This window comes from Mercenaria mercenaria, chromosome 2 (genome assembly GCF_021730395.1).
Source record: "Mercenaria mercenaria strain notata chromosome 2, MADL_Memer_1, whole genome shotgun sequence".
In the NCBI taxonomy this organism is placed as follows: domain Eukaryota; kingdom Metazoa; phylum Mollusca; class Bivalvia; order Venerida; family Veneridae; genus Mercenaria; species Mercenaria mercenaria.
Genome location: NC_069362.1, coordinates 38,363,606 through 38,495,490, shown reverse-complemented (window position 1 = coordinate 38,495,490; position 131,885 = coordinate 38,363,606). Strand labels below are relative to the sequence as shown.

General features: G+C 35.6%; 2 protein-coding genes and 1 long non-coding RNA gene across 4 annotated transcripts; 1 reads left to right on the top strand and 2 right to left on the bottom strand.

Annotated features, from left to right (window-relative positions):
- Positions 1-1,811: 1,811 nt before the first annotated feature.
- LOC123563760 (uncharacterized) lies at positions 1,812-11,616 on the bottom strand. 2 transcript variants are annotated; one of them, XM_045356768.2, is made up of 7 exons: positions 11,564-11,616; positions 8,327-8,432; positions 7,727-7,852; positions 6,962-7,081; positions 6,302-6,424; positions 5,961-6,096; positions 1,812-3,096 (listed from the first exon to the last, which is right to left on the bottom strand). In XM_045356768.2, the coding sequence occupies exons 2-7, from the start codon at positions 8,384-8,386 to the stop codon at positions 3,014-3,016; spliced, it is 648 nt and encodes a 215-aa protein (XP_045212703.1). In that variant the 5' UTR covers positions 8,387-8,432; positions 11,564-11,616; the 3' UTR covers positions 1,812-3,013. The 2 variants fall into 2 exon arrangements, with proteins under 2 accessions (XP_045212703.1, XP_045212704.1); XM_045356769.2 differs by having other exon boundaries at positions 11,470-11,591.
- A 9,033-nt stretch (positions 11,617-20,649) lies between these two features.
- On the bottom strand, positions 20,650-50,972 carry LOC128554325 (uncharacterized). The gene is made up of 4 exons (XR_008369575.1): positions 50,694-50,972; positions 33,191-33,362; positions 25,270-25,368; positions 20,650-20,680 (listed from the first exon to the last, which is right to left on the bottom strand). It is a non-coding gene; the product is annotated as an uncharacterized LOC128554325 (long non-coding RNA).
- A 20,065-nt stretch (positions 50,973-71,037) lies between these two features.
- Positions 71,038-130,278, top strand: LOC123563759 (cytochrome P450 4V2-like). Its single transcript, XM_045356767.2, has 12 exons — positions 71,038-71,216; positions 90,909-91,018; positions 94,011-94,096; positions 99,527-99,720; positions 102,017-102,086; positions 105,153-105,279; positions 106,154-106,360; positions 109,594-109,696; positions 110,309-110,376; positions 114,859-114,925; positions 121,252-121,431; positions 124,742-130,278. Exons 1-12 carry the CDS (start codon positions 71,057-71,059, stop codon positions 124,915-124,917), a joined length of 1,548 nt encoding a protein of 515 aa, XP_045212702.1. The 5' UTR covers positions 71,038-71,056; the 3' UTR covers positions 124,918-130,278.
- Positions 130,279-131,885: the final 1,607 nt, after the last annotated feature.

Sequence of the window (131,885 nt, the reverse complement as noted above, 5' to 3'; positions counted from 1 at the left end):
GGTTTTCTCATGGCGCGGCTCATATATATATGGAGTAACAGTAATCTAGTATTATGAAGATCATAATCTCAGCACTGTACTTGAAAAGTAGTGTGTGGCAAATTCAGTTTCACACGACACGACATTCTAGATAAATGTAATAAAGTACAGATAACACAAAATATATCCGAGTTTCAAGTTATCAAAATGTCACAACAATTTCCAGCTTAGTAATTTCCTAGTAAGTGTTTTTGTCTCGGTATTTCCACAGCTATTTAGACTAAGTAAAAATCTCAAAGCACTGTTCAACTAATTATATTTCATAAATTTAATCTTTCTGGTGGTGACACATTTCTTCCAGATCTAGTTTGATAAAGGGCAGGTGAATCTGGGCTAGATTTATAACTTGTAACATTTTCCTGCTTAATTGGATCTGAAGAAATTTTAGGTCATGAAAGTTGTGGAGTTTGTAACTTCAGGGGTGGAGTTGGTGGAGTAGCTGTGTTGCCAAGTTTTACCTTGTCTTATCCTAATACCTACACAGTGCTATGTAGGGATCCGTTTAGCCTGTTTGAACTTAGTAAGCAGATTTTCGCAAATACAAACACGTTTTTCTGCAATGCCGTTACTTTGGCTGTATGTTCGACGTGACGTTCTGTGGTTAAAATCCCATTCTCTGGCAAAATCAGCAAAGCTTTGACAGGTGTAATAGCTAGCAGTGTCATTTATCAGGGTTTCAAGGATTCCATGTCTTCTGAAGTAAGGCCCGCCCGCTTAGCTCAGTAGGTAAGAGCGTTGGTCTACGGATCGCAGGGTCGCGAGTTCGATCCTCGGGCAGGGCTTATGTTCTCCGTGACTATTTGATAAACGACATTGTGTCTGAAATCATTAGTCCTCCACCTCTGATCATTCATGTGGGGAAGTTGGCAGTTACTTGCGGAGAACAGGTTTGTACTGGTACAGAATCCAGGAACACTGGATAGGTTAACTGCCCGCCGTTACATGACTGAAATACTGTTGAAAAACGGCGTTAAACCCAAAACAAACAAACAAAAAATCTTCTGAAGTAGCTTTTCAATTTCTGAATAATATTTTGAGCTCTTGTGCTTGTTAACTGACTAAGCTCAAAGTACCTGCTGTAGTAATCAACTAGAACAGTGAAATCGTTACCTTGCCATATAAATATGTCGGTTGCAAGGGTCTACCATGGCCTATCAGGTAATGGAATTGAATCATAGGTTCTTTTACATTTTCTGACCGATGTTCAAGACATACTGGACATTCCATAACTCTCTCTTTTATGTCATTGAACATTTTTGGTCAAAAGAGTATCTCCTTGGCTTTTTGTGTACATTTCTCAATGCCTAAATGCGCATTGTGAACTTTGGCAAGCACTGCACTTCTCAACCATTTTGGTATGTAGATTTGTGAGCCTGTATCAAGCTTAAATTTGACATCCTTGTACTTTGGCCCTACTTCAATTGTAATGAAGGCTTGATTTTGGGTCTGGTCAAAGGAAATGGTATCTATGATAAAGTTGTTTTCTAGATCTGGAAGTAGACCACTTACTTGCAGTTCACTGATATTCTTTTTTGATCTGCACACTTGCTGCTTCTTTTTTCCTCTGAAAGGATTTGGGTTATTACGCTTTTGTTTTCAACTTGACAGCATCAATGTTCTGTTTTGTCATTGACTGACACTGAACTTGACTCATCTCTACAGTTCTGCCCATATTTTATGTAATAGTTATAGTATGTGTGAGAGTGTGTTACCAGGATATATCAGAGCTAGGGGTACATCGAGGGTATTTTTCTCTGCACATATCGTCGAGGCCGGTAGGCCGAGACAGATATGTGAAGAGAAAAATAACGAGATGTACCCCTAGCTCTGGTATATCCTGGTAACACACGAGCATTACATATTATAACTGTTTTATCGCATAGTTTATCATTAAAATTTATATATTATTTTCATTTAAATTTGTTTATTATTATTTTTACTATTTTGATTCCCTTTCTGCGCCTCGCTGACTGAAACACTAAAACTTCTGTTTTAGAAAATGTGTTCCCCAGATAAAAGTACCCAACAAATTTCTGCATTGGTTTTAAATCTTTGCATTTCATTGGCCAGACATATTGTAAAACTTGTTGTTTTGTTTGTAAAAAAAAATCAAAGAAAAAGAAACATTTGAGAAATCTCAGAATTTCATATATTTCATGTATTTCTGAATTTGGCAATAACTATCAAGTTTTTGAAATATTCTAGTTTATTTATTCTTTTACTTTATAAATGTAGGTGTTTGTGACAATTCTTTCTCTGTGAACTGTAAATTGGAGCTAAAATCATCTTTTCTTTGAAAGGAAAAAATTATACTCCCTTGATAAGACCTCAATAGAGAAAAAGTGTTCCGATATATATCGGAACAGTTTTACTATGCTGATATATATCGGAACACTTTTTTTCTTATGAAACTCCATAGAGATTTCCGTGTTGATATATATCGCAACAGTTTTGTAAGATATCAGCACAGTTTTGTAGTAATAATGTGTGTTACTATGTATAACATGCTTCAAAGATCAAAGGAAATTTTCCTCACTATGCGATAATAACTGATAACATATAGGGACATATTTATTATTTCTTAATTAAAAAATGCCAGTCTACAAATGAAGTTTCGGCTATTCAAGTATCATACCGGAAGTTGCACGATTTACACGTGCTTTTTTGTGACAAAGAGGTAAATACTTTGATTCAATTTTGTTGCCATTTTATGACAACGACCCTGTTGCATGTTATATACTAAGTGCTTCCAGAGATTCTGCTGATATTTTTAATTTTGACAGATTTGTTTAGTACAGTCCACTTATTCATTTATTCAATCGATAAATGTTTACTATGTATACTTAGCAAATATTGATGAAAAATGGAATCGATAAAAGGCAATGAGTCGTTAAAACTACAAAAGGTCAGGAACCGCATTATCTCATTTTAATTTGTTTGTATTATCTTTCTTAAAAAGTTAAACATTGTCAAATTATTTAAATCTAAACATTGAATTTCCCGCAAACAAGTAGGGCATACTCCAACTTCCTCTCTTTTCCCTCGTAGCAGGATCATCTGAAAAATGAAAAAAAACTATAATTCACTTCAGATTTTAAAGGACAAGTATCAACTATTACTCAGGTTTTGGAATATATAATATGAAAATAATTGAGCCGCACCCTGAGAAAGCCAACATAGTGCGTTTGCGACCAGCATGGATCCAGACCAGCCCAGTCGCAAATGCACTACGTTGGTTTTCTCATGGTGCGGCTCATATTATGAAGACACGTATGATATTGCTATTACAATATGTACTGGACTAAACATAATCTAAAATGATCATAACTCCTAGAAAGTGGTGTCTGAACTAAATTCGGATTACTTTATGGTTAAATGTGAAATAGCGTGGGCCGAGTAAAAGTTATCGCAAGACAACTAAGCTATGAAATTAGATATGCTGACATTTTATGTATGCATAAATTGCTTAATTTGCTCTGTTCAGTCCTTCCTTTCTTAGGTTGGAACTTTCTTGTTGATAATTTCTCGGCGAAATTCATTGTCATTTATCCCGATTGCAGGACGAACGTTTTACCAGTGCGTTTGTGTGCCAATGGTTGGGGTAAGGGCAGGGGACATCTCAAAACATTCTATAGACATAACATTTTTCTATCAGATGGTGTCACGGTTTTATCTATGTGTTTACTGTAAACATATCTGATTGGTAATCTGATTTTGGACATGTCATGGATTTACTTTAAAAGATTTTTGGCAAAATTTTACACTTATGAGAATTTATTGAAAACTTGAGTAGTGTTATAGACTAACAGAAAACAGTTTTTAAATCTCATATTCTAAGAACAATGTGAAGTTGGCAATTAGCTATCACAGCAATTACAGCAGTGCACTGCTACAAATGCCAACAGTTACAACAGTAGCATGTGTCAACTGTCAACAGTTACAGTAGTTAAAAATGTCACAAGGAATAACAAAGTTGAACAAGGAGCTGCGTTCAATAAATGCTTGATGCCCCCGGCGGCATCCTTGTCGATACCAAACAACCCAAGTCCAAAACGAGGTCAAGGTCAAACTGAGGTCAGGTGATGTTTGAAGATGAGGAATGGTCACAGGTTACATCTGTATTAGTATCAATTCATTCTTGTAAGCGGTATTGATGCTAGATGAAACGGTCCCATTTGGTTAACCAAGAGATGGCCCAGCAACCTAAGTCCAAAATGAGGTCAAGGTCAAGGTCAAACTGAGGTCAGGTGATGTTTGAAGATGAGGAATGGTCACAGGTTACATCTGTATTAGTATCAATTCATTCTTGCAAGCGGTATTGATGCTAGACGAAACGGTCCCATTTAATTAACCAAGAGATGGCCCATATAAAGCAACCTAAGTCCAAAATGAGGTCAAGGTCAAACTGTGGTCAGGTGATGTCTGGTGATGAGGAATGGTCACAGGTTACATCTGCATTAGTATCAAGTCATTCTAGTAAGGGGTATTGATGCAAGACGAAACGGTCCCATTTGGTTAATCTCGTACGGACGAACGAACGAACGAACGGACGAACGAACGGACAGGACAATCACTATATGCCTCCCGCATCAGTAGATGCCGGGGCATAAAAATATCATAGCCATTGATTTAAAATCCAACAGAAACTGAAACTGTTTTATTTGATTAAACGCCTATTTTTACGCAAAACATATTCAATGGCGTTTTACAAATACATAAAAAATACGACAAAAATTGATATTTTAAATTATTTGATTTTAAGGTAAAAACAAATGCAAACCGATTGATGCAAAAGAACAACAATAAAAGCCTAGTTACTATTCTTCATTTAACCTCTGTTTTTCTTATGGAGCGGAATGCATATAAGTTTTAAGTAGTTTGTTTCCCAATCCTTTCGATTAATATTTTCTTGTTTGTTTGTAGTATTTTGATCGATGTTTATTTTCTTTTTATCAAACTCTGTTAATTTAAATGTACTACTCGTGTTTGTTGATATAATTGTTGAAATATATACAGTTTAAACCAACCGTCTTTTTCCCTGAAAATAAAAATGATTTTACACCAGCTATAATGAACTGTTTGCTTTAAGCTTATGAACTCAATTTGTTAAGTGCATACGTTTGCAGATTTCATTGTTTCTAATCTGCTCCGACGTAATACACGTCTAAAATGAGGCAGCGGAACTGCGTTTACCACACGTTTTACGTCGTGGGAGTGCAGTAAAGCCATAGCATTGGTATTACACTAGTGTAATAAAGCCTTGGCGTTGACGAGGTTTTAAGTATAGGAGACGTTGGTCGAATTGCTTTGTTCTGTAATAGGTAAACAACGAAGAAAGTTTGATGCTTCAGTACTAAAAGCTAACATATGATGAAAAGAACATTATATTTGTGCATTTCCACATTGAATTTATTAAACTCGTTGAATGGTATTTATAAAATGCTCGGCTTAACATCGCATTTTATTATTCTATATAACTGTCGCTTAATGAATTCATTATGAAAAGACACTCGTGTATTATTCTCTATTCTAACACGACCAGCAAATAATCTACATACATGTAGAGCAAAATCTATTTTGGGTTATTCTGCAATAAACCACTGCGTGCAATGACGTCATCGGATCCAGGTGCGAGGCACGGTCGTAAAGAGTAGTTACTGTTTTTTCTTACACTGTTGATACTAGTATGTCGTGTTAGAATCGAAATAATAAGTTCCAAAGTGTGATCTATCGTAGAATAACCCGAGTTTTTCGTTCTTATGCGAAACAATACATCACTCAGGCCTATGACCTTCGCGATATATTCCTACGCATAAGAACTCAAAACACGGGTTATTCTACGATAAACCACGTGTGGGAACTTATTATTTCTTAATCAATATGTTTTATGACTATGAAATGCTTATATAATACAGGATTACCTTTTTTCTCACGCAGAAAAATCGCAGATTTGCCTTTGCAGAGTTCAGCAGATCTTGTTCCAAGAGCTTTGTTGTTTAGCCTGATATCAGTGGCTTCATATACTCTCCTAACCATGTTTTTCGTCTCAAAAGTGATCTGTATTTGATATTATTTTTCTATTTTCAACACAATAATTATTGACAATTGATAAGTATAAACAAGCAATAACTAATTATAAGTAATGTATTTCATAAGAACCAATCTTTACACTATTTTTCAGGATCATAACATGTAATGAGTCTCAATAACGACACGAATTAGCAACTAATCGTACTTCTTAAAACATGTAAATATATATAACCTGACTGGCTGTATGTGTTCTCTTGAATTTCATAGGTGATTGGAAATCGCTGAAATTCATGTTTGTCACATAGCATTCGTCAACAGGAAATTCTGACTCTTTTATTTTGACTGTTATCAGGCCCTGAGAAAATACATATACATGTAATCAGATTTTTTTCTGAGATAAATCACCGTTTACAAGTACAAAAAAGCAAGGCATGACCAAAATAGATATGTAAGTGTCCTACTTCCTATAAATTGCATGTCGAGTTTAAATAATTCAGAATTTAAGAGTTTATATCTAGATCTCAGAGTTATATTAGATGAGCTTTTGGTCCATGGAGCCAATTCGATGTATCAAATAATTCCGCCAATGACTTTGTTAGTAGGCATAAGAGTGTTGCGCCTGTTATTGCCTCTTATTAGCAGAATAAGTCAAACCAAGTTTTGCTTAGTTGACTTTTATGCACGTGAAGGCTTTTCTTACATCTCGTACAATGTCAATGACGAACAAGGATCCAATCTTTTTTACCGGAAAAATATATTGCTGTGTGCTTACTGCAGTTCTCGTTGCCTTTGTGATACAATATCCTACAAAATCTTATAAATTATATAAAACATTACATTTATGTTTATTACGGCAGAAGGCTCAAAATGACAATTTTCAAAAGATACTCACCGTGGAGAAGTCTGCAACACAAGTGCCTACATTACTGCTGAAGACTTCTTCACTGTCAGTCACGACGACTTTCTCATGGACTGCGGTACCAATGTCTTCTACGTAGGTAGCTTGATATTCCTGGTTTAAATTAATTGAAAACATGTTTGTTTTTTTTACATATTCTTTAGATAAAAATTAATTTAGCGGTAATATATCTATGCTTTACTGTATGCCTGTGTCATTTATACCGATACGAGTTCGACGCTGTATAAAATCAGTCTGTGCAAAGTTGCAGTCTTTTTATCACTTTCATCTACAGAATCTTATGTTTGTTTTGTTTAACAACCCGAAATGACAGGAGAGACTTAATACTTCAAACATATAAAATATGTAGCAATAAATTGATAAATAATTTGAAATATTGTATCTTATTACAATTATATATGAGCCGTGCCATGAGAAAATCAACATAGTGGGTATGCGACCAGCATGGATCCAGACCAGCCTGCGCATCCGCGCAGTCTGGTCAGGTTCCATGCTGTTCGCTTTTAAAGCCTACTGGAATTGGAAAAACTGTTAGCGAACAGCATGGATCCTGACCAGACTGCGCGGATGCGCAGGCTGGTCTGGATCCTTGCTGGTCGCAAACCCACTATGTTGGTTTTCTCATGGCACGGCTCATATTTTATTTATTTGTGTGTTTATTACATGTATACTACAAGTACTTCTGATAAGAATCTATTTTTCATATGTAATTATATTAGTAAAATTATTCCAGTTCACCTTGTAGCTGTCTTTGGTTATCTTCATTCCAAAATGCACCGAAAGAATAACTGTGCCGGCCACGAGGACGAATGCAATAACACCTGTGAGTATGTATAGTTTTCGACGCGGTGTTTTCTCTCTGACCTGTAAAAATATTAATAAAGAAGCACTTTGATATGTTTTACTTTTATATTAGCCGTTAATCAGCATTTAACTGTTTACGTCAGTAGATATGGTTATATGGTTGTTTCTAAAGCAACAAGCTTGAAAATATAGACAATGATTCTGTATTTCTACAAGTTTTTTTTAACATTTTGTTATGATATTATGTAAATATTACGTGAAGCCATATGTATGATTTTTATAATCCCGACGGTGTGATATTCTTACTAGAGATAATAAAATTCAAGACTGTCATTTCATGGAAGCAAGGGATTGTGAATATTATGCAATTTTTCTATTAATGGTTTTTATGACTATTATTCCACGACAGCAACGGAATACAACTATCCTTGGCGAAAATAACGGTGATATCTGTATTAATCATGTGACATTATTATAATTACATTATTGTTTGAGTTTATAGCTTTATACTTTATTGTTTTAAAAGAAACTTACTTCGGTTTGCGAATACTCCGCGGGACTTGTTTTCTTCTCAGATATTGTACTGGGCTTCATTTTGCTTGAAATCTTCTTGGTAATTGAATGTCATATACCGATGTCGCTAAAAGTGAAGAAATGTATTTCTTTATTAATTTTATATATCTGATATATGATGCTGGGTGAAAACGAAATGTTAAGGTAAGGATGTAGAAAACATGGACAAAGGCAAACGGGAAATTTTTTTTTCACATTTAAAGAGCGCACCTGCACATTTACACGTTCTCAGTGGCTGAGCACATGTACACATTAACACAGACGAATCCATAACATATAAGTAATAAACAGACACAAACATACATAAAGAAGAGACAAATATGTTATTACACAACATTTTTATTAAAATTTACACATACAAAAATCTACATTTGTTGACTGCTTATGATATCTCTAATATAGAAATGTATTTAATTTCAAATTTGGTAACATTTCATTTTGGAATTTTTTGGGAAAATATGATAACAAAGATGTAAGGAGTAATTCTGAAGAAAACTTACCAACACTTTTTAGATTGGGTCCATATGACACAGGAAAAGATCAAAATTGACTTTTGTACCTCAAGTGCGGCTTTGACCTTTGAGCTAGGTGTCTGGATATTGCACATGACACATTGTCTCATTATGGGAAACCTTTGTCTCAAGTGATATTAAAATCCCTTAATGGATGTTAGAGTTATGGACCAGAAAAGAAAACAATCACTATATACATCTGACCGCCGACTGTGACATTGACTTTGACCTCCGACTGTGACATTGACCTTTGAGTTAGAGATAAGAAAATTATGTACGACAAATTGTCTCATTATAGGAAACATTTGTGCCACGTAATATTTAAATCCCCTAATGGACCTAAGAGTTATTGAGCATACAGGAAAAAGCCCTATTGACATTTTTCCTCTCCAAGTGTGGCTTTGACCTTTGAGCTAGGGGTCTGGGTGTTACACGTCGTCTGATTATGAGGAACATTTACGCCAAGTATATTGTAATTCCTTGCTAGATGACATAGCTCTGGACCGGACTTGGAACAGCCCCTGTGTATACCATATCAACATTCGACTGCCAGTTGTTGCATTAACCTTTAAGCTAGGGGTCTGAAAGTTGTGCATGACATATCATCTTATTATGGGGTACATTAATGCCAAGTAATACTAAAATCCCTTCTTGGATTGTTGAGTTATAAACCGGACAGGAAAAAGCCCTGTCGTCTTCTGACCTCCAAGTGTGACATTGACCTTTGGGCTAAGGGTCCGGTTTTTGCGCATGACACATTGCCTCATCATAGGGAACATTTCTGCCAAGTAATATAAAAAATTCCTTGATGAATGACAGTTATGGACCGGACACGAAACTGCGAACGGTTGGAATGACGGACGGAAGTTCCCAAATATGGGTATTAATGTGGCTGCTCTTTTCTCCTCTCTACTGTTCTTTTTGCCACGTAAAAAGAAAAATAGCCACATAAAAGCCAAACTGAATAAATGACATGAAAGAAAAAGTATTTTACCTATTGTCCCCATAGCAACCTAAGTAGGCAAATGTGGGCTCGGACGGACGGACGGACGGACGGACGGTAGACGGACAAAAGGAAGAACGGAAAAGCGCGATTTAATCCCCAAAACAGGTTTTCGACCAGTAGGGGACTTATAAATTTAGTCCCCGCAAGGTGAATCTCGTGCCAAAAAACCTCAGGAACATAATAAAAAAGAAAAATTAAGCTCATGTATAATGTATGAAGTGAAGTAAGCAACCCTCGAAACTGTAAAAAATATTCGATGAATTTACAGAGACAGGGCACTAGAGGAAACACCATTAACAACACAACGACGACATATCTGCAAATTACTTTTCAAAAGTTGCCAATAAAGCGAAAACAAAAATGACCAAATGAACTGAATGTATCCTAGCATTCATTAAACTACCATATAAAACTTCTGTGTAAGTCATTTTTACTAAGTTCATATTGGCGGGCTGAAAATGGAATTTGCGATAAGAGTGGAAACTATGGGCGTTTGATTTCAACGCAAGCGTGTTTTGGCTATTTTTGTCCGAGCCAAAGCTAGTCTTCAAAGCCCGGATAAAGTATATTCTAATCTATAATTTATATTACAAAAAAAATCCAACTTTAAGGAATGAATTAAAGTCTACATTATACTAAAGCGAATGTTACTGAATCAAGCATGGGGCGGAGGATTTTGTTTTCAGTTTTTGCATCAAAAAAATGCTTTACGAATACAATATAAAAATATGTTAACGTTTTGCCGTCGATAGCTAACACAGGTTTGAAGGCAAGTTCTTTTCTGCACTAGGATTTATCGGACCTGCTTCCACCTTGCCGGATAGTTTTTCTCCAATTCGCCCGATAAATTCATATATAGTGAACAAAACAGTTTACCCGCCACTTGCTATTTTGTCAATTTCTTAAAAGTCAATGAATATTCTTTTTTGAAATTAAGCCGATCAACATAATATTAAATAATATATCAAAATGTCAAAAAGATGTAATTTTATCTATCTTTATTCCACGTTACATTTTATGAATCACAAAAAAAACCTAAAATCTGCGTTTTTAATAAAGCGTTTGGATACCCTTGATAAGTATACAGAGGTGTTTATGTTGATGGTTTATATGATACAACTATCACATAATCTTTTTTTGATATGGTATGACAACGTCGTTTTTATTTTCTTCCTGCAACTCATTTTAGTTTTTGTCACTTTTCAAAAATGAGTCGCCGTTGAAATTTAAGAAAATTTATATGATGTCAGTGTTTGTTGAATTGTGTTATTGACAATATATTGTCTTAAGCGTATACTTAGTTTCAAATAGAAAAAAGTGGAAACTCCACAGGTCACTCAACACGACAAAAACGAAAATGTTGCAGGCTTGATTTGATTGAGCCTATTCATGGACGGTAATGGAAATGCATGCTACCGTCCACACCTTGAAAGTACATTTTCAGCAATTTTAAAGAATTTTTTAGAAATTAGATTAGATTTGATCTTATCTTACTCCGTAAAATATATATCCGTCTATATATTAATGTTTAAACAGATTTCAGCTTAAATATATATATATATGAAGGAAACAGTTGGTTAACTTACATGTAGGCAGATGTAGACATCACATAAAATGTTCCTTATTCAGAAAAAACATGTTACTGCATTTATAAATTATGCATAAATAAAATGATAATACCGTGTTATATATAAGTCCAAACACTCCAAGTCTGAGGTGTTAAATGCCTTCAGCTAGGGTATTCGCATAGATTAATTACGCAAAATCAGACCACGTGCTGCACTTTCCACCAATAGTAGTCCGTAAATAGATAGTAAAATCAGGTGGTTTTTAAACCAATTCATTGGTATAAACCTCATAAATAGATAGAAATTTTCCACACAACCAATTTAATATTATAACGTTTACCGCTTTAATACTACATGATGCTTTGATACTTTATACTTGCTTAGAAAGTTCCTAATGAAAAAGAAATCATGAATACTGCGAAAAAGAAAGGTCTTCACTTAATACGTACAAGTAGGATTTCGTTGTTTATTTTAATCATTAATAAGTCAAAATGTAGAAATTTACAATTTACGTAAAATGAAGGAGTAGGCGTAAACTTAATGTAAAATTTAAGTAAAAAATAAACATTTAGTGTTGTATGAAACGAAGTAATACTAGTAGGCATAATTTATTTTAGCATTTTGAATGAAGCCAGACACATAGAATCTAAACCTCTATATAGCCTATTGTCTTTGATTTTCATTTTCATTTTCGGAAGGTGATTGGGGTCTGTTTGGAGTGTTTTCTTTGTACGAACTTTGTACGCCTTTCGTACGATGAAAAGGCTGTTTCACAAAAGTTCGCAAATTTGCAAACTTCGTACGAAGTTGCGAATTTAAGAAAATATTTGCGAAGTTAAAATGGTTGTCGCACGGAATTTGTATATGTAGTAAAGCATCAATAAAATGCAGGATATGTATTGTTATAACTTTTTCATTATTAAAAACACTTTAAATTGAATAATGAAAATGCTCCATCATATTTATTCGTTATCAGACTATTAATATTAACTTATAAATCCAATACAGCCATGTCCAAACGTCAGCTAACTACATAATATTGTTTATTGGAGTCTCGTCCAATTACAACATCAATAAATACATTTTTCATTAAAATTGTTAAAACATATCGAGCAGCGGTAGCCTAGGGCCGGACAGGTTCGAAACTTGTCAGGGGCAGGTCGTGTTACTGAAGAGAGACCAATTGGTGAGCAAATGAACAATGAAATCAGAACAAACGAAATACTGAAGAAATTTTGAAAAGTGTATTCATAATGAACATTTGTTATAGTTCTGTTGAAAGCAATTGTACAACTTACTGTTTCCTTTCACATATAAGTAAATTTTTGTACACATAATAGTGATAAAAATCCTTTAAATATATCGGTATGTGGATCTGCAATAGAATTTCTGCTACGTAAGAGCACATTCTAACTCCCTATTTAAAGCCCTGTTAAAACTCTGTGTTATAACGCGATACAAGCACTGTAATGCATGTAGGGATAACGCATGTTTTTTCTCGTGTTATAACGTCTGCAGAACCCCGTAGGATTGGTTGGTGTTCCGGTCCGTAGAACGAGTGTACCACCGCATCCCGAGTGATTCTAAAAATGTTATATCACGAAATAAACATACGCTAACGCATTCTAGCATAAAACGCGTCAAAACTAATAGATCAATTTATTTTACCCTCATACAAGATACAGCACAAACTCAGCCTGCCTAATAAACTTTCCTTTATCTAGTCAGTGTCGAGATATCACTTTTGCGGGAAATTTTGAAATCACATATTTTATCAAATTGTTGCATTGAAACCGTCACCATTGTATTGGAAATGTATGAACTTAAAAATTGAGTGGTCAAATCATAGGTTTTTATCCAGAAACAAAAAAGTTATTGCTATTTTTCACTTTTGCAGCGCTTCAGCCGGAAATTTTGAAAATACTTTTTTTCGAATTTTTCAATGAAACCGTTATCATTGTATTGGAAATGTTTTAACTAAGAAAATAAGTGGTAATATCAAAAGATTTTATCCAGAAAGAAAAAAGTTGAGCCTCGCCTAATATATTTTCTTCAACTCGCCTAATAAATTTAAATTTATCAGACATTCTAACACGATCCGCTTCATTTTCCTATTAAACAAAGAAGGTTGGAAACAGCGAATTATCAACGGCATAGCGGCTCGCTGGAAAAGAAACCGATTGAAAACGGGCAAATATTTAATGAATGTCGTCAAGGATGTACTTTAAAGTCCTAGAGTTAGAATCGAAATAATATATCTCATTTAGTGATTTGCTCTTGAATAAATCATTGTTTGTCGTTCAGATGCGTATTATTATATCACGAGGGCTGCGCCCTCGTGATATAATTCCTTCGCATCTGAACTCCAAACAATGATTTATTCAGCGACAAATCACTAGTGAGATGTATTATTTCTTAATTAACCTAATATTCTCTATACATTATCCCTTAACGTCATTAAATTTCCATGAAATGCGCGGGAATGTTTGAGTTGTTTTTACGTTCACGTCGTTTCCATTTGAATGGCCATAGGCCTACTACTTTTACTCTTTGCCACGAAATGCGCATATATAAAAAAAGTGTTATAACAGCATCTGAGCGCGAGAATGTCTCTGTTAATACACGATTTCTCTCTTGTTAAAACACCCCGAAAAGTGAGAAGAACTGCGTACTACGGTCCAAAAACGGATAATTTAAAAGGAAATGGCGTCAACGTAAAAACAACAGAGACATTCCCGCGCACTTCGTGAAAATTTAACGACGCCGAGTGACAATGTATTCATTTATCAGTTTTAGCGTTAGCGTTTTATGCTAGAATAACGTTCATTTCGTGTTATAACATCTTCGGAATCCTTCGGAATAAATTCTTATAGGCCGCAGGTATATTGGAAAGCAACAAGTAGTGTAGCACATGGGTGTTTTCACGCTTTTTTCCAACTGCGATTTGGCTCTTTCGCATTATAGCTGGTATAGATAATTTTCAGGCAACAATTTATTAATTATACTAAAAAAATCAGGTTTCAATACTGTTTTAGATATTATGAATAACAATAAACTGTTTTTGTTTTGAAAAGTAATTTCATTTTCGTCAGTTTCCGTATTTTTTATGGAAAACAATTGCGTATATTTTAATACGCACACATACGTTCATAACAATTTCTGATCGCCGCAGGAAATCTTTTGACTTGTCTAACTAAGTATGAAATAAGCTATTCACCAAACTGGTGCAAAACATAGATGAAATAGTACAAACAGAGTGAGCTTGAAAGCTGGACTATATTATCAACCCATAGCCTGCTAAATTTCTGAAATGGACTGACGCATCCGATGATTCAATTTGGGCAATACCATTTATTATTCAAAGGGGTGTTCACGGAAAATTTACTGACTGAATAGGGAACAGTGCAGACCATACTTAGCCTGCACGACCGTGCACGCAGATCTTGGTCTGCAATGGTCGCCTGCCGCCAGCAGGCTGCTGAACTTGGTCTGCACTGGTCGCTTGCCGCCAGCAGGCTGCTGATCTTGGTCTGCACTGGTCGCATGCCGCCAGCAGGCTGCTGATCTTGGTCTGCACTGGTCGCATGCCGCCGGCAGGCTGATCTTGGTCTGCACTGGTCGCATGCCGCCAGCAGGCTAAAGGTTAAGAAAACCATTGGGTATATAAGGCAGCTGGTCTGATAATTAGTAAAATGGATGCCAAATTTAGTTTATAGCCGGTAATACATGTCCATAAATTGACAACATAAGTTGATTATATCTTTTGACCACATGATATAAGATATGAATCTTCATTACTTTTAAGTAAGCTTTTCGTGCTAATTTTTCTGCAATTAAACTCTCCTTGTAAGTATATTTCAAACTTCTAGATCAAAATCACAGAATGTTCAGCCAAGCCAATAAATCTGATGTCAGTTTAAGGATTATGTATGTTTTTTTTCACAATCTGCATAGTTCATAGCTGTTATGTCTTTGCAGGATAAAGAAAGAAGAGGTTATTGTTTTATAGTTTATTACTCATTGCTTAACAAGTTACACTGCAGAGAGTATACTACATGGTTTAAGCATTATAAGTTAAGAACCTCCCTAAGGTGGGGTTTAAGTAGATGTCCATTATAATTAAACATTATACATGGCAGTATCATACACAACAATTGCAATTTACTGGTCGTCCAGGCCCGAGGAAGCAACGACATATTCTCGATTAATGCTACAAAACAAATATTCTTTAACGCAGTCAAGAAACACAAGAACTATTTGAAAAAAAAGAATGACTATTTTTCTCAACACTAAATCTAAGCTAAACGTATTTATCATAGATATTTTACACTGAATTTGAAGATTTCTAATGCCAGTCCCTCACTAAAATATTATATATTCAAGAAATAGTTTGAAGCAAATGGTTGTTTTTACACTATTTATTACGATTGGCGGTTATACGTCGTGCTTGATAATTTCACGAGGGCGCACGAGGTCGACACTGTCTATGGAAAATTGAAGTAAAGTCAACATTTGTTGAAACATGTGACAGACAATCTTAAATATGAGGAATCTTAAATAAAATAACATTTTTCAATAAGTTTTTTCAGTATTCAAATGTTCATACTGGTTTATGTTGCATTGACATGTATCATGCCCCTGACATGTATCATGCAACTTGCCAGTTGTGGCTGTGTTTTGACAGCGCATTTTAGTACAAAAACAGTATTGTTCATATAATGTTAACACAATTAACTTTTTATTGATAAGACATTATCTCCTTTCAGATCATTAGGATTCCATTACAGAAAGGATTAAGATTTTTTATTATTTTTTTTAACTTCTAGTAGACATAATCAATTTGGTCAGGTTCGCACCATTTTTCGTCCGAACAGTTGTTGTATTCAAGCGGTCTTAACATACAAGTTAGCTTGGTGACCCATACATTTTTGGCCAGTTTCATGTACACAAAACAGTTATCTATACACAAGAACAACAGGAAAAAAATCTATGAAACAGTTTTTTCAAAATTTAAAAACATATTCTTTACTATGAGTATTTTTCATTTGAAAAAGTTCACAAATGTGAATCTAAAACAAGATTTTTTTTTTCATTTGTACCCATTATTGTAATGATATAGTATTACAGATATGACTACATATGATATCAAATAAGTATATGATAAAATCTGTAAAACAAGAAAAAAAACCTTGTTGTTCTTTCTCGGTGCATATTTTGGTTGAAATTTATAAAAAAAAAAGAGCAGAAAATGTTGAAAATGTTGAAAAATCGCTAGCAGTTTCAGCAACAGTGGGCGTGTTCGAAACAATTTTCACTAAAACAAACCTGGTGGCACATTGTTTATATTTGTTCCTTGTTTTAAGCATAAATTTTCCTGTCATATAATTGAATTTGAAAAAAAAATCTATAAAAGGAAAAAAACAATAGAAATTCTCTTTATTCTAAAACAATAGATAAAATATAGTAGTGCTCCTTCTTGGTCGCAACAAAAACATTGACGTCGAGTACGAGTGTTTTAACAGAGAAAAGCATATCAGAATTAGATTTCTAATATGCTTTTGTAGGGATAACGCATGTTGTTTCGTGTTATAACATCTGCAGAATCCCGAGGGACTGGTTGGTACCCGAGCCCGGTAGGGCGAGGGTACCAACGATTCCCGAGGGATTCTGAAGATGTTATAACATGAAAAGAACATGCGCTAACGCTATTCTAGCATAAAACGCGTAAAAACCAAGTAAATGAATATATTGTCCCTCAACGTCATTAAATTTCCATGAAATGCGCGATAAAGTCTACGTTGTTTTTTCACGTTGACGTCATTTCCTTTTGAATTATCCGTTTTGGGGCCGTAATACGTTTACGCTTTGCCACGGAACGCGCATATATAAAAAGGTGTTATAACAGCACGTGAGCGCGAGAATCTCTGTTAACACACGTTTTTTCTCCTGTTAAAACACCCCCGAAAAGTGACAAGAACAGCAGTTTTATGCTAGAATCCACTGGCACCAGATCAGAAAGAAAATGCCTCCGTACGTGTTATACTCTACCCCTAGGTATTCAATAAGAACCATGGTCGTGAACGGGAAAATATACTAACCCATTTCAATCGCGTATTTCATACCTAAAACACGCAGTTCAGTAAATGTGTACTATTGATATTAAACAAGCGGTAATTTATCTTCCGTTGTGTACCGGTCACAATTTTTCAATACTTCTTATCTTAGAAAAACAACGTGTAGTTTACAGTTTTTTCAAAGGTACACAAAAAACTTGTTTGAACTTCCCTGGTGAAGTTCCGTTCTAGATTACAGACACACTCTGATTGGCTGATGTGGAAATGTATGTCAGTCGTCATTTTACTACATGTGTACGCTAAAATGTTTATATGCAGCATAAATGTGCAAAATGAATTAAATAAACAGAATAAATGTATACCAATGTATGATTTCAAATTCAAAATCATATACAATATGAATTTCATTCATTATTTCGAGTCTTATCGTAAAACTGTGAATATATTGCATTCTGTTTTTGTTTGTTTACATTTCGTTTAACATGTGCACACTGCCGTGACCTCTAGACCGGATGTTCATTAGGGGAGTTCACGCAAGTTTTTTCTGTAACGTTGACTAAAGCATAAAATATATGGAGCATCTCCGCAATATGGAATATTGAGACAATGTGACAGGTGCACGATGGAAGATAAATTATCGCTTGTTTAATATCAATAGTACACATTTACTGAACTGCGTGTTTTAGGTATGAAATACGCGATTGAAATGGGTTAGTATATTTTCCCGTTCACGACCATGGTTCTTATAGAATACCTAGGGGTAGGGTATAACACGTACGGAGGCATTTTCTTTCTGATCTGGTGCCAGTGCTAGAATCTCTGTTAAAACACTCTCACGATAGAATGACGTAACGTTAAAGTCATTTTTTTTTGTTGCGACCAAGAAAGAGCGCTACTATAGTCTATCTGCTGTTTTAGATTAAGGACATATTAGAATCGAAATAATATATAGCAAAAGAGTATTTTAACACTATTAATGCACTCGGGCGGTAATGCGTCGTACAGTTGAAATTATTACGCCCGACGTATAACCGCCCCTCCTGCATAAATAGTGTTAAAACATTCTTTTGCTATAAATTATTTGATGAATGGGGGGATCCAGAGGCAATTTGTTGACATAATGACGTAATATTGTCCATGATTTTGAATGGAAAACTGTGGACAAATAACGTAACACTGTCCAGGATTTTGAATGGGGATGTAGGGACAAATATGGTATCACTGTCCTAGATTTAGAATGGAAATGTAGGGACAAATAAACGTAACCCTGTCCAGATTATGAATAGGAAAATAAGCATGTTGCATTGATAAAAGAAAAATGGTCAAAACAAACATTGTAGATTTTATGAATGGAAACCTAAACACTTTGTCCATAATTCCTATATAAAACCAAAGTTGCGGTTTAACAGTATTGAATGATAGCCCTGTAGAAGATTTTTAAGCGCGTGCGTGTTTTTGTTTGTATAGTGGATTAACTGCATTTCCTTCTTACAATTTTACATCCAGTCTTTTGAAATAATAACCAATGTGGTTAAAACTAGTTTAAAGTAACTGAAACAGAGATTCCTCCTCCCTTGAAAATAAGTATAAGTGATTGAATGAGGGGTTCCTCCTCACTGGGAGGAGGTAAAATGAGTGAATGAGGGATTCTTCCTCCCTAGAAAATGAGTAAAAATGAGTGAATGAGGGACTCCTCCTCCTCCCTGGGAGGAGGTAAAATGTGTAATTATGGGGTTCCTCCTCCCTAGAAAATGAGCAGAAATGAATGAATGAGGGGTTCCTCTTCCCTGGGAGGAGGTAAAATGAGTAAAAATAAGGGGTTCCTCCTCCCTACAAAATTAGCAGAATTGAGTGAATGAGGGGTTCCTCCTCATTGGGAGGAGGTAAAATGAGGGAATGAGGGTTTCTTCCTCCCTAGAAAATGAGTAAAAATGAGTGAGTTAGGGGGTTCCTCCTCCTTGAAAATTGAGTTAGAAGTATTTATCCTCCACAGAAATGAGTTAAAACCGGTACAAGAGTGGTTTCCCTTCTTATGAAACGAAATAGAATTGACAATGAACATTCTGTTATGACTACTTCACAATGATTTGGATTCTTTGCAACTCGTTGTGGTTGTAGTAGAAGAGGAGGAGGAGGAGAAAGTGTATAAAATTGGCTAAAGCCTACTTTCTTTGTCATTTTAAAACTTGACACCATGGTTTACACATGCACTTACTGCAACAGAAAGTTTGGGAGAAAAGATAATCTAAAAAGACACTTACAACACACTCATAACGAGAATATGTCTGAAAATCTTTCAAAGAATGGAAACTCTTCAGATGGGGAAACAGACGATAGTAAGTCCGAAACTATTTTCGACAGATACAGGAAAAGCTTAAATGCTGCTGCTGCTGCAGCTGCTGCTGCTGCTGCTGATGATGATGATAATGATGATGAAGATACTGATGATAATGATGATGATGATGATGATGATTCTGGCTATGATACCGATACTGATACAAAACACCAGAAAGACTTCTTCTAGCAATAATAAACACAGGAAACATATTGATATATGGAAATACTTCCTAGATCTTGCATACGATGCAGGGGATGAAATGCTAAATGAAAAAGTCAAGAAGAATCATAAAAAATACCCTGAGAGCACACCGGAAGAAATTCAAGACTTAACATTTGATGAGCTGAAATCATTGTATAACAAACAGTTCAGACAAAACTATATTGACTTCATCCGAAAAATGAATGCACCGTAAAAATCCGGTACATCAAAAAATTATGAGAAGTGCGAAGCGGTTAAGAGAAGAAGACGAATTCTCAAAAGATGAAGCGATACAGTAAGCTGTAAAAAAGAGGAAATATCTAATGGAGAGTGTTATGGATCAATACCCATTGCCTGAGCTTGAGGATATGGATGAAAGTAGTGAAGAAGAAGAGAGTACAAACAGCTCAGAGGAAAACGTGGATAACATTTATACATACAATAATTACTGACTAGACTGATAACTGTCATATTACTGATTAATAGAACATAGACATATTACTTTGCAAACAGTTAATGCTATGGATGTTTAAAGTTAAAATAATATTATTATGTTTAGTGCCCTACCTTGCTTACTAGCACTGTATTTGTAGCACATATGCAAACACTGTCACACCTGTAGTAAATGTATGTTATGCAGAAAATAAATGTTTTCAAACCTATTCCTTTGTTTCTTCAAGTTTCTATATGCACAGCATGTACCTTCAAATGATGCCTTGGATTAAATAATATGAAATATAATCATTTTTAAATCTTTGTGTTCAAACATCTTTACTCTCCAAATCTGTAAGTAACACATTCTATTAACACATTAAACAATATTTAGTAGTCACATTTATGGTAATAACAAACAATTTGACTTTGTTCTTATATTCAATAGGTATCTTTCTAAACACATTTACAATTTTGTAACTGCGGTTTGAAACACGTTCAGTACATTTGTATAACTAACTTGAAATAAATCTGTGAATTCAGTCTTTTGCAAAACAATATATTTTTCCTAGTGTTATAATTATCATACACCACTTATTTTCAATAGCCAATGAGTGCTAGATGCTGGCTTGGTCATAGACAAATCGTGTTTATGTATTACATCGAGGATAAATTTGAAGGCTTTAAATTTATATGAAATCTAAAAGGAATTAAAGTTTTACAAATATTATAAAGAATGAAACCGTCTACTTGAAACAAAGATGAAGCTAAATGGTTAATAAAGAAAAAAAACTTAGATACTAATTGTTAATTTCTTTGGATATAATCTAGGCTGTAATATTGAGTGTGTCCAGACACTGATGCAGCATTGTTATCCAGAAACTTAGCTTAATTGGAAATAAAATCTTTCAACAGCCAAGGTGTGGGGAAGATTTGTTCCCCACAAAAGTCAGGTATCACTCATAGCTAAATCATAAACAATGTTTTGCTATCAATTGAAATAAACAGTATCGCTTAAAACAATATCACTGTACCGTCTTTATCTAGGGAATAAAAATAATGTCTCATTAAATTGGATTTTTATTTATAATTAGATTCTTATAAATCTTTGAGATTGGCCTATTGTGATTTTATTGCATATGTATTTTACCTGTATGTACAAATGGATGAAACTTGAATAAACTATGAACTCTAACTGAAATACATCTGGTATAATTGAACACGTTAGTTTCCTGTAATATGTAATATAGGGCATGATACAGGTTGTCTTAGGACCATGACCATTCATTTGATTTAATTATATTATACTTCGCCATCATTAAGTCCAATGATTTTATACGCTACCTTTAAGTCGTAACAATGGACTATAATATTTGTTTAAAGTCTTAGCCACTATGCTAGTTATAATATTTCAACATACTATTGTTATTCCCATTCTTTACTATTTTATGAATAGAGAGTTCCTCTGAAGGTTATCTGATTTGTAAACCATATGATCAATTTGTTTGTATTTCGCATCAGTCTGTTTGTATTTCACATTGCCAACTTACGTTCATAAAATTGACTTATTTTGGTTTTGTGTAAGGATTTTTATTCAAATTCGATTTAACTCATTTAATTCATTGTCAATTCTATTTCGTTTCATAAGAAGGGAAACCACTCTTGTACCGGTTTTAACTCATTTCTGTGTAGGATAAATACTTCTAACTCAATTTTCAAGGAGGAGGAACCCCCTAATTCACTCATTTTTACTAATTTTCTAGGGAGGAGGAATCCCTCATTCCCTCATTTTACCTCCTCCCAATGAGGAGGAACCCCCTCATTCACTCATTTTCTAGGGAGGAGGAATCCCTCATTCCCTCATTTTACCTCTTTCCAATGAGGAGGAACCCCTCATTCACTCATTTCTGCTCATTTTCTAGGGAGGAGGAACCCCATATTTACTCATTTTACCTCCTCCTAGGGAGGAGGAGGAGTCCCTCATTCACTCATTTTTACTCATTTTCTAGGGAGGAGGAATCCCTCATTCACTCATTTTACCTCCTCCCAGCGAGGAGGAACCCCTCATTCACTCACTTTTACTTATTTTCAAGGGAGGAGGAATCTCTGATTCAGTTACTTTAAACTAGTTTTGACCATTTCAAAAGACTGGATGTAAAATTGTAAGAAGGAAATGCAGTTAATCCACTATACAAACAAAAACACGCACGCGCTTAAAAATCTTCAACAGGGCTATCATTCAATACTGTTAAACCGCAACTTTGGTTTTATATAGGAATTATGGACAAAGTGCTTAGGTTTCCATTCATAAAACTGACAATGTTTGTTTTGACCATTTTTCTTTTGATCAATGCAACATGCTTATTTTCCTATTCATAAACTGGACAGGGTTACGTTTATTTGTCCCTACATTTCCATTCTAAATCTAGGACAGTGATACCATATTTGTCCCTACATCCCCATTCAAAATCCTGGACAGTGTTACGTTATTTGTCCACAGTTTTCCATTCAAAATCATGGACAATATTACGTCATTATGTCAACAAATTGCCTCTGGATCCCCCCCCCACCCCCTCCCCTTCGTCAATTATTTCTTAAATCAACTTCAAATGTAGAAAAATACACATCAAATGCATTTAACTTTACTTAATATATAAACTTATTGCGTACGTTGTGTAGATAAGGCTACAGTTATTATAAATTGATTAAGTCCGTTGCTAATTTTTACCACCGTTTCAAAACAAAAAAAAAACAAACAAAAACGAGCAATTGTGCGAAGCGCAATTGCGAGCGCGTAGCTCGCCTTACGGCAATGTGTAGGTGAATATAACAAAAGTGTGCCGAATGAGGCAAAGTGATGTAGCTGAAAAACCTTCGTCGACGTCAGGGGGTCGCCATTTTTTCTACTTCCGTCAAAGTCGGGAAAAAATGTTGTTGTTGCTTTTTTTTTTTTTTTTTTTTTTGTTTTTTAAATTTCATATAAGAAATAAAAACTCCAGATTCATTTAGGTGTCTTTATTTTTAAAAGTTATTTTAAGGAAATAATTTCAATTTTGCTTTTATTTTACGAAAAGCGCATCCTAGCGGACAGGTGCTCACGGGATATGCTTTGTTTGCAGTGAATAAAGAACTTCATTTGATTGCTGAATATTATCCATCACTAAAAATAAAGCAAGAAAGATTTCCAGTTGGTAGAAAAAAAAAATATTATTTTCTTTTCAAGCATTGGGCAGAAAATGGGAAAAATGTCATTAATAAGCATAAAGCCACATGAACGCGGCAAATAGGTAATGACGTCACCATGACACCGGCTTTCAATAAATTTTGCAACGTATATTCCCTGTTACAGGTATTATGACACTATTTTTTTTTCAAGTGAATAGGTTCTCGCGAATTATTTCAAGCAGTGAATAGTTTCTTTGTCGTTTAAGCTACACTTGCTCAGAGGCTTTCATATTAATCTAAAGACATTTCTACGAGAAGCTATATCAAAACCAGATCTTTTATGGGCAAGTTGTTTACAAACATCGTAAGATTTTCGGTCATGGAAAATGAACTCTATGATAGGAAGTTTTTTTTGTCCCACCGGGAATGAGTTGTTTTGATATTTGCCATCTGATCTGTTGCGTCAGGCCATAAAGTGAGCTGTCTTGATGCTCTGTCTTCTGCAAGGCATATATAGTATATGCGTATTTGGTTCGTTCTCAATGGTTGCTTTTTATAAAGTTTTAAAAGTGTATTTGTATGTTTTACATGGCATGCCTTCTGTTGCCATTTAGTGTGTTTGGGAAGCATCTGGTAATGATTACTTTTATTTACACTGTCCTTTGACTTTGGAACATGGTAAGGGTAAGAGCGAAGTGAGGTACGTACCATAACCCAGAGATGGTTTTGTCACAGACCAATTCAAGGCTGTGTGTCACTTTTTTTCTTTTATTTGTTTCTGTTCTCGTGCGTATGGTTTGTCTGTGTCTCTGTGCATGTGTGTGCGTGTGTATTTATGCTAGTCAACAGTGTAAGAAATGGTAACTACTTTTTAAGACCGTGCTACGCATCTGGATCGGGTGACGTCATTGCACGCGAGTGGTTTATTGCAGAATAACCCGAGAAAGATTTTGCTCTACATGTATGTAGATTATTTGCTGTTCGTGTTAGAAAATACAGTAACACTGGATAACATTCACGACCCCAAAGGATCACAATTAATAACAGCACTTGCATCATAGGGAACGTAAAGACTGTGTAAAAATTACTTAAATCTGTAAAAACCAAGGATGAGCGTTAGTCGAGCAACTGAAATATTATTGGTCGTAATGGGGTAGGGGTCTTCATGGTTTAGTAGTTAAAGCGTCTGACTCTCAAATTTGTCTCGAGGCGTTGAATTCTTCAGATCAGGAAGTCATTTAGTTTGCTTATAAAAGGTCGGTGGGGTAAAAGGTGGCCGTCCACGATGAAATAATGCACGAAGGAGCACCTAGCATCTTCCTCTATCATCAAAAGCTGTAGAGCTGGTGGCCGTGCAATTATATAATTTGTGGAACTGGAAACTTGACATACGCGAACCTGTTGATATTACCTGTCATGAATTATTCGCTACTGATATGTCAGTTACCCATTGCTATGTAAGCTGTTTCATTAGAGTTTCATAGAACATTCTACAAACATTGTTCAACAGTAATCATATATATGTTTAAGAACACTTTAAAGTTGTCTTATTTCTTAATTTAGTCAATCAAACAAGAATAAATATTCAATATTAAGTAAAGCACATACCCCCATTTCTATCCTCACCATGTTTGGGAGTTGCTGTAAGTTATCCTGCAGGGTGGAGTCCCTTAGATATGGCAATATGTTGAACACAAAAATACTCGGCTACAATGTATCAAAGAAAACATAAAGAGCTATAATAATGTAAATGTATTCAGTTCAATGTTCAATTCACTAAAATAGTAATATTTTTCAGGAAACGAGTTCCGTTGCTAGGAACTTTGCGCCTAGAAACCAGCGGGTCTTCTGGAGGTAGTAACTGTATCTTGAGCCCGTCCGTGCAGATCACCTTTAGCGAACATATAAACTCCTCTCTCTCTCATCAAACACAGACACACAGAGAAAGAGAGAGAGAAAGTGTGTTTGTTTGTTTGTGGTTTACACCGTCTTTCAACAAACGAACTGCTGTTATTGTTATGGGATTAAGGCATTTGTCCAGGTTTATCACTATTAACTTATACAAAAACTGAATAGCTGGAAGTACATCCTCCGGCATCATGGTGGATTAAGCCATTTCTAAAGGACCGCACACTTATCGAGTTGTAATAGACGGCTGTACTCTACCTGTCCTATCTTGGGTTTCCAGAGGCTCTTGACTCCATAAAGCAAAGCTAGACTGTTTGCAGATTATACTATAGAACATCTGCCAGTCAAATCTTCATCAGATTCCCAAACCTTGCAAAATAATTTGCATGCTCTTGAGTAGTGGGAACAGAGCTGGTCTAACATGGAAACTCAAATCAAATTTTCTGACAATATATTATAAAACAAGAGATCACAGTGTGATCTTGGCGCCCACCATTGAGCTATTTTTGAATGTTCCAAATTTTAAGACTTGCTCAAGGTCAAAAGCAAGGTCATATTTCATTTCGGTACACAACACTGTGCATGTGGTCCAAATTTGAAAGCTGCAGCTTGAGAAATGTAAATGTAGGTCAATAGATCAATTTTAAGGTCAAAGGTCATTTTGGTACACAGAACTATGCATGTGCTTCAAATTTGGAAGCTGCAGCTTGAGAAATGTGAAAGTAGGTACTAGGTAAAAGTCAATGTCAAATTTCAATTCAAAACACAAAAATATGCGTGTGGTCCAAATTTGAAGCCTGTAGCTTCAGAAATGTGAAAGTAGGTCACTAGGTCAATCTCAAGACCAAAGTTCATTTCGGTACACAAAACTATGCATGTGGTCCAAATTTGAAGGCTGTAGCTTGAGAAATGTGAAAGTAGGTCACTAGTTCAAAATCAAGGTCAAATTTCATTTCGGAACACAAAATTAAGCATGTGGTCCAAATTTGAAGCCTGTACCTTAAAAAATGTGAAAGTAGGCCACTAGGTCAATGTCAAGGTCAAAGTTTGTTTCGGTACACAAACCAATGCATGTGGTCCAAATTTGAAGGCTGTAGCTACAGAAAAATGAAAGTAGGTCACTAGGTCAAGATCAAGGTCAACTCATATCAAGGTTCATCTTGGCACTCAAAACTATACATGTGGTCCAAATTTGATTGTTGTAGGTTATGGACATGAAGATTCTAAAAGTTTATATGAACCATGTGACCCCCGGGGCGGGGCAATATTTGACCCTAGGGGGAGAATTTGAAAAACTTGGTAGAGAACCACTAGATAATGCTACATTACATATATCAAAGCCCTAGTCTTTGTAGTTTGGACAAGAAGATTTTCAAAGTTTTTCCCTTTATAAGTCTAAGTAAACCATGTGACCCCCAGGGCCGGGCCATATTTGACCCTAGCGGAATAATTTGAACAATTTAAGTAGAAGACCACTAGATGATGTCACATACTAAATATCAAAGCCCTAGGTCCTGGAGTTTTGGACAAGAGGTTTTTCAAACATTTTCCCTATATATGTCTATATAAAACATGTGACCTCCGGGGCGGGGCAATATTTGGCCTCGGGGAAATAATTTGAACAATCTAAGTAGAGAACTACTAGATGATGCTACATACCAAATATTTTAAAGCCCTAGGCCCTGTGGTTTTGGACAAGAAGGTTTTCAAAGTTTTTATTATGGCCCTTGATTGTCAAAAAGTATGCAAAAAGGGTATGCAAGATTGTTTTGCATGTATCTCAAATAAAAGGGCCACCTGAGGAGAGTTGTTTGCTCGAACAAATTTCTTAGCTAAAGCTTTAAACCAAGAAAATTAGGAGAGTGGGTCAAGGTAAAGATTATGAAAGATTTCTTTTGAAATCTGTAAATAATATAACAGGTGGTCCAAATCCTTTTGCCGTAGCCAAGAAAACAAGGAGGTAGGTCAGTAGGTCACATTGACGGTCACTGAAAATCTGTTTAAAGATCAGCATGCAAAACTATAAATGTCATTCAAATTTCAAAGCTGTAAAAAAAGAAAGTAGGCAAGTAGGTTCAAGGTCACTGAATATCAGTTTTAAGTGTGCAAAACTGTACAAGTCATCCAAATTTCAAGTCTGCATCTAAAAAGCAAAAAGTAGGTCAGTAGGTCAAGTTTACAGTCAAGTGACCCCTAATTACTTGGGGTCATAAGGTAATTATAATTAAACAGTCTAGGACATATGATCAGATAATTTTTTAAGTATTCTTTCCTATATAACTCATACAAAAACAATTTGTGACCCTCGGGGCGGGGCTTTTTTTCACCCCAGGGGCATAATTTGAACAATCTTGTTAGAGAGTCACTAGGCAATGCTAGATATTGAATATCAAAATCTAGGCCTTGAACTTTCAGTTCAGAAAAGTTTTAAAAGATTTTTCCTATGCAAGTATATATAAAACTTCGGATCCCGAGGGCAGGACCTCTTTTACCCACAGGCATAGTTTGAACAGTTTTGGTAAAAGACCACTAGGCAATGCAACATACCAAAAATCAAAAGCCTAGGCCTTGCAGTTTCAGACAAGAAGATTTTTAAAAAATGATCCTATATAAGTCTATGTAAAACTTGGGATCCCCGGGACGGGGCCTATTTTCACCCCAGAGACATAATTTGTATAATCTTTATTGAGGACCTTTAGATGATGTCACATGCCAAATATTGAGGCTTACGTCTTGTGGTTTTGGAAAAGAAGATTTTCAAAGTATTTCCTATATATGTCAATCTTAACCATGTGACATCCAGGTCGGGGCCATATTTGACCCTAGGAGGATAATTTAAACAATCTTGATAAAGGACCACTAGCTGATGTTACATGCCAAATATAGCCCTCCCGCTTAGCTCAGTAGGTAGAGCGTTGGTCTACGGATCGATCGTGAGTTCGATCCTCGGGCGGGCGTATGTTCTTCGTGACTATTTGATAAACGACATTGTGTCTGAAATCATTAGTCCTTCACCTCTGATTCCTATGGGGAAGTTGGCAGTTACTTGCGGAGAACAGATTTGTACTGGTACAGAATCCAGGAACACTGGTTAGGTTAACTGCCCGCCGTTACATGACTGAAATACTGTTAAAAACGGCGTTAAACCCAAAATAAACAAACATGCCAAATATTAAAGCCCTATGACCTGTGGTTTTATGTAAGAAGATTTTTAAAGTTTTTCCTTTTGGTTGCCATGGCAACCAGAGCTCTGTATGGAATTCAATTCATTGAAGAATCTTTAAAGAAGACTATCCACGGAATATCCCTGTGAAGTTTCATAGAAATTTGCTAGGTGGTTTAGGAGGGGAAGGAAGTTGTTTAAAGGAAAGTGTGGACGGACGAACGGACGCGAGACAGACGGACGCCGGACAGTGAGCGATCAAAATAGCTCATCCTGAGCCTTTGGCTCAGGTAAGCTTAAAAGACATTAGGGGATTGTTATCTAGCAGGAGAAATTATGCACCTGTTGTTCTGTTTGGGAATTTACACAACCAGATCAGAGCGATGGTTTTGACTAAAAAATAACATCAAGTGCACAAAAGTTTGTGTTGTATATATCTTTAAAATATTTCACATACAGTCACGAAACCATGTAGGAATACAAGTATTATCCAACATGTGAATTTGTGCACCTCAGATGATTTATTTCACTCCGTACGATAAGAGTAATTGTCCTTGACTAGTCAAAAAGTAAAACCTTATGTCCCATGTATATCAAAAGAGTCATAAAACATAAGAGGATTAATATGTGGTATGTGAAGTAGTGCACCTGGTGTTCTCTGTGATTTCACTTAGCTTGGTCAGTTATGGCCCGTTACTTTAAGTGAAAGTACTCATAAAGTACTTAAGGGTTTGTGTTGCTAATGGGAACATTTCAAGAAGATGATTTTTTTCAAAACAGATTATTTTTCTTACTTGTAAAACAACATCTCAGTATTTTTGTAGATTTTTGTAAGAAGATGTGTTATACTAAATATACTATATTAGAACTATGGTTTTCATATCGTTTAAATGCTCTTAAGTAATGAAAATGAAGTCTCAAGATTTAATTGTTATATAAAATAAAAAATTGAGATAATGCAAAGAAGTATAAAATACATAGCACTTTAATTGTTTAATGTAACCTTTTCTGTTATTGCAATATATAGATCCAAAGAGATTCTATTTTGTATAACTGCTTGATGGTATACTAGTATTCAGTACTTCAAAGATCTTTCAGTCTCGGATACTAGTGTGCCAAGAATGTAGCGCCCATAACGCACACCTTGCATTTGCGTATTGTAAAAAACTTCCATGTATCTTTGTTCCAAATACTAACCTTCTTAATGTCCAAAGTCCCCTAGAATTATATGCCAAAAAATGCGTCAGAGCCATGGCCGTAGCGAGACGCTAAATTTTACCGAGGCAAATGAGTTTGCGCGTTTGTTCGTGGTTGTTATGTAAATTTGAATGGTTAAGGCAAAGCCCAAACGGGTTAGTTTGGAAGGTTGTTCTCCACCGTCCTGTGTTCTTTGTTTTTGTTTTGTTTTGTTTTGTTTCGGTTTTTTTTTTTTTGTTGTTTTTTTTTTTTTGTTGTTGTTGTTTTTTTTTTGGGGGGGGTCTCTTTTCTTTTTTTTTTTTTAGGTTGTCCACCAAGAGAAAATAGGGTACATGATATGAAAATCACACTTTAGTGTGCTGTTATATAAAATGAAAAATTACCGTTTCACTCCGCGATCTGTCACGGATACTCATACCGATTTATGTGTCTCTATTGCGATGAAGGTTGAATCTTAACTATACTTTGAAATCAGATTAAGTTTGCAAAAAATTGAATTTATTTTATAGGAAATTAAACATAAAATAGCAAGAAAAAGTAGGTATGTAAACTTTTCTGGTGGAGCATGTAACCAAACCCCAATCTCCCGATCACCAGGTTCCGTAAATTATTGCTCCGGTTATAAGTGCCAATGTACGAAATGACGATGAAAGGGATGCGAATTTTAATTCGGGATCCGTCCAAATGTTACACGCATGAAACATGCAATCCTTGTAAATGTTTGGGTATAGCTATTTGGTTGGTTTAACAGGCATATTTTATTATATATATAGTGGTTCAGGGCGTATAGCACAACCAATTGTGAAGCTACTCAGCAGCAGGATGTGAAGAAGGGAAACCTCTTCCGTTTGTGTGGGTCAGTTGAATCTCCCCACGGGTAAAGATTTTGGGAATAGAAAGGGAACTTGCGGCTCCTTGTGAAAGTATTTCGCCAGTATGACCTGCGTAGATTTATAATGCACATTGTGGTATACAGTACATCATGCCTAAGCAGTTACCTACAGGTATTAATTAAGCAGCCGCTTGCCAAGAAACTTTCAAACTGACTGTTTTATTGTGCCGAATAAAAAGTTTTAAGACATTTGTTTGATATAATTATGGACAGCACCTTTGACCCTCATCCTTGGCTAATTCTATAATACTGAGGCTTATTTGAAACCGAAAATGGAAGATCAAAATTAAAACTAGTATTTTCAATGTTTGACATCATTTGTTTGAAACAGGCATTATGGATATATTTAAAGCTGTAAGACTTAAAGTGTACTACACGAATATACTTTTCCTAGTATGATAAATATACAGATTTTTATTCGTTTAAAATAACTCCTACAATTTTGAAGCAACGGTAAGCGTAAACATGCAACAAGAAGTTATCATTAGGTTCAACACATCTGACTGAAAGAGTTTTGCATTTGTTCATTTAGATTCTAAATTTGGCGAGAACAATCTTCTTGGAATAAAAGTAGCTAAATACGTCTCCGACTGGTATAAGACTGTTTTTCCTGCATTTTTTTTAATTGCCTTACATTTACAGTAATATGGTTTCTGTATGTTTAAATCATTCGAACGCAGTTGTTATTAAGAACATATTTTTTTTTTTCATTTTCTTTTGCAAATGCAATGACATTGCAATTTATGCCCATATTACGAAGTAATAAGATCCAAGCAAACTAAATAAGCAAAATAATTTACATTGTACGTGGTATGCATTTCGCTATTTACATTAAAACGTAGTTTCATCGGATCGTTTTTTCCATAGTATTTTAGATACTTTTTTTGCACTTAGCGACGTTTAGATTATGATATCTGAAAACATATACTGTTATTTTGATACAGTAAACAGTTTTTGGCCGGTAAACTTGATTCAGTATCATATATTATAAATCTTTTGAAGATTACTAAAATTTCCTTACTGACGTGACTGAATTATGAATAGATCCTGAAAGGATATCAAATTATGTTAACCTGGCATCCACTTTTTGTAGAAGTGGTAAAACGTTTGTTGATATTAACCAGTATGGTGTCACAGGGTGAGAAAAATGTGCAGCCAGACCGGGACTCGAACCCGGGACCTCGGAATACCGGTCCAATGCTCTACCGACTGAGCTACCCGGCGCCCTACACATTTTCTCCCCATTTAAATATTCAAGTTCTATACCGTGACATATTCCCCTACCATTTTGAAATTCGTCCTCGAATTTCAGCGGGTATTTTATATATAAGCAAATACAAGCGTCGTAGACTAACCAGTGTAATGCCGTCACGGTACCACGTTGGACGCCAAATGTCACAGGGTGAGAAACATTTACAGCCAGACCGGGACTCGAACCCGGGGCCTAAGAATACCGTTCCGACGCTCTACCGACTGAGCTACCCGGCCGCCTACACACTTTCTACCCGTTTTAATATTCAAGTCCTATACCGTGACATATTTCCCCACCATTTTTGAAATTCGTCCACGAATTTCAGTGGGTACTTTCTATATAAGCAATTACAGGCGTTGTAGACTAACCAGTGTAATGCTGTCACGGTCCCCACGATTGGCGCCAAATGTCACAGGGTGAGAAAAAATGTGCAGCCAGACCGGGACTCGAACCCCGTGACTCGGAATACCGTTCCGATGCTCTACCGACTGAGCTACCCGGCCGCCTACACATTTTCTCCCCGTTTAAATATTCAAGTTCTATACCGTGACAATTGTATCATCTACATTTGAGCACAATCAACATTTACAGTGAAATAAAAGTACGCGTCTACAGTAAGATAACGATAAGATAAGATAGGATTTATTTAAACTCGGCAAGATAGCAAACAAGTACAACATAAGCTCTTGTGAGCTTTTGAACCGACTACAGAATAACATATAGCATATATTAAAACAATTGTATAAAAAGCTGCAATTACAATGTTAAGATTAATGTTAAAAAAGGAAATATGCAAGTAAAAAAAATAATTAGCACATTATAAACTAAAATATTAAACATTTAAAACTATGACATTTGCCTATCTAGAGTGTCACTTAAAAGGCGAGAAATGATTCTCAGAAAGCTTTAATAAAAATTGTTATTTACATGTAAAAGTATTACAGTAAGTGTAACTGGTTATGTTTTGAGCATAAAGACCCAAGGGTAATGTTTGCAACAGACTGGCAGATATCATAGCTAGCAAACACGAAAGTACAATAGCAAACAAAATATATAAGCAGGTGTAATAATAGCCACGGGCTTGAAAATCACCAATGCTGTAGGAGCTCTCACTAACCTGGTTTGCAAGCGATAGACTTACAGTCCCTGCCACTCCGTGTAGATATTAGGCTTCTGAACTGGTTGAAGCTGGAACAGGTCCTGAAGTGTTCTGGTAGGGAGTTCCACAGCACTGGCGCAGCATACTTGAAGGAGTTCTTACCATAAGAGATTGTCATTTCAGCTGGTATCTGTAATAAATTTGAATACCTCAACTTGATACCTGTAGATTTTTTAAAAATAAGATCAGACCAGACCGGTGATGCAACGTTATTAACAATTTAAAAAGTTTCTAAGGTCATGGTTGGCATTCTGTGTAATAGTTTTCTTGCCAACAGCTATGGCCTGTAACTTGTCAGGGTTGGCTTGCACACAGTTAAAATAAAACAAGTCAATAAGAGTTTTACTTTCATCTTGGAGAACTTTTACCAAACTTAGGAGAATGGAAAAACAGTGTGTTATCGTCTGCATAGTTGTATAAAGTTCCTCTCTGGATTAAATAGAAAATGTCATTCATGAATACATTAAACAATAGGGGCCCTAAGATAGAGCCTTGAGGAACACCATTTTGTAAATTTGCCAAAGTACTTACAATTTGTCTTATTTCAATTTGTTGCTTTCTGTTTGATAAGTATTATTGTAACAGTTTAAAAGATTGTTCAGATACTCCATAACATGACAACTTTTGTAACAAAATAACATGGGGAAGGCAATCGAACGCCTTAGATAAATCCGTAAGAATGGCTGCTACATATACAATCCGGTCCAAAGCAAATTTCCAGTCTTCATAGAATCTGAGTTATGTAGTTTGACAACCGTGATTCTTTCTAAAATCACATAAAGATTTATCAAAAATATTATCAAAATAAAAAGACATTTGGTCGCTGAGTACTTTTTCAAAAAAATTGGATGGTATGGGGAGTATGCTCACTGCTCTGTAGTTAAACTTGTCCAAGGGGTCCTTTTCTTTAAAAATGGAGGTGACTTGAGCCTTTTTTTTTTAATTGATCAGGAAAAACACCCGTTTCTATAGATTTGTTTACTAATATAGTGATAGTCTGCACAAGAGAATTTTTAATATTTTTTATCAGTTTCACAGATATTTTGTCAACGCTACTGGCATTTTTTGAATCAAATTATTTATAATTCTACTAATAATGTTTTCATCTGTGGGTTGAAAATTGAATTCACGTTTAGAGATTTTGTTCATTTTATCCTCAGTTTTAGACAAACTAGAATGAACATTACAGTCAAAAGTAAAATTTGTTCCAATACCCTTGGCAACATTTGTAAAAAAATCCTTGAAAAACTCAGCAACTTCAATATTTTCAGTTACAATTTTATCTTTCACATTTAAAACGATTTTACTATGGTAATCCTTTGCTTTCCTGGACAAGTATGGCTTAATAGTTCCCCAAAAATCAGATGACTTACAGCCGCCAAAACATCTCTCTTGGGAATATTCATTGAACGATTTTTTCTTTAGGTTTGTGACAAGATTCTGTATTTATCCCAGGTTTAAGAAGTTTTATTTTTCAAGTATTTGTGATATAACATTTGTTTCTGATAAATGACCTTAAGTAATTCTCTATTCATGTATGATAACTGAGCATTTCGTCTATACATTTGTTTTACAGGAACATGCTTGTCAATAACTGATACTACTTCACTTTCAAAAGCATCACACACAATGTTTATATCTGCATGCTTATTCTATAATTTTAATATTTTTCAGATTTGATACATATTCATTTATATTTAGCTTTCTGAAACTTATATAATTAAAAATAGGCTTTTCAGATTTGGGCACTCTATTGTTAATAACAGTATTATTGAAATTATGATGGTCACTAACACCTGTTAAAAAAGTTTAGGTTTTCATGCGCAACTGGTTTTATTCGTTGATATCATATTTACAAGGGATGATTGCATATTTTTCATGAAACATGTAGGATTTTTAATCATATTTTCAAGGCCAATGAGGTCAACAATATCTAGAAGTGGTTTTCCTTTAGTTTCACTGAGCAAATCATAATTCATATCTCCTAGAAACATATAGTTTTTCAAATTTTGCGAAACACTTATCAGCTATGCTTACTAAACTTTCTGAAAATAACCCAGGATTCATGCTTTGGAGTCTGTAGATACATGGTATTGACCATTTACATTTATTATTAAATATAGCCTCGAAAGTCATACTGGGTATCTTACGGGATCAAGTCCCCATAAATACACAAGAGGCATAGTTTATGTTTCTGGGTACTTATTAGTCCCCTACTGGTTGAAAACCAGTTTCGGGGACTATAGGAATGCGCTTTTTCGTCATTCCGTCCGTCCGTCCGCCCGGTCCATAACTCTGTCATCCATGAAGCGATTTTAATATTACTTGGCACAAATGTTCCCCATGATGAGACGACGTGTCATGCGCAAGACCCGGACCCCTATCTTCAAGGTCAATGTCACAATTGGAGGTCAAAGGTCAACATGGCTTTTTTCCTGTCCGGTCCATAACTCTCCCATCCATGAAGGGATTTTAATACTACTTGGCACAAATGTACCTCATAATAAGACAATAGAGAGTTTGAGATTTCAACCTTCGCCTTCCCCTTCAACGTCTCTCATATATATTTGGGGTAAAACGTCACCAATATGTGTGTATTATATTTATATCAGACGTTGCTACTAAAGTTTTCCATGTAATTTCAAGTAAGCCTAAGACTTTGTTTTATTACTATGTGAAATAAAAAGCGTAGTTTCAGGATGTCTGCTTATTGAGTTATTCGATTATCCATATGTATAACTGGACTAAATTTGATGCGAAACACTATCAATAAGTATAAGAATATTGAAGTTTTGTTTGGCTAATGATTTTAACTAAATACATTGAATTGAACCTGGAAGTATGAAGTTATCAACTGATTTTGAGAAACTTTGAGATTGTGTTCAAACTTTAACTTCTACGGCATATTTGTGTCCTCAGGCGGTATTGATTATACCAGATGGGCCTTGTTTTGACCCAGTAGGCATTTGACGTCGGTTACACGTCGTATAGACGTCGGACCCCGACGTCGGATTAACGTTGGATTTTGGTTGGATTTGCAAACCGTTTAGACGTCGGATCCTGACGTTGGCTAGACGTCGCAATCTGACCTTTTTCCAACCTAAGTCTAACCGCTTTTCAACCAAAATCTGACCAAATTTTCAACATAATTTGCAGTCAAACAAGTAATCAACACATGTATTTTATCATCTTTATTTCATATTATGGCGACGTAAGTCTAATACAGTAGGTCCAAAAAGTAATGCAGTAATTGAAACTTTCAAGTTTCGTCATTTTTGTATGATTCTTCAACTCCGCCAACATTTCCACCTGAAATGTATAAAATTTGACAGTTTCATTATCTAACATATACAAATATACTAGTACTATTACTAAGAACATAATTAATACGTGCCAAACAAATATGTAATATTTTAAATTCTATGAATAAAATATTCTATAACTTCGTAAAATGTAATTAAATGCAATTGCTTTTTAAAGTAACAAACAAAAATAAGTCTTTTTTTTTAAAAAAATACGGAATAAAAAACAGTATAACTTTCAAAATAAGTATAATTTTTAAAAATCTGTCACTCACGTTGCGGATCCTTCTCTTTGTGTAAAGTATTTATAAACTTGCTCTATCTTATCCCAATAAATATCAAATTACAGGAAGACTGTGTAAACCGATGCAGGCTTATCTCGCGAATGTGTGACTGGTAGACAGCATGTGAAGAAGAGAAGATCTTTGTGAATTTAGAATAATCTATACATGTGTATAGAATGCATATTTATCTTGAACAGTTTAAAGTTCGTGAAATGAATCTGACTCCGAAAGCAGACAATCTCATGCGATATTGTAACATTTATATTAATTAAATTAATATAATGTTTGTTGTGAGAATGAACTATTATTAATAAGTGCATGTCCAGGCCTTTATGAAAACAAGTAAATATCTTTAAACTATACTAGCAAAATTATACCAGTTAGTTTTATAACTAAAAACATTTATCAGACTTTCTATCCAACCTAATTCCAACGTCTTCTAGACGTCTAAGTCTGACGTCTATTAGACGTCGTGGATATGACGTTGATTAGACGTTGGATCCAAGTCGCCGACGTCGCGACCAAAATCCAACGTCTAACCAACGTCGGTACGACGTCAGGTGTTTACTGGGGAACGTCCGAAGACGTGATATCACGAAAGTCAAAACTTCTGTCTTTTTACATCTACTCTGTCCACATACACGGCATCAAAGACTGAAAACTGGATGGAGGCACATGGCATGACAATCGTTTTACTTGAAAAATGAATGATAACGCGCGATTATCATTTTTGTTATTTTAACTTCCAAATAGAATCAATCCGTTTCTGCCGGACACTTAATAAGACAATTGCGTTTTAATTATAAACATAAAATGGTACTATTTAGACGGATTTTTTTTAAGTATCAGACAATTTTTGATCTATGATATCATGATGCGAGAGGTTTCCTGTTAGCCGTATGGGATAGCTCCATTCTTTACATGCACGGACCCAGAACATGGCAGAGGGGTATTTGGATCAATAATCCCCCTTTGAAAATCGGTCTTGAAACTCGATGTGACTACCCCCCCCCCCTCCCCCCGCCCCTGAATGGGTGACACCCCCACCCTCACCCCCCTCCTCTCTTAATGTTGGTGTCCCTCTAACCAAAATTCCTTGATCTGCACATGCTTTACTTATGAAATAGTATATTCAAACAAATACGTGTATATGCCAAAAATGTTATTTTGTGCGACAATTTTCGTCTCCACCTAACAGTTCTTGACTGTTTCGCTGGACACATGGTGACTAGGCACGATTATATTGTGCTGTCTGAGAGTTTGGTATTATACAGAGTCAAACTGAGTTACATGATTCCAAAACGTATGATATCACGAGAGTATCTTACATTTGTTTCAAATCTCTTGTTAAATGTATTCATAAATTGTGTATATTGGCTCATGTTATCAACATATCTTTTAAAAGGTTAGATTTTCAACAGGAACAGTCTACAAGTAAAACGCGTCTTTTAAGGAATTCAATGTACAAAGTACCAATTCAAAGTAAAAAAAAAACTTTAAGAAAAACTATGAAATACTAGTCAACAGCCTTTTGTGTTTGCTTTATCTCATATATTTAACTTCAACGTATATCGAGAAATGCATTTGTTGAAGTTGACTCTCTAATGTGTCATGCACAACTTTCAGACGCCTAGCTTAAAGGTCAAGGTCACACTTAGCAGTCAAATGTTAGCATGGTATGAACAGGGTGTGCTTCGTGTCCGGTCCACAACTCTGTCATTCATTTAAGGATTTTAATATCACTTGGCACAAATGTTCCCCATGAGGAGACGACATGTCAAGCGCAAGACCCGGATCCCTAGCTCAAAGGTAAAGGTCAATATTGTTTATACATCATTGACATATATTAATTCATTATGTTATACTGCAGTAGAAACAATTAGGTGCCTTCCAGTAGGGGACTTTGTATTTGATGGAAATACTTAATTCACTTGTATTTACTGGGATTGATGTTACGGTTTTTGAGTGACGGACATGGTAGAATAACATGGTATACTTGTCAACAAACTGGCTGCATGATCCCAAGATTGCAACACTATTTAAACAAAGCCACTCATATGTCGACTCTGGTATAAGGCACATGATTGGTTTACCGACCGAATCCATGCTGAATTGATGTCTGGTGTTGAAACAAACCATAAGCACACCAACGTTGCAAGAACTGACAGAAAGTTTGGTAAAACCATTTTACAATGGTAATGTTTACATCATCAAAAGTCGAGCGTCTGGTAATCAAGACCGCTGTATGAAAAGTCGTTAAATTCCACTTTCTCCGCAGATTTGCCAGTAGGTATGAATGGCTAAATCTTTAAAAGTTTAAAAAGTACTTCTAAAACCAAATATATTTTTCTAAAAACGTCTTTTTAAAACCAAAAACAATTTTTCTTTGTGGTGAAGTTTTATTTTTATAATTTTGCGCTCCGCGCACGCGCAACAATTCAGTAGAAATTATTAAATTGTGAAATATTTACAAAGCTTACGACTAGGAGTAACAAAATCTGCATTAGGCAATCTATATTCAAGTACATTTAAATTGACCGTATCCCAGAGTTTCAGAAGAAAAGTTTTATCAATCGCTGAACTAGCTAAAAATTACATTCTTAATGGAACGATCTGATTGTCCTCGTAAGTAGGAGTCAGAAATAGATGCAATCTAAATAATTTGCGCAATGATTTGTGACAGTTTTTATTGAGGGGAGGAGGTGGCGGTATGTGGTGTTTAAGACCAAAAAAATCAGTCTAGCTACAGTCCTCTATTTTCTTCGGAAATTTACAAATATACAAAAATAAAGTTTATTAATATATGCGCAATCATTGGCACTAGCCTCATGCCCTCGCCTGATCTGTTTCATTTCTTCTTTCGATAGTTTACTCCTTTCATTTTTAGTCTATTTCATAGTTTCAAAGCCGTATGTCAAACAGTTTACACATAATATGAACTGGTACGAAAAGCTTATCCAAGATTTGTAAGTTAAAAGAGGCCATAATTCAGTCAAAACCCTTGACAGAGTTGTGTACTCTTATCTAAAACTGGACATGGTGATGGTATACAAGTGTTGAAAGTTTTATAGCTATATGACAAAAGGTTTTGTCAAAATGTGGGCTGGAACGAAACCAAGGTGTGACGCTGACGCTGACGCCAACGCCATTGTATATATGATAGCTCTCCTTATTCTTCGAATAGTCGACCTCAAAATGAATACTCAGGGAGACATTCTACAAACATTTGAAAACAATATAACCAATTCTAATATGACTAACAATGCTTTAATCATCACAACGATGTAATGTTGACGTCAAATCAACGTGATATTTAGCGCCATATACGCATCAAGAAATAGCGCTTTCAAATTTCATGAAATATTTAACTTAATAACATGTTTTAAACGAAACGTCACATTGCACAAATGTTTTGATTAATTTATACACATACTCATGATACTGAATTAGTTATTCGCTTTGCTGAATAATTCGCAATAATTTTCGCTCGAACTGAATTTTGTCGCAAGACGTATTACCGTTTCCGGTCCTGGCGTGTTTTAACAAATACCTACTATTGGCGCCATGCTTGCGCGAAGAAACAGTTCCATCATATTTGATATTAATTTTACAATAAAGACCATATTAGAATCGAAATAATTTTGCGTCCTCGTGAAATTATTACGCCCGACGTATAACCGCCCATCGTGTACAAATAGTGATAAAGCACTGTTTTGCTATAAATTATTTCTTCATTAAACTGTGATAGAGGTATGGAGTAATACTACCTTAGCGGCCATCTGTATTAAGTAGCTAATCAACAAACTAGCTAATTCCAACATGACTTAAGCAGCCATCTGTCTTAAGCAGTCACAATGACTCGCTCTCTTTGATGGCTGCTTATACCTCATTCGACTTTGTTTGCTAAAGAGTAAGAATCCAGAAACTCTATTGTTTTGAATTGGAAGTACTTCAATATTGTTTTGATATATGGGCAAGACCTTTGCAACACCTTTGACACTCGTCCTTAAAGGCCTAGATCTTGGCAGTTGGCCAGGGATTTCTGTCCTCACCAGCACAGTTGGGGCTAATGACTATCACAGTATGGTTCCAGTAAACAAGGGTCATTGTTTATTGGAGAGTCAGTCTACCTTACAAGTGTACCAATTAGTGAGGAGGGGAAACAGTGTAATTTATTTAATAAATACTGATAACTTTTAAAATTATACCTATTTTTTGGCATTTCTATGTAAAGAAAAATATTTGTTGACCAAACACAATAATGAAATAATAAGAAACATATTTTCACAATAATAAAATAAAAAGAAACTTACTTTAGGAAATAATACTTTAGGAAATAAGCAAGTTTTTATTTTTCAAATTCTGTCTGGAGAATTGTGTTATTTCAGAAAAATGTGACTGTTACTCATCTAAAGTTTGCAGAACACTGTTAATAACATTTGTCTAAAATCGAAAACCAAATGTGATTCAGTGTTACAAAGTAAAGCATGAAAAAATACACTTTTGGCAATTTACTGAAATTGAAAATTCTGAATAGATGGAACATCTATGATTTTACCCAGTAGTATTATATTCCAATAATGGTGATAGCATGAATACGAGGAAATCATTTCCCCATTCTTTTTGTAAGTATTCTGTATAAATATAATGGAAGGATCACCTTTATCAATATGACCTTTTTCATAATAATTATGATATCGGAAAATATTGTTTGCCATCACAAAGAACTAACTGAGTTTTCACTATACCTGTTTCATCATCATCATTATTTTCAATGTTATTATTGTATCTTTTATTATTTTATATGTAATATTATATAATGATAATGATAATTATTATTATTATCATTATTATTAAAATAAGAATTATTGTTATCTATATAATACCAGAATAATAATAATCATTATTCCACATTCACTGAAGGAAAACTAATTTCTTTAAACTCCACTGGTCACATCTTCATGGTCTAGTTGGGACCCTTGCTGTGCTAAATGCCCTCTAATCAGTTACCGTTACATAATCGCTGATAAGCAGCAGATAAGATGGGAGATGTATATTGGATTGGGGGGACACTTATATAGTAGTGGATCTAGGTCTTTAATTAGGGAGCTTATTTGAAAATGAATGGGTAAGTTCAAAGTTTGAATTGAATACCTACAATGAATCACTTAATTTGTTTGACAAAAATATTAGAGATATATTTAAAGCTATGAAAACTAAAAGTGCAATACACATATATCCTTTTCAAGTATGATAAATTCAAATTTGTATTCGTATAAAATAATCGTACAATCTTGAAAAATACATTGTATGTAATATAGCAATGGTAAATGTAAGCATGTAATTAGACTCAACATTTTTGAAAAGTTAAACTTCCATTTCATTTACAGTATGCGGCTGCTGTCTGTTTCGAACGGAGTTATCAAGTGCTTTTTTATTCCAATTTGGTTTTACAAATGCAATGACACTGCAACTTATACCCAGTAATGAGATCCAAGCAACTTAAAAGGCATAAAAAAAACTTACTTTGCACAGTAGATCTTTTTTGCTGGACAGTATTTATATATTGTTTAATTTGGCGTGTTTAGATTACAATGCAAATGTAACTTAAGGAGTGGCATTTTTTGTGCAAAACTTTTAGTATTATATTTGGTAAATCTTTTGAATTTATAACAATAAGTGGAAGTAACGTTTACATATTTTGATATCATTTCATGATTCAGACACGCACTTTAAGAAATTTTAGTAATCTTCAAAGCATTTACCGTACAACAAGAAAACATTAAAATAATTTCAAAACAAAACATATATGAAAAAAATATCGTCTGTAGAATACTTCAATAGGATAATAAATACTCTAGAAAGATGAATAAAGTGACTCAAAAGAACTTTAGAAAAAGATCATTATATGTATCAAATCGCAAACAGAAGCAATAATTCTTCTTTTTAAATACATATTTTTTCATCTCTGTTAAGAGGAAATAATGATGAACACTTCGATAGGATAATAAATACTGTGCGTTCATTCTAATGAAAACAATATTTGTTCAAAAAAAAAGCTTCCTTCTTTGCTTCTATTGGAAAATATCAACCACGCTCAGCCAGGCAAGGGGGATAATTTTACCAATAAGGCGGCGAACTCGTGTGAAATGCGCGCATCAAATGAGATACTGAAATCTCGCAAACATCACACAGTTGTAACTTACGCATTTACGCTATTTTATATACAAACCTATTCGAAACTGACATAGCTACTAAACATCGATTAGACACCGCCGGAAAGCCTTGTAATTCATACCTAACTGTGGCAAACTGAAAGACGGGGACTAAACATAATGACCGTGGTAAAAAAAAACTTTACTGCCGAGGCAGCTAAGGCAGAAAAATCAACCGAGGCAATTAAATGCGGCAGAAATAAATGACAAGGCAAATGCGGCCATGAGAATGCACTTTTTTTACAAAATTTCCCGGGGAGCCTTTTAAACAGCGATTCGAATCCTCTCAAGTGTCCCAAAGTCCCCTTGAATTATATGCACCATTTTTATCTAAGTCTCTAAAATTTCCGGGGGACGAACCTCACCAGCAGGAGAGGGCACTTCGTGCCACAGGCAATCGGCGTGTGACTTTGACCCCTTATGAATGATGGACCCCCCACCCTGTTCTCTACAACCCAGATCCCCAACATAATAACAGAAAAACACATTTCCAAAAAAAAAAAAAATGCTATATATAAAAAAAATATATATAGCATTTTTTTTTTTTTTTTTTGGAAATGTGTTTTTCTGTTATTATGTTGGGGATCTGGGTTGTAGAGAACCGGGTGGGGGGGGTCCATCATTCATAAGGGGTCAAAGTCACACGCCGATTGCCTGTGCTTTGTGCCTCTTTGTGCGATCTGTAGAGCATAACAATGTAGTGGTTGTAGGTATATAAGACCACTTCCTACAGCCTTTCTGTTTTGTTAACCCTTTAGCGTGGTTAGAGAGTCCGCCTTCAGATCACGAGGTTCGGGGTATTATCCTCGATAGAGTCTTTGGTATTTTACTACAACAAGCCAATGTTAGTATCATGTAATCAATTAGGAAGTGTCTAGCCGTCCGGTAACGTAAGAAATTATAGGCCTTTCTGTTATTTACTAAATATATCGATACTTATCTGCAAATAAAATTTTGTGTGAATACATACTAAAGATTTACTTTTAATCGTCTCTAATAAGTCACTGCATTATTAAGGCGATAAAACGAAAGTTTGCCGAAATCAACAATGGCGAGATCCCTCCTAGACTGGTCCCCTGCGAACTTCAAAAAAGTACTACAGGTAACCTCCAGCGACTTCTGTAGCCTGATTGGCTGATGGGATTTTGGTAAACAAATATGGCGGCGGCTGCGAGGTAAGCTACCGAGAGATTTTATTTTCTGACGAAATGTAGATTTGTTTCAAATCAATACAGGCAGTTACAAATCCCATTTCATTTAAATGTTTTAGATTTACTGTTCTTCATTGTTTGTTTAATGTTAAGTAGACGAAGGTCTTAAAAATACGCGTAAATGATGGCATACTGCCGATTCGCCCCCAGTCAACTCGCTCTTATTTTGACAGTTCGACCCCAATTAATTGATTTAATCATTTAATTAATAATCTAAGTTCAAGTCTAACGCCTCATACTGTAGATATTTGTTTTTCATACAAATGTATAGATTCTTTAATAACAAATGGAAAGAGGCAATTTTGATGATATCTTACTTCAGCTTTTCCCAATAGCAATTACCAGTAAATTATAACATACCCAGACCGGTAGACATAGGGTCAAGGGATCCGGTTACCGCATCCGTTTGTTTATAAATATGAAACATATTTTTAATTTTGACACTTATAGATTCAACAACAACAAAATTCACTTTCATTTGAGCTGCACCATGAGATTGAGAAGACCAAAATATATTCATAGCTTCTATGCCATCTAAACAGCTGATTGCATGTATTTTATCTGACTGAGGCCCGACAGGGGTAGCCGAATTCAGAGATCTATGTATAGATCTAACCAAAATAGTGATTTTGCAACCAGCATGAATCCATGCTGTTCACTAACGGTTTCTCTAATTGCAAGAGGCGTTGAAAGCGAACAGCATGGATTCTGACCAGACTGCACGGATGCTGGTCGCAAACACACTATGTTGGTTTTCTCATGGCGCGGTTCATTTTGCTATTTTTACATGTACATACTACCAAGTGTTGCTAATTTATTAGCACATATCACAACAGTTCATGATGTATTTAATTTTGTTTCGTTGAAATATTTACAAGTATCACCGTCACATATATAATATAGGTTGCCGTTTTGTATATGTCTTTTCAGTTATCATCTGTTATTGCAGATTTGGTAACTAATTGCACTTTTGTAAATTATATATAAATGAAAGTGTTAGGATGCTCTAAAATGTCTGTGTTGCTATGGGGTTACTTCTTGTAGTGTAAGGAAACACACTTACTTCTGTAAGAATTCTAGGTTCAAATCCTAGCAGGAAGCCCTGGCATACAGAAAAAATTGTATTAACTATTTACTTATTTCTGTAGAATGTAATAATTTATTCATTATTAACCTAAATATTGACAGCTCGAATTTTCTTTGTCTGTATTTTTGTCATGTCTGTGTTGGCAGAAATGGGGGAAAAGCATCTATATCAGATCACTGCAAACAAACAATATTTTTTATAATTTTTATTATTAAAAAAAAAAAAAACATTTTATTTTCCCTTTATAAGTCAATTTGGTTTTAATTTATATGCACTGCAGGCAAAGTAATTTTTGAAGATTCATATTTGAGGAAACTTAGGAATGCATAAGAGTATGTAGTATATGGAAAATAGTGGAATAATTTTTTTTTCTTTTTTTGCGGCTGAGACATAAAAATTATTTTGGATTTTCTATGATTTCTTGGAACTGATGCCAGTTGTATAAGAATATGCCTATTTTTCATTTTAAACATGTTTCTTAAATGAGATTGACCAAATGCAAGTTTTTCATTGGAGAACACCAGAATGTGTTGACCAATCTGTTACTTATGTGAACAGTTTATATACTCCGAGTGAAATTTAAAGGTTACTGTGCCAAAATGTTTTCAAAAAATTATATATTTTCCAGTTTGAAAAAAAAATGCCTGCTACACTCCACAATTGTAAGAATGTAGGAAGAGACCTGGTTTCACAGAAATCCAGTTTTCCCCATTTTTTATTGAATAGGTATAAAAGACTTTTTACAATTACTCAGAAAATTATACTACTTTAAGCCCATACTTTGCTGTTTGTCCTTTCCTGACATGTCCTTCTTTCTTGTATATCATGGTTCAGCACAGCAACATAAAAGTAAATTTTACCCAAAAGTGCTATTTATTCATACAGAAAAATCTCAAACAGACAGTTTTAGTTAATTTTGATAAAAACATTTTTTTCAGAGTAAATAGCATTAAAAATTCCTGATTTGAAATAACACTAAGTCTCCAAATTTCACAAAAAGGAAATCAACTTATATGTGAGGTCTAAGCCTTTGTATATGAGAAATATTTCTTTGGACTTCCAATTTACAAAACATTGTGGGTTTTTTTGTCATTAATTGTGTATTTTTGTACAATTTTGTTTTGGTATACACTTTGAGAAATAATATAGATAACCATAAAACATAACAGGTTTTCTCTAAATTTCCCACACAATAATGTGTTGGTACAAGGACAATATGAAAGACTAATATACAGGACATGATAAATTCAAGGTCATATACTTGCATACTAATCAACAAAATGTACATTATTGTCTCAATACATTTTTATAACAATTAAGGGATCTCACACCATGAAATGTGACTGTCCTCATTGCATTATGTACCTTAATTAAATTATTGTTGCTTTTCTTTATCTTAAAAATGTACAAGTACCAAATATGTGTGATAGATAGTTTAAAAGTACCTATATAGATGTATTATAGTTTAAAAGTACCTATATAGATGTATTATAGGTAACTGAAATGAAAATAACTGTAAATAAACAAAAACATTTTTTTTTACTTTGAAATATTGACTTACATTCTGTCTAGAGAGAGTTTTATTAAATCTTTTCAATATGGCCAAGTCATAATTATTAAATGAATAAAAAAAATATAAAAGAAAAATACTCTTTGAAGTGATAGTCAAGACTGCAAAATTTGTTCAGTAGTTATAGCTGTGCTGTAAGTGTACATCTCACTGTGATGTTTATTAGGGGAAGCATGGGCTGATCTGAAAGGGGCCAAAATACAAAAAGCATTGATTTGTGACAGCCTAAAATTAATACATCAATCATTTTAGACAACAGTTCAGCTGGCTTCATTGAATCACTCACAGAACTTTATTTACATTACTCTTTATTATTGCCGACTGTCAAAGCAAAAAGCCATCACCTTAGTCAAGTTGCTTATATAGAAAATTTACTTGTGACATTTTGTAAAAAAAAACTCATGCTCAAACTGCCTCAAATGTAAGTCAGTTTGCACCATTTCAGGTATGCTTACACAATGTTCCAAGCGGTCATATGCTTGGAATCCTCAAGAAACTTTGCAACTTCATAAACCAAAATACTGAATGTGGCCCTTATAGCAGGTATCACATTATGATAAACTGCATTCCATTGAAAATTGTCAGTCTTCAGCCTTCATGTGACATGCACATTCCTGTAGTGAGGATGCATGACACACAAAATATAAGTTATGGGTGTATTTGATCATGACTAGTGATTCTAGTTGAGAGTGATTTAATAGTACATGAACATTTAATTGGCATTTTATGCAAAATATGCATTTTCAAGTGAATGGTCATTCAGTATTGAAGACAAGTTATAACTGCAAGTCTCTGGTTTTGTTTTGAAGGAGACTGGGGAGGGGATTTATTGCAGGTGTAAATGAAAAGAAATAAGGGTTTTGTCACATTTTGGCAAATATTATTTTATGATGATTATAAATAAATGCTGGGAGACTGTTTTATGCATGAACAACCTGACAAGCTTTGACTTTGCACATAAATTTATCAATGAACTTATTTTGAAAAGACAAGACTTGTAAATATCTAATATAATAAATTTTATTGGGCAAAATTCAAGACTGACAAGAGTCAACATGTGTCACTGGCATGCCTATGTTGTTTTTTTTTGGTGGTGGGTGGGGTGGGGGCTAGAATGCACTTTACTGCTAGGATTTTAAAAGGCAGGACGTGCTCGTTACAATCATTTAAATAAATTGTAACAATAATTTATTCATTAAAGAAAGAAGAAAAATGGGGCTGTGGGGGCAGTAGGAAAAAATGGGGTGTATTTATTAAATGTGCGTACCGGTAAAGCATGAAAGTGCAGGTGTCCCTTTTTGGGCAGCATTTTCCGGTAGTTTCAGCTTTTCTTCATTTGTTGAACAAAGACATTATTACTTGAGGCATAAGTTGTGTTTTTCTCTGATGATCATGCATAAAATACAACGAAATGAAGTACTTTCGTCATAGAAATTCAAATTTTTCCGAATGAATCGAGGGAAAAGTTTTCATGTTGTTGTTGTCGATATGTCATTCTTTATTTACCTTGGAAACAAGGATACGATTTCATTGGTTGGTAAAATCTAGGACACTATCTCATTGGCCGAGCTATTCAGGTGCTTGACTGGTATGTATTTTGATTACGGAATTAGCTTTGTTCAGATATTATTATACGACGCAGTCTGTTAGCCACAATTTTGGCTATTTTGCTTAGTGGTTACCTGATCCAATAATTGGAAGCCATTTTGAATGGGAACCAATATTGGACAGGGAACCAGATTAGATCCCTCCGTGACGTCACTCATTAAAATCCGGGCAAAACAATTTTATATGGCATCTGAATTTTCAAAATTTAACAACTTTTTCACTGGATTTTGAAAATTATAACGGTTTTGAAATACTTACAATTTTCATATTTAGTATTCAAATATTTATTTTAAATGAATATCTGTTTTAAATGACATTTAATTTCAATAGCGACAGTGTGTCATAATGTTCAAAACTTTAAGAAAAATAGAGAGAAAAAAAATAGTAGTTAAGCGTTCATTATTAATCCATTTTATTTCGATTAATTAATCAAAATAACATGGACATTCGGCGATCAATGTTTTATCATTTCTAAAATAAAGTTTCCTTTTAAAAAGGAAAGGCTTGGCTGGTTTTGACATAGTCTACATAACTGGACAAATGGGGGTAGGGGTCATTACATAAGATTCTATGCAAAACATGATTGCGATTTTCTACTGCTGGTCTATTCCTTACAAAAGGGTGCACGTATGAAAAACAACCCAGATTTGCCGTGGCATTCACCAGTAATTACAATACGAACACAGAAATATAAACACTGATATACAAAATACGGTGGTATTGTGAAAAAAAAATGGTTTAATATACCTTGCAAAGCTACTTGCTCAACCTGTTTTAATAACATCCCTACAACAATAATCGAACCAAACATAATAGTCCTGTCAAAAATTAGCCGCAAAATGTCTTTTGAGACACTTTTTGGCAGGTTACATCCTTTCATGGGGGGGGGGGGTGTTCTCTAACAAATTTCACAACTGCCCGTTAAATTTTTTAAACAATTACTACAATGGATAAATGTAAACTCAATCATGAATAATGTAAACGTCAAAATTGAGAAGTTGTCAGTTTGTCGTAAAGACTTATGTTTTATAGTTATATTCATATTGCTGTACACCCCCATTTTAATAATAGACAAACAAAAGAGCAACTGCAATCGGAAAACTTCCAATATTTCCGCATTGCGCAGCTTACGTCACAGGTCACTTGTTGCTACAACCAATCACTGAATTCTTAACATATTGATCTCGGTTTGCAGCAGCTTCCCGGCTTTTCGTATCATACTCACACACACTTGGGTACCAAAAAAACCCCAAAACAATACATAGCTCCAAGCCAAAAAGGATATCAACGGATTTGTATACAAACACGACCTCATTTGTTTTATCGACATCTTTTCGAGACGATGAAGATGCACGATACATTATTTATCCCATAATCAAAGTAAATCCAGGGAAGAAAGGAGAACAAATACATAAATGCATTTTTAGGATTTGTTATCTGCATTGTCATGTATCCACATCGTTAACACATTTCTAGCTTTAACATAACACTGCACATATTTATATACATAATCTATACAAAAAACTGCAAAAACCTTCTTTATATTATATCCTGTTCAACTGTACTTCAATCATATAAAGATATCAATTTTCTTTAATTCTACACGGAAAACTTACATATATGAATATACTCTCCCAGTCAGTGTCATGAGTGTGCTGCGAGGCGGCTACTCAACACCTACTCCGTCGAGGGAGTGGGAAGTAAAAAGATACCAAGTATCAAGACCAGCTACAATCTTCTGGTGGCCTAACAGCCCCCACCCCATAAATTATTGCCGAAAAATTTCATCCTCATGAAAGATAATGTAGTCCATATAAGGTCAATTGCTAGCCAAAAGCATGTACATTCATTAAATGTAAGTCTTTCGAACATATCATTTCATTAAACTTATGAGTACATATAAATTCATTTGAATTCTTACAATGCATTTTTATTTTATGCTTGTTGGTGAAATATTGGAAAATAGCAGTGAGATATAAATCGATATCACTCACAGTGCCGAACTTCTTTTTTTCCAGATAAATTATCTCCCTTGAAATATATTCTTTAATTACCTCCCTTTGCTGCCTTTAAAATTACTGGATTATACTAATACTCAAGCCATACACGAGTCATGAATTGCTAGACAATCCTATATAGAACAGGCTAGCTATATAATTAAATTTGCAAAAGAAATAATGTTACCTTTGTCAGCTTGGTTGCTAGGCCTTGCCATTCATGTAGCTACAGATATATGTGTGTTTCCTCTACTTTTTTCCATTGGTTCACTATCGTGTGGTAGATATTACTGGCGACAGCACATTTAGCTGGTTGTTGTCTTAGTTAATTATCACAAGACATCAACTCAACCTTACGTAATATGCCAGCATTTTCGTCGAAGTACTTTCCCACTCCAACTCCAGCCAGTTGTGTTCAAACTTCCATCCATTTTGTTATGCTATGCAGCTCCTAGATCAACATTTCCTAGTTATTTCTATTTAATCTATGATCACACTGGCCATAGCTTTATCAGATCAAGTGGTTCCAACGTTGTTTGAGCGGTGAATTTTACGCCGATCAAATGGAGAAATATGGCCGATACTACAAATTTCCGGCATTGTAAGTATGATTTAAAGGAATTTCTACCCGTTAAATAACGAATCAAATGAGAACGATGGGTGCACCTGGAGCGCAAATGTATATATGTTTTAGCACATATGTCCGTTTAGCTGTGATTTGCACCGTTTATTCAAACACTTATGTACAGTCCGGCGGGGGAAGGATATTTTTGACAGTTTTTGACAATGTCGCATCAAATTTAGCGTTAATCGGGAACAAGTAACTGTTAAAACACTTTTTTATGTAAAGGGCTACCTCTTAAAACAATGTGTGTGAATTTTCATAGAATTACTCATGGTTATTTGTGAAATATCGGCCAAAAACCTAATGCAACGCCGTTTCGAGTGGGTCGCTATGCAACGCAATCAAGTGGATACCGTTCTCTGTCTTACTTGCGAAGTCTTATCCGTCTTAAAAAAACAGTCATTGAAGCCTAACAATGAATAAAGTTAGAGAGTTTTATATTATTATAATGATTCCGCCATTTCTAATATATTATACTTTTACATTTTTATGCTTAACATTTAACATATTTTTGCGGACATTGTCAAAAAACATCAACGCAGAAACATAAAAAAATCTCTTTAAATCAGTATAGTCACAGTTGGTTACTTTTTTAGTCCTTAAAACCAATACATTGCGATTTCATTTCTGATTTGTTGTGCACTTGAGCTGTTCATACAAAATAAATAAAATTTGGCCCATGATAAAAGTATTGATCAGTTGTTTGTACATATTTTCATTCGTATTCCTGTGGTAGCGTTCATTTATTTTCAAAGAGATATATCACAGAGGATGTTAAAATTGGCCACTGAGGGAAAAGACAATATTTCATTTGTCCTCCATAAAACAGAAACGACGTAATAAACCTCTATGGTCGCCGTTTAAAAATGAAAATACAAATGAAATACAGACACCAATAAAAGAAAATAAACGGACCAGCAATACTAATAGAGATGTGCCACAGTTGTACTATTTAACTGTCTCTTACCAAAGAAGAAAAGCGATGTTTGCCAACGGGTACTTATTCTACTTATTCGAATTGATAAGAGTTAAAATATTGTAAAATAATGTATCTTTTGCTTCAGAAAGTTGTCTCAGGATAGCCTTGTCGCTTGCATTGTCTAAAAATCTGTCTCTTCCTCTGCTAATTCTTCAAACATTTCATCACATAAAACTCTCACTTTTAATACCTTATTGTGAACAGGTTTTTTTCTTGATATTTTGGTGCTTGAAGTTGGAATTAGCAGTATTTTCGGTTGTTTTTTTTTTAATTTTTATTCACTTTGAGGATATGGAGAAAACGCTCTTAATCGTTTGTTTAATGACACATCTCTATTAGTATTGCTGGTCCCGTTTTATTTTCTTTCATTGGTGTCTGTATTTCATTTGTATTTTCATATTTGAACGGCAGCCATAGAGTTTTATTACGTCGTTTCTGTGTTTTATGGAGGACAAATAAAATATTGTCTTTTCCCTGGCCAATTTTAACGTTCTCTGTGATTTATCTCTCTGAAAATAAATGAACGCTACCACAGGAATATGAATGAAAATATGTACAAACAACTGATCAATACTTTTATCATGGGCCAAATTTTATTTATTTTGTATGAACAGCTTAAATGCACAATAAATCAGTAATGAACTCGAAATGTATTGGTTTTAAGGGACTTAAAAGTAACCAACTGTAACTATACTGATTTAAAGAGTCAACCCGATTTTGGTATGCTGTTTAGTAACATTCGTGGAGGAGATAAATATCCGTGAACTGGTTCTAATTTTTACGAACTATTACTATTATTTACTTGGTGATATTGTTCGATGTTCATCCTTGCTTTATGTTTTGTGTTGATGTTTTTTGACAATGTCCGCAAAAATATGTTAAATGTTAAGCGAGCATAAAAGGTAAAAGTACAATATATGAGAAATGGCGGAATCATTATAATGATATAAAACTCTCTAAATTTATTTATTGTTAGGCTTTAATGACGGTTTTTAAGACGGATAAGACTTCGCAAGTAAGACAGAGAACGGTATCCACTTGATTGCGTTGCATTGCGACCCACTCGAAACGGCGTTGCATTAGGTTTTCGGCCGATTTTTCAGAAACAACGCTGAATAATTTTATGGAAATACACACGCTTTGTTTAAAGAAGTAGCCCTTTACATAAAAAGTGTTTTAACAGTTACTTGTTCCCGATAAACACTATATTTGAGGCGATATTGTCAGAAACTGTCAAAAATCCCCTTCCCCCGCCGGAATGTACATAAGTGTTTGAATAAACGGCACAAATCTCAGCTAAATGGACATATGTGCTAAAACATCGACACATTTGCGCTCCAGGTGCACCCATCGTTTTCATTTGATTCGTTATTTAACGGGTAGAAATTCCTTTAAGTCATACTTACAGTACCTGAAATTTGTAGTATCGGCCATATTTCTCCATCTGATCGGCGTAAAATTCACCGCTCAAACAACGTTGGAACCACTTGATCTGATAAAGCTATGGCCAGCGTGATGATGATATTTAATTCTGCAGCTTGATTTTCCAAAGACTTACGCATATTCAACAGTTGTTTAGATTTTTCGTGTTGTTTTTTAATCTGACCCTCTGCGTGTGGCAAGCTTCCGGTTATTCTACGAACTGACGGATTGACCCGAAAAGTTTTAGATATGCTTCTAATTAACTACGCGCATTTGTCAATGTCTCTGCGGATTGTGTATTTTTACACAAAATATTTAAATGCAGTTTTTGTTTTTAAAAACAAAATGGCGTCGTGTTGATTTAAGGAGGTAGGTTACCTTGTTACAAGGGTAAATTCAAATTAGTTGAACCGCATCATCTTTTCGTATTTCGTGTAATATGAAGTCTTAACTGTAATAATCTCAGTTTCGTTTGTCTCTGTTCCTTCAAGTTCAATTTTTATCCAGGTTTGAAGAACATGACCCTCCAAAGGTATTTCATATTGGAAGAAGAAGGAAAATACGGATATTTAACACTTTTCAGTGTATTTTAGTTTCGTTGATATCCGTAGAAGTCAGCATAATCTATAATTTTACTAGTATGCACGTTAGCTTTCTAATATAAGCTGAAAATGTATATGTCGCGGGGCTCGTGTTTCCATGGTAACGCATTTTCTCTCATTTTTAAACAACTATGTATAAAAATAGGGGTTTTCGACGGCTTCAGTGCCATTCTGTTAATGACCAACATGGAATATTTGGGTAATATTATTAGCAACATACCAAGCACTATACAAGGTACCCTATTTTTCTTAAAGTTTAAAGTAACCATGGCAACAGAGATGTTTAAAATGGCTTATATCTTGCTTTTTGTCGCAATTTCTTATAAAATAATATTGAATAAGATTATCTTTCTAGTTGATGTAGCTTTAAAACATATTATTTCTAACGTAGTTATATTTTCGTGTTATCTGCATTTATTCAAACAAATTTCTAAGCTTAGAATACTTACAGCAGTACCCCTCGTCTGGCATTTTTCATGGAAAAATCGTTTAGCATGCTACTATTATTCTCATGGATATTGTTGAAATGAAAATAAAAAGCCGAAGCTGTGTTTCTTAAATAGATTAGTGTCAACGCTTTTGAATTTTACATTTAGATACATAGGTCACGGGCTTCGTTTCCATGGTAACATCAATTCAATTCAAGAAACCACAATTTTCTACTGAAATTTGAACAATTTTAGATCTTAGTTTTAGTATATAAGTAACAAATTATCAACGGAACCTGAAAAATAGGTATTACAAGTCAAACTTCTAGATCTTTTATTTGAAAATGGCCGTAACAAGTAACCTCTCACCCAACTATATTCCAAATAACATTAGTTACCATCATCTATTTTCTTACATTCGGCATAACATTTCAATATAACTACATAAAAGAAGCAAAATATTGATTATTATTCAGAGCAAAAGACTCATAAAAAATATTTCAGCAAATAATGGTTATTTGAAAATAGTTTGAATAAAGAAAATGCACAGAATTACGTACTTTCAAGATAAAAGCTATTAATTTTGCGCGGTAACTGACACGTAACGTCATGACGTCAATGACGTCATTTTAAGGCAACATTGTTTTGAAGCGTTTCTGCGGCAATTTATTCATTATTTCTGCATTATTAAACCATAAAGAGTCAGATCGAAGACAGGTCTATGATTTGTTTTCAGAAGAATGAATATACAAACACATTTAGTTTGTCGTAAACGTCGTCGTAAATCGTCACGTTAGCTTCCGGTTGGACATGCGCACATACAAATATAAAGGTAACCTACCTCCTTAATGAACCTAATCAACAATATTCTATATTAATGTGCCTAAGTGTCCATGGTAATTTAGCGGTTGTATCATATGTAACACGGTAGCTTAAATAAATCCGAATTTCGTCATGAAATATTGGATTTATATGAACATTTATGCACGTAATAAACAGAAAATTCGTTGATCTTCACAAACTAGCATAAAATATTCAATTGTCTCCCTTATCGGTGATGATATATTTCGATATCTCACTGCAAACAAACAAATATCCTCTATATATCTTATTAAGGAGGTAGGTTACCTTCATATTCGTATGTGCGCATGTCCAACCGGAAGCTAACGTGACGATTTACGACGACGTTTACGACAAATTAAATGTGTTTTTATATTCATTCTCCTGAAAACAAATCATGAACCTGCCTCCGATCTGATACTTTATGGTTTAATAATGCAGAAATAATGAATCAACTGCCGCAGAAACGCTTCAAAACAATGTTGCCTTAAAATGACGTCATTGACGTCATGACGTTACGTGTCAGTTACCGCGCAAAATTAATAGATTTTATCTTGAAAGTACGTAATTCTGTGCATTTTCTTTATTTTAACTATCTTCAAATAACAAATATTTGCTGAAATATTTGTTATGAATCTTTTGCTCTGAATAATCATCAATATTTTGCTTCTTTTATGTAGTTAAATTGAAACGTTATGCGGATTGTAAGAAAATGGATGATGGTAACCAATGTTATTTGGAATATAGTTGGATGAAAGGTTACTTGTAACGGCCATTTTCAAATAAAAAATCTAGCAGTTTGATTTGTAATACCTATTTTTCAGGTTCCGTTGATAATTTGTTACTTATATACTAAAACTAAGATCTAAAATTGTTCAAATTTCAGTAGAAAAATGTGGTTCCTTGAATTTAATTGATGTTACCATGGAAACGAAGCCCGTGACCTATGTATCAAAATGTAAAATTCAAAAGCGTTGACACTGGTCTATTTAAGAAACACAGCTTCGGCTTTTTATTTTCATTTCAACAATATCCATGAGAATAATAGCAGCATGCTGAACGATTTTTCCATGAAAAATGCCAGACGAGGGGTACTGCCGTATGTATTCTAAGCTGTGAAATTTGTTTGAATCAATAAAATAACAAGAAAATATAACTTACGTTAGAAATAATATGTTCTAAAGCTACATTAACTAGAATGATAATCTTATTCAATATTTTTTATAAGAAATTTCGACAAAAAGCAAGATATAAGCTATTTTAAACATCTCTGTTGCCATGGTTACTGTAAACTTTAAGAAAAATAGGGTACCATGTAAAGTGCTTGGTATTTTGCTTATAATATTTCCCAAATATTCCATGTTGGTCATTAACAGAATGCCACTTAAGCCGTCGAAAACCCCTATTTTTATACATAGTTGTTTTAAAATGAGAGAAAATGCGTTACCATGGAAACACGAGCACCGCGACATATACATTTAAAGCTTATATTAGAAAGCTAACGTGCATATTAGTAAACTTATCAATTATGCAGACTTCTACGGATATCAATGAAACTAAAATACACTGAAAAGTATTAAATATCCGTATTTTCCTTCTTCTTTCAATATGAAATACCTTTAGATGGTCATGTTCTTCAAACCTGGATAAAAAATGAATTTGAAGGGACAGAGACAAACGAAATTGAGATTGTAGCAGGTAAAACTTCATATTACACGAAATACAAACAAATGCTGTGGTTAAACTAACTTGAATTTACCCTTGTAACAAGGTAACCTACCTCCTTAAATGAAACTATGATAAAACCGGTTTTGCACTTTTGGTAAAATACTGTCTCTATCTTTCTATCTTACAAGAAAAATAACTTTCTATTTTTAAGCTATCTTTAAACGAGGCAAATGTATCATTCGCGGTACGTCAGTCCATTATAGAACAGTTCTCTATATGCATCAATGTAAAACGCATATCCATCCTGATAAATCTAGGCGACAATGTATCCAGAAGAACTCCTCAACTCTTGGAATAATCTGTAAAATATAAACTATACTGTATTATTATCAACATCATGTTGAAAACTACTGATTATACTTAAATCAGCTCTTACAATTAAGCCGAGCAATTTAAGCAAACATATCATTAAATACATAAGAGAAACTTCCATGCCGTGCTATCTACTGTTAATATTCGAAATAACGTTAAAACTCGTATTACGTTTGTTTATGACGTAGCTGTCACACTTTTATGAACATAAACATATAAATCATTTTTAGTTCCTAATTTCTTTCTTTTGATAATTGTTTTCTCCAATATTTGAAAATTTGTCAGCAGTTTAATTGATATACAAATTCCATTGAAAGTATTATTGAATAGTTTTGATTGCTTCCCTTTATAGCTATTGTATAATTTCGTTTTGAATATTGAAATAACAGTCAAAACCAAAAATTTGACCCACTTTAGAAAATTCCTTGTCGCCTGCATTCTTGTTCATCTATTACAAACACATGATGAATAAATTACATTGAAAAGAGGTATTCACTTTAGCCAGGGCATATTCTTTGTTTTTTTTATACTTTTAGTCGATATATTTTTCTACTTTATGTGTGCAGTAGGATTGAAATATAAGCTTTCTGCTCATTTCTGCCATGTCGCCAAGTATACTGAGCCAAATAATAACTCTGTTAATAGCACAGGAGTACATCTGTGAACCAAAACTACATGCAGTATTATGAAAGAGGGTTCATTGTAATTGCAGAAGGACATTTTCAATAGCATAAGCATAGAATGCATTCATCCCGGTCATACATATTACTGTCCCCCCAAAACAATTCTCACCTACCGTAACATTAACTAATATATTAACAAAGTATTTTGAAAAAGGAATAGATATGACAAAAGTGACACAAAGTGTCTTCAAATGATATAGATTAACTCCCTTGTTACTATCTGATGAGTAAATATTAATGATATTATCGTTTCCAGTTCACCTATATTTTGTCGCGATTTAAAACCTCTCCTCCGTAACGGGGACTTCTTCAAATATACGTGATAACAATGGTGTTTTCCCTCTGTGTCTGTATCATATACCTTGAATGCATCATTAAGAAGGCTTGTTTTCAGTATATGCTATCAAGGTATCGAACAGTTATCAAATATTGAAATAATTTTATCTTTTCCGTAACTTATCACTTCCATAAGATAACATCTTAGCTGTTCTAACTGCCTACTGAAATGCGGAAAACACAAAAAAGTTTTTCTCATGCGTCACTCGAAGGAAGCAGAGGCTGATCTGCAAAGACTTTTAAGTGTAATTTGAAAATTATTGATGGAACAGTATTTCAAGTATATGAGGTAAGTTCATAGTTATATACAAAAAACATTATGTTTATGTGACTATGTTTTAAGGTGTTAGAATGTGTTTTCTCTGCTTTTCCATATTGGTTTGAACGTAAAACTATACATAAAATAAAAATATAGTGCTGAAATAAATATGCCTCTTTAAACATGTCTGTTACGGAAGAGATAGCATATTCGTAGTGCGACATTCAAATTTCATACATGAAAGTTTGGCCAAAGAGAAATGTCAAAACTGACTAAGATTCAAGAAATATATTTTTTCTGACTATTTTATCAGTAGAAAAGTGATACAGAGCTTGATTTAACCCACAATACAGTTATGGAGATGATATAGTTTGTATGACTGCATCGAAGTTGCCCTTGTTTAGTCACTGCACCCAATATGAACTGGTTTTAGTAATTTTCCCGTCATTATGTAATATTTAAAACTTTACTAATTTTTTTTTTAAAAAGAAATGTGCATTCGGCGACCACATGTTTTTTTCTGTTACCGAGAAGATATTATGTTACGTAGGTTACATAGAAATTTTGTTTTTTATGTAGTTGAAATAAGGTATTCTTAGACTTGTTTTATTGTAATTAGGTTTCTCTGAATTTCCTTTCTTGACAAATTTGATTATTTTTCTTCCATGTGCAAAGAAGATATAGTGGCACATATGACTTACAATGATTTGAACGGACTTAATCAAACCGAGACTGCTATTATTTTAGTTGACTGCATTCTTTGCTTTCAAAGGATCTTTACAGATTTTATTATCCAATGGAAACTGTTGAATGTTGAACGTCCGCAACATCGATGTGACAGAATAAAATGTGACAGAATAAAAGACAGAAAATGTTAGTAAGGAAACGTTTATTAACATTATTAAGTGAGTTGGAATTGTTCAGAGAATGGAAGACTAACACACTAATATCAGAAAAGTAACTGCAAAATTCAAATTCAACTGTTGCTGACAAATCACAGAAATTTGTGTGCGAGAAAAGACATCTAGATGGCTGCGTAATTTAAGACATGACTCATGATAAAGTTCTGATTAATTTTCCTACTGAATCTTAGAAATATAGTAACAAATGCAAAGTCCCATTCGTCCAAGATGTAAAAAGGGTAAAAGAAATCAGACGTATACAAAATAGTTGATTATTTAGAAAAGACAGGAAAATCGAGCAATGTTCCATGTTGTTTGATGGAGATAGTAGATGGACAGAAAGCCTGTATAAAGAGAGGGCTTTATCATTTGAACTGTTTCTAAAGAGCCCTGACATTTTTATATTACGCTCATAAATCTAGTACACACAGAAGTTTGAATATAGGCTTATCACAGCAGCGTTGTTTGTGCCGTGTGGCGGCCGTAAAATGTCTCCCCGTACATTCAATCAGGACTGTTATATTTCGATCTTCTCAGATCGTTCAGCACGACTTTTATGTCGTGTTATTGGTACTGTTTAGTTTCTCAACATAACCATTTCGGCCTGGGTGGTTCCAATACTCCCGCTTTCATAGCCTTGGGTATTGTATAATCATCCCTTGGATATTGTGCCTGCTTTTTAATTTTGTCTTTTGACAGTTCCTGTGATGCGCAGGCTCCATAACCTCAGATCCCCTTTCTAAATTCCAGTTTGTTTAGTTCTGCCCATTGTTTTCTCGTTTGGGGCAAACCCTTTACTTTATCTGGGGACCAAACGCCGCTCTTCATGGAATTACACGCCTCAACACGTGTATCATTGAAGGTTCCATGTTCACCGCCGTTTGAATACATCTGCGGATGTCTCTAAATTGTTTTTTGTACTTTTAGCATGTGTAAATGTTGAGCTCTGCTCAACCCGGGGCTAGAGGGCGTGGACGGTAGCATGCATTTCCACTACCGTCCATGAACAGGCTTAATCAAACCGAGCCGCCTGCAACATTTTCGTTTTTTGTCGTGTTGTGCGACCTGTGAAGTTTCCACTTTTCTCTATTTTAACTATATATGTAACACAATTTCCGTAACGCATTATCACTTCCGTTACTAGATGCTCCAATATTTGCTGTATATACAGATTTTGTATAAATGCCACATATTGTAGTTTAGTTAAATTGCTGTTTAGTCTTATGCAGGTATTTGTTTGAAAATGTACTGTTTCAAGGGATGTCCCTTCTTAAATGAAATGTATTGGGTTTTTTTTGCTTTATGTTAGGTGACAGGTTTCTAATACTTTAGCACTGCCAGTACTGTAATATGTCAACTTATTGTGTTGTTTTTAATCAATGTTAAAACTTTTGATAAAGTTCCAAAACCATGTTCCCATGGTAGAAAAAATAACAACAATATATTCTTTAAGCTTATGTTTTCATTTCGTTGTAAATTTTATCACTTCCGTAACGGAGTTTTATGTTTTTAGAATCACCATGCAAACACTCTGCTATACGTAGCACATCCGCAACTTTTTGTGTGGTGTTTAGGACATTTTAAATTGACAGAGGGGTGTCATTTTTCTTCTATACGATGTTCAATTTAATAATTATAACAATTACAAATATTCAAATTTTTGTTTTAAAAATACAGCTTAAAATTGTCAGTCATATACCTTTATTCTCTCTCGGTATTGACGGTAGAAAATGTCATATTGATTGGATTGTGTATCGGTCGTGTTTTTCAATTATTTTGCATTAAAGAGTTTCTTTTGAATAAGAAACTGCGTTAATGTTTAATTTCTTAATGTCCAAAAATATAGATGGTCACTAAAATCTACCCTCCGTAACATGAGTATATGCACATATGTATCAACATTCGATATTGTTTAAACGCTATCAATGTTGTGGTAGAAATTTTTCAGAGACAACCAGGAAATGTTCACGGGTATGAAACGTTGCCTGCGGCACAAAATGTGCCGCACTGAAATGAAGGCATCGCGCCTCCGACGGCGCAGGCATTGCGCAGGATGTTTACAAAAATAACGAGCAAGATGAGTAAATTGAAAGTTTTTGGTTATTGTCTTTTTACAGTAAAAACATTTTAGAAATCGGAGAATGCAGCGGGATGTTGTTGTGTCTTGCCGACAAATCCATGCCCAGTTTGTGAAGAAATATGTAATATTGTTATTTTGCGCGTGTTTTTCATCGGATACAGTAACATGAAAATTACAAAAGCAGTGAATATTCCCAGTCATTTCACCTCCTGCTGAAAAAGGAATGATGTATTTATGTAGTATATCATATAAAGACATGATATCTGATCGATTGAGATAAAATACATGCCTAGGAAAAGGCATATCATCTCGTTCTGCCGACTTTTCAGTCCAGTGCCGCGGGCATCTCGATGGTGCCGCAGACATTGTGAGAGGCGCAGTCATCTTGAATACTATTGTAGTCAGTAGTACGTGTAATTTCGACCTTCTAACATTTATTGAAGTACAAAAATATCAATAATAATGTTGTTCCTCCAGTTACTGTAGTAGTAAGACAAATCTTCTCAATCCGAAATATAAATAGCTATTTTAAGAAGTTTGCAGTATTTTTTCTGGCTGTTTTTGGGAATGGGGCCAGGGAAAATCACGTCATTTTGTATCGATTTGGGATTCATTTTCTCACGTAAAATAGCAATATTCACTTACTAAACATCCCTTTTGTAACAATTATTGATGCTTACAGAGCAAGGTATGAAAACCAGCATCGGAGCACAAAAACTGTCATAACTTTTGTCGTTTTTTCAACCAATATTAATGTTTTGTTTCAGCATCGAGTTTTTTTTTTCTTTTACAGTAGCGGCGTGCTGAATTTCACCGCCTTCCCACACTCTCCAAAAACAAATAAATGAAATTCGCAGTTTAGACGTTCCAAAAAAGAACGTATTAAGACAAAAAAGCAAAAAAAAAATCATATACACATAAAAACATGAAAATTCTCCCGCTCAACCCAGCCATGTTTTTCTATAACAGTATATCAGCACAAATTTCACTGTTAAGTCAAGATATTTAGATAGGAATGAAGAATATATAAAACCATACTGTTCCCAAGTTTTGCGTAGAAAGGAACTAATGAAAAAATTGTCCAAAATGGGGCTTAACTTGTTCTAATTATTTCTGAAATTCTACAAAAATATTAACATATTTTACTCACTCTTTGTCGTTCAATTATGATTTAGGTCTGTGCGCTGACATGTACACATAAAGTTTTCGTCTGATCATAAGGAGAAATTATTTTTTATTTTTCCTTTTTATATACACTGAACGCATGCACATCCATCTGAAAATATAATATAAACAAACTATTTAACCATCAATAACTTCATTGCTTCTTTTCCGGACAAAACTTGGAAACGGTATCGTTTTGAGGGAAGTTTCATGTTTTACGGGGGGTTTTTTTGTGTTTTTTTGTGTGTGTGTCTTTTTGCGTTCTTTTTTCTTCGGAAAGCCAAAACAGACGCAAAATTCAGATCATCGCTGATCAAAACAGTACGCTCAAACTGTAAAGAAAAAAAAAAAACAACAGCAAAACTTGTTTTGACAAAAACATCAAAATTGGTTGAACAATGACAAAAGTGATGACAGTTTTTGTGCTCCAATGCTGGTTTTCATACCTTGCTTTGAACTAAGCATCAATAATTGTTACAAATGAAAATGTTTGGTAATTGAATATTGTTTTTTAGGAGAAAATAATCCAAATTCGATACAAAATGACGTTATTTTCTCAACTGGGAGGCACCTGGTCCCATCCCCCAAAAGAGCTAGAAAAAATATTGCAAACTTCTTAAAATAGCTATTAGTATTACAAAGTTCGTATAGAGCAGATTTGTCTTACACAATATCTGGATGAACAATATGTTATTGATATTTTTGTACTTAAATACATGTTAGAAGGTCGAAATTACACGTACTACCGACTGCAATATTAGTATTCAAGATGACTGCGCCTCTCATGATGTCTGCGGCACCATCGAGATGACTGCGGCACTGGACTGAATAGTCGGCAGAACGAGGTAATATGCCTTTTCCTTGACATGTATTTTATCTCAATTGATCAGATAACATGTCTATATATAATATATTACAGAAATACATCATTCCTTTTTCAGCAGGATATGAAATGACCCGGAATATTCGCTGCTTTTGTAATTTTCATGTTACTATATCCGATGAAAAACACGCGCAAAATAATAATATTACATATTTCTTCACAAACTGGGCATGGATTTGCCGGCAAGACACAACTACATCCCGTTGCATTCCCCGATTTCTAAAATGTTTTACTGTAAAAAGACAATAACCAAAAACATTCAATTTTACTCACCTTGCTCGTTATTTTTGTAAACATCCTGCGCAATGCCTGCGCCGTCGGAAGCGCGATACCTTCATTTCAGTGCGGCACATTTTGTGCCGCAGGCAACGTTTCATACCCGTGATGTTGGACTTTCAAATAATACAAGTTAAGAGCTGTTATTAAAAATTCACTTTTTTAAGATTTTTCTAATTGTAAGTGGGTCAAAATTTTGGTTTTGGCTGATAAATGCAACTCCAGCCATGTACAAAATGCACAACATTCATATCGACCAGTTTTATTATTATTATTATTATTATTATTATTATTATTATTATTTGTTTTAACATTTACATCTTTTCAAGATTTCAATATTTTATTGAAATTTAAAAAAAAAAGCTTTCAATGGGTAGGCGGAATGGGATCCAGTGTGTATACATGTAAGTAGTGTGTGCTGTGATTAGCAATGCAGACAACCTCGAATGACTAACTGGCTATTCAGCTCGACTATATACCAACTGAAATTGGCACGAAACAAACATTTCAATATCTTTTCAATACAGTGAAATCTCAATTTCTTTAAACCTAGAATAAATACATGTATTTCCTAATTTGCTACGCTCAAACGTAAATAAATTAAGAGCTATTAATCCCATAATCAAAGAGCCAATTCGTGTCACTTTTGCAGCGTACGCCGTTTCGCCGCGTGCGATCGGCTAGGCGTTCGTTTGGCTTCCCGACACTGCCCGGGTCTATCCGGCGTACGCAAAGCAGCAAATCATACATTTTCGCGATATAAATTGGGTAAATATTTGGAAATTTGGGTTAGTACAAGTAAATGTAGAAACATACTGCAAGAACTTTTTGCTAACTTATTTGGAACAGGCCACAAGAGAAAATCATAATAAATTGGAATTATTTTTTGTTATTTGCAGCTCACGTGGCCGGCGTACGCCGAAACGTTCATTTATTAATAAACCGGCGAGAATATTTTTTGTCGCTCACGTGACCGGCGTGCCCCGGGTTGAATGAAACGAACTGGCAAAAAGTAAATCGAGGGAAGAATGGAGAACAAATACATAAATGCATTTTTAGGATTTGTTATCTGCATTGTCATGTATCGAACAACAAAGAAGGAACGGGATTATAAATAATCGGTTTGGCGTAATACAACTATAAATCCCGGCCTTTGGCGTTGCCCTTGCCCATCGTCTTGGCATAATACAACTATTTCTTGCATACCAGGCGGGGGTTTCCGGTATCTTTACCGGTGCTGGAAAAATCCATCTTACACCCCGGGGTGTAAGGATACTCTCGTTCTGTAAATGACGTATTACGAACTACATATATGTAGAAGATTTATGTAGTAATATATATATTATATAAAAAACGGAATAAAAATTCAATACCTCGACAATTCCTGATAGTATATTTCTCGATTCAAATCACGTTATTTTATCAAAATCTCATAACGTTACGCTGCAACTGATAAAACAAAACCGGAACTAAACATTGTTATTTGTTCTGAAACGTCATGACGTTTTTCCTGTTTACGGATGTTGGTTTCCCGCGCTTTGTTTAAATACAATGCCTTATGAAATAGTTCTAAAAAGAAAGCCGTTCGATTGATTTTATTTTTATCATTATTTCTTGAGATCGGTATGCAAGAAAAAGATTCTGTCACTGGTTATAGATGCGGATGGAAATATCCGTCTCTCGGGTAACTGTTTAGGCGGCAAGGAGCCTCGTTACCGCCTAAACAGTTACCCTCGAGGCCGGATATTCCTATCTGCACCTACAACCAGTGAAAGAATCTTTCCCATTTGCACTCGCCCTTGCCCTCGGCTTGGCGTAATACAACTAAATATTTGCTAAATCATAATCTTATAAATATGGACAGTACAACTGCGGTAAAAATTGACAAAATAACTAAAGAACCATAAATCTCGCCTTGCCCATCGGCTTGGCGTAATACAACAATATATACCGCCCATTGGCACTCGCCCTTGCCCTCGGCTTGGCGTAATACAACTAAATATTTGCTAAATCATAATCTTATAAATATGGGTAGTGCAATTGCATAAAATTTGACAAGATAACTACGGAACCATGAATCTCACCCATCGGTTTGCATTATACAACGACATAGTTGCTAAAATCATAATCTTATAAATATGGATAGTGCAACTGCGATAAAATTGACAAAATAACTATAGAACCATAAATCTCGCCCTTGCCCATCACCTTAACGTAATACAACAATAAATCTCGCCAATTGGCGTTTGCCCTTGTCCTCGGCTTGCCGACATACAACTATATATTTGCTAAATCATAATTTCATAGATATGGATAGTGGAATTGCGATAAAAAATTGACAAAATAACTATAGAACCGTAAATCTCGCCCCATGTCCATCGGCTTTACGTTTTACAACTATAAATCTCGGCCACTGGCATTTGCCCTTGTCATCGGCTTGGCGTCATACAACTATATTTGCTATATCATAATTCTATAAATATGGATAGTGCCATTGCGATAAAATTGACAAAATAACTAAAGAACCATAAATCTCGCCCTTGCCCATCACCTTAACGTAATACAACTTTAAATCCCGCCCATGGGCGTTTGCCCTTGCCCTCGGCTTGGCGTCATACAACTATATACTTGCTAAATCATAATACTATAAATATTGATAGTGCCATTGCGATAAAATTTAACAAAATAACTATAGAACCATAAATCTCACTCTTGACTATCGGTTTGGCATAATACAACTATAAATCTCAACCATAAGCATACGCTGCCCTCCATTGACGTCGGGCTGCTTAGTCTAATCGCATCTTAAACTTAAATTACATAAACCGTTAAAACAATACTCGTCTTTTACATAACGTCAAGCCTCTCTCTGGACCATATGTATAAATTTGTTGTCGGTCAGCCTATGTCTCCTCACTCTTTGCTTAGACGGTGTCCGACTCTTGACTTGCCGTAAATTATTTCTCATCTTCTCATCCTTGACTTTATTATGCTGGTGTACTGAGTTCTTGTCTACTGATTCCATCAGCAATTTCGTCAAATTTACCACAGTCTTTGTTACAACTTTGGGTAGATCCCACTCTAAAAAAATCATTTTTTCACAAACATCTAGCTGAAATGTAAATGCGGACGAGCATTTGCTGTCATTCAATATTTTGAGAATGTTCACTGAAGCTGGTTAAACCCTTTGACCGGAATCAATTAAAGTTCTTTCGGCTCCACTGCAACTAAATTTGCCGCCGAATTCCCATCTGGTCGTTTGTTCACCAGCCATTATAATCCAGTTTGTATACATGTAAGTAGTGTATGCTGTGTTAAGCAATGCAGACAACCTCGAATGACTTAGCTGTCTATTCAACTCAGCTATATACCAACTGAAACTGGCACGAAATAAAGTGCAACAAACATTTCAATAACAATTCTCGATTTCTTTAAACTTAGAATAAATACATTGATTTTACGTCGGAAAAAAATATAACAAGTTAACATTAGCTCATGAGCTATTTTCCGACAAACATGTATAAAACAGAGATGAACAATGATAAAGCAGCTAAAAAGGAAAACATAATAATATGCTTTAAGCATGTTGAAACATATACATGTATATGTTGAATAAGATATTAAGAGATTTAGATTAAACAAGTAATTTCTATGAAAGATTAAAGGTATGCATAAGTTAAATTGGTAATATGTAGTATTAAATAAATTTCATGAAAACATAAAAATAATAGTAATTATTAATATAGCTACTATACTAATAATTCTAAGACATATTTAAATAAAACAAATATAACAAAATAGAACATAAAAATAGTAAGTATTAAAACTATATAAAAGTGGATTAGCACATAAAAACATTGACTAACTTATAGCTAAAACAGGCATATTTACAGTTACATGCTAAGAAAAGAACCTATAGAATTAAAAAATAAGCAAGCAACATAAAGAACACAAACAAACACAGTGAACACATAGTGACATACTCCAAGTTGATCAGAACACTCCATACAAAGACGCTATACTTCTTCAACCCATGCCTGGGCTACAAAGTCTACAGAAGGGACCGGCCAAACAGCCCGTATGGTGGAGTCCTCATAACAGTGAAAGATGACATCCAAGTCTTAGAGGTTTCCAACCACAGAGACCTGGAGTTGATAACAGGCACTTTTCAGCTGGGGAAGAAGAAAATGGCCATCACCGCATGCTATCGACCACCAGACAAAGTTTGTGAAAGCTACCTTACACAAGTCCAGCAAGAATTTCACAGGATTAGGAGCAAATACAAAAGAGCAGTTTGTATTTTTGGAGGGGACTTCAAAATACCCAATGTGGATTGGTCAAGTCATACCATCACAGGAGCCAACCACTACCCACTGAGAGATGGCCAGACGTTTTGGACATCACCATGGACTTGGGCCTAGAACAATTAGTTGACTTCCCAACTCGTCAACAGAATACCCTAGACCTGATATTTACAACACACCCGTCATTCAAGGTCGTTGCAAACCACTCCCTCCCATTGGTCCCAAGAGCGACCATGACATTGTCCTCCTGGACACAGCGCACCAACTCCAACGGGTAAGGCTACCGCGAAGAAAAATTTTCCTGTGGGAAAAGGCTGATGTGGACGGTATCAAAGGTCACTTCGAACGGTTTAGTGAAACCTTCCTTGCAGATACATCAATGTCAATAGAGGGAATGTGGACAGCCTTTAAATCCTCTGTATCAACTGCCATAGAGACATATGTACCATCTAAGATATCCAGAACACGGCAGACTTACCCATGTGTTGATACTAACCTCCGACGAACAATGAGAAGAAAGCAGAGGGCGCACAAGCGAACCAAGAGGTCCAAGAAGGAGAAGGACTGGACGAAGTACAAGAAGCTCCAAGCTGAGACACAGAAAGCATCTCGGACTACCGAGAGAAACTACATACAGAATGTAGTATGCGATGATCTCAAGAAGAATCCAAAGCGCTTCTGGGGATACATCAAGAGTAAGAGACAAGAAAGTGAAGGAGTTTCCCTCCTACTAAACAAGGATGGATTCCTACAGAGTGGAAGTGAGCAGAAAGCCAACATCCTTAACCGCCAGTTCGAATCAGTATATACAAGGGAGAATACTGACAACATTCCTGACATGGGACCCTCCCCTTACCCGGATATGAATGACATCAGAATACAACTAGCAAGTGTCACCAAGTTGCTGAAAAACCTGAACATCCACAAAGCAGCCGGACCAGACGCTATACCTACATTCATCCTACAAAGAGCATCTTCCGAGATTTCACCAATACTCACCAAGATTTTTCAAACATCAATAGATACATGAGAAGTGCCACCAGACTGGCGCGAAGCAACTGTAGTTCCGATTTTCAAGAAAGGCGACAAACATCAGACAGGGTCAGAGGATATAAATAGTTTTATGCTATAAATAAATGGTTTTACCGGTTTGTACGGAGAAGGCGGCTACCTCATTTTTAACCCACTTTGAGGTCAACATTTACAGTCAGAAGTGACTCCTGACCTTATTAAGGAAGAAGAAGAAGAAGACCTGGCTCTTATTGACGTTTGAATGTCTTATCTGCCCAACCAGTCTACTCGTCCAGTTGACAACAGATAGGCTTCTATACGGAAATAGAAAAAGCACAAAGGGCACAAGAGTGTGATCACCCGGACAGTACAAATAAGCTTGTTAAGATAAGAAAACAGAATTTTTCACGCTTTTTACAGGTTTACAGTGTATAGTTTGGTATCATGTGTACATACAGTGAAACTAACAAACCATACAACTAACGCTAGTATTTACATCAGAAACAGATGCAGCATGTATAGAACATTAAAACGCCGGCTTTGTAAGCTGTACGGCCTGTCCACACGCGCATATTACTTGCCAACATTTAATGCCTACTCAATGCTGCAGTTATGGTAGGATGGTGATACCTGTAGTATACAATGAAGTTTCTATCTGAATCATGTAGATAGAGACATTGCATTATGCACAAACTATTTGAGGAGATAGACAAAAATGCAACTGATATTTTTACAATGTACTGTGATATTGATGTGATATTGGTGTCTATTTATTCATCTGTCTTTCGTTTAATTAAGAATCATAAATTGATTAGTTTGAGCAATTATAATTACATATGCATAACATATACGTTATTTTATAATTGAACAAATTGAATTGAATAAATGAACTCAGTAATTTTTTTACATATATTCATGTTAATGTTTCATGCCTCTCTATGTCAGACCATTGGTACCAAGGACCACAATGGAAATAAGAGATTTTTTCTCTCTTTCTTGTGTCATCCTTGATATTGATGTGACTGACATAGTTCATAACACATTACTTCATATGACAACTTTTATATGTGATTATAAATTTTATTATATGCATGAATTGTAACTATGTTATGTTTGCTCAATTATCGAAATAAATCTATCTATCAATCTATCTATCTATCTATCTATGCTAACATTCACGCAAGACAGCTTAGAGAAATAAAACAAAAGCAACATAAAAAGCATAACACTTTTTAAGATACAGACACAGGCTTAATTATCTAAGCCAGAGACAGAAGATGAAAAAATATACTTTGGAATGTATTCACACAATATTTTGTTTACAGGTAAGTGTTTATGTCTTAAGTAGATAACAGTTAAAACTATATGAAATCTGTTGGGCAGCTACCACCCTTCTATCAGTTCTAATGCAACTTCCTGCTTTTACTTTTTAACCTGACCTGTAAAATAGTTCTTTTACTTTATCTTTGAGATGCACATTATCTCTATATTCTTATTATTTTTAACAGCTATCCATGACAAAGCGCCTGCTAGTTATAATCGATAACGATTGTTAAGCAGTATAACATAAACATAGACAAATCCACAGAAATCGATCATTACTTATTCATTAAGAAATCCGGACGGCTGAGGATTTGCTAGGCAGGCTTGGCGTCCGGTTACCGGACGGCTAGAGACTCCTATGGGTCACATGGTGTATCACGTGGCTTGTACAAAATGGTGGCTGTATCACTAATCTTGGTTGCGATTGTTGTCTGTCTGTTTACTTACTGGTTTTACAAACAGGAAAAAATCAGAAGAAATGCAGATAAGCTTGGGGGGCCGAAGTCAATCCCGATTTTGGGAAATGTACATCAGCTTAAGAGAAATCCAAAAGGTGATTTAATTTTTGAGGTCAAAGTCCAAGATGGTCAATATTTTTCCCATCAGAGTAGTAATTTAAGTAAATACATGGAATGAATTGTTGCCAGAAAGGGTTGTAAGTGCTCAGACAGTTGAAACTTTCAAAAAAAGATTAGACCACCACTGTAGTCCAACTAATTTGACGCATCACAGGAAATAAAATATTGAGACAATTTTTCGCAGTGGCTAGAGAACCAGAATCGGTTCCCTAGACAGCAAACTTATTCGTCCGGAACCGGTTCTCTAGCCAAAGTACCGTGCATTCTCGATATCAACATTATGGATAAAATCCCGTTTTCCGGTATTAACCACTAATAAACGCCCGTTCCCGTTTTCACGGTGAGGGGGTATCGGCCATTACGCTACATGGCGGTAGTGTTTAGATTATCCTTTTTTAAAGTTTTAAACAAAGAAAATGAATAAAAAAATATTTGCAGATTATCATTAAACATTGTTGTAATTAAGATGTAGCAAAAATATCCTCAAAGTTCACTTTATTTTTGAAATTTTATCTTTTATTCTACACCGCCGCTTACGTGGCTCGATACCGACGGTGTGAAATTATTTGCATTTTTCAAGGTAAACAGATTATTTTTGCAAAAAAAAATGTTGCCGAAGTCGTAGAATAGTATTTCCATTGTGAGAAAGTAAGAACTTTCATAAAGTCTTATCTTCTGGCAAAAATAATCGATAATATTGTACACGGTCTTTATATCGGTTAATATCACCAGCCCCCCTGATCCTATGTACGGAAAACGGGATTTATCCTTAATGTTGATATGGTCAATAGGCTAGGGAACCGGAAATTTATTTCTATGCATAAACTGGTGAAATTCACTTTGTTTCTTTTGGTAAGTATCATGCGCATGTTCTTATCTTAATATTAGTTAATTAATTTTACTATTTCAGCAAGCAATGCCCTTTTATTTATTTGTGTGTACTGTGTCTCCAGAAGTGTACTCGCCGCATACTGTCCGCCATATTGGAATGATAAAATAAACTAGTATGAATGAATGCGAAATCGTCGACACTGGAGCCGAAATAAACTTGAAATTTAAACTTAAAAGTTGTAAGACAATAAAAGAAACAAAACAAATTATTAAGTAAGTTCTGTTAATTAGTATTGTATTGATAACATATCTTTGAATGTGAAATGCCAAGGTGTTACAAACCAGTATTTAAAGTGATCAAAGAATCTGTATGAAGTTTTAAGGGCAATTAAATTAATTTGTTCATCTATAAACATGTAATGACGCAAATACAAACCAATATTATTTTATATTTAAATAATTTAAATATAGTACAAGTTTAAAGCAAACTTTAATAACATTTAAAAATTAATTAAGATAATAATATGCATGACACTTACCAAGAAACAAAGTGGATTTCTGACACTTACCAAGAAACAAAGTGGATTTCGGCAGCATTATGCACAGAAATAAAATTCCGGTTCCCTAGCCCATGCACGGTATTTTGCTTAGAGAACCGGTTCTGGACGAATAAGTTCACAGTCTAGGGAACCGATTCCGGTTCTTTAGCCACTGCCATAATTTTTTTCATATCATATGGGCAATATCCCCACTTGCATCAAAGAAGTATAAAATCGGTCGGTGTAAACACCCTGGGACACCCAGGGATACCACAGGACACCCCGGGATACCTTATAGAAAGCTTCAAATTTAATTGTTTTTTTTGCAGCTTTATCATATTAAGCAATAGATTGAGTATGTATATAGCTGTATCATAAGTAGAAAACTCATAACACGAACCCCGGGACGCCCGATTCTTCTTCACGATTACAGTGATAAACTGCATACAATGGGACACCTTAAGAAAGCTTGCAAATACTTATTTTGTTATGAAGATGTACTGGTACTGATGATAAACCCGGACAGATGATAAAGTCGACCACCTTCTTCTTCTTCTTCTTTATAATCTTCCTTCCAGTAATGGAGAACCGCTATACGCGTGCACCTTATTTTAATCTAGTTGAATAGAATACGTTTCACAGCCCTTGACACTATTAATTCCACCACCATAGAACGGAAACAGGAATTTCTGATCACTATTTACGCTGTACAATCTTAAATAAAAACCCTGATAGGAACATAAGCTTATGTACAGATGCAGAAGGGAAGATAGTCCTTGACCCTTTTAATAATATTTACTGCAGTATTTTATAATATTTATTTTATAAGTTTCAGTAAGTTCATTCTTGCTGAATTCAAAGCATATATCAGTCTATTACAATGATAGAAAAGACTAGGTAAGTCCTTCTCAGCCACATTCCTGGTATGAATGGTTTGACCACAGTTTATGATAATGCTGGTTCTCTCATTGACATACAACGAGTTGAAATCCAATCCAGTAATCTCTTGGAACGTCCTTTGAATAGCACTTAAAACGGATTCTCTAACACATGATAGTGATGGGCATAACAGTATGAAGTGTGTTTCAGTCTCTGATGCCGAAAAACAAAGTTGACAAGTTGTGTCAACTTTATGCTAGTTAAACATCTGCCTAGTTGATTGAAGAACATAACTTCCTGTCATTAGTCTCAGCTGAACGGGTAATCTTGAGCATTCTCTTGCAGACATTGTTGTACGCAGAACTGGAATAGGACACCCCGGAATAAATTTTTCCTTGTACAGGTGTTTAAGTGTACGATATTGGGTTATTTTACTATTTATAGAATTGGCCCAGTAGGTGTGAACTGATTGTTAAACACTGTTTTTCCACCTATATTTTGAGTCTGGGTTTTCAAGTACTTCAGAAGCTTCTCTAAGTCCGTATTTCCACAAAATACATTTGATTACGCAAAACCAGGAGCGACTTTTCTCATTCTTAACTGTAATTTGCCTCTTTGCAATTTGCTTTTCTATACTAGTTTCATTCTGAAGACATATTCCATTGAAAAAATTTAATGCTTTCATATTAATGATTGCTTGTACAGGTAGTAATCCGGTAATGAGATATACTGCGGTATCTGCGACAGTACTTGGTATTTGCAGGAGCTGCTTCAAAATATCCTTTTGAAAAATTTCAAGTGTGTATACCAGAGATTCTTTCGGGAGCAAAATTTCTAACCTGTAAGTCAATATGGGAATAATGTACAGTTTATATAATTGTATACAGGTTTTGATATCTAATCCTGCGTGTCCTTTTAATCCCGCTCCAAAGAGACTGTAGCTAGTCCGTCTAGCTTTCTTAATATTTTCCTCTATATTCAATTTTTGATTTGCTGTGATACTGGTTGATCGTATAATTCTTAAATGAGTAGTTGAGGTTACTTCAGGTAAGGCATGTCCATTTATTCAGATTATAGTTGGATTTTCAGCTTTTTGCCGATTTGGTTTGTTACAAACTCAAAGTAATACACTTTTAGTGGGTTGAAGATGGTACCTTTCCATTTTTGCGTAATCTGTTGCCATATTAAACATAACCTGGGTTTCACAATCAGAAGTAGCTCATAGACAGATATCGCCTGCACATGCTGTTGCCGCACATCTAATGTTTCCGATGATAGCACCTATTCCAGCTGACTGTAGTCTGTCCAGTAAAGGAATTACATAAACTTTATAGAGATCTGCGCTGAGAACTCGACCTTGTCTTACACCTTGTGATACGTTAAAGGGTGATGAGATGTTGTTATTCCATTTCACACTAGTAACTGCATTTGAGTGAAATTTATCAGTCATATTTAGCTCAGGGTAGGTGACTTCTAAATGGAACAGTTTCCTTGTAAGATGGTCATAATCAACAACATCGAAGGCGCTCTTCGCATCAAGAAACACAAGATTCATATCAATTGATTCTCTATATAGTTCTTCAATCAGTAAGGCTGAGTATAGTGGAGATGAGTCTTTAGTGAATCCACGCTGTACGGGGTTCTTGGAGTTAAGGACTGTAGGTGAAATTCTTGTTCTGAGGATTTGCTCAACAAATCAGAGATCAACGGCTTGGAAATATTCGATTGCAATCGGTTATTTACAAAATTGAACACACCATCTAATAGTTTCCACTTACAACACCAACTGGTGTAAACAGAAACAAAATTGGTAAATATTCTGTATAAATAAATGACTTACATTTATTTGTATAAAAAATATTTATCCAAAATTACTCGGGTCAGAGGGTGTTTTTTGCGCATGCTCACTGCCGAAACATGAAGGCCTGACATTGGGTCACTTTTCATTACTTGATCAGGAATGACTGTTGCAGCTTTTTGAGAAAGTTTCAATATAATAATACGAAGAAAATTTTGTAAATGACAAAGTGGTCGAATTTATCATCAATCAACGTTCATTTAGTCCCCATTTTACAAACCCCTTTCAGGGCCTCACTTCATGTGAGTTTGCTTACTAAATATAAATTTGAATTATGTAAAGTTTTTAGCAAATGTTAAGCTTTATTTTGATACCGACCATTGATTACAATTTGCAGAAATAAAAAAGTTACATGTAAAAAACCTCATTTTCTGTTCAGGTTTATTATCAGTACCAGTACTTATTTCTTAAATAAATAAAGCATAAATTTAAGAATATTCTAAGTAGGCTATACTGCTCATAATGCATACCCCCGGATGCCTGTTTCGTCACTGTTATGCAGTATGCGATTCTCGAATGAATCAGGCGCCCGGTGTTCATGTTATAAGTCTGCTACTTAGGATACACCTATATAAATGCTCAAATTATCGCTAAACAAGGAAAACATGCAACAAAAAAAGTTAAATTCAAAACTTTCTATGTAAAATAAAGGTATCCCGGGGTGTCCCAGGGTGATTACCCCGACCTGTATAAAATATACAGAATGGCAACTGGCTGTGATCTCGCGTCGGAGCGTGATTCGGCGTTATCTTAGTGAAGCGAGCATGGAGTTGCAATTTGTACCTTTAAAACTACATGTTAAATACATGTTATCTTCTAAAACAACATTTGTTTAATATGAAATAGTCTTAAGACATAAAATACACATTTCTTACTATAGAAAAAAGCGTGGTCATACTGTGATAATTAATTAATTGACCGAGATTTGCTCTGTATGCCTTTCAAGTTGCCGATCTATTTATTTTTAGCTCGACTATTTGAAGAATTAGGGGAGCTATCCTACTCGCCCCGGCGTCGGCGTAAGCGTCAAAGTCCATTGAGATATTGCTTTCATATTTTGCATACTTGTTAACCATCATGACCCCAGTCTGTAAAAAGGAGGAGGCAATTCTATCAAGCATTTTGACTGAATTATGGCCCCTTTTCGACTTAGAATAAATGTTAAAGTTTGCGTACCACCCCAAATATTTTCAAAGTCCATTGAGGTATTGCTTTCATATTTTGCATACTTGCTTACCATCATGACCCCAGTCTGTAAAATGGAGGAGGCAACTCTATCAAGCATTTTGACTGAATTATGGCCCCTTTTTGACTTAGAATATGCTATTGTAATGTTATAGTTTTACTCATTGCTTATATTATACCATCAAGCACTGAGAATAGTCAAGTGCGCTGTCCACTGACAGCTCTTGTTATAACTCTTTGCTCGCGTTGGACACCCGAAAGACCAAAAGAGTTGAAGCAGTTTTCGATGAAATTTTCACCACTGTCAACGCTTTACATGCTATAAGTTTAAATGCCAACAATTTTTGGGTACCAGACCCATTTACAATTCATTTTAAAAAATCACTGCTTGGATTTGTGATAAAAATTTAGTTACTGTACACTTATTTTCAAAAATTTTTGAGCGAGTAAATGCATTATTTTTTCCAGCATCAAATCTCTGTTTGAGATGTATTATTTTAATTCTATCATTCTATCACTTCAGGTTAGGCAAAAAAAAAATATTGCGGTTCTAGTAACCCGACCAACCCTATTCTTTTTACCCCAAACCAAAATAATTTAATGGCATTTTGCTGAAAGTCAGTCCGCTGATTGTCGACTTTCCGGTACCATACGTGAGTAAGTAGGCCTTTTACAATCTTAATACTAAAAATGCAAATTGTAATCAATTTTGACAGGAAAGATTTCTTACTGAGGAATATTATAAAAGAGGGTATAGTTTGCCGAGATTAAGAAAAGAGGTACAAATCTGTATTACCCATTTGCAATGACTGTAAAGAAAAAAATATCTCACCTGCAATAAGTCGCTCATATGGTTAACAGTAAAGAAATGTTTAAATATCTTAACAGGATATTTAGGTAAATTATCTGAATGTCAGAAAATTATTTGTTTTTGTAGAGAGATTGTTAAAATAATCATTCACTGGAGAATGTCTTGATATTTTAGCAAATTATATGAAGATTCACACAGGTTTCAACTATTTTACTGATTTTTAGCTCACCAGTCACAAAGTGACAAGGTGAGCTTTTGTGATCGCGCAACGTCCGGCGTTCCTCGTCCGTCCTTGCGTGCGTAAACTTTCCCTTGTGACATCTCTAGAGGTCACAGTTTTCATGGGATCTTTATGAAAGTTGGTCAGAATGTTCATCTTGGTAAATTCTAGGTCATGTTCGAAACTGGGTCACGTGCCCTCTAAAACTAGGTCAGTAGGTCTAAAAATAGAAAAACCTTGTGACCTGTCTAAAGGCCATATTTTTCATGGGATCTGTATGAAAATTGGTCTGAATGTTCATCTTGATGATATCTAGGTCAAGTTCGAAACAGAGTCATGTGCGGTCAAAAACTAGGTCAGTAGGTCTAAAAATACAAAAACCTTGTGACCTCTCTAGAGGCCATACTTGTGTATGGATCTCCATAAAAATTGGTCAGAATGTTCACCTTGATGATATCTAGGTCAAGTTTGAAACTGGGTCATGTGCCGTAAAAAACTAGGTCAGTAGGTCAAATAATAAAAAAACCTTGTGACCTCTCTAGAGGCCATACTTTTCATGGGATCTGTATGAAAGTTGGTCTGAATGTTCATCTTGATGATATCTAGGTCAGGTTCGAAACTGGGTCAACTGCAGTCAAAAACTAGGTCAGTAGGTCTAAAATTATTTAAATCTTTTAACCTCTCTAGAGGCCATATTTTTCAATGAATCTTCATGAAAATTGATCTGAATGTTCACCTTAATGATATTTAGGTCAGTTTCGAAACTGGGTCACGTGCGGTCAAAAACTAGGCCAGTAGATATAAAAATAGAAAAACCTTGTGACCTCTCTAGAGGCCATATTTTTCATGAGATCTTCATGAAAATTAGTGAGATTGTTCACCTTGATGATATCTAGGTCAAGTTCAAATCAGGGTCACGTACCTTCGAAAACTAGGTCAATAGGTCAAATAATAGAAAAACCTTGTGACCTCTCTAGAGACCATATTTTTCAATGGATCTTCATGAAAATTGGTCAGAATTTTTATCTTGGTAGTATCTAGTTCAAGCTCAAAACTGGGTCACATGAGCTCAAAAACTAGGTCACTATGTCAAATAATAGAAAAAACGACATCATACTCAAAACTGGGTCATGTGGGAAGAGGTGAGCGATTCAGGACCATCATGGTCCTCTTGTTTAGCTAAGTGACAGGGTGAGCTTTTGTGATCACCCTTCGCCCATTGTCTGTCCGTCGTCCGTGTGTCTACAATTTCCTTGTGAACACGGTAGAGACCACATTTTATATTTGATTTTTTTAAAACTTGCACACAACTTGTATGGGCATAATATCTCGTTTCCTTTCGAAAACTGGCCAGATGCAATCATGGGTTCCAGAGTTATGGCCCCTAAAAGGGCCAAAATTTGCCGTTTTTGGCTTGTGAACACGATAGAGACCACATTTTGCGATCAACTTAATCAAACTTGCACACAACTTGTATTGGCATAATATCTCGGTTCCTTTCGAAAACTGGCCAGATCCCATCATGGGTTCCAGAGTTATGGCCTCTTAAAGGGCCAAAATTTGCCATTTTTGGCTTGTGAACAAAATAGAGACCACATTTTGCAATCCACTTTAATAAAACTTGCACACAACTTGTATTTGCATAATATCTCGGTTCCTTTCGAAAACTGGTCTGAACCCATTATGGGTTCCAGAGTTATGGCCCCTTAAAGGGCCAAAATTTGCTATTTTTGGCTTGTGAACACGATAGATACAACATTTTGTAATCAACTTTAATTAAACTTGCACACAACTAGTATTGGCATAATATCTTGGTTCCTTTGAAAACTCAGGCCAGATCCCATCATGAGTTGCAGAGTTATGGCCCTTTAAAGGGTCAAAATTTGCCATTTTTGGCTTGTAGACACGATAGAGACAACATTTTGCTATCAACTTTAATCAAACTTGCACACAACTTGTATTGGCATAATATTCCGGTTCCTTTCGAAAACCGGCCAGATCCCTTCATGGGTTCCAGAGTTATGGCCCCTTAAAGGTCCAGAATTTGCTTTTTTGGCTTTTGCAGCCATATTTTGAGAGACTTCATTTATGGTTTGATTTGATACAAACTTGCAAAATATCTTTAACAACAATAAATCTTGGATTCCATGATGAATCAGTCAGAACCAATTATAGGTTCCAGGGTTATTTTATATCTGATCGTCTCCCCTGATTTTAATCAAAATGGATTTATGTCAGTAAGTACTTATAGGACTCATTTGAAATTTCATTATTGTCATTAGTTGGACTTAGACAATCAGGGTAGATAACTATGGACTGATTTTATGTCAAATTACCTCCCTTTATTATCCCCCGACGAAAGTCGGAGGGATATAGTTTTGGCGTTGTCTGTCCGTCCGTCCTTCTGTCCGTCTTTCCGTCCTTCTGTCTTTCTGTCCGTCCAGAGCCATATCTAGGAAATGGTTGGGAATATTTATTTAAAACTTCATATACATGTTCACCACTATGAGTTCTTGTGGCCCATCAAGTTTCAGTCAGATTGCTCAAGTAACACCAGAGTTATGGCCCTTAGAAATTTCTAGTGTTAACTATATAGGGTACTATAAATATGGCAATTTCTGCATCATAACTTTTGATATATTTGACCTAGAACTATGAAACTTAAACAGAATTTAGATCACCATGATGTGGTTGTGTACACACAATTTCATTCGGATTTAAATGTAAATTAAGAGTTATTGCCCTTTAGTTGTATAAAAATCCACATATTTGTACAACATAGCAAACTTACCATTTGGTAGAATTTCATTAAATTTCTTTCATTCTTTATTTTAGATTTTTTTCAAACAAACTTCATATACATGTTCACCACTATGAGGTTATGGGGCCCATCAAGTTTCAGACACATTGCCCAAGTAACACTAGAGTTATGGCCCTTAGAAGTTTCTAGTGTTACTAGAAAGGGTACTATAGATATTGCAATTTCTGCATCATAACTTTTGATATATTTGACCTAGAACTATGAAACTTTAACAGAATTTAGAGCACTATAATGTGGTTGTGCACAGACAATTTTGTACGGATTTCTTTTGTAACTTCAGAGTTATTGCCCTTTAATTGTCTAAAAATCCACATATTTGTACATAACAAACTTACCATTTGGCAGAATTTCATTTAATTTCTTTCATTCTTTTCTGTGAACATTTATTATAAACATGTGAAGTTGTGCACCCACACCTGGTCACCCACTTGCCTTGCTCACCACCCCTCCCAACCTCTCTCCCCCCCCAAAAAAAAAATTATAAAAAAAAAAATTAATTTCTTATTTTAGTTTTTTTTTTCAAACCTTCCAAGTTGTACCATTCCCCCACCTCACTTCTCCACCCAGTCATGCCCACCACTGATCATGCATCCTCTGCCCCCCCTCCCCACCCCCAACTTCACCCTTTTACCCTTTTTTTTCATTTTCAAGTTTCAATCAATATTTATAATCAACATTTGAAGTTTTGTTTCCTCTCCCGTTCCCCTGCACCCCCACCCCCTTAGTACAGTAAGCATATCCAATTCAAAATAAATTCTTTAGTCAGGATCAAAGTGTCATACATTTATTATGTACTCTTTAATTAAACATTTGTTTTCTGTTAAATTGATTTTGACTAATGAAATTATTTGCTTCTTATTAACATCCTTTACTTTTTGCCGGATATATCTTTTTGCCATTCCTCACCACAAACCCTTTCGGCGGGGGATACCAATTAATCGAATTTGCTTGTTTCAAATTAAAATGGGTATATCTGCGTAACTAATGAAGATACTGATCTTAAATTTCATTTATGCCATCAGTTGACTTGGACAATCAGTGAAGATACATATTGACTGAATTTATGACAAATTACCTCCCTTTATTTTTTTTTATGTAAATGAATATACCTAGCAGCTTCTAATGAGATTGGTTTGAAAGGTTATTTATTTCTTTCATGGTAAGAAATAGTCATGTTAGATAACTCTTGATTGAATGTTTATCGATATGAATACTTTTCTAATATATCGTTGTAAAAGCTTGTACTCCGTATCTTCTACATGCATTTACCAATGCATGATACCTCCCCTGATTTTTATAAATTTTAAAGTGGATTTATATCAGTATCATTTGAAATTTTATTAATGTCATAAGTTGGACTGAGACAATCAGTGTAGATAATATTGACTGATTTTATGTCAAATTACCTCCCTTTGTTAATCCCCCGCCGTGGCGGAGGGATTATAGGAATGGTCTGTGTCCGTCCATCCTTCCGTCCGTAACAAAATTGTGTCCGGTCCATATCTCCTAAACCCCTTGAAGGATTTTCATGAAACTTGGGTCAAATGATCACCTTATCAAGACGATGTGCAGAACCCATGAGTCAGCCTTGTCGGTTCAAGGTCAAGGTCACGACTCAAGGTCAAAGGTTTTAGCCTGCCATTTTGTGTTCGCTCTATATCTCCTAAACCCCTTGAAGGAATTTTATAAAACTTGGGTCAAATGATCACCTCATCAAGACGATGTGCAGAACCCATGAGTCAGCCAATGCCAGCTCAAGGTCAAGGTCACAACTCAAGGTGAAAGGTTTGAGCCTGCCATTTTGTGTCCGCTCTATATCTCTTAAATCCCTTGAAGGAATTTTATAAAACTTGGGTCAAATGATCACCTCATCAAGACGATGTGCAGAACCCATGAGTCAGTCATGCCGGCTCAAGGTCAAGGTCACAACTTAGGGTCAAAGGTTTGAGCCTTCCATTTTGTGTCCGCTCTATATCTCCTAAACCCCTTGAAGGATTTTCATCAAACTTGGGTCACATGATCACCTCATCAAGGCGATGTGCAGAACTTATGAGTCAGCCATGTCGCCTCAAGGTCAAGGTCACAACTGAAGGTCAAAGGTTTGAGCCTTCCATTTCGTGTCCGCTCTATATCTCCTAAACCCCTTGAAGGAATTTTATAAAACTTGTGTCAAATGATTACCTCATCAGAACGATGTGCAGAAATAATGAGTTAACCATGCCAGCTCAAGGTCAAGGTCACAACTAAGGGTCGAAGGTTTGAGCCTTCCATTTGGTGTCCACTCTGTATCTCCTTAACCCCTTGAAGGATTTTCATCAAACTTGTGTCAAATGATCACCTCATCAAGAACTCATGAGTCAGCCATGTCAACTCAAGGTCAAGGTCACAACTGAAGGTCAAAGATTTCAGCTTTGTATCTCCTAAACCCCTTGAAGGATTTTCATGAAACTTTGGTCAAATGATCACCTCATCAAGACGTTGTGCAGAATTCATGAGTCAGCCATGTCAGTTCAAGGTCAAGGTCACAGCTAAAATCAAAGGTTTACCGTTTCACTATCCATAGCAGTGGCGGGGGATTTAGCTGTCTTTCAGACTGCCTTGTTATCCCCCGACGACAGTCGGAGGGATATAGTTTTGGCGTTGTCTGTCCGTCCGGAGCCATATCTAGGAAATGGTTGGGAATATTTATTTAAAACTTCATATACATGTTCACCACTATGAGTTCTTGCGGCCCGTCAAGTTTCAGTCAGATTGCCCAAGTAACACCAGAGTTATGGCCCTTAGAAGTTTCTAGTGTTAACTATATAGGGTACTATAAATATGGCAATTTCTGCATCATAACTTTTGATATATTTGACCTTGAACTATGAAACTTTAACAGAATTTAGAGCACAATAATGTGGTTGTGCACACACAATTTCGTATGGATTTCTTTTGTAACTGCAGAGTTATTGCCCTTTAATTGTCTAAAAATCCACATATTTGTACATAACAAACTTGCCATTTGGCAGAATTTCATTAAATTGCTTTCATTCTTTTCTGTGAACATTTATTATAAACATGTGAAGTTGCGCACCCACACCTGGTCGCCCACTGGCCTTGGTCACCGGGGTGACCCCGGGGTCAAAATTGACCCCGCCCCAGGGGTCACTTGATTTAACATAGGAAAATCTTATAAAATCTTCTTCTCAAAAACCAGAAGCCCTAGAGCTTAGATATTTGACTTGTGGCATTGCCTAGTGGACCTCTACTAAAGTTGTTCAAATCATGACCCCGGGGTCAAAATTGACCCCTCCCCATGGGTCACTTGATTTTACATAGGAAAATCTTCAAAAATTTTCTAAAAATAAGCCAGAAGGCCTAGAGCTTAGATATTTCACATGTAGCATTACCTAGTAGACCTCTACAAAATTTGTTGTAATCATGACCCCAGGGTTAAAATTGACCCTGCCCCAGGTGTCACTTGATTTTACATAGGAAAATCTTCAAAAATTTTCTGAAAATAAACCAGAAGGCCTAGAGCTTAGATATTTCACATGTAGCATTGCCTAGTGGACCTCTACAAAATTTGTTCAAATCATGACCCCCGGGGTCAAAATTGACCCCGCTTCAGGGGTCACTTGATTTAACATAGGAAAATCTTCAATAATTTTCTTAAAACAAACCAGAAGGCCTAGATCTTAGGTATTTGACATGTAGCATTGCATAATAGACTTCTACAAAATTTGTTCAAATCATGACCCCCAGGGTCAAAATGACCCTGCCCCATGGGGTTACTTCATTGTACATAGAAAAATTTTCAAAATTTTCTAAAAATAAACCAGAAGGCCTAGAGCTTAGATATTTCACATGTAGCATTGCCTAGTGGACCTCTACAAAATTTGTTCAAATCATGACCCCTGGGGTCAAAATTGACCCCACTTCAGGGGTCACTTGATTTTACTTAGGAAAATCATTAAAAAATTTCTTAGAATAAACCAGAAGGCCTAGAGCTTAGATATTTCACATGTAGCATTGCCTAGTGGACCTCTACAAAATTTGTTCAAATCATGACCCCTGGGTCAAAATTGACACCCGCTCCAGGGGTCACTTGATTTTACATAGGAAAATCTTCAAAAAATCTCTAATAAATAAACTAGAAGGCCTAGATCTTAGATATTTGACATGTAGCATTGCCTAGTAGACTTCTACAAAATTTGTTCAAATCTTGACCCCCGGGGTCAAATTAACCCCGCCCCCATGGGGTTACTTGATTGTACATAGAAAAATCTTCAAAATTTTCTAAAAATAAACCAGAAGGCCTAGAGCTTAAATATTTGACATGTAGCATTGCCTAGTGGACCTCTACAAAATTGGTTCAAATCTTGATCCCCCAGGGTCAAATTGACCCAGCCCCAGGGGTAACTTGATTGTACATAGGGAAATCTTCATAAATTTGCTAAAAATAAACCAGAAGGCCTAGCTCTTAGATATTTGATATGTAACATTTCCTAGTAGACTTCTACAAACTTTGTTCAAATCATGACCCCCGGGGTAAAATTGGCCCCGTCCCAGGGGTTACTTGATTGTACATTGGAAAATCTTCAAAATTTTCTAAAAATAAACCAGAAGGCCTAGATCTTAGATATTTGATATGTAACATTTCCTAGTAGACTTCTACAATCTTTGTTCAAATCATGACCCCCGGAGTAAAATTGGCCCCGCCCCAGGGATTACTTGATTGTACATCTGAAAATCTTCCAAAAAATTTCTAAAAATGATCAGTTTGACATTAGAAACATGTAGCTCATATTACTCTGGTGAGCGATCCAGGGTCATCATCACCCTCTTGTTTTTCATTTTTAATTTTCCATCAATATTTATAATCAACATGTGAAATTTTGTTTCCTCTCCCGTTCCCCCACACCCCCACATCCTTAAAAAATAAATATATATACATATATATATTTCCATTCCTTTTTTTTTTTTTTTTTTTAAATGTTCAAACCTTCAACATGTTAAGTTGTGACTGCACAAGCCTTGCCCTCAGTCATGTTCAAGATATCTTACCAGTGTTCTCATAAGGACATCCGTTTTTTTAAGTTCAAATGTACATGTTAAACAACAACACCTGGTGCCAAACCACTCAAAGATAATATTCCGTTCCAATAAAACTTCAAGCTCAAATTTCAATTAACTGCATTTAATTTTAAAAGCTAAGCTTATTACAGTAAGCATATCCTATTCAAAATAAATTCTTTAGTCAGGATCAAAGTATCATACATTTATTATGTACTCTTTAATTAAACATTTGTTTTCTGTTAAATTGATTTTGACTAATGAAATTATTTGCTTCTTATTAACATCCTTAACTTTTTGCCGGATATATTTTTTTTGCCATTCCTCACCACAAACCCTTTCGGCGGGGGATACCAATTCATCGAATTTGCTTGTTTCAAATTAAAATGGGTGTATCTCAGTAACCAGTGAAGATTATACTGATTTGAAATGTCATTTATGCCATCACATGGACTCGGACTATCAGGGTAGGTAACTTTTGACTGAATTTATGACAAATTACCTCCCTTTATTTCATGTAAATGAATATACCTTAGCATTATCTAATGAGATTGGTTTTAAATGTTATTTAAGTCTTCCAGGGTAAGAAATAGTCATGCTAGTACAAAAATGCAGCATTTGAGCCTAGGACCCTCAGACTTGATATGGAGATTGGCCTAGACTAGTATGTGACCCATAGGTCAAAAGGGACAGTTACAAGAAATTTTCTATCCTGATATTTAATGTGTTTGCCCACGTGATCTATGTCAAAACTTGATCTTATCATTAAGAGCAGTGGTACTCAGGTGAGCGATATAGGGCCATCATGGCCCTCTTGTCATGAAATCATGGACAAGTTTTAATCTGGGTCATGTTGGGTCAAAAACAAGGTCACTAGGTCAAATGAAAGGAAATAAATGTTTACACTCAGGCCACTTTTTGGTCCAGTCTCAATAAAAATTGGATAGAATATTTGTCTCCATGAAATTTCGGACATTTTAAAAATAGGTTACTAGGCCAAATTGAATAAAAAACACTAGAGGCCACTTTTTGCTCCAATCTTCATGAAACTTGGTCAGAATGTTTATCTCTTTGAAAACTGAGAAAAGTTTGAAACTGGGTCATGTGGTTTCAAAAACTGGGTCACTAGGTCAAACATGTTTCTTATGTTGTGTTACTCTGGTGAGTGACCTATGGCCATCATGGCCCTCTTGTTTCAGTAAATAGAATAGGCACATTTACGTACTGAACCTAAAAGCTACTTTGTCATTTTTGTTGCAGTTTTTGTTCTTATATCAACCTGTGTATGTAACAATAAAGGTTGTTGTATTATTTTGTCAGTAAGGTTGTTGTTGACTTTTGTCAGTCTTGATACTGAGACTTATTTTTTTGTATATGAAATAGCTAGCATGTCATTTCAGAAATGTACAACCAACCTTTCAGAACTGTGCAACCAAAGATTTTGTATTCTTTCTGTATGATAACATTATCCTTAGATTCCTTATCATCTATTCCTGTTTCCGCACTGTTTAGCAAAAATAAAATGTTTTTACTACCTAGTACCTACATGTAGATACCCAAATTTTTTCAGCATGTTACCAGAACTGCAATATTAATTTGTTTTGGCCTTAGAGAACACCAGTTGTTTTCCCATAGACTTCCATCATAACATTATAGCCTGTTCAGTCTTCCATAAATCAAAACATTTATATCTAATAATATTTTTTTTTTTTTCAAGAAATATGATAGACTTCAATAGTGATTTTCTTGAGCGATTTTCATGTGAATGAGATGACCCCCTGTTCACATTGTTGGCATGGCAGGAGAAATTTATTTGATAAAACTTTTTTTTTTCAATTCACATGTCACATATAAAATATAGCAAATTTTGTCAAAATGTATAATAAAGTACTATAAATGCAGCAAAAACATTCAGTTTTGAAAAAAAAAATCACTACTTTGGTTCGTTTACATGACTGACCAATCAGAACGGACAAACATTACCCAGTAAGTTCCCTGTATTATTTTGAATTGTTGGTCTGTCTATTATGTACATCCTTGGAGACATCCCCCAAATATTTGCCAGTTTTTAGCTCACCTGTCACAAAGTGACAAGGTGAGCTTTTGTGATCGCGCAGCGTACGTCGTCCGTGCGTCCGTCCGTAAACTTTTGCTTGTGACCACTCTAGAGGTCACATTTTTCATGGGATCTTTATGAAAATTAGTCAGAATGTTCAACTTGATAATATCTAGGTCAGGTTCGAAACTGGGTCACGTGTGGTCAAAAACTAGGTCAGTAGGTCTAAAAATAGAAAAACCTTGTGACCTCTCTAGAGGCAATATTTTTCATGAGATCTTCATGAAAATTGGTCAGAATGTTCACCTTGATGATATCTAGGCCAAGTTCGAAACTGGGTCACGTGGGATCAAAAACTAGGTCAGTAGGTCTAAAAATAGAAAAACCTTGTGACCTCTCTAGAGGCTATATTTTTCAATGGATCTTCATGAAAATTGGTCAGAATGTTCACCTTGATGATATCTAGGTCAAGTTCGAAACTGGGTCACGTGGAATCAAAAACTAGGCCAGTAGGTCTAAAAATAGAAAAACCTTGTGACCTCTCTAGAGGCCATATTTCTCAATGGATCTTCATGAAAATTGGTCAGAATGTTCACCTTGATGATATCTAGGTCAAGTTCGAAACTGGGTCACGTGGGGTCAAAAACTAGGTCAGTAGGTCTAAAAATAGAAAAACCTTGTGACCTCTCTAGAGGCCACATTTTTCAATGGATCTTCATGAAAATTGGTCAGAATGTTCACCTTGATGATATCTAGGTCAAGAACGAAACTGGGTCACGTGGGGTCAAAAACTAGGTCAGTAGGTCTAAAATTAGAAAAACCTTGTGACCTCTCTAGAGGCCATATTTTTCAACGGATCTTCATGAAAATTGGTCAGAATGTTCACCTTGATGATATCTAGGTCAAGTTCGAAACTGAGTCACGTGGGGTCAAAAACTAGGTCAGTAGATCTAAAAATAGAAAAACTTTGTGACCTCTCTAGAGGCCATATTTTTCATGAGATCTTCATGAATATTGGTCAGAATGTTCACCTTGATGATATTTAGGTCAAGTTCGAAACTGGGTCACGTGGGGTCAAAAACTAGGCCAGTAGGTCTAAAAATAGAAAAACCTTGTGACCTCTCTAGAGGCCATATTTCTCAATGGATCTTCATGAAAATTGGTGAGAATGTTCACCTTGATGATATCTAGGTCAAGTTCGAAACTGGGTCACGTGGGGTGAAAAACTAGGTCAGAGGGTCGAAAAAAAGAAAAACCTTGTGACCTCTCTAGAGGCCATATTTTTCATGGGATCTTTATGAAAATTGGTCAGAATGTTCATCTTGATGATATCTAGATCAAGTTCGAAACTGGGTCACTTGCGGTCAATAACTAGGTCAGTAGATCTAAAAATAGGAAAACCTTGTGACCTCTTTAGAGGCCATATTTTTCAAGAGATCTTCATGAAAATTGGTCAGAATGTTCACCTTGATGATATCTAGATCAAGTTCGAAACTGGGTCACGTGCGGTCAGAAACTAGGTCAGTAGGTCTAAAAATAGAAAAACCTTGTGATGTCTCTAGAGGCCATATTTCTCAATGGATCTTGATGAAAATTGGTGAGAATGTTCAGCTTGATGACATCTAGGTCAAGTTCCTAACTGGGTCATGTGCGGTCAAAAACTAGGTCAGTAGATCGAAAAATAGAAAAACCTTGTGACCTCTCTAGAGGCCATATTTTTCACGAGATCTTCATGAAAATTGGTGAGAATGTTCACCTTGATGATATCTAGATCAAGTTTAAAAGTGGGTCACGTGCCTTCAGAAATAAGGTCGTTAGTTCAAATAATAGAAAAACCTTGTGACCTCTCTAGAGGTCATATTTTTCAATGGATCTTCATGAAAATTGGTCAGAATTTTTTATCTTGATGATATCTAGGTCACATGTGTTCAAAAACTAGGTCACTATGTCAAATAATAGAAATAATGATGTCATACTCAGTTCAACACTGGGTCATGTGGGGATAGGTGAGCGATTCAGGACCATCATGGTCCTCTTGTTTGTGGGTTTTTCTCCAGGGCGAACCTATGAGGTTTGATGCTATGGCATAGTTATTGTGACATAATACGCTTGTAAATGACGAACAATGATCTTATTCAAAAGCAAATATATATTATTTAATTTCTAACACACCAAGGATTATTATGTATACGAGGTCCAGTACATCAATAACCTCACTTGTTCTGTTAACAAAGGTAACAACAAGGGAGGTTACTGATGTATTTGCGTCCAGTTCTTTGTTTAACAGGAAAATAAATGTGGTTGTGTTAGAGATTCTCTCAGTATATGTTGGTACCTAAATCCTGCTTGGCTTGGGCACCAACCATTTGTCTAAATCATACCACTGATTAAAAAAAAAAATCAATGATGAAGTCTCAGTGACACCAAAACTTTTTCCTTATACACATGAAACTTAAAGTCGGACAAATGAAGATAAAACGTCTGTATTTTTAGCTCGACTTTTCGAAGAAAAAGTAGAGCTATTGCTTTCGCCCCAGTGTTGGCGTCGGCGTCGCCGTTGGTTAAAGTTTTTGATAAAGTCAAATATCTCTGTTACTATCAAAGCTATTGACTTGAAACTTAATATAGTTATTTACTATCAAAGTCTACGCCAGGAGAAACAATCCCCATAACTCTGATTTGAATTTTGACAGAATTATGCCCCTTTTTAACTTAGAATTTTTGGTTAAAATGTTTGATAAAGTCAAATATCTCTAATACTATCAAAGCTTTTGACTTGAAACATAAAATACTTATTAACCATCAAAGTCTACACCAGGAGAAACAGTCCCCATAACTCTGATTTGAATTTTGACAGAATAATGCCCCTTTTTAACTTAGAATGTTTTGTTAAAATTTTTGATAAAGTCAAATATCTCTGTTACTATTTAAGCTTTTGACTTGAAACTCAAAATAGATATTTATTATTAAAGTGTACACTAGGAGACACAATTCCAATAACTCTGATTGAATTTTGACAGAATTATGCCCTCAAAGCTTTTGACTTGAAACTTAAAATACTTATTAACCATCAAAGTCTACACCAGGAGAAACAGTCCCCATAACTCTGATTGAATTTTGACATAATTTTGTCTCTTTTTAACTTGAATTTTTTGTTAAAATTTTTGATAAAGTCAAATATCTCTGTTACTATTAAAGCTTTTGACTTGAAACTCAAAATGGTTATTTACTATCAAAGTCTACACCAGGACACACAATCCCCATAACTCTGATTTGAATTTTGACAGAGTTATGTTCCTTTTTAACTTGGAATTTTTTTACTGGCAAAGCTCTAATTCAGAGTCAAGCACTGAGAAAAGTTGAGCGCGCTGTCTTAGTACTTGTACGGCAGCTCTTGTTATGATTTCAGATTTCACAGAGCAGCTTTATGAACTAATTGAAGAGTATGGGCATCGAGGAGTATTTCGACTGATGGTTGGACACCCATTGATTCTTGTTTGCAGTCCAGAGGAAGCAGAGGTGAAATTTTGATTGAAGAAGGTGGTTGCCATGGTCTCAACTCATGAATTAAGCAAAACATTTGAACTTTTATCACCCAGCTTTTTAGCTCACCTGAGCACAAAATGCTCAAAGGTGAGCTTTTGTGATTGCCCTGTGTCCGTCGTCGTCCGTCTGTCCATCGGTCGTCCGTCATTAACAAATTTGCCTGTTAACACTCTAGAGGTCACAATTTTGGCCCAATCTTAATGAAACTTGGTCAGAATGTTACCCCCGATAAAATCTTGGACGAGTTCGGTATTGGGTCATCTGGGGTTAAAAACTAGGTCACCAGGTCAAATCAAAGGAAAAGCTTGTTAACACTCTAGAGGTCACAATTTTGGCCCAATCTTAATGAAACTTGATCAGAATGTTACCTCAATAAAATCACTGTATCTTCATGAAACTTAGTCAGAATGTTAATCCTGATTATCTTTAGGTCAAGTTTTAATCTGGATCATGTGGGGTCAAAAACTAGGTCACCGGGTCAAATCAAGGGAAAAGCTAGTTTACACTGTAGAGGCCACATTTATGACCATATCTTAATGAAACTTAGTCAGAATGTTAATCTTGATGATCTTTAGGTCAGTAGGTCAAGTGAGCGATACAGGGCCTTTATGGCCCTCTTGTTTTTTTCAGTTACCAATACTCTAAACTTTTTTTCTATATATCATTTGGTTTTTGCTAAATGTTCATATTTTAGTGACACTTTTTTTATCCATTTCACATGCTTTTGTAACTTAAATGGTACTGGACCTGTTGAAGTTTCTTATTAATAAAATAATCTTAGCAAAATATAAAAACACTGTTACATCTCAGAGTAAGATAATCAGTAGGCATTTTACCACTTATAGCTGATAGTTGTCAGAAATATCTTAAGACACTGTACCGTATTTCAGAGACTACATGAGAATTGTTTTTTATACGATAACAGCAGGTGAAAGTTAATAAAGTTTTGTAAAGTTTGTACATTTCAGCAGTTATATTTTCAAGATTTGTTAAATTAAATGTACTTTGCTGGTATAGGCTCTATGGGCGGGGTAGTGTGTAGTATTTCTTCCTTTAAAATAATAAGTAATGGCACCATAAACCAATGGGTTTGAACCTCTATATGCAGCCCATCCATGTAAGGCCTTGAGCACTGGTATTAAATGGCCTCAGGGTGCAGGATGCGGTCATGACTTTTTAAATAAAAGATATTATCATTATTATTATTATTATGCTGTCCTAAGTGCGAGCATATAGTTGCCACTTTATCCATCCTCCTGTCCGTCCGTCTGTCACACTTTTGTTCGGAGTATAACTTGAAAAGTATTAATGGCATTTGATTGAAACTTTATATAATCATAGAGGCCAGTGAGACAAAATGCAGTGACAAAGAATCATAACTCTACCTTACCTAGTTTTTTTTATTATCTCCCTTTATTATACAAAATAAGACTTTTGTGGAGCAGTACTTGAAAAGTGTTAATGGCGTTTCATATGAGATAGAGACTATTGAAGGAAAGTGCAATGTCAAAGAAGCATAACTCTACTTTATCTAATTTTTGAATTATCTCCCTTTATTTAAGTTTATTATACAAAATAAGGCTTGTCCAGAGCATTACTTAAAAAGTATTAATGGCATTTCAAGATTCAAGATTCCTTGTTATTATCATTATTATTACTACTACTATTATTACATCCCCCCCCCACCCCCACCTACGAAGGAGGGGTATATTGTTTTGCAGGTGTCTGTCGGTCGGTCTGTATGTAGACCAATCAGTTTCCAGATGATAACTCAAGAACGCTTGGGATTAGGATCATGAAAGTTGATAGGGAGATTGATCATAACCAGCAGATAAACCCTATTGATTCTGAGATCAGTAGGTCAGAGGTCAAAGTCACAGTGACCCAGAACAGTTAAATGGTTTCTGGATGATAGCTCAAGAACACTTAACCCTAGGATCATGAAAATTGACAGGAAGGTTAGTAATGACCAGCAGATGACCCCTATTGATCTTAAGATCAATAGGTCAGAGGTCGAGGTCACTGTGACACGGAATAGTTTGTTTCTGGATGATAACTCAAGAATGCTTAGGCCTAGGATCATGAAAGTTGACAGGAAGGTTGGTCATGACCAGAAGATGACCCGTATTGATTTTTAGATCAGTAGGTCAAAGGTCAAGGTCACAGTGACCCTGAACAGTTAAACAGTTCCTGAATGATAACTCAAGAACGCTTTGGCCTAGGGTCATGAAAATTGAAAGGGAGGTTGGTCATGACCAGCAGATGACCCCTATTGATTTTGAGGTCAGTAGATTAAAGGTCAAGGTCACAGTGACCAGGAACAGTTAAATGGTTTCTAGATGATAACTTGAGAACGCAATGGCCTAGGTAACAAACTTGATGGGGTGGTTGGTCATGATTAGCAAATGACCCTATTGATTTTGAGGTCGGTAGGTCAAAGGTCAAGAACAGTTAAACGGTTTCCAGACAATAACTTGAGAACTCTTGGGCCTAGGATCACGAACCTAGTAGGGAGGTTGATCATGACCAGCAGATGACCTCTGGTTATTTTAAGGTCAAAAGGTCAAAGGTCAAGGTCACATTTACCCAGAACAATAGATTTTTTTGTGTACAGTGACCAAATAGTTATTGTTCCTTGTGCAATTACTGAATGCATCAAGCGGGGCATTTCGTGTTCTAAGAGCTCTTGTTATTATTATTATTATCATTATTATTATTATGTACAATGCCATTGAATATGTCATTGTATGGAAATAGGCGTTTAATAAAATTATTCAGTTTCAGTTGCAATGGTAACATCATACATAATTCATTGTCACAAAACTTAATAGATCTTGTATAATTCATAGTATTACTTTGTTTTAGTCATGCTGACGCGTGGTGTTTCCAACTTATATAATTGTGGCACAAAAAATGCAGCAGATGGTAATCATGATAGATGTATTGATATATGTTTGTCTTTCAGCCATTAATGAACAGTTCTAAACACATGGACAAGTCTGTTGACTACAACTATCTTCACCCATGGCTTGGAACTGGACTTCTTACAAGGTGAAGTTTCACTTTTTCTGATAACAGAGTTGTAACTTGTAATGTTCAAGCATAAATACAGCAAAACTTAGTTCTTGAATTATCTTGATTGTTTGGAATATTGAGATAATTGTCAAAAACAAGTTTCTAAAAAGTGTTTGGACACATCTCAAACCTATGATGGGATGTCCTTATTACAAAGCTGGGGTATGGGTAGTTTTTTTTTAGCTCACATGTCACTTTGTGACAAGGTGAGCTTTTGTGATCACGCAGCGTCCGTCATCTGTGCGTGCGTAAACTTTTGCTTGTGACCATTCTAGAGGTCACATTTTTCATGGGATCTTTATGAAAGTTGGTTGAATGTTCATCTTGATGATATCTAGGTCATGTTCGAAACTGGGTCATGTGCGTTCCAAAACTAGGTCAGTAGGTCTAAAAATAGAAAAACCTTGTGACCTCTCTAGAGGCCATACTTTTCAATGGATCTTCATGAAAGTTGGTCAGAATGTTCACCTTGATGATATCTAGGTCAAGTTCGAAACTGGGTCATGTCCCATCAAAAACTAGGTCAGTAGGTCAAATGATAAAAAAACCTTGTGACCTCTCTAGAGGCCATATTTTTCATGGGATCTGTATGAAAGTTGGTCTGAATGTTCATCTTGATGATATCTAGTTAAATTTCGAAACTGGGTCAACTGCAATCAAAAACTAGGTCAGTAGATCTAAAAATAGAAAAACCTTGTGACCTCTCTAGAAGCCATATTTATGAATGGATCTTCATGAAAATTGGTCAGAATGTTCACCTTGATGATATCTAGGTTGAGTTTAAAACTGGGTCACATGCCGACAATAACTAGGTCAGTAGGTCAAATAATAGAAAAACCTTGTGACCTCTCTAGAGGCCATATTTTTCATGGGATCTGTATGAAAGTTGATCTGAATGTTCATCTTGATGATATCTAGGTCAGCTTCAAAACTGGGTCAACTGTGGTCAAAAACTAGGTCAGTAGGCCTAAAAATAGAAAAACCTTGTGACCTCTCTAGAGGCCATAATTTTGAATGGATCTTCCTGTAAATTAGTCAGAATGTTCATCTTGATGATTTCTAAGTTAAGTTTAAAACTGGGTCAACTGCGGTCAAAAACTAGGTCAGTAGGTCTAAAAAAAGAAAAACCTTGTCACCTCTCTAGAGGCAATACTTTTCGATGGATCTTCATGAAAGTTGGTCAGAATGTTCACCTTAATGATATCTAGGTCAAATTCGAAACTGGGTCACGTGCCATCAATAACTAGGTCAATAGGTCAAATAATAAAAACCTTGTGACCTCTCTTGAGGCCATATTTTTCAATGGATCTTCATGAAGATTGGTCAGAATTTTTATCTTGATGATATCTAGGTCAGGTTCAAAACTGGGTCACATGAGCTCAAAAACTAGGTCACTGTGTCAAATAATAGAAAAAATGACGTCATACTCAGTTCAAAACTGGGTCATGTGGGGACAGGTGAGCGATTCAGGACCATCATGGTCCTCTTGTTAGCTCACCAGAGCACAAAGTGCTCAGGGTGAGCTATTGTGATCGCTCACCGTCCGGCGTCCGTCCGTCCGTCCGTCCGTCCGTCGTCCGTCGTCCGTCCGTCCACACTTTCCTTTAAACAACATCTCCTCCTAAACCAACAGGCCAATTTTGATGAAACTTCACAGGGATGTTCCTTGGATGGTCTTCTCTAAAAATTGTTCAAAGAATTGAATTCCATGCAGAACTCTGGTTGCCATGGCAACCGAAAGGAAAAACTTTAAAAATCTTCTTCTCAAAAACCAGAAGCCCTAGAGCTTAGATATTTGGTGTGAAGCATTGCCTAGTGGACCTCTACCAAGTTTGTTCAAATCATGACCCCGGGGTCAAAATTGACCCCGTCCCAGGGGTCACTTGATTTTACATAGAAAAATCTTAAAAAATCTTCTTCTCGAAAACCAGAAGCCCTAGACCTTAGATATTTGACATGTAGCATTGCCTAATGGACCTCTACTAAAGTTGTTCAAATCATGACCCCCGGGTCAAAATTGACCCCGCCCCAGGGGTCACTTGATTTTACATAGGAAAATCTTCAAAAAATTTCTAAAAATAAAGCAGAAGGCCTAGGTCTTAGATATTTCACGTGTAGCATTGCCTAGTGGACCTCTACAAAATTTATTCAAATCAGACCCCCGGGGTCAAAATTGACCCCGTCCCAGGGGTCACTTGATTTTACATAGGAAAACCTTAAAAAATCTTCTCAAAAAGCAGAAGCCCTAGAGCTTAGATATTTGACATGTAGCATTGCCTAGTGGACCTCTACTAAAGTTGTTCAGATCATGACCCCCGGGTCAAAATTGACCCCGCCCTAGGGGTCGCTTGATTTTACATATGAAAATCTTCAAAAATTTTCTTAAAATAAACCAGAAGGCCTAGAGCTTAGATATTTCACGTGTAGCATTGCATAGTGGACCTCTACAACATTTGTTCAAATCATGACCCCAGGGTCAAAATTGACCCCGCCCCGGGGGTCACTTGATTTTACATAGGAAAATCTTCAAAAAATTTCTAAAAATAAACCAGAAGGCCTAGGTCTTAGATATTTGACATGTAGTATTGCCTACTAGACCTCTACAAAATTTCTTCAAATCATGACCCCGGGGTCAAATTGACCCCGCCCCATGGTGTTACTTGATTGTACATAGAAAAATCTTCAATATTTTCTAAAAATAAACCAGAAGGCCTAGAGCTTAGATATTCGACATGTAGCATTGCTTAGTGGACCTCTACAAAATTTGTTCAAATCTTGACCCCCTCAGGGTCAAATTGACCCAGCCCCAGGGGTTACTTTATTGTACATAGGGAAATCTTCATAAATTTGCTTAAAATAAACCAGAAGGCCTAGATCTTAGATATTCGATATGTAACATTGCCTAGTCGACTTCTACAAACTTTGTTCAAATCATGACCCCTGGGGTAAAATTGGCCCCGCCCCAGTGGTTACTTGATTGTACATCGGAAAATTTTCCAAAAAATTTCTAAAAATCATCAGTTTGACATTTGAAACATATTACTCTGGTGAGCGATCCAGGGTCATCATGACCCTCTTGTTTTTCTCATTGTTTTATCATCTGCTTGCCCATTATTGGAAGCATACACAGACATTTACACATGGCCGTAGTGACTTTTGAGGCAACCAAGGCAACTGCATCAGTCATTTATTCTGCTTTCATGCCTCAGACATGTTTTCCGCCTGAATTGCCTTGGTTGATTTTTCTCAGAAACAATTTTAACAAAAAATTTACTTAAAAAAAAACAAAAACAGACTAATACACATGTATGCAAAATTTCGTAACCTATGCTAAATTTTTCAGAGTCTGAAACTACTGATGGGATGTCAGATAAACTGGTTAAAAAAACGAGGAATGGTTTCACGTACAATCAGTATTGCCTAGTTGATTGATTTTTAGCTCATCTGATTTTTTGAAAAAAAATGATGAGTTATTGTCATCACTTGAGCGGTTGTCGGCGTCGGCGTCGGCGTCTGCGTCGGCGTTGCCTGGTTAAGTTTTATGTTTAGGTCAGCTTTTCTCCTAAACTATCAAAGCTATTGCTTTGAAACTTGGAATACTTGTTCACCATCATAAGCTGACCCTGTATAGCAAGAAACATAACTCCATCTTGCTTTTTGCAAGATTTATGGCCCCTTTTGTACTTAGAAAATATCAGATTTCTTGGTTAAGTTTTATGTTTAGGTCAACTTTTCTCCTAAACTATCAAAGCTATTGCTTTGAAACTTGGAATACTTGTTCACCATCATAAGCAGACCCTGTACGTCAAGAATCATAACTCCATCTTGCTTTTTGCAAGATTTATTGCCCCTTTTGGACTTAGAAAATCAGTTTTCTTGGTTAAGTTTTATGTTTAGGTCAGCTTTTATCCTAAACTATCAAAGCTATTGCTTTAAAACTTGCAACACTTGTTTACCATCATAAGTTGACCCTGTATAGCAAGAAACATAACTCCGTCCTGCTTTTTGCAAGATTTATGGCCCCTTTTTGACTTAGAAAATATCAGATTTCTTGGTTAAGTTTTATGTTTAGGTCAACTTTTTCTCTTAAACTATCAAAGCTATTGCTTTGAAACTTGCAACACTTGTTCACCATCATAAGCTGACCCTGTACAGCAAGCAACATAACTCCATCCTGCTTTTTGCAATAATTATTGCCCCTTTTGGACTTAGAAAATCATTTTCTTGGTTGAGTATTATGTTTAAGTCAACTTTTCTCATAAACTATTAAAGCTATTGCTTTAAAACTTGCAACAGTTTTTCACCATCATAAGTGGACACTGTACATCAAGAAACATAACTCTATCCTGCTTTTTGCAAGAATGATGGCCCTTTTTAGACTTAGAAAATCATGGGTAGGACAATATTTCTATTACACAAAAAAAATCAGATGAGCGTCAGCACCCGCAAGGCGGTGCTCTTGTTTGATGAAGTTATGGCCACTTAAGGTCATGTCTTTATTAAGATTTTCCAAACTCATTCAGAACTCTATAAGTTGACATTGAGTTCAAAGAAAATGCCACTCAGAAGATGAGGTTTAGGGCCAATATGAGATGAGGGTTTAGAGCCAGTGTGAGACAAGGGGTTTATGGCTTCTATTAGATGAAGGGTTTTAGGACCAATGAGATGAGGGGTTTAGGACCAATGTGAGATGAGGGCCAATATCAGATGAGGGGTTTAGGGCCAATGTGAAATGTGGGGTTTAAGGTCAATATGAGACTAGGGATTAAGGATCAATATGAGATGAGAGTTTAGGGCCAATGTTAGATGAGGGTATAGGGCCAATATGAGATGAGGGGTTTAGGGTCAGTATGTAATGAGGGGTTTAGGGCCAATATGGTATGAGGGTTTAAGGCCAGTGTGAGTTAAAGGGTTAATGGCCAATATGAATTGAGGGTTTAGGGTCAATATGAGATAAGGGTTTAGGGCCAATGTGACATGCCTGGTTTAGGGCCATAGTGATATGAGATGAGAGGTTTAGGGCCTATGTGGCACTCTTCAGTTGCTTTTGTTTATTTGTCAACTAATAGTTATATACAAAATGCTTTCTTCTTTTACTGATTTTCCATGTTATGTTCCCCAAAATGTAACTTGTATCACAAACATTGTACCGCTCGACATTAATGTCTGTATATTTTATTTCTATTCATCCTGCCATGTAAATGAGGAGATATGAGGAGACATGCATTTTTTAAAGGTGAATTTTTCAGTCAAATTCCATAAACAAAAATGTACCCTATAAACAAGTGATGTGAGATTTTGCCCTGTGAAAACAGACATCTACTTTAGAACTTTGATAAGATTCTGTTTGATTTATAAATCTTTGGATTTCATTGAAAATAATCAGCTTATTCTCTGACATTTAAGCACTGGTGACAAATGGAAGATACGACGCAAGTTGCTCACTCCTTCGTTCCACTTTAAAATTCTTCATGATTTTGTCGCTGTATTCAATGACCAATCAAGAGTTCTGCAGAACACCCTCATGGCAAAGGCAGATGGAAAAACAACAGTAAACGTGTTTAATGACATAACTCTATGTGCACTGGATATCATCTGTGGTAGGTTATAATTGTGTGTCAATATTCTTAGTTTTGAAATGACTTTATAGCTCACCTGAGCCAAAGGCTCAGAGTGAGCTATTGTGATCGCTCACTGTACGGCGTCCAGCCGTCTGTCCGTCCACACTTTCCTTTAAACAACATCTCCTCCTAAACAACCAAGCCAATTTTGACACAGGGATGATCCTTGTATGGTCTTCTTTAAGAATTGTTCACAGAATTGAATTCCGTACAGAACTCTAGTTGCCATGGCAACCAAATAAAAAAACTTTAAAAATCTTCTTGTCCAAAACCACAAGGCCTAGGGCTTTAATATTTTGTATGTAGCATCATCTTGTGGTTATCTACCAAGATTGTTCAAATTATCCCCCTAGGGTCAAATATGGCCTCACCCTGGGGGTCACATGGTTTATATAGACTTATATAGGGGAAAACTTTGAAAATCTTCTTGTCCACAACCATAAAGTCTAGGGCTTTGATATTTGCTATGTAGCTTTATCTAATGGGCCTTTACAAAGATTTTTCAATAACCCCCTAGGATATAATACGGCCCTGCCCCGTGGGGTCACATTGTTTCTATAGACTTATATAGGGAAAAACTTGGAAAATCTTGTCAAAAACACAAGGTCCTAGGGCTTTGATATTTGGTATGAAGAATCATATAGTGGGCCTCTACTTAGATTGTTCAAAAGATCCCCCAAGGATGAAATATGGCCCCGCCAGAGGGGTCACATGGTTTATATAGACTTGTATAGTAAAAAAACTTTAAAAATCTTCTTGTCTAAAACCTCAAGACCTAGGCTTTTGATATTTAGTTTGTAGTATTGCCATGTGGTCCTCTACCAAGACTGGGGTCCCAAGTTTTACATAGACTTGTAAGGGAAAAAACGTTAAAAATCGTCTTGTCTGAAAGTTCAAAGCCTATGCCTTTGATATTTTGTTGGTATCATTGCTTAGTTGATCTCTAAGAAGATTGTTCGAATTATAACCCCTGGGGTGAAAAGAGGCCCCGCCCCAGGGGTCACTTGATATATCAGTTATATAGGAAAAAATACTTTAAATTTTATCAGATCATGTTTCCTAGACTGTTTAATTATATTTACCTGATGACCCCAAGTGATAAGGGGTCACCCGACTGTGACCTTGACCTACTGACCTACTTTTTTGTTTTTTAAGATACAGCCTTGAAATTTGGGCGACTTGTACAGTTTTGCATATCGATCTTAAAACTGACTTTCAGTGACCATGAATGTGACCTACTGACCTACTTTCTTGTTTTTTAAGATACAGCCTTGAAATTTGGATGACATGTACAGTTTTGCAGAAAAATAAAACACATTTAAAGATTCCTTTCCATGAACCATTTGACAGAGATGTTTAATCAAAGTATCAACACTGCAGAGGAGAAACACCTCTGCAGAGTATCATGTCTTAACAAAACCTCCTCGGAACAAACACCTCTCTACAGTATAACCTCTCTTAATGACACCTGGCATATTTTAGTCTCCTAAATGATGTTCATTCTAGAGAGGTTGCACTGTATTCACATACAATGTTGGTCATTATTCAGACCTTACATGCTGTTCCTTTTGGGTAACTCCTGATGAGATTTAAAGTTCACATGATTATGTCCCTTTACTTTTGTAAACATACCACATGATGTATAGTTGGTTTGTTTGTTTTGGGTTTAACACCATTTTTCAACAGTATTTCAGTCATGTAACAGCCGGGAGTAAACCTAACCAGTTCTCTGCAAGTAACTGCCAACTTCCCCACCATAAATCAGAGGTTAAGGACAAATGATTTCAGACACAATGCCTTTTCATTTCGTCTTGGAGAACATACGCCCCATCCGAGGATAGAAACTCACAACCCTGCAATTTGTAGACAAATGCTCTTCCTACTGAGTTTAGCGGGTGGGCTGATGTATAGTTAGAGAATTGAAGTTAACAATCCTTTGTCTGAGAGTAAGTAGGACATTTATCTTGAAGAGACTCTCCCTATTTTGATAGCTTGGTGGAACTACTCTTTGAAAGGAATAAGCAAAGTTTCTGCAATATCTTCATGTGAATGTTGTTTGTTGATTCCTGCCATGTTAAAGTGTAACAATATTTAAAGAAGCTTCCTTTCAGCTTCGTTGCATTTTGCCCCTAGGATAGGGAGACCCTGTCTCACACAGACATCCATGAAATAAGTCTGAATAAGTATTAATTAATATAGCTTATTAACAGTTCTTACTGGTTTGATTTTTTAGTGATATCCTTCAAGCTGTGCCACATAACTCTTCTTTTTACAGAAACAGCCATGGGTAAATGTGTCAGTGCACAGAAAGACAGTAATTCTGAATATGTGCAGGCAGTATACAAGTAAGTCTATAGTTTATACATTTGCTTGTACACATTGCTGGTTCAGTATATATGGTCATGCTATGACAAAAATACTGTAGAAATATACTCCTGTTGTACTGTCAGGCTGGGACAAATCTACTGTAGAAATTTACTCCTGTCGTTGTATCAGGCATGAAGTATGCTAGGATTCCTGTTCTACCGATTTCAAAATGTTTTTAGCTCACCTGTCACAAAGTGACAAGGTGAGCTTTTGTGATCGCGCGGCGTCCGTCGTCCATCCGTCTGTCCGTCCTTGCATCTTTAAACTTTTGCTTGTGACCACTCGAGAGGTCAAATTTTTCATGGGATCTTTATGAAAGTTGGTCAGAATGTTAATCTTGATGATATCTAGGTCAGGTTCGAAACTGGGTCGAGTGCAGTTTGTCTTATGGTCCTCAACCAAAATTGTTCAAATTGTACCCATTAGATGAAAAGAGACCCTGCCCTGGGGGTCCCAAGTTTTATATAGACTCATATAGGAAAAACTTTAAAAATCTTCTTGTCTGAAACCATACAACCTAGGCTTTTGATATTTGGTATGATGCATTGTCTAGTAGTCCTCTACCAAAATTGTTCAAATTGTACCCCTTGGGTGAAAAGAGGCCCTGCCCTGGGGGTCCCAAGTTTTATATAGACTTATAATAAGTTATATAGGAAAAAGCTTTAAAAATCTTCTTGTCTGAAACCATATGACCTAGGCTTTTGATATTTGGTATGATGCATTGTCTAGTAGTCCTCTACCAAAATTGTTCAAATTATGCCCCTGGGATTAATACAGACAGCACCCTGGGGTCAATTAGTTATTATGTGAGTTATATAGGAAAAATACTTAAAAATCATCTGATCCTATTTCCAAGACTGTTTAATTATAATTACCTGATGACCCCAAGTAATATGTCACTTGACTGTGACCTTGACCTACTGACCTACTTTCTTGTTTTTTAAGATACAGCCTTGAAATTTTGATGACATACAGTTTTGCACACAAATCGTAAAACTGAATTTCATTGACCATGAATGTGACCTACTGACTTTCTTAATATTTTATCATCAGTTTGACATTTGAAACATGTAGCTCATATATCTCAGGTGAGCGATCCAGGATTATCATTACCCTCTTGTTTATCATATTGTCATGGGAAACATATGCCTTTCCCGGCAGTCTGTATATCTTCATTTTCCCTATTGAGTTAAACAGGTCAGCTATTCACTATAGAATATACAGTCAGACCAGTATACAGTAGGAACCTCAATGAAAATAGGGATGCTCAGGTGAGTTTTTGTGATCGCTCGATGTCCCGCGTCTATCTGTCTGTCTGTCTGTCAACAATTAGCTTGTGTATTCAATATAGGCTGTATTTTTCTTCATGAAATTTTGTCAGAATGATTACCTTGATGAAATCTAGGCCAAGTTCGAAAATGGGTCATCTGGGAGCAAAAACTAAGTCACTAGGTCAAATAAAAAAAAAAAGCTTGTGTATGTGATAGAGGCTGTATTTTTCAATTGATCTTCATGAATTTTGATCAGAATGATTACTTTGATGAAATCATGGCCAAGATTGAAAATGGGTCATCTGGGATCAAAAACTAGGTCAAATCAAAGAAAAACCTTTTGTCTGCGATAGAGGCTGTTTTTTTTCAACGGACCTTCCTGAAATTTTGTCAGAATGATTGCCTTGATAAAATCTAGGCCAAGTTCAAAAATGCATGGATGGACACTGGATATTCATAAAATTTAGTGAGAATGATTGCCATGATGAAATCTAGGTCAAGTTAGAATATGGGTCATCTGGGGTCAAAAACTAGGTAGCTAGGTCAAATCAAAGAAAAACCTTGTGTATGCAATAGAGACTGTATTTTTCAATTGAGGTTGATGAAATTTGGTCAGAATGATTGCCTTGATCAAATCTAGGTCAAGTTCAAATGTAGGTCATCTTGGCTCAAAAACTAGGTCACTAGGTCAAATTGAAGAATTTTTTTTTTTTTTTTCGATTTTTCTTCTTGAAGAAAATACTTGTTTACACTTAAGAGACCACATTTTTGGTCCAATCTTACTGAAAATTGGTCAGAATCTTTGTTTCCATTAAACCACTAGGTCAAACATGTTTACACTGTTATGATATGTTTCTCAGGTGAGCAACCTAGGGCCATCTTGGCCCTCTTGTTTGTATTATCTCTGATATTGATGTACTGACATGGTTCATTACATATGCATATTTCATGATATTTATTATACGATACCTTGCTGTTAAATTTTAGTATTAAATGAGCCGTGCCATGAGAAAACCAACATAGTGGGTGTGCGACCAGCATGGATCCAGACCAGCCTGCGCATCCGCGCAGTCTGGTCAGGCTCCATGCTGTTCGCTTTGAAAGCCTATTGGAATTGGAGAAACTGTTAGCGAACAGCATGGATCCTGACCAGACTGCGCGGATGTGCAGGCTGGTCTGGATCCATGCTGGTCGCAAAGCCACTATGTTGGTTTTCTCATGGCACGGCTCAAATCATGAATGTTGTTATTGCTACCAAGTTGTCAATATTGAAATAAACAAACACAATACGTCCAGATCATACTTGGGAGAGCCACAATGTGGTCTATTTCAATAGCTGAAATAAATTTTCTTTTAAGAGTTCTTTAGAATAATGTATACAATGAATGCGACTGTCCAGTATTTAACCTTTAGCCTGCTGGTGGCAAATATTTCAGCCTTTGCAACCAGTGCAGACCAAGATCATCCTGCACATCCGTGCAGTCTGATCATGGTCTGCACTGTTCGCTATTCAGTCAGTAAATTTTCAGGTAATACCCCTTCAAATAATAAATGGTATTGTCCAAATTGAATGATGGACCAGTCCATTTAGGAAATTTAGCAGGCTAAGGGTTAAGAAGAAATCAACAGAAAACATTAAACCCAGGACTGGGTTGTCATTTTGGTAAAGGTTAGGCTCTGTACTCTCCTTGAGGATTTCAGAAAAGCAAAAGCAGCAAAGACTACCGCTGATTATGTGACATATGATATTGTTGAATGCATTTTTTCCCTCAGGGCTTCAGAGTACACATTTTTGAGACAGAGGTCACCATGGATGGGGCCAAAGTTTCTGTTCAACCTGTTGGGTCCAGGCAAAGACTATGATAGGTGTCTGTCTGTACTCCATACATTCACCGAAAAGGTAACTTTTGTTTTGTCTGAAGAGCTTTAAACTATTCTCATATTTGCTTTTTCCATGTAAATGTATCAACCAGATCAGAATAATTTTTTGTCATAAAATATTCACAAGTTTGGCACTACAAGTTTGGAAGTGCAAGGTTACTCCATGAAAGATTGAGAGTATATTTTTTGTTGAGACCTAAGAATGTTTACTTTATTACATACACATTTATACATGCTTTTTGTTTTTAAGTCGGAGTAAAATTAAAATTTGGTGACAGCATTGACAGTTAAGATTTAACCCAACATCACACATTTGAATGATGTCACAAATAATGTCACATACCTGATTTGAAATAAGTAACAGAGTGTCACAGTTCAAATAAATTACGCAATTCAGATAAATAACAAGGTTCAGATAACCTTCAATAACAGAACTTGGATTTAAAAAAATATTAAAAAGTGGATAATATACCATATATTTGCTGAAGAAAATCAGATATTTTCAACAGTATCTTGAATTTACCTGTCAGTTATAGCTCAAAATATAATTGATGATCATCAAAAGCACAGGTGCTTGGCATATTGCCAGGTCTGAAAACAATATGTGCCCCCTAAACTCCTCTTCAGCCCCTGGTGTTAAATTGATCCAGTCACATGAAAATGTCCTTCAAAAATCATATAACAACATTGTCATAACTTACTTACAATTGTTTTGTTCTGTATGAATATTGGATCAACTGTGTCTGGACTGTTAAAACTATTCATTTAATACTTGCGGCTTGAAGACGGGTTTTTAGAGGGTGTGCGAATATTTTTGAACTTGAAAGTACATATTTTGGACTGATGATATTTTGTTCTACTGGAAATAATGTATAACAACATGAAACATTTAGGTAATTAGAGAAAGGCAGGAAGAATTTTCCAAGCAGCATGATGGTAAAATCACAATGCAGGAATTGTTAGATGAACAAGACTTTGGTAGTTTTCTCGGGAAAAGAAGGAGGCTTGCTTTCCTCGACATGTTGTTGTGTGCCACCACAGATACACAGAAACTGTCATTCCTTGATATCAGAGAGGAAGTGGACACCTTTATGTTTGAGGTTTGTAAATCTAGATTTCTCAAAAACAGAAATTGTCCTTACACTTAGTTCCTTGGGTAGAGGACATACAGGTGTGAATTCAGAGGCTGAAGGTTAAGTCCCTGGGTGAAGGTATGCACCATCTCTCATATATGCAGGGAAGTCAGGAAAGGAATGGGGCGTTACTGCAATTGTAGAATGTAACCAAGGACCTCAATTATATACATGTTTTACCCTGAAATTTTGCCTTTACTGTAATAAATTGGACCAACATTCAGTATATTTTTTAGTCCCCTACTGGTTGAAAACCAGTTTCGGGGACTATAGGAATGCGCTTTTCCGTCATTCCGTCCGTCCATCCGCAATTTCTTGTCCGGTCCATAACTCTGTCATCCATGAAGGGATTTTAATATTACTTGGCACGAATGTTCCCCATGATGAGACGACGTGTCATGCGCAAGACCCGGACCCCTAACTCAAAGGTCAATGTCACAATTGGAGGTCAAAGGTCAACAGGGCTTTTCTCCTGTTCAGTCCATAACTCTCCCATCCATGAAGGGATTTTAATATTACTTGGCACAAATATACCTCATAATAAGACGATGTGTCATGCCCAACTTTCAGACCCCTAGCTCAAAGGTCAAGGTCACACTTAGCAGTCAAATGTTAGCATGGCATGAACAGGGTTTGCTTCGTGTCCGGTCCATAACCCTGCCATTCATGAAGGGATTTTAATATCACTTGGCACAAATGTTCCCATGAGGAGACGACGTGTCATGCGCAAGACCCGGACCCCTAGCTCAAAGGTCAAGGTCACAATTGGAGGTCAAAGGTCAAGAGGGCTTTTCTCCTGTCCCGTCCATAACTCTCCCATCCATGAAGGGATTTTAATATTACTTGGCACAACTGTACCTCATAATAAGACGATGTGTCATGCCCAACTTTCAGACACCTAGCTCAAAGGTCAAGGTCACACTTAGCAGTCTAATGTTAACATGGCATGAACAGGGTCTGCTTCGTGTCCGGTCCATAACTCTGTCATTCATTAAAGGATTTTAATATCACTTGGCACAAATGTTCCCCATGAGGAGACGACTTGTCATGTGCAAGACCCAGACCCCTAACTCAAAGGTCAAGGTCACAATTGGAGGTCAAATGTCAACAGGGCTTTTTTCCTGTCCGGTCCATAACTCTGTCATCCATGAAGAGATTTTAATATTACTTGGCACAAATGTTCCCCATGATGAGATGACGTGTCATGCGCAACACATAGAACCCTGGCTTAAAGGTCAAGGTCACACTTTGAGATCAAAGGTCAATAGGATTTTTTACCTGTCTGGTCTATAACTTTGTCATGCAAGGCAGGATTTAAATATCAGTTGGCACAAATATTTCCCTGGATGAGACAACATGTCATGCGCAAAACCCGAGCCCGAAGTCTAAGGTCAAGGTCACAGAGGCCAAAGGTCAGATACAAAAATGACTATGTCTGGAGCATTTCTTCTTCATGCATGGAGGGATTTTGATGAAACTTGGCACAAATGTTCACCACTATGAGATGGATTGTTGTGCGCAAGGACCAGGTCTCTAGGTTTAAGGTCAAGGTCATACTTAGAGGTCAAAGGTTAATTTAAGAATGACTTTGTCAAGAGCATTTCTTCTCCATGCATGGAGAGATTTTGATGTAACTTGGCACAGATGTTCATTGCCATGAGGCACCCTTTTTTAAGAATTACCTCCCTTTGTTGTTACTATAAATAGATTATATTGTTACTTTTTTTATTACTGGCCGTAGGGAAAAATCGAGACCACTTTTCTGTGGTACGACATGCATGTTACTAGTGTTATTTCTAGAGCTCAAAAAGGGCAGGGTGCTGCCAAAAAGGGGCAGGGTGCTGTCCGAAAGGGGCAGGGTGCAATTTTAGATGTGAAAGTTATCATAGCAGTAGTTGCATTTCTAGATGTCTATAGTTAATATGTATTCCATTTTTCTTTATTGCACACTTAAAAGAAATGTCACAGATTAAAGTGCTAAATCTTCCCAAAACTAGTAACAAAGTTTACAAAGGCTTTTTACTTACTTTATAGTTTAGGTTAAACCATTCAAGCCTTTCTCTTAAAAATGTCACCAAGAATGTCAACTTATTCATATGAATGTGAAATAGTGGAGGGCCTTAATATAAGCTTAATCTTGAAACCAAGATCATGTTGTAAACAACATAGTTAAAGGCCTGTTTCAGGTCACATTGTAAACTGATAATTATCAAAAGTCCTAATGTATTTATCAGGTCTTTCATCAAGACTCGTGAACGGACATTCTAAACTTTCTTTTCCTTTCGATAATCATTAAAACGTGTGCATTTTCTAGTTTAAGTTACAGTAGAATCAAACTGCATTGATATATACTTGTTATACTAAACGACGGTCTAATTTAAATTTTGCCCAAAGAAATCTAGGGCACTTTTCACGTGCTCGGTAATCAGCTGGCCGCTTACACACGCTTTTTTGACATTTCACAGGATCCATACTTTTTATCAATTTGTTTTAACACTTCATTGATTCTCATTACCTGTGTGCACTCGCCGTGACGTAATTTACTGATCAAAAAATCGTCAAGGCATGTCAACAGGGAATTTGGCGGGATTTAGCATAAGATCAAAGGCAACAGGGCACATTTTACGGGCAGCGTGGCAGCAGTAAAAAAGGGCAGGGCGGGGCGGCCCGCTGCATCGCTCTAGAAATAACACTATGTTACATTGAATTTTTAGATGTATTTTGACCTATCTCTACCTGGTAAAGAGTTTTATGTAGACTTGTAATATATTTTTTCTAATAGATTTTCTTTTTTTTTTTTTTATTGATTTCCCTTTGTTGTTACTATAGATAACTTATATGATAACTTTTTCATAATTTGCCAAAATAAATACATATGAAAGCAACTATAGGTTTTTCATGTATGCAAATTTTAATCCAAGTGTTGTTATAACATATTGTATATATTGTACAATATTGTTTATACATCATTGACATATATCAATTCATTATGTTATACTGCAGTAGAAACAATAAGGTGCCTTCCAGTAGGGGACTTTGTATTGCATAGCAATACTTCATTCACTTGTTTACATTAAATTATGTTAATCAACTGATTACACAATCATAATGCAGTGAACACACTTTATTATGTGTAGTCAGTTTCTATTAACAAAGATGTAGTTGCTCTATGTAACATTTTGCATTATATTTGTGTTCAGGGTCATGACACTACAGCCATGGCATCAAATTGGGCTGTGCACCTGATAGGGAGTGACCCTGAGGTTCAGAAGAAAGTACATGATGAATTAGATGGTATATTTGGTAAGAAAGTTGATATGTATGTGTTTTTGTGTTTAATATATGTACCACCTTTAGTCATTACCCAGCATGGAACACTGGTTATGATAACCATTCTAGTGGAGAATAAAATTCAGGTCACTGGTCCAACCTGCTGACTACTGTGCCACAGACTTCCAGAATAATACATGGTTAAAGCAATTTCTTATGTAAAGATAAATTAAAGTACTTAGCAATTTGAAGCTAACAGAGTTGGCTTTTCAGCATGTATGTGTCTGTATTATTCCACCTCATCTTGAGTGATATTAACTTCAATAGAAGGGGCCTCCGTGGCTGAATGGTTAAGGTCGCTAACTTCAAATCACTTGCCCCTCACCGATGTAGGTTCGAGCCTCACTCGGGGTGTTAAATTCTTCATGTGAGGAAGCCATCTAGCAGGCTTACGGAAGGTCAGTGGTTCTACCCAGATGCCCGCTTGTGATGAAATAATGCACAGAGGGTCACCTGGGGTTTTCCTCCACCAGCGTAGCTGGAAAGTCGCCATATGACCTATGATATTGTGTCGGTGCAACATTAAACCCAATAAAAACAAACATTTCAATAGATAGAAACGGACATATTTGCTATATATTGCAGGTACAAGTGACAGGGATGTAACAATGGATGACCTAAAAGAAATGAAATACCTTGAATGCTGTATGAAGGTCAGTTTCTTTTCTACAACTTCTGTCGGAGTCCATTTTAAATTAGTTTAGTTTAAACTTTTTATTTCAGAAATACATGAAACATTCACAAAACACTAGTTATGGAATTGAAAAGAAAGCTTTGTTAGCTTATGGTTGTCCTCTCATTTGTAATTACCTCTTTAGCTGTAAAATTATTAGTATTCCTCCATGACTAATTTTTAGCTCATCTGATTTTTTGAAAAAAAATGATGAGTTATTGTCATCACTTGGTCGGCGTCGGCGTCAGCGTTGCCTGGTTAAGTTTTATGTTTAGGTCTGCTTTTCTCCTAAACTATGAAAGGTATTGCTTTGAAACTTGCAACACTTGTTCACCATCAATAGTGGACACTGTACAGTAAGAAACATTACTCCATCCTACTTTTTTGAAATAATGCATGGAGGGGCACCTGGGGCCTTCCACCACCATCAAAGCTGGAAAGTCGGTACAGTTACAAAACTTATAGGATGATTGCCTGTACATGTAGTTAGTAGATGACCTGTAGTCTGTTAAGAGAAAGTAAATCAAAGATGAAGGTCACAATTTTCTTAACACTGAAAATTTTTTCTGACCAGTTGCTTTGGTCTAGGATTGTCATGCAACATGGGATGATTGCCTGTGGTTAGAAGATGACAGCTGGGCTTTTAGAGTCTGTAGGTCAAAGGTCAGAATAACCTTGAGACTAAAAATGGTTTCTGACCAATATATGATGAATGCTTGGACTGTCTGAGTTCACAGAATAATTCCCAGCAGTCAAAAGATGACCTATTGTCAAAGGGGAGGAGTAGGGGCGTGGGGTAAGTAGGTCAGAGTCCAAGGGCACAGAGACGAGAGTAAAATTGGTTTTTGAACAATAGCTGTAGAATGCTTGAATCTTTTTCCATCAGACTTCATAGCATGATTGTCTATGATCAATATATAACCTTTGTTGAGTTTTTTAGCTTGACTATATGAAGTATATGGAGAGTCATCCTACTCACCCTGGCGTCAGCGTCTTTCCGCGTCCCCACCTTGATTAAAAAATTTTACATTTTCTCTTTTTATACACCAGTCTCTGTAAGAACGGGGCACATTATGTGAACACCCGTGGCGGGCGGGTGGACGGGCGGGCGTTCAGCGTCCAAAGCATGTCTGCTCTCTAAGTCAAACAGTTTTCATCAAATCTTCACCAAACTTGCTGACAATGTTTTTGGGCATAATATCTCGGCCAGATTTGATAAACTCCCAAATCGTCCTAGGCACTCTTTGATTGTGGCCCTTGAATTACTCAAAAAACTGTGAATATAGCCTTGTCAGCTTTCTAAGTCAAACAGTTTTCATCTGATCTTCACCAAACTTTGCTTACAATGTTTGTGGGCATAATATCTTGGCCAAGTTTGATAACCACCCAAATCGCCCAGAGCACTCTTGGGTTATGGCCCTTGAATTACTAATATTTGCAAAATTAGCCTTGTCCATTCAAACAGTTTTGGTCTGATTGTCAATTTCATCCCACTTGGAACCTCACGAATACCTTGATTCCTTGTTACTCTTTTTATACGCCTGTCTCTGAAAGAGCGGGGCATATTATGTGAACACCCGTGGCGGGCAGGCAGGCAGCATCCAAAAGCATGTCTGCTCTCTGAATCAAACAGTTTTCATCCGATCTTCACCAAACTTGATGACAATGTTTGTTGGCATAATATCTCGGCCAAATTCGATAACCAGCAAAATCACCCCAGGCACTCTTGGGTTATGGCCCTTGAATTACTCAAAAAACTGCAAATTTAGCATTGTCCGCTCTCTAAAATGAACAGTTTTCATCTGATTTTCCCCAAACTTGCAGATAATGTTGGTGGGCATAATTTCTCGGCCAGATTAGATAACCAGCCAAGTCGCCTCAGGCACTCTTGGATTATAGCCCTTGAATTACTTGAAGTCTGCAAATTTAGCCTTGTCCTCTCTCTAAGTCAAACAGTTTTCATTCGATCTTCACCAAACTTGCGGACAATGTTTGTGGGCATAATATCTCAGCCAAGTTTGATAACCAGCCAAATCACCCAAGGCACTCTTGGATTATGGCCCTTGAATTAGGCCAAGTTCGATGACGGGCATATTTTGTGACAGTCAGGCACTCTTATTTCTCCTTATCTCTGTAATTACTTGATGGATTTGTTTCAGACTTAAAATTATTATTCCTTATTATCACCCACATCATATGGCACAAGGGTCATACCTCTCACACCAATATTTCATGAATCATCCCCCCCACCACCTTTTTACTTAGAATTTCAGGTTAAAGTTTTGGTACACTTTCACTCTCTCAGTTATTACTATATGGATTTAATTTAAATTTAAAGTAGTTGTTCCACTTCATCACCACATTATGTGACACAAAGTTCATAACTCTGGCATTAATGTTTCATAAGTTATGCCCCCTTTTTACTTATAATTTAAGGTTAAAGTTTTGGTGCACTTTCACTCTGTCTCTGTTGTTACTAAATGGCTTTGATTCAAACTTAAAGCAATTGTTTGACATTATCACCCACATCATATGGCACAAGGGCCATAACTCTCACACCAAAATTTCATGAATTATCCCCCCTTTTTACTTAGAATTCAGGTTAAACTTTTGGTACACTTTCACTCTCTCAGTTATTACTGTATGGATTTAGTTAAAATTTAAAGTAGTTGTTCCACTTCATCACCCACATCATATGACACAAGGTCCATAACTCTGGCACCAATTTTTCATGAATTATGCCCCCTTTTTACTTGAAATTTCAGATTAAAGTTTTGATGCACTTTCACTCTATCTCAGTTATATCAAAATGGACAAAATGGATTTTATTGAAACTTAGAGTAATTGTTCCACATCATCACCCACATTATATGACACAAAGTTCATAACTCTGGCACAAATGTTTCATAAGTTATGCCCCCTTTTTACTTATAATTTCAGGTTAAAGTTCTGGTGCACTTTCACTCTGTCTCTGTTGTTACTAAATGGCTTTGATTCAAACTTAAAAAAACAATTGTTCGACATTATCATTCCCATCATATGGCTTAAGGTCCATAACTCTTGCACCAATTTTTCATGAATTATGCCCCCTTTTACTTAGAATTTAAGGTTAATTTTGATGCATTTTCACTATGTCTCAGTTACTACTAAATTGGTATGATTCAAACTTAAGATAGTTGTTCCACATCATCACCCACATCATATTACACAAGGTGCATCACTCTTGCTTTACCAATATTTCATGAATTATGCCCCCTTTTTGCTTAGAATCATATTTATTTAATGTTTTGATACACTTTATCTTTATCTCCCTTATCATTTAATACTTTTGACACAGATTCAAGCTATTGTCTAATATCTTCATTCACATTTGAGTCATTAAACACTCCAGTGACAGCTCCAGCCTCTTCAGATGTGCCCAGTTTCACTATCTAACATTATAATAGTCGAGCGTGCTGTCTCCTGTGACAGCTCTTGTTGTCAATTGTCGTATGTCAAGGTCCCATCACACTTCTTTTAATAAAGTCTTAGAATTTAAAGTCAGTAATTAACTAGAATATTGGCAGTAACCAATATTGTTTGGCCTTGAATTTGTCAGATGTGAGATTTAGGTAGGCGGCCCATAGTGACAATTGAAATGGACATTTTTCATGCTAAGACATTTCCTTGTATACTAGTTCCTGATTCTTTGATTTTAAATAAAGCTCACATGTGACTGAATTTGAACCTATGACCACCTGTATGAACAGCCACTTGCCTAATGCAGTCAGTCAGCTAAATTCTCAAATTGACATTTTGTTCTAATTTCAACTTGTCCTAACCAGCTACCTGTAATATTTAGTGGCCAGACTGTGCCACTCTCTTGACTGGCTGCTTCATACAGGTTTGACAGTAAATAGATAGATAGATAGATAGATAGATAGATAGATAGATTGATAGATTTATTTCTGCACAACATACAATGGTTTACAAACATATATAATAAAATAAAGGCATTACTAAAATAGAATGAATGTAAGTTTCAGTTGAGAAAAAAAAATTAAACCATGACATGCTTTCAATACCAAGGATGACAAAATAAAGCACTAGTGCTTATATCCATTGAGGTCTTTATAGTATTGGTGGCATGACATAGAGAGGCAAACTTAAAAGACACTGTGATAAAACTTTGATAACATCACATGACACAATTAATTTGCATATCACAGGTGAACTTTGAAATGTAATTATCACAGCTACAGTAATTGAATTCAATTTGTAGTGACAAAAATCTAGTGGACAAATTTAACAAACAAAAAATGCTAAGAAAACATTATCTAAAGGAAATAGCTAATTATCATAGCTGGTCCATTACCTTTATAGAAAAGGCATTTTCTCATTGAATTTGAAATGTTATCAGAAATTTGTGTACTACAATTTGGTACATGAAATTACATAATATAATTCACTGTGACTATTTCAGGAAACATTAAGACTATTCCCATCTGTGCCAGTGTTTGGACGTAGCCTTACAGAAGATACAAACATTGGTAAGATATAATTTATAGGCATTTATTTAAGCTTGATTGGAAGAAAGCAGTCACTCGTGTGTCAGTTTCCTAAAAGAAACTGGTGCTGGTGTTGCATCCATGACTTTTCGTCAAAAGACATTTGGTCGAAAAGACATTAGACAGAAAGGACAATTAGTCGAGTGTACAATTGGTCTCGTAGGACATTATGTCGAGTGTATATTTAACCGAATTTTCGTCAGATTTAACTCACCCACTTTGCCGATTGTAAGAAAAGGTATTGTATTCAGTAGCCTTAGTACAAGATCAAGGATTCAATAGATTGGACTGTTACACTTTTATACAGGGGTCTTCATCTCAATATGTTCAGCCTGAAAATGTTCCCAGAAACTCCCAAATGGGGGTTTTTCTACCCCAGAATGGTACTTTGCACCCCCAGTTTTGGAGACAGCTGTTATATATCTCTTAGTGAGGGGCTGCAAAAGTGCAAGAAAATTTCAATTTTCACCCCCAACTTTAGATGCCAGTGGGAACACAGCCCGATCAAAAAGTAGACTCAACCTCAAAACTTGATTCATCATCAAATATTTATTCATCATTACTCAACTCTAACCGAACAGTACACAATATACTGATAAATAATCACATGTTACATTACAACATGATGATAGCGGCACTTGAAATTCCATTTAAATGACTTAGTCATTGTCTATAGACACCATGAAATTGCAAAGGAATGAACATAATTCGTCTAATATTCTTTCTAATCAAAAGGACCAAAACATCACTTTAGGGAATCAACAACAAGCAACACCTTTAGGCATTTACTGATCGTTTAATTTGAGTAATTACTACTGTTTGCAGATCAAATTGCCCTTTCGCCTTTTCTTAAATTGATAGACTTTTACCTTTACGTCACAAAAGCAGCAATGCTGAAGCTATTTTTGGATCTCGTCTATACAGGTAACTCCGCCTTTCCGATACGAGTAAAATACACTGAATGAACTTTTTTACATAAAATTTTGCCACAATGCACATTACATTTAGATAGCATGAATGTGAAAAAAGACACCCTCTTATACATTACAGGCCTTTTCTGCCTAAATTTCAGTACCTTTTGCTGCAGACTTTTCTTTTAAATAATGTATCTCGTGTTTAGTTTTCACAATAATTATAAAACGCGACTGACTCGAGTTGTTGGATTCGCTCATCATTGATTTGAAGGGCGTAAGTTAGATTCCCGGAACTGACCATGCCTCTTTAGTTAAAAAAGTCATCAATTTCTTATGAAATATGTGAGTCTTAGTCTAACTAATTTTACGCGATCCTAGGGAACAGTTACAAGTCATTTCCTCCACTCAAAAGAAATTGTCATTTAGACTAATCAAAAGGGGGATTCAATTTCTCATTAATTTATGTAAAAATTATCATAATTCCCCTTAACACGATTAACATTATACATATGTGCAAGGGATAAAACAAATAACTTTACATGACGGTGTACTGTGATTTATCCTCAGTTACTTTGGTCCTTTTAGAGTGACTGTCGAAAATATAAAACAAACTAAAAGTCGAATTATTTTGACTTATGTGAGTCCATAACTGGTTCTTTCCGTGAACGAAGACATCCGAAAACAAGGCTTATCAACGACCTGTATGTAAATAACTGATTGATAAGAAATATTGTTTAAACGACTTCAAATAAATAGTAGATAAATTCAAATACAAGTAAACCCCACCAAAAAATAAAATTAAAAAAAAGATAGATTTGCGACAGTTAAGCTACGGAAGACTGCAAAAGTTTGAATATCAAATAAATCAGTTTTTATGGACATGACAATTAGATCTACAAGTGTTCCGCAGCTTGAAGGTTCAATGTTACCTTTCTATAAAACTTTGTATACCTTGCGTGGTTGGAAATTTCGTGGATAATAATTTTCATAACAAACAAAAAACGCTGTGTTCATTTGAACGTAGTTGAAATATTCTATAATCTACTTTTAAAGCAACATATCTAATATCACCTTATTGCACTTTACAATGTATGCAAGTACGGCGATACTTCAAACATAGTCAGAGCGCGCGCTTTGTGTGACGTCAAGATAAAGAAAAAAGTTTCACGACAAGGTGAATGAATAATTTATTGTGGATGAGGCGGGGTTAACCTGTCAGGATTACCCCAAAAATAGCTTCAGCTTCACCGTTTTTGTGACGTAAACGTGCAACTCTTATCGATTTCAAAAACATTGAAGGGGCAATTTGATCTGCAAACAGCAGTATCAATAATTTATTTTCAACCAGGTGTCGTGGCCTATTAATTTTATCGACTAATTGCAGGATTCTGCATAATGTCCATTAGGCATAATGTCTTTTCGTCCATTTGTCTGTTCGACCAAATGTGTTCCACGAAATGTCGTGCACCCGCTGGTGTCATATGAGAAGTACAAAAGCATATCTCCAGCAACATTAATAACGACAACCTCCTGGCTGAGAGGTAAATGCCTTAACCACTAGACCACTTAACCTCTCTGACTGGTTTGGCTAAGATATTTAAATCTAAATAACTGACTTTTACTCATACGACACCTATGACTGAGCCTACTTATTTGTCCCTGACTATTGTGTTGTCAGAGGATACTTATAGTTTGCTGTCTGTCCGTCCGTCTGTTTGTCCTCAAATAAAGTGGGATCCTGTAAAAAAGTTAAAAGTAAAAGAAATGTTTTTAGGAAACTTGAGAAGCTAAAAATAGCAGATTGTTCCCAGTATTCACACATTTTCAATGAAATAAATGCTTCAGCTTGTCCTAACCAAGTGCTTTTATGTTATACAATGAATTGTAACTTTTTAGTAGCCCCTGGTAACAAATATTAACATGCACCAATTGACAAAATATTAGATTTTTAGCTCGACTATTCGAAGAATAGTCTAGCTATTCTACTCACCCTGGCGTCGGCGTCACACCTTGGTTAAGTTTTTGCATGCAAGTACATACAGCTATCATTTAAAGGCATATAGCTTTGAAACTTATTTATTCTTTTTCTATGTCAATTACCAACCTCACTGGATCAAGTTCCATAACTCTAACATGTATTTTGAGCAAATTATGCCCCCTTTTGGACTTAGAAAATTCTGGTTAAAGTTTTACATGCAAGTTACTATCTCCAAAACTAATGCAGATATTGAATTGAAACTTCACATGTGTCTTCGGGGTTATAAAACTAGTTGATAGCACCAAGTCCCATAACTCTGACCTTCATTTTGGCCAAATTATGCCCCCTTTTGGACTTAGAAAATTCTGGTTAAAGTTTTGCGTGCAAGTACATACAGCTATTACTAAAATGCATATAGATTTGAAACTTATTTTTAGCTCACCTGTCACAAAGTGACAAGGTGAGCTTTTGTGATCGCGCAGCGTCCTTCGTCCGTCCGTCTGTGCGGGCGTCAGTCCGTAAACGTTTGCTTGTGACCACTCTAGAGGTCACATTTTTCATGGAATCTTTATGAGAGTTGGTCAGAATGTTCATCTTGATGATATCTAGGTCAAGTTCAAAACTGGGTCACGTGCTGTCAAAAACTAGGTCAGTAGGTCTAAAAATAGAAAAACCTTGTGACCTCTCTAGAGGCCATACATTTCACAAGATCTTCATGAAAATTGGTCAGAATGTTCACCTTGATGATATCTAGGTCAAGTTCGAAACTGGGTCACGTGCCGTCAAAAACTAGGTCAGTAGGTCTAAAAATAGAAAAACCTTGTGACCTCTCTAGAGCCCATATATTTCAAAAGATCTAAATGAAAATTGGTTAGAACGTTCACCTTGATGATATCTAGGTCAAGTTTGAAACTGGGTCACGTGCCACCAAAAACTAGATCAGTAGGTCAAATAATAGAAAAACCTTGTGACCTCTCTAAAGGCCATATTTTTCATGGGATCTGTATGAAAGTTGGTCTGAATGTTCATCTTGATGATATCTAGGTTAAGTTCAAAACTGGGTCACGTGCCATCAAAAACTAGGTCAGTAGGTCAAATAATAGAAAAACCTTGCGACCTCTCTAAAGGCCATATTTTTCAAGGGATCTGTATGAAAGTTGGTCTGAGTGTTCATCTTGATGATATCTAGGTCAAGTTCGAAACTGGGTCACGTGCCATCAAAAACTAGGTCAGTAGGTCTAAAAATAGAAAAACCTTGTGACCTCTCTAGAGGCCATATATTTCAAAAGATCTAAATGAAAATTGGTTAGAACGTTCACCTTGATGATATCTAGGTCATGTTTGAAACTGGGTCACGTGCCACCAAAAACTAGGTCAGTAGGTCAAATAATAGAAAAACCTTGTGACCTCTCTAAAGGCCATATTTTTCATGGGATCTGTATGAAAGTTGGTCAGAATGTTCATCTTGATGATATCTAGGTCAAGTTCAAAACTGGGTCACGTGCCATCAAAAACTAGGTCAGTAGGTCAAATAATAGAAAAACCTTGCGACCTCTCTAAAGGCCATATTTTTCAAGGGATCTGTATGAAAGTTGGTCTGAGTGTTCATCTTGATGATATCTAGGTAAATTTCGAAACTGGGTCACGTGCGGTCATAAACTAGGTCAGTAGGTTTAAAAATAGAAAAACCTTGTGACCTCTCTAGACGCCATATATTTCATGAGATCTTTATGAAAATTGGTCAGAATGTTCACCTTGATGATATCTAGGTCAAGTTCGAAAGTGGGTCACGTGCCTTTAAAAGCTAGGTCAGTAGGTCAAAGAAAAACCTTGTGACCTCTCTAGAGGCCATATTTTTCATGAGATCTTCATGAAAATTAGTGAGAATGTTCACCTTGATGATATCTAGGTCAAATTCAAAACAGGGTCATGTACCTTTGAAAACTAGGTCAATAGGTCAAATAGTAGAAAAACCTTGTGACCTCTCTAGAGACCATATTTTTCAATGGATCTTCATGAAAATTGGTCAGAATTTTTATCTTGATAATATCTAGGTCAAGTTCAAAACTGGGTCAATTGAGCTCAAAAACTAGGTCACTATGTCAAATAATAGGAAAAAACGACGTCATACTCAAAACTGGGTCATGTGGGAAGAGGTGAGCGATTCAGGACCATCATGGTCCTCTTGTTTCTTTTTCTAGATCAATTACCTACCCCACTGGGTCAAGTCCCATAACTCTGACATGTATTTTGGCCAAATTATGCCCCTTTTTTGGACTTAGAAAATTCTGGTTAAAGTTTTGCATGCAAGTACATACAGCTATTACTAAAAGGCATATAGATTTGAAACTTATTTATTCTTTTTCTAGGTCAATTACCAACCGCACTGGGTCAAGTTCCATAACTCTTAACATGTATTTTGAGCAAATTATGCCCCCTTTTGGACTTAGAAAATTCTGGTTGAAGTTTTACATGCAAGTTACTATCTCCAAAACTAATGCAGATATTGAATTGAAACTTAACATGTTTCTTCGGGGTTATAAAACTAGTTGATAGCATCAAGTCCCATAACTCTGATATGCATTTTGGTCAAATTATGTCCCCTTTCAAACTTAAAACTCTTTTGATATTTAACATGTTGGGTAATAATTTCCTGCTTCTGTGACAATATTTCGAATAGTCGAGCTTGGCTGTCTTACGGACAGCTCTTGTTCATTATAACGCTATGTACTTATGAACTGGAAGTAATTACCATGTTTATAGAAAAACAGTAAGGTTGCATGGTGCTTAACATCTAGCCTCGTTTTCAAATTTAGCAGTGCATACAAACAAGTTCTAAAAAGCATTAGGAAATTTTGACGTGTTCAAAAAAACACCGAATGTCATAAGCAATTGCCAATTTTAGGCAATAATTAAGTCCACATATCTAAAGCTATTCCTAATGCATTGAATTAAAAAAATTTCTTTATTCCCCAAAATTGAAATCGAAAATAACTGTTATGAACGTAAAAAAACTGAACTTGGTTCTGGGTTGTCATATTTGACTTTATACCTGTATTAAAAAATTGCTCTTCACATTAATTGATTTTAATAGGTTTGATGTGTTTTTAGGAAGCTCTGCCTACAATTTTGGTTTAGGGCCTACACCAACCTGACCTTTAAGACAATGTCTTGTTCTAATTCTGTCCATACAAAATTATTTGGAATAAATATATTTAAACTAAAACTCATGCGCCAGGCCTTCATGGGTTGGTGGAGATTATGTGTTTTACAAACATGTCATGTTTTTAAGAATATTCAGGTCCTTTAATTTAGTTTCATTTAAAAAAAGTGGTTGCTACTAGAGCAGTTGACAATATGTCAGTATGACTTGAAAATTTAATTATAATTTATTATGTTCTTGTTCCCAAATGTAGGTGGTGTTACAATACCAAAAGGAACAAGTACATTGATTGTACCTGCAGCCATTCACAGAATAAAGTCTATTTACCCAGACCCTGAGAAGTTTGATCCTGACAGATTCCTACCAGAAAATTCTGTATCCAGACATCCATTTGCTTATATACCATTCTCTGCTGGTGCCAGAAACTGTATAGGTAAGGTAGAAACTGTATAGGTAAGATAGAAACTGTATACGGTAGAACCTGTTTAGGTAAGGTAGAACCTGTATAGGTAAAGGTAGGATAGAAACTGTATAGGTAAGATAGAAACTGTATAAGGTAGAACTTGTATAGGTAAGGTAGAACCTGTATAGGTAAGGTAGAAACTGTATATTAGGTAAGGTAGAAACTGTATAGGTAAGGTAGTTGTAAGGTAGAAACTGTAGGGTAGAAAATGTGTAGGTAAGGTAAGTCCTTTTTACATAGAAACTTGGTAAGTATATTAAAGTAAGGTAGAAACTGTACAAGTAAGACAGAAACAGCAAAGTAAAAACTGTAAGATAGAAACTGTATAAGTAAGACAGAAACAGCATGGTAAAAACAAAAAAAGGCTTGTCTATTTAACATTAAAATCAGCCTGCCCACTTAGCTCAGTAGGTAAGAGCGTCAGAATTTGAAGTTGACAGAATCCAGGAACACTGGTTAGGTCAACTGTCCGCCGTTACATGACTGAAATACTGTTGAAAAACAGCGTTAAACCCAAAACAAACAAACAAATTTAACATTAAAAAGGAGAAAATACAGGACTTCCAGTATAAAGACAGCCTGCTTGATACTTCTGTTAACAACACCTATGAAGAGCAAACCACTCTACAAAGACAGGTATTTTCAAAACTATCAAATGGTACAAATAATAGTCCTGTTTCAGTTAAGGTAGTTCTGCACATTTAAACATCAATATTGTTCAACAATGCAGAATATTTTATGCTCCCCAAAGGTGAAGTACATAGTCTTCGCTCATCTGTTCAACCATGTGTCTGTCCATCCCACTTGACCAGAGTATTTCTCAGCATCTACTGGCAGGAATTTAGGGAAACTTTATAGGAAATGAGCATAGTTATTATCTTTTTGTTATGGTCAGATAATTTTTTGCTGAGTTACTGTCCTTTGATTTTTCAACATAAGTAAAATATATTATTTCATACCTGAAATTATTTTCCATCGAGTTTCAATGGACTGTGATTATGCAATATCTTTCCATATTGACGTGGAACGCTTTCATATTGGACATGGAATGTTTTCTTAATGTTGTAATGGAAAGAATCTTGTGACGTCCATGGCGTCCACATGCACGTTGCAACAACAAGTTGACGTCATTTTCACTGAAAATATCAATGCGCATCAGTTTGATTTGTTTATACCATTTTCGGAGAAATTGTTTTCGTATTTTTGCTGTCTTTCGTTACAGAATGATAATTTAGACATAAATTAATTATTTGATAGTGGGTATGTAATAAGAAGGTTATCGGCTTTGTATGTGGATCCTTGTTCAGAGTATTCCTCAATACTGTATAGTGGGTTAGTTCTGCCGGTTTTTATTTCTGCTAAATTTGCGGGTCAAGGCTGTCATGCAGGAACAGATTCCACATATTTAAACTATCAGCAGAAATTTTTGACGCAGAAAGTTTGATATTTTGCTTAAGGTTTAGAATTCTGCTTTGAGAAACAAAAATCAAACAACACCAAATCATAGAAAGAAAGAGTTGTTTAACATGAAAAATTAACAGCATGTAAAATGTGCATATTACTTTAAGAAACAAGTGTCAGTATACTGGTATAAACATTGAATTTTGGAAAAGTGCGGACAGTTAAACACCTTTAAATACTCACCATTTTCAAAGAACTGTTAAACATGTTCATTTTGATGCATTTGCAATAGTGTGCAAGTGGTGAAATTTCGCATAACAAAGTGGAACACAGTTTTCAGCAATTCTTAGTCTTTATTTCTTTACAAATGGCATTCATTTTCAAAGTTTTTATTCATTTTTAGCTTACCTGTCACAAAGTGACAAGGTGAGCTTTTGTGATCGTGCGGCGTGCGTTCGTAAACTTTTGCTTGTGACCACTCTAGAAGTCACAAATTTCATGGGATCTTTATGAAAGTTGGTCAGAATGTTCATGTTGATGATATCAAAGTCAAGTTCGAAACTGGGTTATGTGCGGTCCAAAACTAGGTCAGCAAGTCTAAAAATAGAAAATCCTTTTGACCTCCCTAGAGGCCATATTTTTCAATGGATCTTCATGAAAATTGGTCAGAATGTTCATCTTGATGATATCTAGGCCAAGTACGAAACTGGGTCACATGTGGTCCAAAACTAGGTCAGTAGATCAAATAATAGGAAAACCTTGTGACCTCTATAGAGGCAATATTTATCATGGGATCTGTATGAATATTGGTCTGAATATTCATCTTGATGATATCTAGGCTAAGTACGAAACTGGGTCATGTGCAGTCCAAAACTAGGTCAGTAGATCAAATAATAGGAAAACCTTGTGATCTCTCTAGAGGCGATATTTGTGATGGGATCTGTATGAAAATTGGTCTGAATATTCATCTTGATGATATCTAGGTCAAGTTCGAAACTGGGTCACTTGCCTTCAAAAACTAGGTCAGTAGGGCAAATAATAGAAAAACCTTGTGACCTTTCTAGAGGCCATACTTTTCAATGGATCTTCATGAAAATTTGTCAGAATGTTTACCTTGATGATATCTAGGTCAAGTTTGAAACTGGGTCACATGCCTTCAAAAACTAGGTCATTAGGTCAAATAATAGAAAAACCTTGTGACCTCTCTAAAGGCGATATTTATCATGGGATCTATATGAAAGTTGGTCTGAATATTCATCTTGATGATATCTAGGTCAAGTTCGAAACTGGATCAACTGCGGTCAAAAACAAGGTCAGTAGGTCTAAAAATAGAAAAACCTTGTGACCTCCCTAGAGGCTATTTTTTTTCAATGGATCTTCATGAAAATTGGTCAGAATATTAACCTTGATGATATCTAGGTCAAGTTTGAAACTGGGTCACGTGCGATCAAAAACTATGTCAGTAGGTCTAAAAATAGAAAAACCTTATGACCTCTCTAGTGTCCATACTTTTCAATGGATCTTCATGAAAATTGGTCAGAATGTTCACTTTGATGATATCTAGTTCAATTTTGAAATTGGTCAGGTCTACATCGTCCGTGTGTCTGTGCGTAAACTTTTGCTTGTGACCACTCTAGTTTAAGATTGAAATTTGGATGACATGTACAATTTTGCATACCAATCTTTAAACTGTCTTTCAGTGACCGTAAATGTGACCTACTGATCTACTTTCTAATATTTTAGCATCAGTTTGCCATTTGAAACATGCGGTTCAATATACTTGGGTGAGCGATTCAGGGCCATCATGACCCTCTTGTTGTGTTTTTACAGTATGTCTGCCAATGTTATATGAAATTTATCTTGCATTGTCTGGTTTCAGGCCAGAAGTTTGCCACCATGGAAATGAAGGTTATTTTATCCAGCATTTTTCGTAACTTCTCAGTGAAGAGCATGCAGAAGAGGGAAGAGTTGTGTCCCCTTGCTGAGCTGATTTTGAGACCAGGAGAGGGCATAAAGGTCATTCTGACACAGAGAAGGAAAGAAACAGATGTATAAAAAAATGTGGGCAGTTTCAAACTGTACCATCTATTGAGACAGATTTGAAAAGAATGTTATTGATGAAAGAAACTTTTCCAGAACTGAAATATTCTGCAGAGCATTTGTATTTTTAATTGCCAATTCTAACATGATCCGCATTAATTGCTCTATATACATCTAGCAGACAGCCTATATATTAAATTATTATTCTTGTATAAAATATGATTGTCTGATATATTTTACCCCCTACAACTACAACAAAGATATTCTACTCCTGTTCCATTATATATGAAATATTTCAGTGCCAAATTGTAGCAATAAGATACACTTCAAAATCATAATTATGATAAGGAGTTATACTGGCTAATGTGCAGGGCAGTAAACAGCTTTTGTTCTCTAGGAGCAAATTTGCTCAGTTATGATTTAGCAGTGACATCATAAAAGTATGCGATAGATCATAACACTGGATCAAATGACAAGAATTTTGCCTTTGATAATTCTGTTAATAAATAGTTTGTGAGCTATTCGATTTCTAGTTTATAGATACTTCTCAAAATTCTTTAAAAAACAAACAAATATCAAAAAAATCCTTTGGTGATGCAACACTTTCTAACAATGGGCGTAAAATGTAAAAGTGTATGTGTCAAATGACATATTGAGCTGAAAATGTAGGACTGTAAAATGAAAATTATTTGCATTGTAAGAATCAAAATAATAAACATTTTCTGATACTTCTACAAGTAAATAAGATATGCCATGGGCAATCATTTGGATACTAATAATTGAATCACTAGTGCTATTATTTCTTAATTAAATCATTACTGTGGTAGTAGCTTCAGAGGCGATTATCTTATATATAAGGACAAATAATTGCAAAATTCAGACTTATGTAATCATACAGCATACCATCAATGCTAGAAAGCCATGGATAAAATGTTGAAACGTTAAGCACTGTATATATGATATAAATTGCAAAACTGAAAGTCACCTCTCAGGTCTGTTTTATACTTGTATCAATGTCCTTGGGCTTTTCATACAGTTAACATTATTGATCAGTTTGTTAAGATGTTTGATCCTGTACCAACTGGATTTTAGTTGCTACTTATTTTCTTGTTTTTAGTGTAATTGTGGTACATGAGAAGTTACGGATACCTTTTCACACTTGTATTAAATAAATTTTTGCGTGCACAATCTGATTATTACATTTAATGATTGATTTTGCTAAAAAAATGGCATTTTTCATAGGTTTTTGCTTGATTATATGTTTTAATTGCCTGTTATATGTTTGTTTTCTATCCATTATATAGTGACTTGAATTTAGAGACCACATTTGGAAACCAATGAATGGTCTTTATTCTCAGATGGTTTTATTTAAAAAGTTAAAGAACATAGCAAATTTTAACATTAAGCTATTGTTCCCCCAAAGGTATTTAACCTTACCCTGCTAAATTTCTAAAATGGAATGATCCATCATTAAATTTGGACAGTACCATCAACTGTTAAAAGGGGTGCTTACCAAAAAATACTGACTGAATTGCAAACAGTGCAGATCATGATCAGACTGCACAGATATGCATGTTAATGACGATCTACACAGGTCGCTAAAGCAGAATTAGTTGTGTCCAGCATGGTAAGGGTTAAGTGACAAGTTACATATAAATTCACATTTCCATTTTATTATATTACTAATGAAGTGGTATGAGGAGGCATATGCTTATTTTAACACAATCTCTAGTAAATGTTTGCTTCTACAGCTAAATCTAAGTTAAATCTATAGAAAGATCCTTTGGATGCATAGAAAGCAGCCAAGCAAAATTGACTGCAGACAAAGCCAGGCCTGTTCATTAGAGTTGCCATACAACACTCTTCATACCCGCCTTGCATGTCTTGCCAAAGTCTAATCATCCGGACATTTTAGATAAATTGAGTTCCAAAGTTGGCTCACATTCTGTATTTCTGTTTTGTTGTGTGAATACAAAGACGTAGTTTGTTGCTTTGTGGTTACCAGACTAAGATGTTATTAATGACATGCAAAATCATTACAGTATGAAAATTTACAAATTCATAAAGTTTCCTCAGGAATAAAACTATACGTAGTATTTATTTCATATGTTTTATGTCCTTTTATTTTGAGTTCAGAATGCCAGTAAATACATATATCAGCATTAAATGAAATTCAAGACTTGTAAAATAACTATTTGTCAATTCACCACCGTCAAAGTCATATTCTGTTTTTCAGAGTACCAGTAATTCTTGCTTTAAAAAAAAATAACATTTTCACTTTGTTTTTAAATTTCAATAGTGCATGTATATGATTTTAGAGGTTAAGATACTTTACTGTCCAAATGAAAACGTATGATAAGCTTTACACACAGATAAAATTGTGCACAGTCCTTTCAATGTAACTGATAACCTATAGCAAGAGAGTTACACTGGTACTGTTTCCAGCAGTACAAGTCCAGACTGGTAATTGGGTAGGTAATTCTGACACCTGCCATGGGCTCAAAGGAAAATAAGTTAGTCCATCCATTCCAGGAGGAGACTTTCGTTGACATGCCTGATTTAAAACTTGATTGATAGCTACCTATCATACTTATAACAACAGTTTGTATCAGAAAGGTTAATTTGCAAAGCTATATTTGAGAAAAATACTTTTGTAGCAAATATATTTTGAAAAGTTATCTGGCTTTGTTTAGTTTTCCAGATTTTTTCAGTCTCAAAATAATAGTTACTTTATTTAGCCACAGTGGCAGTTACAACTGTTTTATTTCTTTATAAAAAAAGATTATGTTTACTATATGCAAAATATGTGCTGAAATTCCATTTGAAGAAAAAAAAATGTTGTTTTATAGCTTTCCTTCAGTAATAAACCCATGACAAGAATTTTCTTTGAGATTTATTTTTAAATATTGTTGTTTTCTCTTGTTGTGAAAATTTTAGTTTTCTAAATGTTTTTAGCCCACCATCATCAGATGGTGGGCTATTAAAATCACTCTGCGTCCGTCATTCCGTCCGTCCGTCCGTTAACAATTTCTCGTTATCGCATCTCCTCAGAAACTACTGGGGGGATTTTGACCAAACTTTGTCAGAATGATGTATTGGTACCCTAGTTGTGTCCCCCAGAAAATCAGACTGGTTCAACAATTTATGAGTGAGTTATGGCCCTTTGTTTATTTCTATAATTTACATAGATTTATATAGGGAAAAACTTTGAAAACCTTCTTGTCCAAAACCACAGAGCCTAGGGCTTTGATATTTGGTATGAAGCATTATCTAGTGGTCCTCTACCAAGATGATTCAAATTATTTCTCTGGGGTCAAATATGGCCCCGCCCTGGGGGTCACATGGTTTATATAGACTTGTATAGGGAAAAACTTTGAAAAACCTCCTGTCCAAAACTACAGGGCCTAGGGCTTTGATATTTTGTATGTGACATCATCTAGTGGTCTTCAACTAAGATTATTCAAATTATACTCCTAGGGTCAAATATGGCCCCGCCTTTGGGGTCATATGGTTTACATAGACTTATATAGGGAAAAACTTTGAAAATCTTCTTGTCCAAACCACAAAGCCTAGGGCTTTGATACTTGTAATGTAGCATCATCTAGTGGTTCTCTACCAAGTTTGTTCGAATTATCCCCCTAGGGTCAAATATGGCCCCGCCCCGGGGGTCACATGGTTCATATAGACTTATACAGGGAAAAGCTTTTAAAATCTTCTTGTCAATAACTACAACATTCAAATTTGGACATGTATATTTTTGAGTGGCAAGATGAACCTTGACATGAGTTGACCTTGATTTTGACCTAGTGACCTACTTTCACATTTCTGTAGCTACAGCCTTCAAATTTGGACCACATGCATAGTTGTGTGCACTTGAAAAAACTTTGACCTTGATTTTGACCTAGTGACCTACTTTCACATTTTTGAAGGTACAGGTATCAAATTTGGACCATATGCATAGTTCCGTGTTTCAAAATGAAATTTGACATTGATTTTGACCTACTGACCTACTTTCACATTTTTGAAGGTACAGGTATCAAATTTGGACCACATGCATAGTTTTGTGTTCCGAAATGAAATTTGACCTTGATTTTGACCCAGTGACCTACTTTCTCATTTCTCAAGCTACAGCCTTCAAATTTGGACCACATACAGGGTTTTATGTACCGAAACAAACTTTGACCTTTACATTGACCTAGTGACCTACTTTCACATTTTTGAAGGTACAAGCTTCAAATTTGGACCACATGCATAGTTCTGTATTCTGAAATAAAATTTGACCTTGATTTTGACCTAGTGACCTACTTTCACATTTCTCAAGCTACAGCCTTCAAATTCCGACCACATGCATAGTTTTGTGTACCGAAATGAACTTTGACCTTAAGATTGACCTAGTGACCTACTTTCACATTTCTGTAGCTACAGGCTTCAAATTTAGACCACATGCATAGGATTGTGTACCGAAACAAACTTTGACCTTGACATTGACCTAGTGACCTACTTTCACATTTTTGAAGGTACAGGCTTCAGATTTGGACCACATGCATAGATTTGTGTTCTGAAGTGAAATTTGACCCTTGATTTTGACCTAGTGACCTACTTACACATTTCTCAAGCTAAGCCTTCAAATTTGGACCACTTGCATAGTTTTGTGTACCAAATTAAACTTTGACCTTAAGATTGATCTAGTGACCTACTTTCACATTTCTCAAGCTACAGCTTTCGAATTTGGACCACATGCACAGTGTTGTGTACGTAAATGAAATTTGACCTTGAGCTAGTCAGTAAGTCTTGAAATTTGGAACACTCCAAAATGGCACATTGGTGGGCGCCAAGATCACTGTGATCTCTTGTTGTTTCCTTGAATAATTAATGATAGCACAATTGTTTGCTTTAAATATGTATAGAAATAATACATTAGGCATATCTGAGAGCAGAAGTTATTTCATTTATTTAAAGCTCATTATAAAAACATAAATATTTTAGCGGGAATACAACACTATTTATAATGTATAGAATGGTAATTTACCATTTACAACCTTCAGAGGTACTATTAAATGGATATTAAAATACACAGCATTAATGTCACATTCCAAACAAGGTGCTATTTCTTTGCAACATCAGCAGTATTATCTAGTCCACTTAAATAATTTCTAGTTGTGTTATCTTATAGCTCAGGTTGTATTTAGGTAGTTGTTGTTTTTGGCATTGCTATAATCCTCCATGTACATGTATACAACTATTTGACGTTATTCAGCGCAATTGTAAACACACAAATAATACCATTTCATATCATGATTTTTTTTTTAGTAATTGTGCTAGAGTTTTTGATTGTTTTGTTTTTTGAAGTATGTATTAAACCAGTACCTTGTGTAACAGTTTTCTGTTTTTGTATGATAAATACTTACTAAATAGTATCAAGTGTTTTCTAGCAACCTTGACTGGCTGGGGAAAATACTGGTATTATGTTTTGAATCAGTCTGTTACAATTTTCTTTTTATGTCAAAGAAATATAGTTTGTCAAAGCTTTAATCCTGCTCATCATTGATTTTCCTCTTTATGTCAACCAAAGGGACATAAGGCTTTCACAGAGACCCCACTATAGCCTGCCTCACGCTTGTCAGTACTAGGACCCATTTATAGTTATTTTCCACAGAACAGTATTCTACACGTTCTCCTTTTTCCTGTGTAGACCCTGAAGCCCAAGGTTACGTTATAAAACTTGAGTTTGGAGACCAGTCTCCACTCCCAAGCATTTGATTAGTTGTTTCTGACCAGTGACTGGGCAACATTCTGAGACGGGTTTCAAAACTAAGTTTTATAAATGTGGACCCTGGTTTTTCATTGATACAAAATATGTGAATGATCTACTGTCATCTGCTTTTCAATAGCTCACCAGAGCACAAAGTCTTAAGGTGAGTCATTTTGATCACACTGTGTTCTTCATTGTCAACATTTACTCAGTTAACACTCCAGATATTTTGACCCAGCAGTATTTTAATAGTTGGACTCGTAACCGAGTTAGTCAAAAAGGTAACAAAGACAAATCAATAGAAAAACCTTGTAAAGAATTTAAAGAACACTTTTTGCTTGGTCTACATAAAACCTGGTCAGAATGTGTCGATGAAATACGAAGTTTGATACTGGGTCTTATGTAAAAATAACTGGCACTGGATCAGGCCAGATAAAAACCTTTCTATCACTCTAGAGGTTACGGGACATTTAGGATGAAAAATTAGATTGTTAGAATCAACACCCTAGAAGTCACAATGTTTACCTGATCTATGGATATGTAATCGTATTGTTTGGGTTGCTGTGGGTCACAGAAAAAGGAAAGTGAGCAATACATCACTCTCATTTCTTCAGAAAATGGGTTGAAACTGTTCCTTGATGAAGTTCCAAATTGGACTCGCCATTGGGCATGGAAGCATCTTCACGTGCATCTTGTTTTATAAAGTGTCAAACAACTGGCTTAAAAGTAGGACTCGTGGCCGAGTGGTTAAGGTCGCTGACTTCAAATCACTTGCCCCTCATCGATGTGTGTTCGAGCCTAATTTGGGGCGTTGAATTCTTCATGTGAGGAAGCAATCCAGCTGGCTTACGGAAGGTCGGTGGTTTTACTCAGATGCCCGCTCGTGATGAAAAACAATGCATAGGGGGGCACCTGGGGTTTTCCTCCACCATCAAAGCTGGAAAGTCGCCATATGACCTATAATTGTGTCGGTGCGACGTTAAACCCAACACAATAAAATGAAATAAAAGTAGGACTCAAAGTAAGTTACAGTTAGGACTTTAGACTATGTTTTGAAGACTTCCGCTCGCCTCTAAGGGGAGCAGAGCTCAACATTTTCACATGTTACAATTACTAAAAAAATAATTACACATTATGCAATTCCATGAAAATAGCTTAAAATTAAATTAAAAAATAGTTAAAATAACAGATTGTCCTAAACGAGAAAACAATAGGCAGAAATAAACAAATT

Coding starts and splice junctions, on each gene's coding strand:
- LOC123563760 (XM_045356768.2), bottom strand. CDS start 8,386: ATGAAGCCCAGTACAATATCTGAGAAGAAAACAAGTCCCGCGGAGTAT. Junction 6,425..6,961: donor GTGTTGCAGACTTCTCCACG/GTGAGTATCTTT, acceptor GTATTTTCTCAG/GGCCTGATAACAGTCAAAAT. Junction 3,097..5,960: donor TTTTCTGCGTGAGAAAAAAG/GTAATCCTGTAT, acceptor TTCATTTTTCAG/ATGATCCTGCTACGAGGGAA.
- LOC123563759 (XM_045356767.2), top strand. CDS start 71,057: ATGGTGGCTGTATCACTAATCTTGGTTGCGATTGTTGTCTGTCTGTTT. Junction 71,217..90,908: donor GCTTAAGAGAAATCCAAAAG/GTGATTTAATTT, acceptor TTATGATTTCAG/ATTTCACAGAGCAGCTTTAT. Junction 94,097..99,526: donor GGAACTGGACTTCTTACAAG/GTGAAGTTTCAC, acceptor CTGACATTTAAG/CACTGGTGACAAATGGAAGA.